Here is a 144,179-nt window from a genome sequence, read left to right as displayed (position 1 = left end):
TGAAGAGATGTGGCACTTTACGTCCAGACGTTGTAGAACAGAAAGCCTGATATACAGTAAATATATGTTTGCTGGCACATTGCTGGTGGGACATATGATAATATTCCAGCTACAAACCACATGGTATTGTATTGATGAATGAATGTAAGATCTGGTTTTGTTTTCCCAGAAAAGCATTAGCAGTAATGTCATTTGAATCATGTATTTTACAGTCCAGCACTTTGGAATATGATTGAGTTTTTGCTGTGGATTTTTCAAATCCATCTTTAGTGTTGCTCTGTGCAGTGTTTGAAGCCGGCATTTTATTCCAGAACGTATGTTTGTTGCAGTTGAACTACTGAGATAATTACAGTTTTGACAGTTTCGCCTTCTGTTAAAAATCTCCTCTCAGTTATAAATCTTAAGAGCTTTTATTTTGGCATAAGAGTGCATCTTGTTGGGTGTGATTTCTCTTTTTTCACTATGCTTGTTTAGAGAAAAGATGCTCATGGTTTGGTATTTTGGAACTGTTTGAAAATCAGATGAAATTACTGTCACAATCATGTTCACTGTACTGTATGTGTGTATGTGTGTGTGAATGCCTAATATGTGAAATCATATTTAATGAATTTTAAGTTGTTTTTTTTCTTTGTGAACCACCTGTTCTCTTCTGCTAAAACCTCCTAGAGTAAACATTACTGACTCCATCAGAGCAAAAAATTATGATTAACTTTCCACCTGATTGTTTTGCTCATATGCAGCGACTTCTCATGACGTATCTGACCAAAGATTTGAGTTGTGAAAACTGTGTTGTCACTATTAGAGATTGAAATTATATTGAGCAAGTATTTAGGCAAAAGAAAGATTGTTCTAAATTTCATATCATACTCAGACTCTGTGCTGTGCGATTTGAGTATCCACTGATGTCATTTCCACTGTACCTGTGCTGTAGTTCCTTGAACGACATGACAACTGTGTCCAAGCAACAAACTGTCTCACAAATCAACTGTTTTATTTTCTTGAAAGTGTTCTGATTGATTTCTGTAGATGTCCATCTGTGGCATCCTATAATTTAACTGCTGTAGCAATGACTCACTGTATTTTTTTTTTTTTTTTTTTTTCTTCTTCTTTTTAGAATTGTTTTTATCTCTAGACCAGGCTGGTTTGTACATGTTTCCATATGCACTGTATGTATATGACAATATGTGCAGTGTTCACTGATACAGGAAGCAGAACTGTGCTGTGCACAGTTTTTCATTCTTCCAACAACTTTTGTCTAGTAGAGACTCTGATTGAGTGGCTCTCTGATCTATGTGAAGTAGACAGATTGCAAATAATAATAATAAAACAACACTGGGAAAATACCTTGTGATTTTTTTCTGAATGGCATGTTTCCCTTTGAATTTTCTAGAATGCTTTACTTTAGATGCCCCAAAGAAGTGTTACTTTTAAGCTACATTTGTTTTATCAAATGCACAGTGTTACAAGTATGCTAATATTGCACACAGACAAAATTGCATTATGCTTTTGGAAGTTTGCCTGAAGCTGAGTCAAAGCTTTTAACACCTCTTTAAGGAAACGTACTATTTTCCTTTTCCATTCAATCGAGGACTATAACACTAATGTACACTATCATGTCTAGCCACTAGATGGAGGATGGAGACATAACCATATCCAGCTTGCCTTAGTCTTGTTTTACAACTATTAAATGCAGACATTATATATATATATATATATATATATATATATATATATATATATATATATCAATTAATCGAAGTCAAGGCCAATCTAAAAATACCCTGATGGAAATGAGTCGTGCTCCAGTTCTCTGCAAATCACTAGGCTATCCCACGTCATATCCAACAAACCAGAAGTATTCGTCAAGTATTCATTAATTATCCTTATTAAGCCATCCACGCATGAATTTTCCGGTCGCACCAGACAAATTAATATTCGGCGTCCATTCATTCATCCATCCATTCATTCATTCACCCGTCTGTGCTCGAACTCACGAAGACTCGCCATGGTCTGCATGCAAATGAATAAGCCGGAGACTGACCAATAAGAGTGTGGGAGTTCCTCGGGAGGGCGGTGACGGAGAGATAACAACCAATCACAGCGGACAGAGCGGAATATTCTAATGAGCAGGGAACACCTCAATGTACAGCAATGTGAGGGAAAGATTTAAACTGATAAACCCAAATATTGTCCGACCGCAGCATTATGAGCAACAGAGGCTCGTGTTAGGGTGAAAACACTCAAAACAAATGGATATTTGTCTCTTTGCAACGTGATAAACGTCCACAACTGTAGCAGAAGCAGGCTGACGCAGATCATATTGAAAGATTGATTGCTTTTGTTCTGCTGGGAAGGGTGAGGAGGCTCCTGATGGACCTCGGGATTCCTCTGAAGATGGAAGAAGCGCGCAGTCGGAATAAAGAGCGTCTGGAGGCCAGTTTTGCATGGCTGTGTGAACTGGAGATGCTGAAGCAGCGGCAGGAGAGTCTGGTCCTCGGCGCCCTGTCGCTCGGGGACTCAGTGCCGGGATGCCAGGCTTGGGGTGATGTGGGTCCGGCCCGCGGCGGCAGAGAACAGGAGCAGCTCACTTTAAGACTACAGCTGGTAGGTGATGAAACGGATGCTTTTGGGATTCCCTCCAGCGGTTTACTATCGCTTTATGGAGATGTGGATATTCGCGCAGGGGTTGGGAAAAGTTTAAAAAGACGAGAAATGCACTGGAAGGCAGTCTTGCCATTATATTATTCTAGTCAAGTGTACTTTTAAAAATAAAGGTTCAAAATGTGTGTTTTTGTTGTTGTTGTTTTTTTGTTTTGTTTTTTTGCTAGCAGTGTCATAGATGGTTTTTGGTTCCCCAAAGAACCTTTCCGTTATTAAAAGAAACATTTTTTTTTTTTCTTAGTGTGAAGAATATTTAAATAATCATTTTCCACAACCTTTTTAAGAGTGTGCAAAAACAAGAGGCTTGTTTAAAATATGTACTTTCTGGTGTTACGTAATTGGCACGTGAAAACTGCCGATATGTTTATAACACCAATATTACATTATAATACTACCATTCAGCAGCAGTTTTGCTGTATAATTTAAAGCAATTTCTTTTCACAGCAAGTGAATGTTTTTGACAGCTGTGATTGATGTGCATGTGGAAAAGGGGGCGGGGCATGTAGACCTTTAACTATCCATTGTTCGTTTCGCATGGATTTTATCAATTCCTACTTTAACTAAAGAAATATTAAACTATCAATTTCTTTAACAATATATATTCTCCGTGTTATTATATTATATTAGCCTATATTATAATGTTGTTGTTTTAATTATCATTAAGAGTAATGGCTTTAAGAAATAAAGTATTTAATTTCTTTAATGAAACATTAGGTAATATTTATATTTTAATTATTATGTTTTGAAACTCTGTATTCCGTCTGCATAAGTGGCTGAGTAAGCAGTGTTTATCAAAGTGATATTCATAAACTAGCAGAGCGCATAGTCCCTCCTGTCCTTTCATTACCTGTCCATCAGTATGTCTGCCTCCAGGGATTCGGACTCACCCTAACTCAGTTTTCAATAAATGGCCAGTGAAAAGGCGGTGAGAGAAATCAAATAAGCAGCAGTCTCTCTTTCCCCAGAGTTTCTCCCCCATAGATGGATCAGACAAAAGGCGCATGGAGCGGAATATTAATAAGTCAGACTCTCGCGGGACGGGCGCGTGCGGGTGCGCTCGAGACGCATCACCCAAATGAGCTGTCAGCGGCTCTCGCGCTCCGCTTCAGCGACCACCGGAAAACATTCTTCAGTCTGCCAGACTGATGAGAGCTTCGATCAGCAAAGTGCCATGCATTCATTTAGCTCTCTATCTATCTATCTATCTATCTATCTATCTATCTATCTATCTATCTATCTATCTATCTATCTATCTATCTATCTATCTATCTATCTATCTATCTATCTATCATCTCTGTGTTCCTGGCTGATTCAAACTGCAGCTGTTAATTAACCAATTAGCTATAGAAAGAATCAAATTTGATCTCCTCAGGCAAATGAGGATGGAGTGCGTTGTTCACACACACACAGCCCTGTGGGTAACATATAATCACACATGCACCCTTTAATAATATAATTAGCAATGTAACTGTGAGAAATCCTTACAACTGATCCCAGTTGTTTCATGTTAATCCCTGCGCTTTAAACCAGTTTGCCACACTACAGATTTATTTGTAGTTCAGCAGTGTTTGCGTTATAGTAGCTAGTTTGCACATACAAAGTCTGTTCAAACACACTATATCAGCCCTCAAGCCCAAAGTTTCCCTCCTGTTCTTGCTGTGGATCTGTGTGCTTCAGTAATTAATTCATGCAGTTTAGTGATGTATTTTGGACTTTAGGACTGTTAGAGTGATGTTTGTGTGTGTGTGTGTGTATATGCTGATATGGGGGCAGGGTGGTGTGTGGGTGTGTGTAGTGGGATGCTGGTTGTGTCCCATTTTGGCACATTAAAGGCAAGGCGCTCACGGCAGCTGGATAATGAGAGTACACATGCAGCTTGATCTCCCTCAGGTCCTGTCTGTTTCTGTGATAATCAAATAGACTGCTGCCTTCTGCATGAGGCCTTTGAGGGTGAGACACCAGACCAGCTGATCCTGTGCACGACGTGAAGCAGAATAAAACACAAGATGCGGTTGAGTCATAGACTTCAGAGGGAATAGCTGATATTGGCTCTGAAATCATCCAAACTGGATCATGTTTTCAGTGGGGGGTTTGCTTATGGTCTTTGTTTACATCTGGCAGACATAAAATTGCAATGATTAGATTTCTGATCCTCTATCTTTGTCCTCTGTTTTCCCTTTCTATACCTGTCATGTTCTCTCATGCACTTGAGCTTTGACCTCAGCCGCTAAACCATGTTGCCATGGTTTTATGAGCGATTCGATTCTAAGAACATTTATAAAAGTTCTTTCAAGTCTTATTTTTGTCAGGAAGAATGGACAGGTGAATTCAAGCTGTGCTGCAAACCCGATGATTTCAGTGAGAATGGTGTTTCAATGAAGCAATGTTGCATCATTTGACTCAAATATCAGAACATTTTAACTTATCTCTGAAGCAGTCATCCATTGTCCAATGAGAATTTCAGAGAGGGAGGTCCAGTTGTGCTTTTTGAGATCCAATTTGCTGTATTTTCTCTTGATTTCAAACTGACTGTATCTTTCTATACCCTTAAAATGGATCTAACTCAGTCTTATCCATCAAATGCTCCGCGTTCTCTAGTGTAGGCTCTCTTATAGGTCTACTAACAGATGAAAAATTGGCGTGCACAGACCTCCTCCATGGGGGCAGGGGCAAAGTCACGTTCCGGGGGGTGGGGAGGGTGTAGAAATTACTCACTTTCACGATCAAAAAGCCACTCACAGACAACTGCTGCACAAACATAAACAAAACACAACAAAAACTCCCGGCCTGGTCCTCTCTCGTCCTTCCTGTCATCGCTCCTCCTTTTATGCTTCTGAGCTCCTCCATGAGAGATATGGCCTCACTCCATTCTCACGGCCCCGCCCTGCTTGCCACATACCCCCATCACCCTTCCCTGGCTGGCCGGGGGGTACCCACAAGACTATGCCCTACTCATCCTCTCCGGAAGGGCCAGTCACAGTGGCCTGGGGGTAAGGACAGATGAGGTGAGGAGAAGCATGAGGAGAGATGGAGACAAGAGAGGGGAGAGAGGAAAAGAAAAAACAATTCTTGGTCCGGCTTCCGGACACACTGCCCCTCGGTCCTCAACCTCAACCAACTCTTACTCGCAGTGCCATGCGATGGTACTGGATGGTCCTCGGTGGACGGCTCGATCCTCAGCTGCCTCCTGCCAGATGGCGATGGCTCCTCCGGTTGAGGGCAGCCGGCAGTTAGTCCTCTGTTCCTTGCTCCTCCCCCATCATGGCGGAGGGCAGCAGGGTTTGGCCTCAGCAAATGGTGGTGACTCCTCTGTTCCCTCTTGGACGGCAGTCACCCCTCCTCAACTCAAGAGCACGGCAGCAAGTTCTCCGTCCCACCTGTTCTTCCATCACTCCAGCACCACCGCCTCAGGCAGTTACTGGTAGTCACCGATCCTTCGTGCTGCCTGACCTACTCAGCATCTCGATCCCTCTCAGCAGATAGGGCTCTCCAACAGTGTGTCCCTCTTTCCTCTTAGGTTTCCGCACCAGTGTAACAAGGTTAGTTTTTCAGGGAAGAAGGAGGTGGGAACCGGCGAACATTCAACGTACTTTAATAATCAAAATAAACAAACAACAAAATGACAGAAAAGCGGCAGCCCCTCACGGAAGACTGCCACACAAACATAAACAGAACACAACGTAAAATCCATGCCTGGTCCTCTCACGTCCTTCACTGTCGTCGCTCCTCCTTTTATGCTTCCGGAGCTTCCGGAGCACAGGTGACACTCATTAGCAATCATGCCACCGGCCTCGCTCCGTTCTCATGGCCCTCGTCCCTGCCTTGCTTGCCACACACCCCCATCACTTTTTGCAGGCCAGTGGGTACCCACGAGACTGTGCTTTACCTCCCCCCCTCCCCCCCACCAGGGGACCAGTCACGGCAGCCACAGCACCTGGGGGTAGGGACAGACAAGGCGAGAGAAAAGGAGACAGAAGCATTTGGAGAGACGGAGACAAGAGAGGGGAGAGAGAAGAGATGAAAAAAAAAGACTGTTAAGGAGTTTTGTTGCAGCCTCAAAATAAGTGCCACACCCCTCTAGCATACTAATTTCCCTATTAGCCCTAAGCTCCACCCAATCAAGTCAATTAGGACTCCCCTCAGGCTTTATTAGCTGCACCTGTGCCCACAGCTTCCCATTTCTGTTGTATGTGGCTGTTCCGTGCAGGGGACTGACTTTTACTCCTTTTGATTTCCTGCGTGTGTGTGACTGACAATGTAAGTGCTTTTTTTGATACTTAGAGTTTTGATTTGACATAAGTTTGCCCTAAGTATGCATTTTAAGTTTGTTTTCCTGCTTAGGCATGTGCTTAGTTAACTTATTGTGAGTAGGTAGCCTCATTTCTTGTTTATATGACTGTGGAAGATTTGTACTTGCTTTGTAACTGATTTGTTTATTATTTAAACCTAAAAACTCTGTATTTCTGTTTCAATTTGTAGAAACCACACGCTCACATGCTCATGCTTGTATGCAGACACATGCACCTATAGATACAATACTCTTGGATGTGCAATAAATACCTGTGAACCTGAGTGACTAGACTGGACCTGTTCTTAACGACAGCCCCACTGGCTTCAAGCTAGCTACCTGAACATTCCTCCTCCTTACTCCTTTTCAAAGACAATTCTTGGTCCAGCTCCCTGACAAACTGCCCCTCGGTTCTCAACAAGAAAAGGGTCTCTCACTCGCGGTGCCATGCGATGGTACTGGACAATTTTTGGTGGACGGCTCGATCCTCCTCCGTCTCCTGGCAGACGCCAATGGCTCCTCCGGTTGAGGGCAGCCGGCAGCGAGTTCCCTGCTCCTCCCCCACCCCTCTTTGACCAGTAAGCACGACAGCAAGCTCTTTGTCCCACCTGTTCTTCCATCGCTCCAGCACAACCGCCTCGGAACTGGTCACTGCTCCTTTGTGCTGCCTGACCTCCTCAGCACTATGATCCCTCTCAGCAGCGAGGGCTCTCCAACAGCGTGTCCCTGCTTCCTTCCAGGTTTTGGCAACAGTGTAACAAAGTTAGTTGTTCAGGGAAGAAGAAAGTGGGAACCAGCGAATGTTCAACGTATTTTAATAATCAAAATAAACAAACAACAAAATGAAAGTAAAGCAGCAGCTCCTCACGGACGACTGACACACAAACATAAACAAAACACAACATAAATTCCAGGCCTGGTCGTCTTTCGTCCTTCACTGTCGTTGCTACTCCTTTAATGCTTCCGGAGCTCCTTCGTTCTCATGGCCCTTGGCCCTGCCCTGCTTGCCACAGACTAGTTTGAGCTCCTCCGTTCTCAAGGCTCAGGATTACTGGAAAGTTACAAGCAAGTGATTTTGATCAGGGTTGGAGCTAAACTCTACAGAAAAGTGGATCTCGAGGGCCAGAGTTTCCCAACCCTAAAGAATACCAATTCACTGTGAGCATTGCTCCAATTCGCATATCTCACCCAAAAAAAAAAAAAAGGCGTTCACAGCAATTCCAGTGCAATCAGTGTCTGAATTCACTCACTCGTTTTCATTCAATCATTCATGGAATGATGTTTTATTAATGAAGTTCGGGAGAAGCACATTCAGAAAATCAACCTAATTAGCACAAGAGGAGGTATATATATATAGCCAACCTACCACTATCTCATGACAGTTTTCCAGCATCCCTCCACCACCCCAACTCCTCACTCTTAAATGTTTCCTATCCCAACCAGAGATGGGGGGTGTACTCTGGGTTTGGGCTAAATTCCAATCTTGAAGCCCTCCCCTCAGACAAATATGTATACTTTTTCTATATCCAATTGTAAGTGTGAATCATCCATCCATAACTATATTAGTGAAGTAACGTACAGAATAGTGAACAAAATTATAGGGGGTGATACCGAAAACAGCCTGTTTGGAAAGATCGAAAAACTGTGCATGTGTCCTATGTGTTGAACAATGACTTGTCTATGAAAAGTACCTGTAAATATAAGAGACTGTGTAGGATGTGCTTTATTACTTTATTAAGGCTATTCTACAGTATATGTCAAGATATTGACTGGTGCCAAGTAAGTTTCACTCATACTCATGTCTCCTCTTTAAAATAAAAGTTCATACCAGTATTTTCCATCATACAGGTATAACCAGTATTACTGTGGCAAGCCTCCATGTTATATAAAAAAGCTATTACAAACATATCTTAACCTTGTGCATCAGCCTGTCTCAACATAAATTGTTGGAAATCCACTGAAAAATTAGTTTCATAGTCTGTTTCTCACATCTGTCTTGGACCTGTACACCCAAACACTGGTTGTCATCATTATACCCTTTATTATGAAAAAAAGAGAGAAAGAACTGAGAATAAAGAAAGTGGTTAAAATAATGACCCAAGTCAAACCACCTTTGCGTCATAGGCCAGCAAAATATAACAAGAAACCAAAAATACTCTCTGAGCAGTGATTCAGGCCAGGTGTGGAACATACTGTGATGCATGGACAAAATCTGGACAACCTAAACCATGAACAAAATAAAATCTCATTACCTAAACCATGAACTAAAATAAAACCCAGACTGCATTAAACACAGGTTCACTTGCAACATGGTGCCAACCACAATGTGTTTTGATCTAGCAGTTGAGAGCATGAAACTAGGTTCGAAACAAAACCAGAAAAAAAATAGCATACTCAACAGTATATGTCCTGTCTTTGGTAAATTATTGATGTTCCGGGTATGGTGCATTTGCCGTTTACTTACATAACTACTGCCAGTGGTGCGCATGAGTTCACACTACACTGGTGACATGCACTCAAACACATGTGCTTCAAGCTTTCTATCCTAGCTATCAGCGTCTGTTGTCACGCAAATAATGATAGATTATACTAATGTAGATGGACAATAAATCATCTCTATTTTCATTTATAAAAGAGACTAGTTTATAGGGCTGTAATATAACAGACATTTTAAATTATTTAAGATTTAACAGTGTTTTATGCAGTGAGGGTGATGGAGAGTAATGCCAATCTGGGGCATAGGTTAATATGGAAAAAATGCACAAAAAATGTCCTTTAATATGCTGATGAACCCTACTACTGTCCTCTCAGCTATTTATGCAATTATTGAGTTTGTATTAAAGCATGAGCTCTCCCAATACCAAGGTTATGAGTTTGATTCTCAGGAAATGCATGAACTAAAATGTATTCCTTGAATGCAATATAAGTCACTTTGAATAAAAGTGTCTGCCAAATGTATTCATGTAAATGTTTTTTACTTGCCCTCACTATTGACTGTTCTGTTGTATCCTGCAGAACCGACTCCAGGGCACCCCCAGTCTGCTGATGCTGGCACTGCAACAGCAGCTCAGTGAGTTGAGGATAGATTCGGCACTCACATGTGAGCAAAATACAGAGGAGGATTTGGACAGTCCCAGCGCATCAAGCTCGGGTACTCCATGACTCTATGAATCATTTATTCCAGATAATGTTCTGCAATATTGCACACTTGTTGTGGATATATTTTACTATGTACAGATGCACAAATATGTTGGGTAATTATATACAGGCTGCTACATTTTGTTTTGCATTCCTAATAAAGTTCTGATCTTGAGTTTACATGCTTCAACAGGCATACGAACACAGAAGAACAGTAGAACTGTTTGTCTAATGGACCTACTTCAATACTTTTGTAACCTGTAAGCTTCTGCTTCTGACATCAACCTAATCAGGATGATACTGTCCATTTACCACTTCCGAGCTGGTTTAGTGTTCGAAAATGTGTTGCCATGTAAAGTTATTTTTAATAGTGGGGCTTATTGGGTACACATGTGAAAAATATACACTCATATGTTGTGAATAATAGAATGAAAGCTAATAACATTGAAAATAACATTTCAATTTATCTTGATCCCTCAGGTTTTTATGAGCAAAGTCAAAGTCTGTCTCCTCCACTGCGTTCTAGTTCCTCTCCAAACCTCACTGCCTCCTGTTACAGGCCCAGATCTGTGGGTGAGTGTTTCTTATAATCACTTTTCATGCCCACTTTTTGTTTATTCTGTGGCCCTGTTAAGACCTGGTATTAAGATGCGTTTTGGTCGATTGGATCACAAGTAGACAACGCTAAATACAGGTGTAAAAGGGGTGTAAAACGTTTTGAGCTTGTTCACTTTCGACCAATTCCAGAGGTAGTCGAAAACGCATTCGACTGAATTGCTTCGAATGTGTTCGAACAGCGCAATAGACTAAAGTCAGTAGGCGGAGCCTACTCTCCGCCTATTGACTTAACGTGTAAACATTATGGGAAGCACGCTAGCCAGACGGGATTTAAACTTTGTCGGCTGAAGACCCAAGTTTGGTTTCAAAAAGAAAAATGTACCAAGCACCATTCCTGATTTCTAACACACTTACCGTGTTCAGCGTGGTATTGCAGCCTAAAATACCAGGTGTAAATGGGTATGTATCTCCCTCGTCTACTTGTGCCCAAAACACATCTTAATACCAGATGTAAACAGGGCCTATATCAGTGCATTCATTTGTACTATCAGTACTATGAATTACCCTGTGGAAATATGAGTATGCTGTGATTTGAAATAGGGGTTTTCAAATTGGGGCTCATAGACCCCGCAAGGTGAGTGCTAGGGGAAAATTTAAGGAGGGGGGTGGGGGGTTTCAGAAATTAAAAATAAATAAATAAAAAAAACAGTAATTTAAATTTGAAATCAATTTGTGGTCTTGATAATATAATTATTACCTTTCCCCCCACACAGTATAAAAGTGTCTGAAATAAAATATAGGCCTAGTCCTTTGCAAGGGGATCGTCATACTTGAAGGTCCTTGGCATCAGAAAGTTTGAAAACCCCTGGTGTTTAGAACTAGTTTTATTTCTCATAAATCGTTTATTTCTCACATGCTGACAGATGCCTACATGCTGGACTGGGAAGGTTATATGGAGCCCACAGTACATGCCACCCTTCCCCGCTCATTTTCTGCCCCATACCCCCCACTGGAGGGTATTGCAGAGGGAATAGAGGATGAAGAAGAAGATGAAGAAAGCCCTCAGTGGGTTACAGATCTGATGGCTGATGGGAATGAAAGCCTTACTCTCGAGATGAGCCTTACTTCTGATCCTGAGGCAGATCCTACAGTGAAGATAGATGAAGGCCCAACCGAAGAGGACATCCAGCAGGCTATGCGTGTGGAGACATACATCCTGGGACTCCTGCAGCGGCGTCACTTCAGATCTACAGCAGCACCCGAACAGTGGCAAGACTTACACACATACCCTCAACTTTCACTTGATCAATCGGAATGGCAGGAATGGGCACAACTCTCAGAGGAAGAGAACGAGAGCGAGACCCAAGACAGATATTACACAAACCTTCCCAGTTCTCAGATTGGACCAACTTCCCTAAGCAGCGAGGAACCAGAATCCTCCTTGGAAATGGATCAGTATGGAGTTAAAGAACTCTACGACAGCAGCAACGACTCCCCTCGTCATCAACCGGTTTATAGCGAACGCCGTCCCACAATGTCAGATACCATGAAACCACACATTCACACCTGCTGCAATCACACCTGTGTACCTATGTCGTCAACTCCTGAGTCCCGTGAGCAACACCAGCCCGTTCCATCTCAAAAGTGGGCTCTTCTTCAGTCCCTAACCAGAAGGGTTCCAGAGGAAAGGTGGACAACTCTCGAAGAGAGACAAACCAAGTCAACCAGCCGCTCTCGGTCAGAGGACAGTTGCGTCTCTCAAGGATGGGTCGCCCAACCAGAGCACAAATATTACACTGTGGGACGGGACATCAGCAGGCATCATAGTGATGAATTTTACCCATCCAGTCAGCGACTCTGGTGCTCCTCTGCAGATCTCAGTCAAGAAGAGGATGAGGAGATATTCAGAGAGGATGTGCAAGAACTCAGAGTAAATCAGTTACCAGTCAAACACACTAGTGTTCAGTTTGTGGAGCAGGACCAGAGGTTGCAAGAACGTTCAGAGGCTGCTACTGCACCGCATGATGGCTCCGACTCCAGTCTGAGTGAGACTCTCTCTCCAGGGACCAGTTCAGTGTCCAGTGACTCAGATGAGAGTGGAGGGCTGGTCTGGCCTCAACAACTTCCTCCTCGCTTGCCCCCTTCCTCCTCCTCTTCCTCACAGAATACCTCCAATGCTGTGGTCAAGATTAAAGCCTCGCATGCTCTCAAAAAGAAGATCATGCGTTTTCGTTCAGGCTCCCTCAAACTTATGACCACTGTATGAGCCTGACTATGAACATCTCTGCCTATTATATGTCTATTTCTCCACTAAATTCATTTGAAAACGTCTCTTAATCTGCTTTTTAAGTCGTGGCATATTGAATACTGTTTCTGGGTCCAAGTCTCTAGTGAGAATATTAACTTTATGAGCACTCTTCATGGTGTACACCAGGGGTCCTCAACTCTGGACCTTGAGATCCACTTTCCTGCAGAGTTTAGCTCCAATCCTAATCAAACACACCTGAACAAGCTGCAACTTTGTATTAATCCTGAAGATCTTGATTAGCTTGTTCAGGTATACCTTCAACTTTGCAACAAGTTATACCTGCAATTTTGTGGTAATCCTGAAGACCTTGATTAGCTTGTTCAGGGGTACTTGATTAGGGTGGAACTAAACTCTGCAGGAAAGTGGATCTTGAGGTCCAGAGTTGAGATCCACTGGTGTACACTGTAGTCTCCATGCTCATGGTGTCCCAGACACCAATATTTCAACGATTCAGAAAATTTTAAGGTCAGGATCATAATTTTTCAGTAGTACTACAGCAAACTGGGAGTGCATATTAGCACAGTTTCTTGTTTGCTTTTGGCATCTGATAGAGTGTTTGGACTCGGAAGCTGTGAGCTGCCGTCAGGCTTCACTGGATTCACACTTGTTTATAAGTCCCTCCCCTCTTTGTTTCTAGTTGTATCTTGTTTTCTTGATTTTCTACTTCTGGGATTCTTGTATTTTTCTTCTTGTTAATAAAAGATTTGATGAGACGCAACCACAAGATACAAAGCAAACCCACACAAAGCACCCCAAACTCATTAAAAGATCACATCAGATGTGTTCAAGGAATAATTCACCATAATTTCATTCGAAATGTGTATGACTGTGTGTTTTCTTCTGTTGAACACATCAAATTGAATTAAATAATCCTTACATATTTTAATTGAATAATTGAATAATCCTTAATCAATTACTCAATTAAAATACGAAAGGATTATTCAATTTAATTTTTGAAATTTTACTATTACATTGCATAAATCTTAAAGTCCCCCTGTAGCTTGAATGTAACTCTACACCCTTTCTTCATTTAGTATACACAGATCTATGAATATGCTAATTAGCCCCGCCTCCACTCACTCGCATGAGCTCAGAGATCCACTCGGTGCTTTTTACAACATCGGTCACATAATGGTAATTAATATGAACCTTTTGCTTGACTACGTTATCAAAGAGCTAATAATGTGTTGCTAATATTACATGCTTCAGAGCGCTCATAGTTAATGATATGCTAAAGCCCGCCGCCAAGTTGATGTGATTGGTTACAAGGAAGTTTGTGACGTCAGAAACACCAGCGATATCAAACCATGTTTTTGAAACTGTCTTTAGATCACTGCAGTTTTAAAGAGAAAATACTCAGCAATGGTGTTGACATGAATTTGCACATGGTTTGTCCTAAAGCATATTTAAAACACCACATAGACATAAACAACATTAAAAAGTTGATTTTCAACACAGGGGGACTTTTAAAAAAGGCTTAAAAACATTTTGAGTGTGAGAAAGTAAGTCATACATTTTTGGAATGACGAGGGTGAGTAAATAATGACAGAATTTTCATTTGGGGGTGAACTATCCCTTTAAAAAGACCATGGGTCTGTAATGTTTGTAAATCACTTTCCTCAGCTTTAAGTTCTCAGGCATGCCCCCAAATCTCTTTCTTTCAGTACTCTAGCTATATATTTTAGCTTTTCCGCCACTTAATAAAGCCATTTTAAGTTGTTGATTTTTTTCCTTGATTACTGACAAGACTATAGAGGCAGAAGACAATGTGAGAAGAGAGAAGTAAACAGGATCAGGAAAAGATCTCGAGTCAGGTCTCAAACTGAGGAGTGCAAGCCATTTTAATCTTACAGTGCAGAATGGTAACATTTTGTCTGGGAATATTTTAACAAGCAAAGAGGAATTACTAGGTACTCACAGAGCAAACTGCAGGATAAAGAGAGATATTCGCTCACCTGGAATTGGTTCTCATTAGCTTAGCATTTTAAAGAGGGCAATTTTCACAGCTCATCTCACACACACATATGACAGGAGGTGCCTGGGGTTTTGCAGGCATCCTTATCAGTACTACGTACCACTTTGCCTGCCATGTCTCAGGTGTTGTGTCTAGTTTGCACAGTACATTAACCATTCATGAGAATGAAGTTTACTTGATACATATTTTGTAGCATGTTTGCTAAAGCGCATTTGTAGTGTACTACAGATTTTTCAACATTTATAGAAACTAATTACTATTTATACGTTATGAAGTTTGATATTGTGTCGCTTCTTTATTGGCGCCACCTAGTGCATTGGAGGACTGGAATATTTAATTTTCTTGCTGCTACACTCCCTTACTTGTGCTGTACAGTGGAAATACACTCCAGTATGGAGTGTACTAAAAAATGCCTTGCCTAAATGTATTAGTTCAGCATCTTTGATCTCATGCCTGCAGTGTATTTTCAAGATTTTCATGTAGTCTTTGAAAATGTTCCTGCTCATTGCATGTTGTTAATAAACTCTTATTTATTCATCAACCATCGTCTCAAACTAGTCCATGGGTATGATTTGAAATAATAAAGCTAATGTATTTTTACATCCACTACATATATAGGACTTGACCGATTAATTATCCCAGAGTCATATAGGGCCCTTTCTAGTTGTACCAATGTATATGGAAAAAAGTATCATCAGATGGGTGTTTAAAATTGTATCTTTATTTCATATTTTCAATATTTATACAGAAATGGTTAAACAAGATGCAAAAAGCAGATTATATGTACAAATGACTTCTGATAATCAGTGAAATGCATATGCTACAGACACAAACTCAAACAAAATTGTAATACACTTCATATAATACACAACAGGAGAGCAGGAGAGGTTATAAGGCATATGATTTCTGGTCATTGCTCAACTTTCTGTATTGTTCTCAGTTGCCATGGTGTGCTGTTATATTTAGCTGCCTTGTTGTGCAGTTAGAAACATTGCTAAACCATATCCAGACAAAATTTTACTTCTGAAATGTTGTAGCAAAGGCTTTCTGACTCACTTTTATCAAATCATTTACTTTTTTTTTTTTACATTTTCTTTTTTTTCCCCATTTGTACCCACACAAATGGTCACTAAATATCACACATTATGTGGTTGGAACTTCTATTTTACTGCATAATATGAGGGATAATAATATACAGTATTATAATTTATGATATCCATTATGAGAGACCATAATAATGCTTTACTTAGTAAAAACTACCTTGTTGAGCATGAATTTGCAATTTATTTCCTGTTGAAATTTTTGTCCTCTTGAAAGTTTGGGCAGACCCTTTTTTTTTTTTTTTTTTTACTCAGCTCAGGTGATATGAGTGAGAAGGGCATTCACATTCTAAGCATCTGATTGGACACAAATCTGTGCAATGCAATGACACATCACTCTATTTTGTTTCATGTTTTCTAGAAGACAAAAAAAATGTTCAATAGTGAACTTTTAGTCGTACACTATGTGGTCTCAAAGCTAACATACAGAGACCAAAAGCCACAAAACTCAAATGTTTGTAATGTGATGGTTGGGAATCACAGCACTACCCAATAGTATGACACTTTAACAAAGTCTCTCTTTACTGACCTCTAATGGTTAGTCAAGCTAATGAGCAGCAGGCATTTTACTACCTCAAAGGACAAAACAACTTGCCTGGCAAGTTCAACTTCAAATATATAAAACACATACAAAGTTTAAGTGTTATAGTTGTACCTTTGATATTTTTTAACATTTATTTCGTTGTGGTACATTAACCCCACAACTTTGTAAAAGCAGAAAAAAACGTAAATGTGTTTTTGTCTGCTTTTATAAACAAATTATTTCAATAGTTCATTTGTATCTAAAACAAAGAGCACAGCATTTCAGTTGTGTCGGTGAAAAGGCTATTCATATGTTACATGCTAAATATTGAGTTTTGATACTAATGAATGCAAGTACATTTTAAATATATATATATTCATTCTTGTGCCAGTGAATCATAATAACTCCCCCTCCCTCTTGCAGCTGCATCTCTTTACGTGTCGATGATGTGTTTACTAGCGCGAGGATGGGACAACCTGTCTCTCACATGAGATTAACCAATAACAAATCCCCCACCCCTTCGAGAAGCCATTTAACTCAAATATATCTCAAAATAAGGAAAGGAAAGACAATCGCAACTTCTGTTTCATTGCGACTTTAATCCCTAGACAGAATGCCACCCAGGCCTTAAAGGTGCAGTAAGCGATTTCTGAGAAATGCTGTTGATATTTGAAATCACCAAAACAAACACGTCCTACCTAAAAGGATCACACTCCTATCTTGATAGCTCCGCCCCCAATTTCAAGAACATTCTATGCAACACAGGCTCCTCCCCCCTCATAAGTGGTCACGCCCTTACTGCTGATTGGCTAATAGTGTGTTTTAGTGCTCAGTCTGATCCACTCAGAATTCGCTTTACTGCACCTTTTATCAAAAACACTTCTTATCATAAGTGATATAAAATAAAGAAAACATTGAAATGTAGACATAGAAACATAGAAATTATTCGGAGAGCGGTATTTGAAGACTGGGATTTGGATCCACTTGTCCAGGCAAAGATCTCATACGGGCTTCTCTCTGAACATGCCGTCTGTGGTTGACTTACTGTTTGCAGTCATGGTGGTTCGATTGGTCGGTGCCTCGGATGCGAAGTGGAGCACACTTCGCAGAGAGCTAACCAGATTTTTCTTGAAACCCCGGCCAAGGCACACATAGAGCAGCGGGTTCAGGCAGCTGTTAATGTAAGCCAAACAGAGGGTCAGCACATGGGCCAGACGCAGGTTGGCTTCAAATCTTCCTGACTCTCTGTAAAAAATCAACAGCAGAAGATCCACGATCTGTATGGGAAACCAGCATAGGAAGAAGCTAAGCACCAATGCCAGGATGACACGCAGCGTCCGGCCCGACTTGTCGCTTCCTCTTTGTCCTCGCCCGGATCTCATCATGTGGTAAACCTTCCAATGGCTGGCGCAGATGATCAGGAAAGGCAGCAGAAAAGACAGAAAACTGCGGGTAAGGGTTACGGCCCATGCGTGACCTAAGCTACTGTAGATGCTAACGCACAATATTTTAGTCTCTCTTCTATCTGTCTCCATGTGAGCAAATTGAGGAGAACCTCCAAGGAGAGCGAGAATCCAGATGACGAAACAGACGCAACGGGCCTGCCTCGGATGCCTGTGGTTCTGGCACCACACTGGTTTGGTCACCAGTAGGAAACGGTCCAAGCTGATCACAACCAGGAGCAGAACGCTGCAGTACATCATCATGTAGAACAGACCATTGAATAATTTGCAAGCCAAATCACCAAAAGGCCAGTGTTGGTCCTGGGCGAGCGGCACCATGATAAAAGGCAACGACAAGCAGCACAGCAGATCCGCGATGGCCAGATTTAGAAACCACTGTGCGTTCACGGAGTGCGGCATTCGGAACGCGGTCACCCACACTACCAGACCGTTCCCAGGAACGCCCAACAGGAACACAATGCTGTAGCAGACCAGAGCGATCCAGTGCTTGAGACCTATCACGGACATTTGTATTTCATTGGGGAACTCTATATCGGTGCAGTTTTCAGTGCCCTCACAAGAGAAAGATTCATTAGAAAAGTCAAAAGAGAAAAAATCAACATAGTCACCCTCCTCCATTTCAGCTGTGAAATAAGAAAGAGAGAAATTACAGAAAATATGCAAAGTAGCTCAAGGCAGAAACCCTCAAACACAGTCTGGTGGTTATTTGAGAGTCATATCATGCTATAAAAAGACAAAAATTGCAATATTACTTTGTTACCATACTATTGTAAGGATTGTTTTGTTGTTTGGGTTTTTTTAAAAATGTTTGTTCACAAAAGGAAGAAATTATGATTATTTTTTTCTTTTCTTTCTTTTTTTAAGTTCAACACTTTGTAATAAAACATTAGTACAACTCTAATCATGTTTAAAAGAAAATCTATCAAAATGAATAATAATAATAAATAAAATACCTCTCAGATTTTCTGCTTGTGAAGATGTGCAGATCTGCGACAACAAATGTGACTTAGGTTGTCTATTTTGCGTCCCTTATAGCCAGGAAATGATTGCAAGGTGCTATGAACCAAGCCTTCCCCTTAGCAATGTTGTGTAAGCACTTTTTCAGCTGTGAAATGAGAAAGAGAGAAATAACCAAAAAATGTGCCATGTAGCTCAAGGCAAAACCCTCAAACACAGTCTAGTGGTTATTTGAGAGTCAAATCATGCTATATTTAATAAATCTCATTTTAAAGAGACAAAACTGCAATCTTACTTTGTTACCAATGAAGAAACAGTTTTTTGTTTTTGTTTTTTGTCTTCTTTTGTCCAAAAAATGAAGAAGTTCAACACTTTCCAATAAGAAGTTAGTACAAATCTAATCATGTTTTTTAAAAAAAAGAAAAAAACTGAGTAAAAAATAAATACCTCAGAATTTTTGGTTGTGAAGTTGTGCAGATCTGCGACAGCAAATGTCATTCAGGTTGTCTACTTTTCCCTTATAGCCAGGAATTGGACAGAATGGTTGTGTAGAGACAAGAATCTGAACTACAAAGTGATTTTCAGTAGTGGCACTGATGTATTTTATTGCTTTAAATGGTTTTCATTTGGTAATAATCATTTGAGGAAAAACATTGTATGTACATATTGCAAAGAGAAATGCTTCACAAAGTTGCTTTGGAAAACATTACACAGAGTAAAACTTTGATGTTTTTCAGTTTGGTATAAAACATACACAATACACTGCACTGTTTGAAGATTTTCTGTCTATTCAGAGGTGCACTTGATGGTTAAAATGTACTTTGGACATGACTGAAATACATCAACACAAAAACTGACATGGGTAAAAGAAAAAAGGGGATAAATGCAGTACAAAATAAAACTGTACTTTCAAAGCATTTTCAACTTCTCCATAACATACTTCACAAAAAATCCATGTTTCAGTAATGTTCCTTCCTTTTTTTCTCTGCATTTTTCAGATTTGTGTGATAAAGGGGAATAGGAAAATGCTGACTGGTTTAAACCCAAAAATACAGAAACTATTTTTTGCAATTTAAAAGACAACTGTGGAGAAACTTTCCTATATAGTACAGTAATGGGAAAACAACTGATAAGCAATAAATTAACCTATGACTTTATGAGCTACTATTTTACAATATATAATTTCACGATGACTACAATCTTCCAAGTTGCCGTTGCTCTCTTTTCTGTACTAAAAGTGTCAGATGAATCTTGTGTTAATGTGTGACCACAGTCAGACCCAAATCAGAGTTGCATGGCCCAATCAGTTCTTCTGTAAGCTGCAATTCAGGAAAGCGTCCTATAGTCATTTACGTGAAATGTGGCAGCACAGGTTCAACATGTCGTGATCTAAAGTTAGACCCTGAGAACAGGACGGGTTCAGTGGGCATCAGTTCAGAGGTGAAGCACTCTCTGGAGGTAGAGTCGGGGTGTCGTCCCTAAAGTCATCTGTTTGAAGATCTACAGACAGACAGATAGACAGAAAATGAAACAAAACTAAAACAAATACAAATACAAACAACCAAAGTTCTCTAATGTAAATTAAACTAAAAATGAGCATTGCACTAGTCAGTTCATACATTCATACATGCATATTGTGAAACTATGATTGGGCTGTTTTTGAAAAAGTTGAAAAAGTCAAAAACACTTGGTGTTGCTACATCATACCCATTTTGACCTACAACCACAACGTCCGTTACCTCCTGTGGTGAAAAATAAGGTTTAGGCGCTGAATAGAGCAGTGGTTTTCACATTTTTTTTTTTTTTTTGAGTGTGACCCTTTTTTTCCTTTTTAAATTGACGCAACACGTCTGCCTATATACAACCATGTATAAGCTATATACAATGTGTATATATATATATATATATATATATATATATATATATATATATATATATATATATATATATGTATATATATATATGTATATATATATATATATATATATATATATATATATATATATATATATAGTCAAAAGTTTTGAGACGTCTGCCTTTCCATGTACATGAGCTTTAATGACATCCCATTCTTAATCCTTAGGGTTTAATATGGAGTTGGCCCACCCTTTGCAGCTATAACAGCCTCAACTTTTCTGGGAAGGCTTTCCACAAGGTTTAGGAGTGTGTTTATGGGAATTTTTGACCATTCTTATTAGAAGCACATTTGTGAGGTCAGGCAGTGATGTTGTCAAGAAGGCCTGGCTCACAGTCTCCGCTCTAATTCATCCCAAAGGTGTTCTGTCTGGTTGAGGTCAGGACTCTGTGCAGGCCAGTCAAGTTCCTCCACACCAAACTCACTCATCCATGTCTTTATGGACCTTGCTTTGTGCACTGTTCCCACAAAGTTGGGAGCATGAAATTGTCCAAAATGTCTTAATATGCTGAAGCATTAAGAGTTCCTTTCACTGGAACTAAAGGGCCAAGCCCAACCCCTGAAAAACAACCCCACACCATAATCCCCTCCACCAAACTTTACACTTGGCACAATGCAGTCAGGCAAGTACCGTTCTACTGGCAACAGCCAAACCCAGACTCGTCCGTCAGATTGCCAGACAAAGAAGTGTGATTGGTCACTCCAGAGAACACATCTCCACTGCTCTAGAGTCCAGTGGCTGCGAGCTTTACACCACTGCATCCGACGCTTTGCACTGCACTTGATGTAAGGCTTGGATGCAGCTGCTCTGCCATGGAAACCCATTCCATGAAGCTCTCTACGCTCTGTTCTTGAGCTAATCTGAAGGCCACACAAACTTTTGAGGTCTGTAGCTATTGACTCTGCAGAAAGTTGGCGACTTCTGCGCACTGTGCGCCTCAGCATGCGCTGACCCCACTCTGTGATTTTACGTGGCCTACCACTTCGTGGCTGAGTTGCTGTTGTTCCCAATTGCTTCCACTTTGTTATGATACCACTAACAGTTGACCGTGGAATATTTAGTAGTGAGGAAATATCACAAATGGACTTATTGCAAGGTGACTGCCTGCCCCGACCCTTTGTCCGTTTATCGTTTGTGTTTTGCTTGCTGCCTGCCCTGACTCTCTGCCTGATTCCTGGATTTGTTACTGCTGCACCACTGTTGTCTAGATAATACTTTAGTGCAGGTGGATCAATACCCTTCTGACTCGTCACAACTTTGTACTTCACGGGCATTCCAATATCAATATAAAATAAAAATAAATCCTCCTCATGAGCAAAAATGCGCTTGGCCATGCCACATTGGAGCGATGCTCGCACAGAACAGCACGGACTGTACTACTGACAATTTAAATTGAGCAGTGTAACCCACAACAGGTGCCGACGCTCTATTGTAATGCATTGTCATCACTGTTCCAGTTTGCTGGCATATTGATGATTTCATGCGCAAGGAAAGCTGTCTGCGAATCGCTCACCCAAAGCTTTTGCTGCCAGATCTTAAACACCAAAAATCACATTGTAATTGATACAACACTAACTAGACTAAATCAAATGATAAAACATGTCATATGCTACCTGAAACTATTTTCATATTATTTAATTTTGTTCATAGGGAAATAATTTTTTTATGAAAACATATAAACCGTTAAAGACAGACCTACTGCAACTAATGTTAAAATCATTAAAGTCATCGTTTGTTAAAGTTATGAATTTGCATTATTTCAGCCTATTTAGTAAAGAACACATATTGATTATAATTAAATATATTACACTTATGTTTTATTTATAATAGGCTACTTATTTATTATACTTGCTATATTAAAACATAAGTATAATATATTTATTATATTATACCTATTTTAAATGTTGTTTTAAAGTAATGCATTACAATATTGTGTTACTCTCTTTAAAAAGTAACTAATTGTGTTACTTGTTATAGGGTTTTTTGGTTAAATGCCTGAATTAAGGTCTGTGGTTAACACAAGCTCAAGATATTTTCCATTTTATTCTATGACATAAAATACATCAGTAATACATTAGTAACATACATCAGTAATGTTTTGTTGTGAAGCTTTTACTTCTCAAAAAAAAAAAACAGTTGCTAACAAGTGTCTGACTACAGAGGTTGTCTTGGATATTATAGCCTACTTTTAGCTTTTTACTTGAAGCTATTTATCCAGGATTTAAAATTCATAAGATTTATGTTAATTTATAAAGATTATCATGATAAATAAAATAGAAACATGAACTTTTGTTAGTCACAGACCTTATTATCTGCAATAATCCACAAGATAATGGAAAAATCCTATTGGGTTTTTGTCGAGGAAACCAGAGTGATGCTAGCCTACAAAAATGCAGCCTCTTTAAGAGTGTAGTACTCTCAGCTCTGTTTAACATGTTTTACCATGTTCAGTACAACTGAAAACAACAGATTTCCCTCCAAATCTTAAAAAAATAGTGTTGGCCTAGTTATTGTTCTGAATGGTTGTGAAAGTTGTTGGAAGTACCTAACAGAGAAGTGGTCTGCTGGTGGTTTTCAATGACAGAGCTCTCTTCTTCATCCTCCCCCCAGTCGGCAATGTTAGCAGGTGGGATGCACTGCTCCAAAAACAGATCTTCATCTTCATCGAAGTCCATGTCTTCTGGGGGCCAGCGCAGCTCACCGCTCTCCACCTCACTGACATCAGTAGGCTCCACCACAATGGATGGCAGACGCTCCTTCCCCTGCGGCACGCAGGTCAGAGTGCCTTCAGTACTCAAAACTACTTCTACCGGATCTGGGAAGATCTACAAAAGAAAGGATGAAGAGAGAGAATGATATAAGTAGGAGAAATAGCCATTAAGTCTTGAATAGTGTTTGCACAACAGTGGTTCCTGTTTGAGGTTGCATTAGATCAGTCATGTTTGGCTCAAAATGACTGATGAAAACTCAACACGATTGTGAATGTGTTAGCACATGATAACATTATTGCCACTCTTTGTGATCTCTTGCTTAAAAACTACTGAGGGAACCGCTATAATGAATAAGCATTGCTAAAACATAACCACATGACTTAAATCTGCAATATGTGGCTTTTAAAGCCACAAATAAGGTTTAAAGCTGCAGTGAACAACTAGTGGCACCAGATGGAACTGCAAAAACAGTTTCCAAACAGTTTTCACAAACACTCCCTTTACTGTTCGCACAAACAGATAGTTCCGCCCCCAAACTCATGAAACCCAAACTCAGTTTTTGAGGTGAATCAACTCATGAATAATATACTTATGCTGCATTCACGTGACTGCATTCCGAATTATATTCGGAGGTGTTCACGTCCTGGGTGCACACTCTACAATTTATAATAGTTCTTTATATGACTGTTGCTTGTTGGACTATATGATTCCCACTGCATGCCATGTCCCAATGTGGGATCTCAGGTGTCTTTAATGTCAGACTGTACAACAGTCAAGACGCGTTTTACATCATCAATTTCATTGAAGGTAAAATTTGATCACAATAGTCAATAAGCAGCTATTGCTATCAGTGAACATGTCAAACTAACGATCAAAGACTACAGATTTTGGCCTTGGATCAGAGGAATCTTTTAGGATTCAAAAAATTTGTCTCAGATCGCCATATTGTGGACAAAATCGACCCAGCTTAAAAAGAACTGACCCATTGCATTTCTTAATCCATTTGCCATTGGACAGTTGACATGTGGAAGTAACCAATAAACTTTCGACTGAATTTTAAGACACACCCCCTTAAAGGGATAGTTCGCCCAAAAACGTATCCTCATTCACTCACCCTCAAGTTGTTCCAAACCTGTAGGAATTTCTTTCTTCCGCTGAACACTGAAGAAGGTATTTTGAAGAATGTCGGTAAGCAAATTGTTGATGACAATTTTCATTTTTTGGGTGAACTATCCCTTTAATACTTATATGTTAATATACAAGTATTATAGGCTTATACACCGCCCGGCCAAAAAAAGAGTCGCTGTTTGGATTTTGATAGGCAAATACTTAAGAGTCTATGAATGGGTCATTATTACAGTGATTATTATTTTTCTAGCATGGTATATGTTTGGCAACAGTTCCTTTAACCCTAAAAGATGGAATGTGTAGCTTTTCATTTCTTAAACAACAATGTAGGAAGACACATCATGGCCATATTCCAGGATGACAATGTCAAGATTCATCAGGCTCAAATTGTGGAAGAATTGTTGGGAGGGAGCATGAAGAATCATTTTCACACATGAATTGGCACTGACCTTAACCTCAGTGTAAGTTTTTGGGATGTGCTGGAGGAGACTTTACAGAGTGCTCACCTCTTGCATTGTCAATACAAGAACTTGACCAAAAAAACATGTACCTCTCGATGGAAATAAATGTTGTGATGTTATGTCCATCAAGAGGTACAGTACAGTCCAAAAGTTTGGAACCACTAAGATTTTTAATGTTTTTAAAAGAAGTTTCGTCTACATTTATTTAATTAAAAATACAGTAAAAACAGTAATATTGTGAAATATTATTACAATTTAAAATAACTGTTTTCTATTTGAATATATTTCACAAAGTAATTTATTCCTGTGATGGCAAAGCTGAATTTTCAGCATCATTACTCCAGTCTTCAGTGTCACATGATCCTTCAGAAATCATTCTAATATGCTGATCTGCTGCTCAAGAAACATTTAATGTGTACAATTGTACAAAATATTTGTGTACAATATTTTTTTTCAGGATTATTTGATGAATAGAAAGTTCAAAAGAACAGTGTTTATCTGAAATCTAATCTTTTGTAACATTATAAATGTCTTTACTGCCACTTTTGATTGATTTAATGCATCCTTGCTGAATAAAAGTATTCATTTCTTTAATTTCTTTTCAAAAAAATAAAAATAAAAATTCTTACTGACCCCAAACTTTTGAACGGTAGTGTATAATGCTAGAGAAGCTTTGTATTTCAGATAAATGCTGTTCTTTTGAACTTTCTATTCATCAAGGAATCCTGAAAAAAAAAGTACACAACTGTTTTCAACATTGAAAATAATCATAAATGTTTATTGAGCAGCAAATCAGCATATTAGAATGATTTCTGAAGGATCATGTGACACTGAAGACTGGAGTAACGACGCTGAAAATTCAGCTTTGCCATCACAGGAATAAATTACTTTGTCAAATATATTTAAATAGTACACAGTTATTTTAAATTGTAATAATATTTCACAATATTACTGTTTTTTACTGTATTTTTAATTAAATAAATGTAGCCTTGGTGAGCAGACGAAACTTCTTTTAAAAACATTAAAAATCTTAGTGGTTCCAAACTTTTGGACTGTACTGTACATAAATTTACATAAAAGAGGTACAAAAACCTCTAATGCAAGAGGTGAGCACTCTGTAAAGTCTCCTCCAGCACATCCCAAAGACTTTCAATGAAATTAAGGTCTGGACTCAGAGGTGCCAATTCATGTGTGAAAATGATTCTTCATGCTCTCTGAACCATTCTTTCACAATTTTAACCCTGGTGAATCTTGACATTGTCATCCTGGAATATGGCCATGATGTGTCTTCTTGCATGGTTGTTTAGGAAATGAAAAGCTACACACTCCATCTTTAAGGGTTAAAAGAACCATTGCCAAACATATAACAAGCTAGAAACATAATAATCACTGTAATAATGATCCATTCATAGATTCTTAAGTGTTTGCCTATTAAAATCTAAACAGTGAGTTTTTATATATGTTAATAATACTTATATATGTTAATATATAACTAACATATATTAATAAGTAACTGTTTGGTTACCAATATTCTTCAAAATAAATTATTTTGTGTTCAGCAGAAGAAATAAATAACTTGAGGAAGAGTAAATGATGACAGTATTTTTAAAGTTTTGGGTGAACTATCCCTTTAAAGCACAGCATTAGAGCTAGCTACATGATAAATGTTACTGCATATTGCAGAAGTAGGACATTAGCTGTAAGTATAGATTTCATTTTACTGAGATTATATAAATTGTGGGTCATACAGATGCCAAATAACAGATAGCCCCAATTATTTAAAAAAAAGAAGAGCAAAAAAGAGATTGCTTTTTTGTTTAAAGTGTTGAACATGTGTGACTTTAAAAAATAATTGGGTATTAAATTAATATATAGATTCAAACTTCATAGAAAAGATAAAAGTATGACAGATGGGTTTGTTACCTGAAAGGGCACCCTGTCCCCTTTTCTCTGTGCTGGAAACTCATCCATGGCCTGGGCTTCTGGGTACCCCATCCCTCTGTTATAGTGACATCACAGAATATGTAAAAATAAAATAAATGTAAAAGTTTGGAATAGCAATGAAACAGTCACAGCTACTACTCATTGCTCTCACTTTAGTATACTCACTACCCACTAGGACTGAATGACTCTGCTTGTGCATTAATGATGGGGTAATGTAGATTAGCAGCTACAAAAGTATGCAAGCTTGGACTCTTTCTGTAGGTTATATCATTACACCAGTAGGTGGCGGCAACTTAACTTTATAACTGATTGATTCAACCGATATGACTATCTTCTTTCAGACAAATACAATCGTAGATGTATTTAAACATATCCTGGCTCTTCCAAGCTTTATAATGGGGGGCGAGATTTTGAAGCCCAAAAATATGCATCCATCCATCATAAACATAATCTATACGGCTCCAGGGGGTTAATAAAGGCCTTCTGAAGTGAAGCGAAGGGTTTTTGTAAGAAAAATATCCATATTTAAAACTTTATAAACTAAAATAAGCAGCTTCTGGCAGACAGCCAGCCGTATGCATCGATTTGCGGCAGAAGAGTAACCTTTGACCCAATGCATGATGCGATGACAAACACGGAAGCTTAGAGGATAGAGCGAAGAGCATGTCTAAAATGAGAAATTTTGGGAAAAAAATGTCAGATTTCGATATAAGAGAAGCGGAGCTTGAGTTTGTTGCCCAGCCGTATTTGTTAAAACCGCGAGAGGTGTCTGAGCTTACGATACTCCTACGTCCTACATCATACATAGTGTCAGGGGTTACTCTTGTGCCGCAAGTCGACTTGCACAGTATGCGTACAGCCTTCTGCTAGTTATTTGAGTTTATGAAGTTTTAAATATGATAAATATGATTTTTTTTTTTTTTTTTTTTACAAAAACCCATCACTTCGTTTTAGAAAGGCCCTTATTAACCCCCTGGAGATGTATGGATTATCTTTATGATGGATGTGGATGCATTTCTTCATCCCCCTTCACTACCATTATAAAGCTTGGAAGAGACAGGGTATTTTTAAATATATCTCTGATTTTGTTTGTCTGAAAGAAGATAGTCAAATTTTCTTTTTTGGGTGAACTGTCCCTTTAAGTGCCTGAATTAGGAATAGTATACTAACATGCAATTCTTACAGTTGCTACTTTATATTAACCTTTATCTGGTGGAAATAGTATGAGTAGAATGCTATTCTAAATTCAGCCACAGTCTTTATGAGTGAGTATGCATAATTTACTGAACTGATTCATTCAATAACGCAGATTCATTCAGGAACGAAACACCGGCAAAGTTTTTTGCTTGGAGATTCTGCTTTGACTTCATTTAGAATGATTGTCGTTGGTGGAGCAAAAACACACAAAGTAAATGGCAATACTAGGTCCAAAATGTCTTGTTTATCAAACTGTTGTATCAGTATTGGTTTGAATATCACCTGCCGAACAACAACCTTGCTTAAATCAGGACGCAACGAAAGTTGCGAAAGTCTTTCCTCCCTATTGTGCAAATATCCAAGTGAAACGGCTTCTCGAACAATAAAAACTGTAGGGCAGGACTTCATTTTCTCTGTGGGGAATTGACTAGATGGTTGTGGTTTGCTATTGGTGGATCTCATGTGAGTGACAGGTTGCCCCGCCCTCACACCAGTAAACACATCATCAGAGAAGACAAGAGATGTCTCTGCAAGAGGGAGGTTATTTTGATTAAAAATTACGAGGCACATGAACTAAAAAAATAATGCTAAGAAACAAGGCGGTCTGTTGGTGTAGCCTATGTAGGATTTGCTAATCGCAGTTGCTCTCAGGTGACCTGTGACTAATCGTTCCACTCTCAAGCCTCTGCTGAACGCCCGGATTACAATGCTTATAACAGACAGCCAGGGACCGATTATATCAAAATGGATTATGTTCTCATATAGTCATTTTTCATTAGCAGCAGATTGGATAAGAGCATTGCATTATGGGTCATCATCACTGCAGATATGAAAACTATTTACCAAAAATGGTGCATTATGCACTGCCCTGTTTTTAAGTAGTATGTAAAACAACATGCACTATGCAACTCTGTGCTACATGTCACATGATATCATGTTTAGTTTGATTAATAGAATGGCATCTAGTTATTGTGTAAAAATGTCTTGCAGCAGTTCAAACAAATAAGGCAAAAAAAAAATCTTAGCAGGAAAAAAGAAGTGCTAAACGGGACTTTTTCGATGTAGGCAGATCATTATCAGGGCTGCGGTCAGCCCCGACAAACGTTGCAAAATGTTTTTTTAAACAGAAACGGTGGTGCATTGAACACCCTGTTCTGATGACGCAAGAGTTGCAACTATGGCAGCTAAGAAGGACATTCTTTGTGTTCTTTTTGAAGAATTTTCAGAGCCTGATTAAATCGGTATAAATATGTGTTTAATACTGCAAAATACGCTTGATGTTACAGTCACTGCCCTTGCCGTCCAGAATAAAAGAGAACATCTCAATCAAGTGAAGGGATTTGTGGAAACTTCTACTTATTGTGATACAACATTTGCCTCGCATTTCAGCATGAAAAGACAAACATTTCAGGTGAAGGATAATCCACTTCTTACCTCCGAGACTGTGTTGATCTATATTATTTTTATTGTTTGTATTAGGCTTATTGCTGATCACTGTTGTTGTGCTATGATATTGTAATATTTACTATTATATAATCAGAGGAGTATAGAAAAGTTTATTAAAGTGTCACTTCACAATACAATAGCAAAATATATAAGTATAGTATTTTTGTTACATTAATACCCATTGTGCGAGCTGTCTCTTTAATACCACGTGGTTTATATACATCTTGCCGCTGATTGGGATGACATTTCTGACACACACACCAAACAAAAGAAAACGTGTCTCAAACCCGTTGCACACCGTTTCCAGGAAACATGTCCTTCAACCCGGAAAACGTAGCAAACCGTTGCGCACCGGTTTGAGCTTGAACGTGCCCCTGTAGTTTATTATGAAATGCAGTGAACTTCTATTTTAAATAAGTCTATTTGTGTTTCTTGTTTTTTTCCCATCATTTATTGTTGCTATTTTCAAATACTTTTTTAAGTAAAGATGTTAATATTTTACCCCTGTCCCGATCCAGACATTTAATGATAGTCTATGAATATTCCTAGTAATTAATTACTACATGGTCATCAGTGAGATTATCTAAACCAGGGGTGTCCAATCCTGGTTCTGGAGGGCCACCATCCTCCAGAGTTTAGGTCTAACCAGCTCCAACACATTTACATGACAACGATGTACACAAAAATTAAAGGATTAGTTCACTTTCTAATTAAAATTTCCTGATGGTTTACTCACCCCCATGTCATCCAAGATGTTCATGTCTTTCTTTTTTCAGTCGAAAAGAAATTAAGGTTTTTGATGAAAACATTCCAGGATTTTTCTCCATATAGTGGACTTCAATGGCCTCCAAACGGTTGAAGGTCAAAATTACAGTTTACAGCGATCCCAGATGAGAAATAAGGGTCTTATCTAGAGAAACCATCGCTCATTTTCTAATTTTTTTTTTTTAATTTTATACGTTTTAACCATAAATGCTCGTCTTGAACTAGCTCTCTTCTTCTTCTCTATTAGAATTCCAGCAGTGTAGACACTGCTAAGTGCATTACTGCCCTCCACACGTCAAAGTTTGAACTAAATTGTCATATACAATATGCTAGTGCAAGTATGTAACAATTAGTTCAAACTTTGACCTGTGGAGGGCAGTAATACACTTAGCAGTGTCTACACTGCTGGAATTCAAATAGAGAAGAAAAAGAAGAGAGCTAGTTCAAGATGAACATTTATTGTTAAAACTTATATAATTTATATATTTATTTATTTTAAGAAAATGAGTGATGGTTTCTCTAGATAAGACCCTTATTTCTCATCTGGGATCATGTAGAAAGCTTTGAAGCTGCACTAAAACTGTAATTTTGACCTTCAACCATTTAGGCTCCATTGAAGTCCACTATATGGAGAAAAATCCTGGAAAGTTTTCATCAAAAACCTTAATTTCTTTTCGACTGAAGAAAGAAAAACATAAACATCTTGGATGACATAAGGGTGAGTAAATTATCAGGAAATTTTAATTTGAAAGTGAACTAATCCTTTAAGGTTTTTTCTTTGTACAGCTGACAACATTGTCAAAACAATCCCCATTCACATGGATCTGCCAAAACGACTAAAGGAATGTCATGTAAACAGCCCCTTAGTTTCTAACAGAGTTGGTATTATATTTTATAGTGAGATAGCAGGGTCTGTGGCTCTACCATTGGAGAAAGTGTAACAGCCAACTTGGATCACATGCGCCTTGTTAACCAATCATATTACAGCCTCGCCATCATTGAATTTCAAGAGTTGTGTGAGTCAATCACTGTTTGTGGACATAGGAATGAATGAGGTGTGCTGTAAACCGAATCCTATCAGTTGTAAAATTGTCTGTGACAATTTCCTTTTCTTTCTTTTTTTTTTTTCTTTTTTTTGGAGGTGTAAACTCCAAAAATAGATCAAAACTATTTATTTTTTTTTTTTTTTAAGTTTAAAGGCAAACTGAAGATTATCTGATAGGCTGTCATTTCATTAAAGGATAAGCTGTTTTCCTACAAAAGCAGTTTATTCAGCGTAGTGAATCATCTCCTCCTTTGACATCCATTAAAAAAACGGCCTCTGGTCTCTTTCCCTGCATACTGCTTTTGCATTTTGTTGATGTTTTGCTAACCTTTGAGGCTTACTTTAAAGCAGCTTTGTTTCTACTGAGTCTGAAGGCCTTAATTAGCTGGTTCAGGTGTGTTTAATTCGGGTTGGAGCTAAACTCTTCAGGAGTGGCCCTCCAGGAGCAGGTTTGGACCCCCTGAGTTAAACAAAGAGTAAAAATCAATTTAAACCATTTAGGAAAACAATGCCTCAACTGATGCTATAGCTATAAACTAAAAGAAACCCTGTCAGTAAATTCAGTTGCTATTTATTTTTAGATTGAACACTCAAATAAAAACATGCATTTACATTTAAATTGCACTTAAGTTTTTCAGCTTTTTAATAGTGTTTATACTCGTTGTTGAAATGTAAACATTTAAGTGGTGGCTGTCGTTAAAACATTTTCATTACAGATTTATTCAAATTAACATGTATAACTGATGTTTTTATTATTTAAGTAAAAATAATTCATATGTAATATAGTGCATATTTAGCAAAATGCCTTTTTGCACACGAGTTGATTTATTGACGTCTTTCTGTGGTGCAAACACTGATTGGGCAATTAAAACAGGGTACATTTCAGTAAGTTGTAATTTTTCTTTCAACATATTTTTTGACGTTCATTCATGTTTTTGTGCTTTAATTAGTATGAAGGGGAAGTGATGGTCGGTTCACGTGCCGCTTCACCCAAAGAGTATATAAGCCTGACCGGAAGGGATACAGCAATCTGTCACGACCCATTAAAGAGCGTCAGAACAGGCTATTTATTATTTGAATGATATAACTGACAGAATTTAAAATGATAAAAGTGATAAAGTACAAAGCTTATTGAGATTATTGGATGGGAGGCCCGCTACAAATAATGTTCAGTGAATGTTTTTAACTTATTCATATGGATGTGAAACATTGATTTTGTGTTTAAATCACTTTTTTTGTATTAATTATTCTGTTTGTCACTGCTTTCACCGAAGGCTTAGACTTTGTTTCATATTAAAAAAAAGCACACAACGTACCGCGAAAGCTTGTAGCTTAGGGCTTGGGATTTCCAAAATCAAAATCAAGTTGATTCAAAGCTATTAACTGATATAGTTAACCTACTGTTGGACATTAGTAGACTAATTAAACTAGTGAGAGTGTGAAAAGTGTGTTATGTTCTAAATGTCCTCAGGATCAACACACTTGTGTGTCTTTTAAGGATATTATTCTTTAATTCTTTGCCCTTCATGTTCCAGATCTGTTTATACTCTCCCAAAGGGGCTGGACAGGGATTAAGGAAGCCTGAAGACCTGTCTGATAAACAAAATCCTCTTTTTTTACTTCCACAGTGTATGCTTTTGTGTGTGTGTGTGTGTGTGTGTGTGTGTGTGTGTGTGTGTGTGTGTGTGTGTGTGTGTGTGTGTGTGTGTGTGTGTGTGTGTGTGTGTGTGTGTGTGTGTGTGTGTGTGTGGCTTAAGCCATCTGAAACGGAAGTTATAGTGAAATGAATTTCAGCTCTCTCTGAAAAGCCACAGCGTGTTTACAGTTCATACTTCACAGATCAAAATGATAAAGTATCAGAATTGAACACCTGATGTTCTGAACTTTATTTAACCTTTTCATCTTTCTTTCGAAGTTGACATAGGGATAATGTGATAATGTAGCTGAAAGGGGTTCGTTCTGTTATAATGACCAGCTGACTGAACATTATCCTGACAGGACTACTTACCAAATGAATCGATATATAGATGTGAAACATTGATTTTGGGTTCAAATCGCATTTTTTTTTTTATTCAGTATTCTGTTCTCTTTTAGTCAGTTCATCAAAAGAGGAACTTCACCACTGCTTTCATTGTTTGTGAAACAACCGTTTTTTCACTCAAAACCTGAGGACGTCACTTGTCTGCTAATGTCTCTCTGACGACAGCTGCCTAGCAGTTAGCAGTGTAATCCTGCCTACCCCTCCTGCTGTCTGTGGTAAGTCATTAACAAGCTAACGGAACAGATTTCGCTCCGACACGAGGCAGCAGCTACACATGCTATTGGCAGGTTAGCTCACGGATTGAGGACACACAGTCTCTTGTTCAGCAGCTGGATTTTACCGCACCTTACGGCCATTACCTACATTATCGCTAATCATTTTGTGGCCATTTCGAACAACTAGCACATAGAGTCTTATAACTATAACCAATATCATGGTAAATGTCAGATTGATTAAACTGAGAAAATAGCTCTAAAATTACTGTCACCCCAAAATGATCATAAGTTTCTTTACCTAACTTCGGTTAGCACTGTAATTACTTTGAAGATGTTGTTTTGGGTAATAAAAGTGCTAAAAATTAATAATGTACAATGTTTTCCAAACCCAACTTTCAAGAATGGGGAAAAAAAGGAGCTTTACAGAAAACCATGATTTTAATGTAATAGTATTTTAATATCTTCATGCCGTATAGTTGTAGCAGCTTAGAGCTGAGTGATAATATAGTTTACATTTTTGTGATGATACAAGCAATAAACAGTTACGATTTGCCATATATAGTATACATTGCTTTATGTGAGTATACAGGATAAAGTTGGACATACATACTTATAAACTATAGAAAGAAACTATAAAATAAACTATAATCGACTTCATAAAAAGAGCTGTGTGATAATATAGTTACATTTTGCGATGAAATAAAAAATTCAGGCAGTAGAAATTTCCTATATAGGGTATATTGGTTTACGTAAGAGTACTGTATATGCGAATAATGTTTGATATAATTCATATCCAACTTTATATAGAGAGCTGTGCGATTAATACAGTTTACATTTTGCAGTGATAAGGTGTATATATTATGTATACTTATGTATATATTGTTATGTATATACTTATGTATATTTAAGTATACTTATGTACACTATACTTATGTATATATTGCTTTACATTAGTATACTGTATGCAGGTAAAGAAGGATGTAATACATTTCCATCTTTTAATATATCATGTAGATATCACAGTACCTATTTTTATTTTTTATTTTTTATTTTTTACATTAAAAACTGGCAGCTGTAGTAGTCCAGATTCATTCTAAAAGTTGTAACTTCTTCCTGAGTCTCTCCATCAGTGTCGACTCCGGTTTGAACAATGTAAGGCTGAACACCGTTACTGACAATCCTCATTTTGGCTGCGTGAGATTCTCCAGCTTTGTTGTTGTTGAGCAACAGAGCTGTTAAAGCTCTGCCCTCTTCTGGAAAGTGGGCTGGGAGCAGCAGCTCATTTGCATTTAAAGGGACACACACAAAAACGGTGTGTTTTTGCTCACACCCAAATAGGGCAAATTTGACAAGTTATAATAAATGATCTGTGGGGTATTTTGAGCTGAAACTTCACAGACACATTCTGGAGATGTACATTTCATCTTGTAAAAGGGGCATTATAGGTCCCCTTTAAGTTACATTTTACTGTAAAAATGTATATTCATTTTAATTACAAATTATATATGTATTTTTTCCTTGAAAATTGCTGACATTATTTACAGTGAAAAGCAAAATCATCATCATCATCTGTTTGCAGACATGCCATTAAGATATAAATCCAGCATACCTACCACATCCTAGGCCAGAAAGGCATTAACATCATAAGTGTTTGTCCCCTATTACATATATCCAACACAAGCCATCTGTTCAGTCTTGCACAAAAACACACACAGAATTTGTATGGGGTCCTACCCATCTGTGGGAAGGCAGTCGTCCTCTTGGCTGGTGCAGAGCTCCACGCTGCTCATGCCAGGCATGATAATAGGGGGTAGAGAGGGGCAGCTCCCACAGCACTGCCCCTCCACAGGCCCCATCGGGGGGCACCGTCCGTCCAGTGCGATGCCTGAGAGTGCAGTGCTCAATGAAGGCCTGTAACTCTGGGTTAATGACAGGCACAATAGGAAAAATACTGCAAGCTGATACTCCAATCGAGCTCTGAAATGTCCCAGCACATCAAGCAGTCATGTCCCTCTATGATTGCCTTACTGTCTTTATCCTAAACTCCTCTCCCGGCCTCTCTCTCTCCCCCTCCTGAGCAGAGGAGAAAGGCTTTATAGAAGAGCTGGATTAGTGTCTGTGTCGATTAGTATGGTGGGGCTGGTGACGTCAGAGCAGTGAGCAGACTCATCCGGCCTGGCACACGCACCAGGTGTGCACTCACCAGCTTGTATGGATCTTATCTGATGGTGCCTATACGTTCAGAATTGGCTTTCTTAAACATTCATTGCACTCTCTGTGCTCTTTTATTACACGAAAATGTCCATCTCATCAGATCTGGACAATTCTGGGTATTTAGGTAGGGAGGGGTTAGATATATATATAGCTTGAGATCAGGCATTTGTCCCTACACTTACACTGATGAGATGAGTGCCAGTGTGCACTAATCCAAAACAAACACGTCTTAACAGTACTAGTAAGACCCCCAGACCTTAACCTGGTTCTCTATCTATCTATCTTGAATACATATAATGATATATGCACGATATAGCACCTTGAATGCATTATAAGTTGTTTCGGATAAAAGTGCAAAATATTAATAGATGTAAAATGTGATGATTGAACGAAATGAAACATTCCACCTACCAAGAATGGGAAAATAGAATCAGTAAACTCATTTTCATAGTGCTTTTCAAAATAAAAACTGTTTCAAAGCAGCTTATGAGAAAATCATGATGTTAATGTCTATAATATAGTAATATCATACCTTATAGTCACATTTAGCTGATTAGAGATGGATGATAACAAAGACTATAGATATAGAAATACGGTTCACTCCTATTAGTTATGAATGGGAGAAAATGCAACGCACAATATGGCGGAATATGTCCCACCTTCTAAGTAAAAGTGCCAGTCGCTGATCGATAAAGTCATTGCGTCACTGCAGCTGCTGTTAGAAGCTCCGGTTCCCATAGAAACCTGAGACTCGCGCTTAGGACTGCACATGCACATTGACTCGTCTAGCCTGAAAAATAAGCTTTTTTTAAAGGTGCCGTAGAACGGCTCAAAATACCCCATAGATTTTTTTTTTTATTACATTTTTTAACTGCCTATTTTGGGGCATCATTAAATATGAGCCGATTTAGGCTGCGGCCCCTTTAAATGCTCACGCTCCCCGCCCACGGAGCTCGCGCTTGCCTTTAACATCATAAACAAAGTTCACACGGCTAATATAACCCTCAAAATTGTTCTTTACAAAGTGTTCGTCATGCAGCATGTCTAATCGCATAAGTATGGTATTTAAATGTTATTTAACTATGCTAAGATAAAGTCAATTTTTAATTCTAGGGCACCTTTAAATGATGTTTGAGCATAAGAAACAACATTTATGGGACAGTTCGTGTCAGATTTTGTTGCTGATTTGAAATATGTTATTTAATTGTGAGTTCACCAAGCAGTTTTTGAGATTTCAAGATTCCCCCATTCAAATAGATATGACTTGGTCATGGATGCCTGAAATAGCTGCCCGAAGATGTTGCAAATATGGCCGCTGAGTGAACAGACTATCGAGCTATATCCATCATGTAAAATTGCATTTTTCTATTATAATAAGTTTATAATTTTTCAACATATTCATACAGAGTATTGTAAAGACATTTACCAGTAATAAGACAATTTAGCTGTTGATCCCTTTTTTTTTTCTTTTTTTTTTACATTCAATACAAAATAATAGCGGCTGGCCTAAACAGAATTTAGTTTCAACATTGATAAACTGACTTGCTTTTAGACATATTTTGAGTGTGCCGAGGTTTGTCACTGCAGATACAGCAGACTTAACAGTTTTTCCAACATGACTAATTATTACCAGGAACCACTGTAGTAGCAATTAATTATGATACTTAATTTTTAAGGATCTTTTCCTCTGGTTGAATTAGAAATGGCATGTATAGAATCACTTCATTCTGGTTTTGTTGCTTTATTTATTAAATACTTAAACCTCTTTTCAAACGTTTGTGGTTGGCAAGATATTTTTGAAAGAAGTATCTTATGCTCTCCAGGGCTATGTTACAGTAAATACAGTACAATCACTAATATTGTGAAATATTACTATAACTTCAAATAACTGTTTTCTATTTGAATATATTTTAAAATGTAATTTATTCCTGTGATGGAAAAGCTGAATTTTCAGCATCATTACTCCAGTCTTCAGTGTCACATGATCCTTCAGAAATCGTTTCAATATGCTGATTTGCTGCTCAAGAAACATTATTATCAATGTTGAGATGTAGTTGTGTTGCTTCAAATTTTTGTGGAAATAGCTGATACATATTTCTGACTCTCAGTTTCAGTTTCACTTTTGTCAAATTTCTGTTTTTTTTGTTTTGTTTTGTTTTTCCACTATTGCTGGATTGGATGCAGGCTCTACTATACTTTAGTGGAATTCAGGGGACATTTTATGAGATTGAGTGTCACTGGACCATGATGAGGTTAGATCGCCCCCTAGTGAAATCACTTTTTGTGTTGATTTTCTGTTGTCATATGTGTCCACACACAAGTAAACAAAGTCAATTACATGATATAATCATGATGAAATAATGACATGCATGTGGAAATACATTTAAAGAAATGCACAAATGCATTAGCATGCACAGTATGGTCACAGGACAAATGTGACTCACAGGTTAGGAAAAACATGAAATATTTTTATACTCTTGAAAGAGGTTTTGTGTTTGGCTGTGGAATTCATGACATATTCTGCCATTTATATTGGCTATTTCTGCTGTTATTTGGAAAATGTTTGAGTGGATAGAGAAAGTGGATGATTAGTGATATCCACCAGAAGTTTCCAAATTACTCCATCATTCTGATGTTAAGAAAATATTCTGCACAAGAACCCGCTGATTGCTGCATCTGAAGGCCATCCATCCATCTTTTCATCTGTCACAATCTCTCCCAAAATAGCCTTCAAACTGCTGCTGAAGCACATAAATCACTTGCTCTCTGCCTTCTACCTCTCTCCTGGATCACGTGTGTCATTTCTCTTTTAATTTGAAATAACGCTAGTTTTTGGATAGTATACTCTTATAATGATCTCTGAATTGGAACAAATCATGGTGTCCTGCCATCTGTGACCAGCAGGAGGTGCCATTGCTGGCAAATGTCTCCTGTATACAAATATACAACACAGAAGTTTAAAATACATCTTAAAGGGTTAGTTCACCCAGTAAAGAATTCTGTCATCATTTACTAACCCTTATGTCAATCCAAACCTGTATGACTTCCAAAAAATACATATATTTTGAAGAATTTTAGTGACCAATTTTGGTAACCATTGACTTTAATGGTATGGACAAAAAACAACAACACTGAGACATTTCTCGAAATATCTCAATACCCTTCATAGATAAAAGGGCGTTTCTGAGTTGGCTGAAATAGTAAATGTGGTACAGTGTGTCTCCAGCTACAGCATTGTGATTGCCTGTGTGGTTGTCATGGTAACCAGCAGGAGGAGCCGTTGAACAGGAGATTCTCATGGAAGCGCTGTGAGGGCGTCTGCCATGAGCCTGCAATAAAAACACAACTCCACTTCACAAAAGGCTCACAGTTCATCCTTTTATGGATGTTGAAACTGCCGTTCAGTGAAGGATGTTTAGAAAGGTCCTTCAGTCTTATATATGATTTTCATGTAATTGACATTTACTGTAATTGGACTGTTGAAAGGGCAAAGATGATGTTGGCGAAGCTCTGCGCATTTCAGCTGAGGACTTAAAATTAAGTTACTTACTGGTAGAAACAAGAAATACATTCTTGCCAAGAAGAATAATCTCTAGTGTGCTGACATTGTTATACTAGTGTGTCAAAAGATCCTGACCTCAAGATATGGCTTTGGTTGCTCTGTCATTGGGAATGAATGGGATTTTTTTCACTTGTTTTATGGAAACCAATCAATTATAAATGTAATAGCACACCTCTCCTCAGCAAACCACATATGTTGTCTGATATTAGATACGATTTTGATTCATCAATATCTGTTAACTTTAAGTGTCTAAAAATCATTTTTGTTTATTGAAATGAAGCTGAAATGAAATTAAATATGATTATTATGGAAAAACTTAAACTTAAATGAAAATGAGAAATGTTGCCTTGGCAACTAACTGAAATTAAATGAGTTTAAGTTCTAAAATTACTAGAATTGAAATAAATATGAATTAAAGTTAAATAGAAATATTAAAAAAGTAGTGATGTCAAATTGATTAATCACAATGAATCACATCTAACAAAAGTTTGTAAAATATAATATATGTTGTAGCGGGTTCCTGAAGGGAAAGAGGAGAACGGGCGAAAGAAAGTGAGTTCAACCCGGAGGGTGTATTCATTTACAAGTGAGCAAGTGCAAGGAAAGTAGACCAGCGGATGCTTGACAATAATCCTCAGGTCCATATCTCCGTAAAGTAGTGCCTCTTTTAGTGTTTCCAGTGCGAGTGTCTTTGTGGTCCGGGTGAGTGAAGGAGAAAGTCAGCTGAGCAGACAGTGTTCTGCCTGTGTGGAAGTCTGCTGGAGGAGAGTCCGTAACACCAACCTCCTGTTAATCGCTCTCTGGCAAAGAAACACAAGCACAAGTAATAGTTTCATTTGAGAGAAGAATCTCTACCACTTCTGTCTCCACAGACATATTTATCCCTGTCTTGCAGATTGATTGAATGCCATCAGCTGGGCTTGGTGATTGCTCCCCAGCTGGTTTGTGTGTGTTGCCAGGGGTGACACTTGATGAGCTGCTGGCAACTCGTCACATTCCCCACCCCCCACCCCCCACCCCCTTTTTTTCCCCCGTTGCAGGTCCTGCTGATAGAAGTGAGAACTGTGAATGGGGTAGGGGGTGGGAATGACCCTTACCAGACATGACCAGCCAGAGAACATCTGGGACAAACCATCTGCATTTCCGTTGGATACCCCAGCCTGATGTTTCACCAAAAAATGGAAATCCTGAAGGGCTAGGAACCACCTGGTGACCCTGGCGTTGGTGTCCTTTGCCTTAGCCATCCACTGAAGGGGGGTATGGTCTTTCACCAGCGTAAAGGATCTCCCTAGAAGAAAGTAGCGCAACAAGACTGCTCCAAGGCTGGTGTCTGAGGCATCTGTCTGGAGGGTAAAAGGCCGGGAAAAGTCAGGGGCGTGAAGAACTGGGGACGAAGTGAGAGCAGCCTTCAGACGCTGGAACGCCTCTTCAGCTGCAGAGCTCCACTGTATTTGGTCTGGCTGGCCCTTCTTGGTCAGGTCTCTAAGGGGACAAGGAGAAGGACGAGATGAAACATCGATAGTAGCCTGCTAAGCCCAGGAAAGCCCACACCTGCTTCTTTGCAGTTGGCCGGGGACAGTCCCGTATAGCCGCTACTTTCTTGTTTTGGGGAAGGATAAGACCTCAGCCTATGCGATAACTCATGTAGCGTGCTTCATCAAGATCATCAAATGACACTTGCGGGGATTAGCAGTTAGTCCAGCCCGACGTAATGCAGACAGCACTTTGCGAAACCTGGTCAAATGGTCCTCCCACCTCTCTAAGTGGACCACCACATCATCAATATAGGCAGCGGCGTACTCCTGGTGGGGCCACAGGACAATATCCATTAGCCGTTGGAAGGTGGCGGGAGCCCCATGCAGGTCAAAAGGAAGGACCCGGTAATGCCAGTGGCCTGAGGGCATGCTGAAGGCTTTTTTCTGCTTGTCCTAGGGACTCAGAGGTACTTGCCAATAGCCCTTGGTAAGGTCCAGGGTGGCGATGTAATGCGCGCTTCCCAGCCTCTCGATGAGCTCGTCCACTCTGGGCAAGGGGTAGCTGTCGAACTGTGAGACTTTGTTTAGCTTCCAGAAATCATTACAAAAATGGAAAGTGCCATCCGGCTTAAGTACCATGACGAACAGGCTGGACCAGGGGCTATTGGATGGTTCAATTACTTGTAGTTGGATAATTTTCTTCACCTCCTCCTCAATGGCCTGTCGGCGAGATTCAGGGACTCTGTAGGGCCGCTGCGAGACAAGGACCTGGGGAGGTGTCCGTATCTGATGAGTGAGGACGGTGGTGCAACCAGGATGTTCAGAGAAGACATCCTTAAACTCACAGACCAGTGATTCCAGCTCCTTCCGCTGGGGCCCCGCAAGATGACTGCCGAGATCTATTATGGGATCATTGACTTCGGCTATCAGGGCAGTTGGGGGAGCTTCTCCAACCCATTGTTTCAGGAAGTTGATGTGGTATAGTTGTTCCTTCTTCCTCCTCCCGGGCTGATGCAGCCAGTAATTCACGGGTTCTACCTGCTCGACAATGGTGTAAGGGCCCTGCCAGGTAGCTAAGAACTTGCAGGCAGAGTTGGGGACCAGGACAAGGACTTTATCGCTGGGCTGGAATTCAACTGGCTGTGCTGGCTGATCGTACAGACGTTGTTGGGCACGCTGGGACTCAACGAGATGTTGTTTAACAAGGGGCATCACTCTCTCGATGCGGTCTCTAAGAGTCCCCTGGGCTGATGGCCAAACAAAAGTTCAAATGGGGTGAACCCTGTTGAGGCCTGAGGTACCTCTCTGATCCCAAAGAGCACATATGGCAGCATCCTGTCCCAGTCACGCCCATCCTCGGTGACCACCCTTTTCAGCATCTGCTTCAAGGTTTTGTTAAAACGCTCAACAAGCCCATCAGTCTGGGGATGGTAGACAGAGGTCCGAAGATGTTTTACCTTCAAAAGATGGCATAGAACGGCCATGACCCGGGAGACAAAGGGTGTGTTCTGGTCTGTGAGTATCTCTGTAGGGATCCCTACCCGGCTACACAGCAGAAACAGTTCTTGAGCTATAGGCGCCTAGGTTGCTCGCCGAAGGGGAATGGCCTCAGGGTAGCAGGTGGCATAGTCCACAATGACCAGAATATGTTTGTGTCCTCGAGCAGATTTGGGCAGCGGCCCTATTAAGTCCAAGCCAATAGGATACAGGATCAGGTGGGCTAGAGCTGGTTTCTTGGTCTGATGAACGATGCAGCCTGCCATCCACATTCGCACTTCTGGAGGATTAGGAACAGTAGGCATGGGTTCATCCTGCTGTGCACCTCAGGGAGCCTCCAGGCTTACTGGCTTGTAGGTGCCATCCACTCCTTGTCGCTCCCTGGTGATGCCCCTCCGGGTGAACGGGACAGCTCTCTCCCCCGAGTCTCTTGCAAGTGATGCCTCTGAAAGCTCCACTGCCTCCATGGGTTCAGCCAGTGTGGTGGGGTTGGTTAGTCCCACATCTTGGCGGTGAGGGCGGGAAAGGGACCGCAGTAACCGATTCACGGTGACTCTTTCTACTACCTCTGCAGCTGTAGCTTGGTCGGGCAGCAGCCAATGCTTAACAAGTCAAGCAAGCTGTGTGGCCTGAATGCGCATAAGGACATGAGGCTCAAAAGTCCATTCATGCACTTTCTGTGCGGCACAGACTGAAGACAGCCCCACACAGCTGAGGATTTCCTTCTTCAGTATAGCATAATCATTTGCCTGGTCTGTTGGAGGGAAAAATAGATCTGCTGTGGCTCTCCTACGAGGAGCGGAGCAAGAAGTTGTGCCCACTCGTTATGATCCCAATCTTCTCGAGTTGCTATCACCTCGAAAGTATGGAGGAACGCCTCAACATCATCCTGATCCATCATTTTAGGGAGGATTTGCCTCGCTGAAGCTCGTCTTTAAAATTAATGGAGTTGTGCGAACGGATGTCTCTGCTCGTAAACGGACCAGCTCTTCAGCTAAATGTGTCTGGCTTGCCACCAGCCTCTCTGACAAATGCTGCTGTCGAACTGATACCTCTGCAAGGTGTCAGATAATGTCTCCCACGCTGGGGGAAGGAGCTGTCTCTGTGGGGGCCTCGTGTCACAGTTCTCTGGAGTGCATTCTCCACCAATGTAGCGGGTTCCTGAAGGGAAAGAGGAGAACGGACATGAGAAAGTGAGTTCAACCCGGAGGGTGTATGTGAGCAAGTGAGCAAGTGCAAGGAAAGTAGACCAGTGGATGCTTGACAGTAATCTGTATCTCTGTAGTGCCTCTTTTAGTGTTTCCAGTGCGAGTGTCTTTGTGGTCCGGGTGAGTGAAGTAGAAAGTCAGCTGAGCAGACAGTGTTCTTGCCTGTGTGGAAGTCTGCTGGAGGAGAGTCCGTAACACCAACCTCCTGTTAATCGTTCTATGGCAAAGAAACACAAGCACAAGTAATAGTTTCATTTGAGAGAAGAATCTCTACCACTTCTGTCTCCACAGGCGTTTTTATCCCTGTCTTGCAAATTGACTGAATGTCATCAGCTGGGCTTGGTGATTGCTCCCCAGCTGGTTTGTGTGTGATACCAGGGGCAACGGTTGATGAGCTGCTGGCAACTTGTTACAGTGTATATAAATATATATATATATAACAAAATGACTAGGACTTAAACTAAAATTAAAATGGAACCTGAGAATAAAAAAAAGATAATTCAAAATACTATAATAATATTAAAATAGCATTCAATCATATTGGATATTTAGTTTGACTTGCTCATTTTTATTATTTTATTATTATTTTAACATTTAGATTGACTTTGCAGCCATTTAACACTCACCTTGAGTTAATCTTCAAAAGTACTAATAATTTAATTACACTGTTTCATGTCATTTTTAGCAAATCTCAAAATGAATATCCATTTTTCCTACTGTATATTATAATGTTGTAATGACTAAATTTACTAGTAGTCAATTTTAGACAAGTGATTTTAGTTTGTTGTATGGTAACACTTTACAATAAGGTCCCGTTAAATAACATTATTTAATGCATTAACATCAACTAACAATGAGCACATTAGTTACAGTTTTAATACTCTTTAACAAGTACAACTGTTCATTTTTAGCTCATGTTAACTTGGGTCCATTAAATAACAGACTTTTGAATAAAGTTGTTATTTTTGTTTTGTTTTTGCGCACAAAAAGTATCCTCGTCGCTTTATAAAATTAAGGTTGAACTATTGCAGTCACGTCGACTGTTTTATCAATGTTTTAACGGGTGAGTAATTAATGACAGAAATTTCATTTTGGGGTGAACTAACCCTTTAATATTAGACTACTTCTATTATTGATTGCTATCAGGATGTGAATAGAGTTTGAACCAGTATAACAAAAAGTGTTTATAAAAAAATGCCCTACCCTACCCTTAATTAAGATTACTAAAGTATTTTTTTAATTGTTAACGAATGTAGTTAACTAATGATAACAAATGGAACCATATTGCAAAGACAAAATAATGTAGTATTTTAATATAAACCATTTATCGGTTATCAGCCATGAGATGGAAAATAATTATTGCCGTCTCAGTGATGAGACTTGTAAATGTGTGGGTGTCTGACTGTTCTTGCACAGCTTCAGCTACACTGACACAGCAGAAACACACTGAAATACACAGAGAGAGATAGAGAGAGGCGGAGCAAGTGCATGTCGTCACCTGCCGTCACTGTGGACGAGTTCCCTCCCCTCTGCTTCTCTCTCTCCCATCCTCAAACACACTCAGACCCTCTAGTCTCTCACACAGCCGCAAACCAACGGCTGTAATCCATCGATCTGCTCTCTACACCAGCGTATGCAGAGAAGAAAAAAGGTGACACATTTGTGACACAGCAGCATCAGTACCGCTCTCATGCAGCGCTTCATACTTCCTCTCCTCCTCATCCTTGGGGTGAGGAGTGGACTCGGGACCCCTCTGACATCAAGCCCCAGCCCAACTGAGGCCCCCAGCGTGCCGCCGGACCCCTGCGAGGGCAGACCCTGTCTGAATGGGGGCGTCTGTGGTCGGGTGGGAGAGATGGAGGAGAGTCAGAGCATACAGATGCAGTTGGACTTCTGGGCTTATACATGCATCTGCAGCCAGGGGTTTACTGGGCAGAACTGTGAGGTGAGAGTGCCAGCTTGATCCACTGGACGTCTTTGCATGTTGTGAGATGTGTTGGTGTGAATAAGCAATTATAACTATGTCTGTCAAAGGTCTGTAAGAGCTCATGTGCTGTCTGTGCGATGTGAAGGAGAGTGCTGCGTTGCTGTGGCAACAGATAGGCAGGAGAAGAGAGGCAGCTGTGCATGTGTGTGTGTGTGTGTGTGTTAGAGGTAAAGATCACATATCTGTATGTTTTGCAGTTAGATATGGTCTGCAGTGTATTTCTACACAAAGGCAGCAAAATCATTCTCAGTCTGTATGCAGTATGCAGCGTTGACCTCATTGCCTGCATTCTGTTTTATAACAAACCACTATGGGACACTGAGTCTTTCTGTGATGGGTGATGCAAGCTTTATTTGAACCTCTAGTCAAGTGCATTGTGGTGCAATTATGGTCCAAACAGGGTCAATAAGAAACCTATAATTGTTGCAGAGATTTTTTTATCAATTAATACATCTCTTGTTTTCCAGTAAAATATATGCTTAAAACAATATAAATTTACAGATGTATCAAAATATATATTTTATGAATACAAATTTTCGTATAAGTAGATTAGGGTTATTATTGTTAAATAAAACCATATATATATATATATATATATATATATATATATACCATAAAAAAAAATAGTTCTGTTACTTGAAATAAATAAACTTTATCTGAAATAAAATGTAAAAAAAAAACAACAGCAAAAAAAAAAAACCATAAACTTATTTTATTTCAGCTAGTTTCCAAGGCAACATTTCTCATTTTCATTTAGTTTAAGCTGAAGTACTAAAATAACTAAAACTAATGAATAAAAAATATTAAATATTATATAGACACATTTTTTTAAAAATGTAACTAAAATTAAAATTAAATTGAAAATATAAATTATACTCTAATTCAAAATATTAACACAAACTCTAATACTTTTTCAATTATACTATATACAGTATATAAACATGTATTCATTGATTTATTTTTTAGTTCAAACACATAGTTGTACTTAAATGCCCTTAAAGTGTAAATTCACCAATTTTCAAATCGATTTGTATTGTACCAATGTTGGTAGTATATGTAAATTAACAATTTACTCGTTCTCTGTGTTACCTGGACAGAGAAATTCACATGTATTTCCCAACAAAAGACTTTTGTCAGCTCCGGGGCTTTCGCAAAAACTACAGATTATACTTCTGCATTATTGTATCCCCATTTACGGACAGTCGGATTGACAGAGGGTTATTAACATGACAGTTATTGTAAGGGTAGGTTTATCACTGAAAACTGTATCGTACTTTGTCTGCTTTTTAAACAGCATTATGGTGAAAATGGAACACTATGACAACAGCTTTCTTATACCTGTATGGGACGGTGTTTCTTTCCAGTTTGAAATGTTGAGGTTTTTCAGATTTTCCATCACAGCGTTCTCTCTGTATTTACGTTTCTTTGCAGCCTTTATCTAACACGCTGGATCTTTCAATGGAATCCGAAAGTAACTTGCTCCCACTAAACGTTTACTTTTTGAATTATTGCACCCGGGAACAATACAACACCAATATCACAAAATGTTTGCTAAGAAGTATTTCCTACTAAAGCAATGCCTGGTCAAGCATATCCATAGCAGACTGATGGGAGTGGCCTTGGATGGCAACATGCCCAGTGCATTATGGGTGTTGAAGTTTTCCTACCTATTTGGCAAAAGGGAAGACAACTGCCATTATTATCTGTTTTCTCTAGTCAGGTTGCACCAATTTAAAAAAAAACAAAAAAAACAATCACCTTTCTACTGCATAGGCAGCCTAGCTTTATTGAAAGCCTGTTTTGCAAGTGGTGAAAGAAAAGGGTGAGGGCCTTTGTTTTAAGGTATTAGCAACAGATTTGTTGTTTATTGGCTGTAGACGCACATCAGAGTTAATACACTAATGGGAACAAAGCCTGAATGTGAGTAGCACAGCTAGACACAATTAGGGCCTCTGACCCAAATAGCAGCAAAGCTTTTCTGGATCCAAGAGAGCTGTCTAACTGTGTGTGCACATGCATATTCACTGCACAACAGGTGGCACTTATGAAGTTATGAAATTGTGTGCAGTTGTGTCTCATTTGTGTTTGCATGTCGGTCTTGTCTTTGTCTCAAGATGCCTTTTTCTTCATGGTGAGGCAGGCATCAGCGTGCCCTGTCCTTTCCTCAACCTTAGCTTGTGTCTAAACCTGTGTCCTGTGACGTCATACTGCTCATTTACATCTCCCCCAAAGGATGCTGCTGCGTGATTGGTGTATGGCACTGACAAGATGAACCGGGATTGGTCGAAAAGGCCTGAAGTCATTGTGATGTCACTAAGTGTTCCATTTCTCCAGGCAATGCTGGTGTTCTTCAGTCACCCTGTAATGAGACAGCCTTTTTTCCAAACTTCATTAACTTCTGCTGACGTGACTAGACTTATGTGATGCAGCAGAATCACATATTTGACTCTTTTGATGAAATAATGAGATGAACTGGAATGATTTGATATAAGTTAGCAGCCTTTTTTGCCCTTGAGGATGTCACTTCACCTCAGTCTCAGGACATGTCAGCCGCAGAGTGATTGTGCAAGAATCACATGTCCTTTCTGAAACTCGGTCGGTTTGTGAGGGAGAAAGATGTGTTTTTGCATGCACTTTATGCACACTTATTTACTACAGTAGGTGGAAGCATATATAGAAACCGTAGATCGGATTACTGCCATATCACAAGGGATGCTTATTTTAAGGGTTGTCATGTTTTTCTTCTCTCCTCTTTGGTCTTTTTACTTTGATTCCAGCTTTTTAAGCAGCAATAAGGAATTCATTAATATTAAAAAGGGAGCTTGACTGACCATTGTCTCTGCAAAGCTTTCATCTTAAAAAAAAATGTAGATTCAAATATATGCACACTAGCAATCTGTGACCAGTATGTTTAGCAGTGTTTCCTGACTAACAACCCTGTAAGAGTGTGAGCCTCATTAAAGGAGATTTAAGGGGAGAGTAAATGAGTAAAATGGGAACTGAAGGGGTAAAATGAAAGATAGATATTTTGGAGAACATCAAAGGCTCAAAGCACATAGAAAGGGACATTCAGGAGAACAAGCTGAGAGCACTAAATATGGGGGACATAATATGAATAGTTAACCATATTAAGCCTAATGTATCATATTTGATACATATATTTCTAAGGCTTCTAAATTATCAACAATTAAAACTTTGCTGAAAAACAAGTTGTACACAATCAACTACAGGCCTCTGCCCTCTGTTTGATAGTTCATACTTACTTTTTTTAGCTAAAAGGCCTTTTTTGTAAAAACGCAGTTTGGTTACTGATTCCTATAAAGTAAACATAAGGAAAACTTTTATATTGTTATTAATAATTGTTATAATTTCAAGATGGACATTTATTGGACTGAAGAAACTTAAATTTACTTGATTATATAAACACACACACACACACACACACACACACACACATATATATATATATATATATATATATATATATATATATATATATATATATACACAGGTGCTGGTCATATAATTAGAATATCATGAAAAAGTTCATTTTTTTTATTGTAAATTATTTTAAAAGATGAAGCTTTCATTTATACTAGATTCCCTACATGTAAAGTAAAACATTTCAAAAATTTTTTTTTTTTTTTTTTAAATTTGCTGATTAGAGCGTACAGCTAATGAAAGTCCAAAATTCAGTATCTCAAAATATTAGAATATTTACATTTGAGTTTCATTAAATGACCATCCCTACTGTATAAATTCTGGGTATCTCTTGTTCTTTGAAACCAAACTAATGGGGAAGACTGCTGACTTGGCAATGGTCCAGGAGACAATCATTGACACCCTCCACAAAGAGAGTAAGTTACAGATGGTCATTACTGAATGGGGTGGCTGTTTACAGAGTGATGTATCAAAGCATATTAAATGCAAAGTTGACTAGAAGGACGAAATTGGGTAGGCAAAGGTGCACAAGCAACAGGGATGACCACAAGCTTGAGAATACTGTCAAGTAAAGCTGATTCAAACACTTGGGAGAGCTTCACAATGAGTCGAATGAAGCCGGAGTCAGCGCATCAAGAGTCACCACACTCAGACATCTTCAGGAAAACGACTACCAAGCCACTTCTGAAACAGAAAAAATGTCAGAAGCATCTTACCTGGGCTAAGGAGAAAAAGAACTGGACAGTGAACAGTGGTCGAAAGTCCTCTTTTCAGATAAAAGTAAATTTTGCATTTCATGTTGAAATCATGGTCCCAGAGTCTAAAGGAAGACTGGAGAGGCACAGAATCCAAGCTGCTTGAAGTCTAGTGGGAAGTTTCTGAAGTCAGTAATGATTTGGGGGGCCGTGACGTCTGTTGGTGTTGGTCCATTGTGTTTTATCAAGTGCAAAGTCAATGCAGCCATCTTCCAGGAGATTTTGGAGCACTTTATGCTTCCATCTGCTGACAAGCTTTATGGAGATGCTGATTTCCTTTTCCAGCAGGACTTTAGCACCTGCCCACAGTGCAAAAACCACTTCCAAGTGGTTTGCTGACCATGATATTACTGTGTTTTATTGGCCAGCCAACATGCCTGACCCCTAAATCTATGGGATATTTTCAAGAGAAAGATGAGAAACAGTCGATCCAACAATATACAGATGATCTGAAGGCTCAATAGTGCCTCAGCAGTGCCACAGGCTGATCACTTCCATGCCACACTTCACTGATGCTGTAATTTGTGCTAGGAGCAAGTCATTTGCTGTAATATGTGCTGCCGACCAAGTATTGAGTGCACAAATGAACATACTTTAAAGAACTTAAAAAATGGATTTTCAAAACAGTAAAGTTCGATTGATCTTAGGAAATATTCTAATATTTTGAGATTCTGGATTTTTGACTTTCATGAGCTGTACGCTCTAATCATCAAAATAAAAAATAAAATAAAAAAACTTTTGAAATGTTTTACTTTACATGTAAGGAATCTAGTATAAATGAAAGTTTCATTTTTTTAAATAATTTACAATAAAAAATGAACTTTTTCACGATATTCTAATTATATGACCAGCACCTGTATATTAATAATTGTTATTAATATTTCAAGATGAACATATATATTATATATATTGCATTAAATTATAAAAGATTTGCCCCCCAGAATAAAAACTACAGAGCTTTGATAATAAAACTAAGCATTTAAATATCATCTTACTAAGACATATTATTGGGTGATATAAATTGAAATGAAATACAACTGAAATGTATATACATTTTATGTAAGTAGTCTGTTATACTGTTAAAAAGATCTCACTGATTTACATTACAAGCAATCAGATTTTATTAATCTTTTTGGCCATAAAAATTATATTTTTCTGACTAATTCATGTCAGGCTATTTAAAAAAAAAATCACTCACCTTCATGTCATTCCAAACCTGGATGACTTTTTTTTTTTTTCAGTAGCTGGGTTTCCATTTAAATGTGAAGCAAATCTTTTCACAATAGAGAGAGAGAGAGAGAGAGAGAGAGAGAGAGAGAAAGAAAAAAACAAACAAACAAGTGAATTAGGTGCGTTTTCATCAAGTTGTTCGAGTGGATGATGGTGGGATTGGTAGTAACCAAAAGTAAATAAAACACCATCAGCGGAAACAGCCGATTAGTCACGTGGGTTTAATGTTTGCAGTATTTGTTAATGCAGAATAATGCAGAATTTATTTGCAAATGTATTTGCATCTCCCATTATTCGCATTAACTCTTTTTCGCACAAGTCAAAACCCACCTCAAGCGAGCTTAAAAACGTTTTTGCGAATTTAAGGATTTTTTCTGAAATTTGCCGTTTCGAACACTCGTTTCTGATGTGATACTTCAAAATGTGCATAAAAAACATGGTGGTATAAATATAGCTTCTGAAACTGCTCTTTTCCATTCAAAGAACAAAAAAGCACCATAAATGTAGCCAATTACAGAAAAATTACATGAATTTCCCATGCACAACGTACGTGTTTCACATCCCAGCAAACATTTGGACATTTAATGACAGCTGAAAAGATGTCCTTCTGACACGTCCTGTCATGGTTGAAAAATAGTTCCAAAATAAAATTTGAACAGAAGTCTTAGATGTTATCTTATTTATTAATTGATTGCTTGATTGCTTGATTGATTGATTGATTGATTGATTGATTGATTGATTAAGTATTATATATTGAATTACATGGAGCTAAAAAGTCAAAGTAACAATTATAGATGCAACCCCAGAGATTAGGCATGTACAAATGTATCTGAATGAATCTTTAGGAAATGTTCTGTGTTACATATTTTTTAATGATTTATGCCATCCAACTATTTTTGGCCAAGGACACAACATTGCCATCGGACCAATGTTTACTGGGATGCTTTCCACATGTGACCACATGTTTTTGCACATGTGAACTTCATTTTTATTCTATATTATTTATCTGAAGTCATATGACTTTTAGCACCACATTTAAATGTGCAAAATTAAAGGGATGGTTAATTATGATTTCACTTTTTTAACTTTAGTTAGTGTGTAATGTTGCTGTTTGAGCATAAACAACATCTGCAAAGTTACGACGCTCAAAGCTCAATGCAAAGGAGATATTTTCTTTTACAGAAATCGCTCTCTACAACAAACAGCTGGTATGGACTACAACGAGCTTTTTCCCGGGTTAGTGACATCACTAACCCTAAAATTTACATAAACCCGCCCCCGAGAACACACAACAAAGGGGGTGAGGCCATGTTGTGCTGATTTAGAGAAGAGGAAGAGTTGTTGTAGTAGAGTGTTGTTGTCATACCGTCATTTTACACCGGACTGCTTCACAAACGAGGATCAATTCAATGCTGGATTTGCACAAAAGATTAACATGACGACACATGCTAGTGGATGAGCTGAATAGACCTTTTTCACAGACTGTGATGATGCGTTTTAACGGTCATCAATATCGTAAATCCTGCAAAAAATATACTGAATGTATTCTCTCATTCACCGGTCTAGAATTTTACCCAACTATGACCACTTCTGCTTCTGAGAAACCCGGAAATGTGAAAAGTGTCTATCAACTCCACAGCAACTACATAAATTTATCCACTAACTATTCAGAAACTTCCAGTTTCATTCTAAAAGTTGTAACTTCTTCCTGAGTCTCTCCATCAGTGTCGACTCCAGTTTGAACAATGTAAGGCTGAACACCGTTACTGACAATCCTCATTTTGGCTGCGTGAGATTCTCCAGCTTTGTTGTTGTTGAGCTGTTAAAGCTCCGCCCTCTTCTGGAAAGCAGGCCAAGAGCAGCAGCTCATTTGCATTTAAAGGGACACACACAAAAATGGCGTGTTTTGCTCACACCCAAATAGGGGCAAATTTGACAAGCTATAATAAATGATCTGTGGGGTATTTTGAGCTGAAACTTTACAGACACATTCTGGGGACACCAGAGACTTATATTACATCTTGAAAAAGGGGCATTATAGGTCCCCTTAAGGTTTTTTTTTAGCAAATAACCAATTAAATTCCAGTCCGTTCCACACACAAACCTATGACTTCAGTTGATTTGGAATTGAGCGCACAAATCTATGAACTACTTTCATGATGGTTTTGGAGCTTGACAGTATATATCACCACTCATATCTGGAAAAGAGCAGCCTGGACATTCTGCTAAACATCTCCATTGTATCCCTCAGAAGAAAGAAAATCATACCAGTTTGGAACAATGTGAATGAGTGATTAAAGCCAGACTTTTCGTTTTAGGTTAACTAACCCTTTAACTTCCTCCTCATGCTCCTTACCTCCAAATTATTAAAAATCCTATTAAACAAATGTCAAGTCTAATTCAAAAGAATGTAGTGTAGTCCCAACAGACATGCATCACCAGCATAATAAGATGAACTTTACGTTCTAAGAGCTTCTGGGAAAGTAGTTTTTTTGTTATAATGATGTTAAATGGGGAAAATGGATCCCACCTTGCCTCATTTAGAAACACAAGTCAGTTTGTCAAAAGAATCTTTACTTCAGCAGTTCTTCTGCACTAAAATGACCTGATCTAGCTGGTTAATTGGTGGCACATGTTCTCCCTTCTACCTGCCTTTCAGAACGTGCTGTAATAATAAATGTCATTGCCAGTGATGTCTGACTTTGAGTGCATGCACATAGGTTATTATTTTGCCGTGACATTTGACAAAACTGTCTTCCGATCCACAGAAATACATGACTAAAAAGAACTCAATAGAACGTTCCATTAAAACCCCAGAGAAAATATTTTCCACTTCTGCTTCAGATAGCAATAACGAGTTGAATATCATTTTGCTCGACCCTTAATGTAAGTAAACATAAATCCTTTGTGGCCCATGCTGCTGTAAACAGCTTTTTTTTCTGATGCAACTCATTCCCCATGTATTTGTATTTTTCTATTAATGGTGTCCTCCATCTGCAGGCTGGTTAGTATTCATTCAGGCCATCCTCTGATGTTCAGTGGCTATGAGCCAATCACACTCCATTTCCATGTCATACCTAGCCTTTGATGATATTTGTACTGTATGAGTGCGAACATTGTGTGAAAGACACTTTCATAAATTAAAACTGTTCCTTTTCTCAAAGAAAACTGGAGAATTCATTAATTCAAAGTCATTATACAACTGAATAGTGAAGGATGAACTGTCACAAACATTCTCACATTCTCTATTAATAGTCAGATGACAGTGGGCTATCAAGCTGGCTGTGCGTGTGTGTGTGTGCATGTGTGTGTGTGTTAGAAACATTTTGTCCTTTCTGTGCTCTTTCCTGAACGCACAAACACGTGCATGCAGGCACACAGACACATTGCTCTTTTTGAGTGGATTTGTGATTATGCATGTGAGAAACATGATGTCCAGGTCAACAAAAAGTGTCACACGTGCAAGACATTCCCACTTCACTTGAACATTTCTCTAAAGATATATTGTGTGACACTGCTTTGAACATTGAATCTGTGCCACATGTAAGCAATAAATTGGATTTGCACCATGCATTTCCATCATATGCAAAATGAATAAAAATCTTGTGAAAAGATATTTTACACTTTTCTTAATATATAATTTGTAATAAACAATTTTAACCTAATGTAAGTGAAAAGTTAAATTTAAAAATCAACATGAATTTGAGAATTTTTTAATTTGTACAATTTTACTTTGTCATAGAAATGCGCAGAATCATACATTTACATAAAAATTAAATTAAAAAGTCTTGTGAAAAGATGTATGTGTATTTTTCTTAATATATAATTTGTAATAAACAATATTTAACAATAATCTAAGTGAAACTGAAATTTAAAAATCAACATTAATTTGATAATTGAGCATTTAGTACAATTTTGCTTTATTTATATCATAGAAGTTGCAGAATCATACATTTTGGCCTACATAAAAATTTGATTCAAAATAAAAAGGCAATTTGTATTTTTAATAAATAATTTGCAATAAACAATTTTAATCTAATAATCTAAGTGAAAAGATGCATTTAAAAATCAACATGAATTTGAGATTTTGCTTTTTTTATATCGTAAAAATATTTTTTTATGCAAGTCATTTAACTCAAATTCCTAAAATTTCCAATTTTAAATTAAAATATGAACACTTGATATTTTTAAATAATAATTTTTCTGTCATTTTTATTAGCCTATTGAGGAAGACAAGCTCAGTCTTTTCAAGCTTGCGATCGTGATTTGCTATTCCAGTCTAAGGAGAGACTTCAGCATGATTTGGTTGCAATGTGACCTTTAAAAATAGGGAAAGAGACTAAGTGGAGGACTTCTTTGCTCGGAGCTGAAGAGTAGTAACCTTTTGGGGTTTTGAGAGGCAGGCTCCAATACTTTCGTAAATCTCAGTGAAAGAAAATTAAATATTGTCTCTATAGAATAAACATAAGCTCCAGTGGTCGACGTCTTAAAGTTTGAAAGCAGAAGAGCTAAAGGGAAACAGCTCTTCACATTAGAGAAGGTTCTCTGTTAAAATCAGATGGAAGAAGTCAAAGGTCAGGGATGTATTGATGTCTGTGAGAGCAGGTCAAGTGAGATATCTTGAGCTGGGGATTTAGAGAGATTGATACTGTAAATGTTCATCCATTTCTTCTCACTTTGAAGGTCTTTTCCTCACCCATGACGCTTGCTTCTCCCCACACTAGTCCTACTCTTTGTTGTCATTGTTGGCCTTCTGGACTTTTTATTATGTATAAATAATGAATACAAGTCATAAAACTCTAGTTGGCACAGGCTGATAGGTCCTTAACTCAATCTGCTTGCAATCACATCATTCTCTAGGGCACAGCTGATTGGTTCCTGCTGTATCAGTAGCCAATGAGCGTGCTGTTCAACCTTCAAATCTTTGTCAGCATTTGCTATAGCAGTGCAGCGTGCTATCAGAAACCCTCCACCTTCCCCAGCTCCACCTGTATAGATCTGCTATGGGTAATTCATATATTGTACAGCAGCAGCATGTAATACTTGCTCACAGCAGCATGTTGTGTATTTATTGGCAGTAGCAAGTGTCGTACTTGCTTTGCAGCAGCAGCAGCGTAACAGATCTAGAGTTGTCATGACAGAAAAGGCACATAGGTATATATCATTCTGTCAGGTCATAGTAGTATTGTTAATTGTAATAAGTTAGTGTTAAGTTAAGGTCTGAGTACTGGTGGTTTCAGGAGCTGAGTGATAATGTATTGGTTTTGATTAGGTAAATAAAACAATAACTCATCATGAATCTGAGGATTGTTCTGAACACAATGTACCATTTTACGTCAGTTTTTTATTTTATTTATTTTTTTATCAAAATCAATGTGTTATCGCTCAAATCTTTAAACCACCAGTATTCAAACCATATAAACTTAAAAATATAGATATGTACTAGAGATGCACCAATGTATCGGCCAACAATCGGTATCGGCAGATAAAAGCTATTATTATCACTATCGGCTATTGGCGATTGTTTAAAAACTACCGATGATCAGGGCTGATTATATCCTGTCAATCAAAAGGGTGCGGAAAAACGTGTTCAGACTGCAACTCATACATACTATGTGTGAAGAAAATCACTTGTGTTGAATTTTAATGCATGATAAGAATAAAAGTCAAACAAATTCAAATTCAAACAATAAATGGTGTTTTGACGCTCTTAAATGTGTCAGATCGCTGTAATGCCTCAGTTCAGGAAGACTCGTGGATTGCGATTCTTTTCTTCCTCTTCAATACAAGTTATATTTCAAAAAACATGCATGAACATCAAAGGTATGTTGAAAGATATAGTAGGCCTACAACTTACCGGAATTTATCATGTCACATGTAATCACTTTATTTGTGTTTCAACTGTGAAAAGACGTCTTGTGAACAATATGTCACATCATGTCACATTTACCTCAGGTATGTTTTCCAGTGTTCACAGTTCCTTAGCTATATATATAAAAAACACTAGAGAAGAGCTTATTTACTGTTAATTACATGTTTGTGTAAATTTGCTATGAAGACAAAAAGTACTTATGAAAACTACCTTTTGTGATACTAATTCAAATATTTCAGTTTTTATTTGAGTGTAATTATTATATCTGAAAATAAACAGCAGCTGAATACAATACCTATGTTGTTAATTGTAACCTCTAATATTGTAGTGTACAAAATGAGAGGGTTCCCTGTAGGGCTGTCAAACGATTAATCATGATTAATCGCATACAAAATAAAAGTTTGAGTTTGCCTTATATATGTGGGTGTACTGTGTGTAATTATTATGTATATATAAATACAAACACATCCATGTACAGTACAGTCCAAAAGTTTGGAACCACTAAGATTTTTAATGTTTTTAAAAGAAGTTTCGTCTGCTCACCAAGGCTACATTTATTTAATTAAAAATACAGTAAAAAACAGTAATATTGTGAAATATTATTACAATTTAAAATAACTGTTTTCTATTTGAATATATTTCACAAAGTAATTTATTCCTGTGATCAAAGCTGAATTTTCAGCATCGTTACTCCAGACTTCAGTGTCACATGATCCTTCAGAAATCATTCTAATATGCTGATCTGCTGCTCAAGAAACATTTAATGTGTACAATTGTACAAAATATTTGTGTACAATATTTTTTTTCAGGATTATTTGATGAATAGAAAGTTCAAAAGAACAGTGTTTATCTGAAATCTAATCTTTTGTAACATTATAAATGTCTTTACTGCCACTTTTGATTGATTTAATACATCCTTGCTGAATAAAAGTATTCATTTCTTTCATTTCTTTTCAAAAAAATAAAAATAAAAATTCTTACTGACCCCAAACTTTTGAACGGTAGTGTATAATGCTACAGAAGCTTTGTATTTCAGATAAATGCTGTTCTTTTGAACTTTCTATTCATCAAGGAATCCTGAAAAAAAAAAAGTACACAACTGTTTTCAACATTGAAAATAATCATAAATGTTTCTTGAGCAGCAAATCAGCATATTAGAATGATTTCTGAAGGATCATGTGACACTGAAGACTGGAGTAATGATGCTGAAAATTCAGCTTTGCATCACAGGAATAAATTACTTTGTCAAATATATTTAAATAGTACACAGTCATTTTAAATTGTAATAATATTTCACAATATTACTGTTTTTTACTGTATTTTTAATTAAATAAATGTAGCCTTGGTGAGCAGACGGAACTTCTTTTAAAAACATTAAAAATCTTAGTGGTTCCAAACTTTTGGACTGTACTGTATATATTTGAGAAATATTTACAAGTATATGTATTTATTTATATTTTTGTATAATTTATATTATATATAAATACATTTTTTTGTATGTAAATAACATATTTCTCTTAAATATATACATTAATTTGTCTGTATTTATATATACATATTAATTACACACATTACACATATATTATACAAAAACTAAAACTTTTATTTTGTATGCGATTAATCGCGATTAATCGTTTGACAGCCCTAGTTCCCTGTATAGTTTGCAACATTATTTGGGAGAGATTTTTTTTCCTTAAGAAAAACAAAACTATCGACATTGGCTGATATCATTCTGAATAATGGTATCCAGGGGCGTACGGGACACCCCCGCAGCCCCCGCGGTGCGTGGGGGCCTCCACCCTATGATGGGCCCCGTCGCAGATTCACCTATTTGCTACATAGCCTTTGCTTTTTTTAGAACTGAACTCAAATGACTAAAGATTAAAATAATGATCTAACTGAAGCCCAAAAATGCAAGCAGAAGATCATAAAAAATAGTGCTAAATTACCACAAAAGGGGGAAAAATTCACTGTTGTTTCCATCGCCGTTTGTAGGTAGCCAACAGCAAGCTTTGATGCGCTATGTTAGCCTACTGTTAGCGGACATGAGTCAGACAAATAAATATGTGTTCGGTCTTTGCTGAGACATTATTATTGTTGTTATTATTAATATTATTATTATTATTGTATATTGCCCAAACGTATTTACCCCATCGCCAGCTCTGCTCAGCTACCGGAATGTCTGAAGTTCTTCTACAAATGTAGCCTAGCCAATAAGTCTAGTTATTTCTTTATTCTTTTATTTAAATACATGAATTTAGTTCAGGCCTTTATCATTTGATGCACCGATCTAAAATTTGCGGCCGAAACAGCAATTTTACGTGCTTGTCTAGAAGGGAACCTTGTATTGGCCTATGCAAATTTGTGTCTAACTTAAAATTTAGACCAGCTAAAATATATTGTTAGACCAAAAATATCTTATCAATTAATTAAGTAATAAAGACATGTATTTAAGAAATTTAATAAAAACAGAAATACGTCTATTGCTTATTCAAAGGCCGCGGAAAGTTCGTTTGTTACGCACTTCAATCCATTCCACACCCGACGTTTTGGTTTTCTTCCTAATTATTAAATATAGGCAATTGGTTGATTGAAATTAAGATACAATTTCTACACAACGAAATTCACTTGAAAGAAAGACTTACTATAAAACAAAACTTAATGAAGCGGTCAAACTCATGTCTGACCCGCTGCATGTCTCCCGACATTACGCATCAATCATGCTAGGCTATTCACTTTTCATAATAGGTGAAATTTAAAAAAAATAATATAAGGCTATAGCTCAATATTTAAATATAAATATGAAACTAAATTGGCTACATTTTTATCCCTCTGGTCGACGAACGCGCCGGCGCGCTCTGATGGATTGTTTCCTCATGACAGCTGAAACAACTTAAAATAGACTTTAGATTAGTGCAAAACTACAAATGGTCTACTTTTATTTGTGTACTGATACACTCACAATAACAACAAAACCTTGTATTTTTGTAAAATAAAATAAATACAAAACAGGGTGCGCTTTCAGCTTTCTCTGCGAGAATCTTTCTTAAACGTCTCTTTTGAAACGTGAAGTGAAAATTAACTTAAACTCAGCGAATAATTGTACCTGAAACATCTCCATTCGATAAGAAATTCGTAGGTCTGTGTTTTTGAAATTATGGCCAGTGCTCGTTGCTGCTGTTATCAGTTCTCTTGGCTCTCGTGCACATGAGCTCTTGATGTAGGCTACATTTCTCCGGACCACAATGCCACAAGAAAGACTGTCCAGTTTAGCTCTTTTGAGTATTGAGAATGCTCATGCTCGTAACGACATTAAAGCAGCAGTGAAAGACTTTGCGCATCAAAACGCTCGGAGAGCGCAAAGGATTCGGTAGAGTGTTTGCTTTTTTGTGTGTGGTAGTCAGTTGATAAAAAGAATAAACAAGTTAATCCTCAAAAGTTGGTATTTTAAGATGTATATAAAGTTAGTTTTTCTCAAAATACAGCATATAGCTGATATATAGAATAGAGCATAGGCCTATAACTGATAGAGTTGTTCTTTTAAAGTTTTTTCTCCTAGTTCTTTTACTATTCTTTTTTTTTTTTTACTGCGAGGCATGAAATTTTCTTGTATAATTTCTTCTCTACAATTTGCGATGCTTATTGGCCAGTGTTTAAACTGAGATGTGTTGGCCATTACATTTACTTTATTGAGCTTACTTTAAATAAAATTTGTTCCTCGGGGGCTATAACTGATGTTTGTGAATTATTGCTGTGAAGGATCCTCCTGCTATTTCTAAAGTAACTAAAATCGGAGCCGCGGCACTTTTGCCTCCACGTTCGTAAATTAGCTTAAATATTTATTCCTGCCTGGATTTTAGTCTGCGATATCAAAATCACTAAACATTATATAGCATAAATAATATTATTCAATAATAACATCAAATTAATCAATGCAATGATAATTCACCACATGATTCACTGTTAAATCAGTTTTTGTGAACTGGGGGGGAGACGGACTCAGGTGCACAACAGATTTTAACACATGACATCACTGCTCGTGGGAGGGGCCTCATCTCATTATTTGCGGGGGGGCCTCACAGACATGCGGTACGCCACTGATGGTATCGGTAGAGAAATTTAGTATCAGTGCATCTCTAATATGTACCTATCTTTAAAAGAAACATTACTTATACACATGTTTACACTCAATATAATGTCAATGAATCTGCTGTTGCAGGTGTCAAAGCTCAAGTGGACATGAACAGTGACACTGCAGATTCAGCTACAACAGCAATTAAACACAGAAAAAGTTGAATTAAGAATTCAGATGACCGTATAGTTTTTTTTTAATTAGTGGGCTGACATGAAAACGTGATTGGTGAGATCAAGGAGACCCTCCAACATGTGCAGAGGAAGTAATGTAGTGCACTTCAGATGTGCCTCAGTGATTGCCAGTAAGTTGATTAGCTTAATAACGGGGCTCGAGGGACAGATGTGGAGGAGGACAAAATACCTCATGTGTTCTGCAGTCTAAGAAGCTGTTCACACAGAACGCGTTTTTCCATTCCCCAGTGCTTCTTTTCCATTGGTTTTCAATGTAAACACTCACTAGAGGGACGTCTTTAACCGTTGCGTTCGCGTCTTTTGCAGCATCCCGTGTGTGACACGCAGTTGTGGCCTTCACCGGTCTTGAAACAAAATCCCGAATCCTCTTAGTCTGAGACCGAGACAAGACCAAGACCTTCAAAAAATGGTCTTAAAGGATTGGTCCACTTTTAAATAAACTTTTCCTGATAATTTACTCACCTCCATGTCATCCAAGATGTTCATGTCTTTCTTTCTTCAGTCGAAAAGAAATTAAGGTTTTTGAGGAAAACATTCCAGGATTTTTCTCCTTATAGTGGATTTCAACTGCTACCAACAGGTTGAAGGTCCAAATTGCAGTTTCAGTGCAGCTTCAAAGGGCTTTAAACGATACCAGACGAGGAATAAGGGTCTTATCTAGTGAAACGATTGGTCATTTTTTTAAAAATACAACCGTTTATGCTTTATAAACCCAAAATATCGCCTTGAACGTACTTTCCATTTCCGCATGCTTCAAAATGCTTACAATGAATGTTCTACGCCTTTCCTATTCAACTTACGGAACGAATGTGGCGCCAGTTTCGTTTTTTTCCTTTTTTTCCCATTTTAATTTCTTTTCGACTGACGAAAGAAAGACATGAACATCTCGGATGACATGGGGGTGAGTAAATTATCAGGAAAAGTTTATTTAAAAGTGGACTAATCCTGTAGGTCTCGAGTGTGTACTCGGTCTCGAGTACTACAATACTAGCGAACACTACCGGTTAGGTTTAGTGTTGAGTTTATTGTAGGTGGTTCATTATTATCAAACGCAATGAAGCATCACTCACCAAACATTTCATTTACAAATTGCAGAGATACATACAGCAACAATGTTGCCAGATTCATCCATTTTGGGACAGAGAATGTTTATTCAGTTGATTCAGTAATACAGAGAAATCCTTAAACATAAGGACAAGCTATTTTAACTGAGCCATATGTTATTATTATTCCTTGAAATCATCTATTATTCAGTATGGCTGCTATTCAGTAAAAGCATTTTATGTTAGATTATTTTTGTAATATCGCAGGCAAACACACACAGTACCTACAACGCCTGCATTATCTCTTTTTGTCCCTGCCAAAGGAAAATGGAGCATAATCAGACTAATTGGATCAACATCACTACAAAATCATGAGATAAAAGAATTAGCACTGTAGATTTTGGTGCAGGTGTTTCAGACTTGCAGGATCGCTCTGTTGCTATTGCTTCATTTCTAATGGTGCTCTTCTGTTACAGCCTGTGATTTCAGTTTATTAATTTCTCTCGGTTCTCATTCTTCAGGCCAAGTGATTGTTAGTCGATAGATGTTTGCCTGAAATGAAAGTTGAAATGTTTGCCGCTGTTTTGTGTGACTGGAGCAATTTAAAATGTTTGATAATATGATGCCGTTTTCACCCCTCATTCGTGATGATGTTATTGGGTGCAGTTTTTTGCAGATCCATGCGCCAGCAGCCCCTGTCTCCATGGCAACTGTAGTCAGGACAGCGAGGGGGATGGGTTTGCGTGCGAGTGTAGCGAGGGTTACAGTGGTGTCCGCTGTGACCTGCCAACCTTGACCTTTGACCTCTCCGAGTCCACCTGGGACCTCGCGGAGAGCCTTGTAGCTGAACACGCCACGCCGGCCACTCCGGCCACACCCGCGACCACCACTCAAGTGTTTCAGCCAACCACAGTCCCCACCACTACTCAAGCTCCGCCCACCCTGGAGCCATGGAAACCTAAACCAGGTCAAAAAGTGGTGGAGATACTGTGGGAGGATCAGCAGGTGAGCAGGTGTGCGTTTGCATGCACAACAAAGTGTGTGTTTGGTAAGCATGAAGTGTAATGACAGTTCGATACGGTCTGGAAGGCAGGATTTACTCCTCTGGGAAGCTTATTTGTGTGGTTGTGTGTTGTAGATTACTGATGAAGCTGAATGTGTGAGTACCGCAGGAGGCGAGTCTGCCGGAATGATGACCGTTTCCATGGAGGTCGCCGAGGAAACGGCTGTGAAGTAAGAGACTTCCTTGTGACCTGTTTTACTTGGAAAATGAGAATAAGATATGATAGAAGAAGAGAGTTGTGGATTCTGAGTGTGCGGATGGTTTGAAATTTGAAACTTTCATCTGTTGTTTCTTTGGCGTATATGGCTATTTTAACATGAGCTGCTGCAAACTGTGTCATTAAAATAGCAAATTATCATTAAATCATTAAAAATCATTAACAAATTCAAAATGCTTTTGTTCCTCTTTGGATAAAAGTATTTGCTAAATGCATAAATATAAATGCATAAAAATAAAATAAAATTATCAAAATATGAATGGAAATGTATTATATATATATATATATATATATATATATAGAAAGGAAGATATATATATATAATTAAATTAAATTAAATTAAATTATACATTTAAACCAAAGCCTTTTGGATTACAATTTTACCACATAAATTGGAAGTAATTTTCATATGATTTTTCAAAAATCACTTAGTATTTACCTACACACATATATCTCAAAATCTACATTCACAATATTGTGGACTTTTTTTTTTTTTAATTATAAATCTACAAAACACAATTTCCTTGTACATATATATCTATATATATATATATATATATATCTATCTATCTATCTATCTATCTATCTATATATATATATATATATATATATATATATATATATATATATATATATATATATACATACAGTACAGTCCAAAAGTTTGGAACCACTAAGATTTTTAATGTTTTTAAAAGAAGTTTCGTCTGCTCACCAAGGCTACATTTATTTAATTAAAAATACAGTAAAAAACAGTAATATTGTGAAATATTATTACAATTTAAAATAACTGTGTACTATTTAAATATATTTGACAAAGTAATTTATTCCTGTGATGCAAAGCTGAATTTTCAGCATTGTTACTCCAGTCTTCAGTGTCACATGATCCTTCAGAAATCATTCTAATATGCTGATTTGCTGCTCAATAAACATTTATGATTATTTTCAATGTTGAAAACAGTTGTGTACTTTTTTTTTCAGGATTCCTTGATGAATAGAAAATTCAAAAGAACAGCATTTATCTGAAATACAAAGCTTCTGTAGCATTATACACTACCGTTCAAAAGTTTGGGGTCAGTAAGAATTTTTATTTTTATTTTTTTGAAAAGAAATTAAAGAAATGAATACTTTTATTCAGCAAGGATGCATTAAATCAATCAAAAGTGGCAGTAAAGACATTTATAATGTTACAAAAGATTCGATTTCAGATAAACACTGTTCTTTTGAACTTTCTATTCATCAAATAATCCTGAAAAAAAATATTGTACACAAATATTTTGTACAATTGTACACATTAAATGTTTCTTGAGCAGCAGATCAGCATATTAGAATGATTTCTGAAGGATCATGTGACACTGAAGACTGGAGTAATGATGCTGAAAATTCAGCTTTGCCATCACAGGAATAAATTACTTTGTGAAATATATTCAAATAGAAAACAGTTATTTTAAATTGTAATAATATTTCACAATATTACTGTTTTTTACTGTATTTTTAATTAAATAAATGTAGCCTTGGTGAGCAGACAAAACTTCTTTTAAAAACATTAAAAATCTTAGTGGTTCCAAACTTTTGGACTGTACTGTATATATATATATATATATATATATATATATATATATATATATATATATATATATATATATATATATATATATATATATATATATATATGATTAATATGATTTATATATTATAACAATTGTTTAATGTAGTACATTGTTTAATAAAACTTTAATAAACAAAATATTACTATAATAAATACATATAATTTAATTAGTGCTGTAAAATCGATTAATTGCAATTATTTGTATTTAACAAAAATTTGTAAATTTATAATGTGTGTGTGTGTGTATATATATATATATATATATATATATATATATATATATATATATATATTTACTATACAAACTTTTATGCTTTATGTTTGACAGCACTATATATAATATAATATAATATAATATAATATAATATAATATAATATAATATAATATAATATAATATAATATAATATAATATAATATAATATAATATAATATAATAAAAAAAATTAAGATGACATTTAAATTGAATTCAAATCTTGTTCTTACGATCCCTTTGTACAGTTCACTAGATAATTTTCCTGTCTTTAGTTCATTGAAATAATTTTGCTGCGATCTCTCTGTGTAGGTTGGTGGGTAACGTGAGCGGCTCTGCTGTACTGTGGCGTGTAGGTGAGGCTGGTTATGAGCAGTGCTCTGTTGCAGATGGCACAATCATGTGGTTCCAGCAGAGCTCAGATGGCCTGGTGCTGCCAGACCAGTCCCTGCCGTTCGGACACAACTACTTCATCAGTAAGTGATGTGTGGCTATGTGTATCTAATGTGGAAGAAATGTATTGTATTTATAAAATTATTTGCTTAAATTTAGGACTTTGCTTTTGACATCCTTGTGCATAAAATCTTTTGCCAACTTGTTTGCCATTCAGAATTTTTCTAGACGCATTGATGAGTGCTGCGAGTCTTTTATTTGACCCTGTCTGGTTCTGTGAGCCAAACAATGTCCTTGAGGCACTGCAGTGTGTGTGTGTGTGTGTGTGCGTGTGTGTGCCCATGCCTGTTTATCTGTGTGTGTTTATGTCTGAGAGGGAGAAAGAAGAGGCTGTTGTTGTCATGGCAGATGTTATAAAATGTCAAGGCCTGAACCAACAAGGAAATTGTGTTTTGTAGATTTATAATTGAAAAAAAAAAAAAAAAGTCCACAATATTTTTAAAATTGAATGACATGCTTTATATGATTTGCTTTATATAATTAATGTGAATCAGAGAAAAACCCCATGAAGAAAAGCTTATAAATCATACTAAGTGAAATTCTTAATGAAAGTTTATTAATTACATTAAATTATATTAAAAAAAAAAAAAACTTCTGATTTGATTTTTGACAATCAAGCCAAAAATAAAGAACACAGACAGCAGCCAAACAACCACCTAACAAAGCTTTAGTAACCTCATAGCAGTGAGTTAAAAACAATCAGAACACATTAGCAACTGCATAGCAACACCCTGACAACCACGCTAGTGGCTCCATCACACTGTCTTTGGAAAAGGTAAAAATGGAGTTACTCTCTATTACAACTATTGATTGTTTTGTTGCTCTTGTTTCATATAGGTGTGCTGCACGTCGGTGCACCCTCTGGTCCAGAAGTCACTTTAAGGCTGCATCTCATGGTAAAAACCAATAACTGTATTGAGCCCGGCAGTGGATTCAGTGACCCACAATGCTCTGGGAAAGGGAAATGCATCACCCAGTCTTCTGTGGTAATGACCTCATATCATAATTAGCATTAGGTGTTATATTTTCTCTTTTTTAGAAAACTAAATATTACAACCACGAATCTGTGCTGCTGTTTTTCTTTCCAAAGTTAACTTTGTTCTATGTTTCAATGTGAATCACAGGACACATTTTACTGCCAGTGTGATGATGGGTATTCTGGGATCTTCTGTGAGGAGTTTGACGCATGTCACCTGAAGCCCTGCGAGAACAATGGCACCTGTGCTGACCTCAGACAGAGAGATGAAGGACAAAACTACAGCTGCACCTGCCAGACAGGTGTGTGAGCTTGTGATTGTTTGGGTCATTCAAGAAACGTGTCATTTGTGTCCGATATGTGTCTCGTGACTGACTTACTACTGATATAATTATGAGGATACTGAACTTAGTCACATCATTTCATAGATTTCACTGTCTATTGTCCAACGCATGATAACTTTTAAAATAAATGTTTGTTTTGATTGCAATTATATCACATTTGCATGCTGCTATATTCATCTGTGAGATATATGATCAAAGCCAAAAATCCAAGCCTACTTAAATTATTTTTTATTGAAATTAAAACATCATGCTTTCACTGTCTATAAACTGTTTTTCTAAAATTCTTGTGCATGTTTTTAATAGTAGGTATGCACCGACATGAAAAGTTTGGCCGTTACCGATAACTCTTTATATTTGAAAGCCGGTAACTGATATATTGGCTGATAAATCTAAATCCAAATTTTTATATAATTTTTAAAAGCCTGATTACAAAGACAAAAGTCTCACCATTAAAAGCCATGTCCCAAGCACACAATTATAATGTTCTCATTATAATATTATGTAGCCTATATGATTTGCACTGTACATGTTGCACTTATCTGTATTTTAATTTTTGAAGTGATTTCAATCATATTTCAATCAATTCAAAACCATCATGGCAAACAGTGCATATCTGAAGAGTGTCAGCTGAAGGAAATAATCCACTACTGCCAAATTTTCCGATAACGATAACATTAAAAATTAACTTATAATGGCCGATACCGATATGGTGGCCGATATATCACGCATCCCTGTTTAATAGTTCCCTGTGGTGGTTATGCAAGTTTAAATTATAATATCTATGAAAAGTTTGAGGTCAGTAAGATTTTTTCATGTTTTTGAAAGAAGGCTCTTATGCTTATAAAGGCTGCATTTATTTGATCAAAATACAGTAAAACACTAGTTTTGTAAAATATTATTAAAATTTAAAATTTTAAAATGTTTTCTATTTTTCTATTTTTATTCCTGTGATCAAAGCTGAATTTTCAGCATCATTACTCCAGTCTTCAGTCACACTAATATCAAAAACTGAAAACTGTTGAAAACTGATGAATATGAAAAAGTTCATATTTTTGTGGAAAATGTGAAGCATTTCTTTCCCCAATATTCTTTGATGAATAGAAAGTTCTAAAGAACACAAATTTAGTGTTATTTACTGTTGCTGTAAAATGCAGTTTCCCTAATTAGTTATTCCTTTAAAGACATTCAAAATATTAACATGAAATAGAGTATTTGCACAACACAAATCTAACAAGAAGAAATGTCCTTATGAATTCTGCATATATGCATGTGCCGTCTTGAATGTGTCTGTCTACATATGTGCATAACAGAGAATAATGGAGGTTAACCTTGAGCAGAGCACAAAAGATTTGAGCTTTAATGCTCTGAAGATGGTCTAAATGGAGAGATGGGGCAGGGGAAGTAAATGGGAAATGAAGAACAAAATAAAGGGTGAACAAGAGACGTTGAAGGTCGGGGATGATCAAATGCCTTTGATCATGTAAATGAAGATTATTTTCATCCTGTTATTTAAGTTATTTAAAGCCTTGCAGATGAAACAACTGTGCCTTTTTTAAGACATGCTGATTGCAAGGCATATCTATTAAGGTCTAGAGGAAGCACGCAAGCTCACAAACAAACGCTGTTTACCGTTCCGTCCATTTTTGTAAGCGGATTATGGAGAACACAGGAGGGCATAAATGATGTTAATTGGCTGTGTTGTAAGAAAAGCAAACAGCCTGCTTTGGCCGACTGAATCTTGCTGTTTATAACTGAAAGCATTGTTAAAGATTTTCCCTCAACTGTTTTTATGTGAAGGAAAGGAACAGATTGTGTTTACTGTGAGCCATTTGTGAGGTTTTGTCTACATTATGAGGACCAAATGTCCCCACAAGGATAATAAAACCTGAAATCACCAACATCCCGATGAGGAAAACAGCCTAATAAACGTAATAAATAATGTCTTATAATGATTTTTTTTTTTTGTGTGTGAGAGTTTTAGGGATAGAAATATCTTAAGATCAGTATAAAAACAATGGAAGTCAATGTGTGCATGTCTATGATGCATTACATTGAATGTGTTTTAAAAGATTTGTTCACTTCAGAATTAAAATTTCCTGATAATTTACTCACCCCATGTCATCCAAGATGTTTATGTCTTTCTTTCTTCAGTCAAAAAGAAATTAAGGTTTTTGAGGAAAACATTCCAGGATTTTTCTTCTTATAGTGGACTTGACTGGGGTTCAACGGGTTGAAGGTCGAAATGTCAGTTTCAGTGCAGCTTCAAAGGGCTCTACATGATCCCAGATCAGGAATAAGGGTCTTATCTATTGAAACGATTGGTAGTTTTCTAAAAAAAAAAAAAAAAAAAAAAAAAAAAGATATACTTTTTAACCACAAATGCTCGTCTTGCACTGCTCTGTGATGCTCCATGCATTACGCAATCACGCTGGAAAGATAAGTTTGACGTAGGACGGAAGTACAGAGCAAGTGTTTACAAAGGGAACGTGCAAAGACTAAGTCAAATGGCCTTTACAAAAAAAGGGTAAAACAACGATGTCTGACAATTTTGAAGTTGGAGGAGAAATTATAGTGTTTTTCGCCCTACTGTGGTACTTCCAAGTTCCACCTACGTCACGTGTGACCTTTCCAACGTGATTACATAATGCGTGCCACCTTGCAGAGCAGTGCAAGACAAGCATTTGTGGTTAAAGTGTCCAAGAACCCTTTTTCACAATGTGTAATATAAGTCTAAGGTGTCCCCTGAATGTGTCTGTGAAGTTTCAGCTCAAAATACCCCATAGATTTTTTATTATACAATGTTTTAACTGCCTATTTTGGGGCATCATTAAAAATGCGCCAATTCTGTGTGTGTCCCCTTTAAATGCTCACGCTCCCCGCCCCCAAGCTCGCAACTCTGTAATACATTGTATAAACATAGGTCACAGTTCACACAGCTAATATAACCCTCAAAATGGATCTTTACAAAGTGCTCTTGATGCAGCATATCAGATCATGCGAGTATGGTATTTATTTTGCGGATGTTTACATGTGATTCTGATTCTGAGTTTGATAGTATGCTGCGGCTAACGGGGCTAAAGCTACATTGTTGGAGAGATTTATAAAGAATGAAGTTGTGTTTATGAATTATACAGACTGCAAGTGTTTAAAAATGAAAATAGCGATGGCTCTCTTGTCTCCGTGAATACAGTAAGAAACGATGGTAACTTTAACCACATTTAACAGTACTCTAGAAACATGCTAACGAAACATTTAGATTTACAATTTACAAATATCACTAAAAATATCATGTTATCATGGATCATGAACAGTTATTATTGATCCATCTGCCATTTTCAATATTGTCCTTTCTTGCTTTACAATAGCCTACCTGCATAAAGTCTGTTGATTCGGCTGTGCAGATCCAGACGTTAATACTGGCTTGTCTAATGCCTTGAACATGGGCTGGCATATGCAAAAGTTGGGGGCGTGCATATTAATGATCCCAACTGTTGCGTCACAGTCGGTGTTATGTTGAAATTCGCCTGTTCTTCGGAGGTCTTTTGCACAAATCAAATTTACATAAGAAGGAGGAAACAATGGTGTTTGAGACTCACTGTATGCCATTTCCATGTACTGAACTCTAATTATTTAACTAAGGTAAATTCAATTTTAAATTATAGGGCACCTTTAAAACGTATTTAAATTTTAATTTTTTTAGAAAATGACTGATCGTTTCACTAGATAAGACCCTTATTCCTCGTCTGGGATCATGTAGAGCCCTTTGAAGCTGCATTAAAACTGACATTTAGACCTTCAACCCGTTGAATCGCAGTGAAGTCCACTATATGGAGAAAAATCCTGGAATGTTTTCCTCAAAAATCTTAATTTATTTTCGCCTGAAGAAAAAAAGACATGAACTTCTTGAATGACATGGGGGTGAGTAAATTATCATCAAATTTTAATTCTGAAGTGAAGTAATCCTTTAAAGGCTGTTTTCTCAAAATGAGTTTTCTCCACTTCAGTAGCACTTAAATAAACCAAACTTTACAGTTTTATTCTTTATTCTATATATTATGTCAGATTTTTTTACAGAGGGGTTTGTTCATATATCATTTGCCTGATTTTATTCGAAATATTATTGCTAAAATAAAAAGAAAAAAAATAGTTCTGGCTGTTGACATTATTTTCTGACTTATGTAGTGATAAAAAGAAATATCCAAAATCTCCTCTGTGAAAACTTTTGACTTTAATATGTCAACAAAATGAAACAAGAATTTGGAACTAGACTTTATCCAGTGTTTAGATTTCTACAAATTGAAAGTATGCAAATTAGTGTATATTTAATTATATTATGCATTATTTGCATATTTAAACATAACATTTCAGAAAACTTGTTGGGATGCACCGATATTAAAAATTTTGGCCGATACCGATAACCGATAATTCTTTATATTTGAAAGCCGATAACTGATATATTGGTCGAAAAATCTAAATCAAAATTTTTATATAATTTTTGAGAGCCTGATTACAAAAACAAAAGTCTCACCATTAAAACCATGTCCCAGGCACATAATTATGATTCTCATTATAATATTATGACAGACTTGGCTGTATGTTGCACTTATGTGTATTTTCCTTTTTGAAGTGATTTCAATCATATTTCAAGCAATTCAAACCATAATGGTGGAGAGTGTGCATCTGAAGTGTCTCAGCTGAAGGAAATAAGTTATTATTTATCGGCTTTAATATATCGGCCAAATTTTCTTATCGGGCCGATAACAATGACATTAAAAATGAACATATGTCGGCTGATACCGATGTGATGGCCGATATACCGTGCTTCCCTAATACAAAATGTCCCCATAAGGATGGTAATACCAGAAATCTTTGATCTTGTGGGGACATTTTTTGGTCCCCATGAGGAAAATAGCCTATAAATCATTCAGATTTTTTGATAATGTAAAAATGCAGAAAGTTGTCTGTAATGGGTAGGGTTAGGGAACAGAATATATAGTTTGTACAGTATAAAAATAATTATGTCTATGGAAAGTCCCCATAAAACACAGAAACCCATCGTGTGTGTGTGTGTGTGTTTTAGGTTTTGAAGGAGACCGTTGTCAGTCGTTGGTGGATCACTGTGTGTCTGGACCCTGCAGGAACGGAGCCACTTGCTCCAGCAGTCTAGAAGGGCCTCACTGCTATTGTGCTGAAGGTACTTATTAATAGCCTCCTCTCATGAAAACATGTCTAACACAATCAAATCTGTTGTGTGATCTCCTTGGTGTGTATGTTTGGAAGTGTATGTGTGTTAAGCTTGAATCGTCCTGATTCGAGCTCTATTTCTGTTCCTTCTCCTCTCACTCTCTCTAAGTGTGTCAGAGAGTTGCTTATTTTAAACTCTCTTCTTTTCTTCCAATTAATCGTGAAGCACGGCACAGCTCCGCCCTCTCTCTCAGGAGGACTCCTACCGTACCTTCAGCGATGGCTCTCTCTCTCTCTAACCAGGGCACACTCTCAGTCAGCAGATACAACAGGGACTCAACCACTTCTGCTTCCTGAAGAAGCACTAAAAACAGTTAGGAACGGAAATTTGAGAGGAGTCTCTTGAACTTTGGAGGCAGAAATGCACTCGTATGCTGAAATATTAATCTTGTGGTCTGAACTGCCACCGTTTGAAACGCAAGGAACGCTGAAACAATAAGGAAAGTGACACCATTAGCACATTTTTAATTATTGTAGTAAAGCTCAGGGTACTGCTTTATTTTAATATTTCAACAGTTGCGTGAGGCAGTTAATAGCTTTTCTGCATTTCAGGGCTAAAACGTCCAACATCCAAACTCTACAAGTCAGTTGAAACAACCGAATGCAGCAATGAAAGGCGTTCGGCTGGAATCTAACCTTGATCCTCCAAAGTAACACCATTCGAAACGGGGAAAGGCAAAAGAGAGTCAATGTTACTTTTAAAGAGACTCAAAAATGAGAATTCTGTAATTTTATAATCCTCTACATTTGGTTTCAAACACACATTCTTTTATTTTTTCAGTGGAACACAACAGGATAATTTTTTATTTCATAATCTTCAAAAAGCAGTGTATCATACAATAACAGTTTATAGTGTGCGCATTCATAAATTGCTATAAACATGCCATAAAAGTAGTCCAAATTACTCATGCACTTTTCAAGCCATACAATGAATTTGTGTGAGAAACAGACTAAAATATAAGTCGTTATTTGCTGAAAATCTTCCCCTTCGCTGAAGCTCTCAAATTAAAGGCACAATATGTACGATTTTTGGATTAAAGGGTTAGTTCACCCAAAAATGAAATTTCTGTTATTAATTACTCACCCTCATGTCGTTCCAAACGTGTAAGACTTCCGTTCATCTTCGGAACACAAATTAAGATGTTTTTGATGAAATCTGAGAGGTATATATGACTTGTCCATAGACAGCAATATAATACTTTCAAGGTCCATAAAGGTACTAAAGACATCGTTAAAATAGTCGATATGACTGCAGTGGTTCAACCTTAATATTATAAAGCAATGGGAATACGTTTTGTGCGCAAAAACAAAACAAAAATACTAACTTTATTCAACAATCTCTTCTCTTCTGTGTCATTCTCATACACTGTTTACATCCAGCGCTTCCAGGTTCTACGTCAGAACGCCGACTTATTGGCCGGCTCCTGCGTCAGCATCACACGCACGCGTCGTGCTGCTCACGTGATCAGCTTTGGCCAATACTGAGCCGGCATTCATATGTAAACACGGAAGCCTTGACTTGCTTACTGCGGCACCTGCGTAAGGATAATGACGGGAGAGAGGAAAGCCGTTATTTTTGTTTTGTTTTTGCGCACAAAAAGTATTCTCGTCACTTCATAACATTAAGGTTGAACCACTGCAGTCACGTCGACTGTTTTAATGATGTCTTTAGTACTTTTCTGGACCTTGAAAGTGTTGATTATATTGCTGTCTATGGATGAGTAATATACCTCTGAGATTTCATCAAAAATATCTTAATTTGTGTTCCAAAGATGAACGAAGGTCTTACGTGTGGAACAATATGAGGGTGAGCAATTAATGACAGAATTATCATTTTTGGGTGAACTAACCCCTCTAAAATATACAAAAACCACTAGAACAATGTTATATATTTTGTTGACTTGTGTACTTACATTATCCCAAATGTTTCCAAGAATGTTTAAATCCAGAAAAATAAGCAATTTTAACCGGGACACGGACCGTGTCCATGCATCGCCCATCAATGACATCATTCCTGATGTCAAAAACCTTGTTTTGCTCCCACAGCACTCGGCCTGCTCTGCTTCATACTACAGTAACGTTAATAATCTCATCCATGAACATGATTTCTGCCAGAGTCCCATCCGGATTCTTTTCCATTGGCTGTAGACATGAGACAACACCGCCCATTACTCTGCAAAATCAAGGCGTCATCAAGCTACGCCTTTGTTTTGAATTAGCGGTGGAAATGTACATAGTGTGCCTTTAAATATGTTGCCAAGTTTGTGATATTTGATGTTCGTAATGCCTGACAACAATAAAATTCTCATGTTTAAACTCACATTATTCCAAAACAAATAAATAAACAAATATTGGCTGATCCTTGACATGATCACAGACAGCAGCTCAAAGTCGATTCTGTGCTAATTTGATCTAATTTAATATTAGATGTTTTTAAAATGTTGTAGATTGAAGTAGCAAATGAGAATCGCGAAAATTTGAATCTATTTTGAGACAGGTGGTCTTAATGATTTTCAGTTTTATTCAAGGTAAGTGTGAAAGATCAGAAACGAACACGATGGATGAAGAGAGAATGCAGTCTTTAATAAATCAAACACATAATACTGACGATACCAGATCATGGTGAACAGAAACAAGGGAACTTAAATACGTATGCAAATGAGGACACACAGCTGACAGTGATGACTCAAATCAAAAACCATGACAACAACCTAGTGGCGGGAAATGGTGCAAGCAGGAAAACAAAGTCCAAACTGAGTGAAACTGTGACAGTGTTTCAATAATAGAAGAATATGTAAAGGTATGGTATTTGGGGTAAGAAGCGCTGTTGCTGTTGGGGCGAAAGGCACAATAATTAACATGATAATAAATAGCTGGGTGACTTTTCCATTTGTTGACATGACATGGTTAGGTTCAGATCGTATATATCATATATTAAGATATAAGATAATCAGTCAGATGGGTGACTGTTATTGTGCTTTTTTGCTGGAGTTTCAAAGTCATGGTCATAGTTTCTCCTTTTGTGTTTCATAAAAAAATAAGTAAGAGCATACGGTTTGGAATGACATGATGATGAATAAATAATGACAGCATTTTCATTTCTGGGCGAAATATTCCTCTAATACTGGCAGTGAAACACATTCATGTTGGCTCTGTCAGGCTGCGAGAGTTTCATTAAGATAATGCATGAAAGCTCCTCCGTCAGGGAAACTGTGGTGGGTGGATCAGCACACTGAGCTCTATTACTCTGTGTGTGATTGACATTTATTGGGGGGATCATAGCAACGAAGCTTGTAATCTGCTGGTGCGTGCATGTTACTGAGAGGAGATTACAAATGCAAAAAACACAAACATATACACAACATACATACTGTATATGTGTGTGTTTTAGAATCTGTGTAAAAATTAACATTAGCCCAGATTAATAAATCCTGTAAAAGTATTGTTCATTGTTACTTCATGTAAACTATAATGTTAACAAATGCTGACATTAGTTCTGAACTTAAAGGAATGTTTTGTGTTCAATACTAATTCATCTCTTTCAGCAGCATATGTGGTCAGTTGGTGAACTATAAATACTGTTCAAGATTCAGTTTTTGAATTTAATTATTCCTGAATATAGTTTGTTTCCGTTGTATCCTACTATAATCATGGAACTTACTATACTAATGTACTTTAATGGATTGTTCCACGTTCAATACAAGTTCAGTTGCACAGCAGAAAATAATTAACTCATCTCTAAGTTTGAAAAAAGATTTTTATATGGATAAAATGAATATTAGTATAGACTTTTCTTTTCAAAGACTTCCATTGTGAATGTGTCACTGTAAGCACAACTTTTGTTGATTGTTGTAATATTATAGGATTATTTTCTGTGTTGATCAACAGTCGCATATGCTGCTGAAAGAGAGTAATCAACCTAAAACTAACTCATGTAAACATTTAAGGTAATTGTTAACAGGAACAATGAACTTCTTTTACACCATTTATTTAAAAATAAAATGTATTTAAAAGTTGTATACAATAATGTAAGTTATGAGATAACATGACCTAACAATATAGCATAGAAAATGTACTTAAACAAAAAGAATGAATGCTGTTCAGTAATATTGTTCAGTGTTAGTCCATGTTACTTAATGCATTGACTAATGTTAACATATAGAACTTTACCCAGCAGCACTAGTAGTCTTAGATTCTGCTCATAATGCCTAAACTATTGATTTACACTACTTTGTAGTGACAAATTAAAGGAAAAACCAAAGTAAAGTGCCTTAGTAATGTGTTGTGCCACCAGAACAGCTTCACTACGCCTTGGCATTGATCCTACAAATCTCTGGAAACTCTACTCCTGGATGAATGGAGCACTATTGTATTCCCTCATTTGGTGTTTTGATGATGAGAGCACTGAGAATCTCCCCTAGGTGTTCAATTCAGTTGAGATCTGGTGACTGTGAAGGCCATAGCATATGATTTACATCATTTTCATTTCTCCACATCATTACAGAACCATCAGATCCCCTGGATTTTCTGTCAGTTTGTCCCCCCTCTGTATAATTATGTTGACAAGAGCTGACCTTGCCATAAAATCCTTGCTGGTTGTGTTTAATTTAAGGGGAACAGCACAGCTGTTAGTTACAGGTATGGAATACTGCTGTATGTTTTACAGCACACTCTTAAAAATAAAGGGGGTTTTCGCAGTGATGCCATTGAAGAACCGTTTTGGGTTCCCAAAAAAAAAAAAAAAAAACTTTCAGTGAACTTTTTTTTTATCCTAGAGTTAAGAACATTTTTATTACGGAAGAGGATTAGCGCCAAGCAATGATAAAAAAAAAAAAAAAAAAAAAAAAACATCTCGAGATTAAAGTTGTTAAATTTCGAGAAAAAACTCGTTAAATTTTGAGAAAAAAGTCGAAATGAAATGTTGAGAATAAACTCGTTAAATTATGAGAAAAAACTCATTAAATTTCGAGAAAAAAGTCGAGATAAAATGTTGAAAATAAACTTGTTAAATTTCAAGAAAAAAGTCGAGATAAAATGTTGAGAATAAAGTCATTAAATTATGAGAAAAAAGTTGTTAAATTACGAGAACAAATTTGTTAAATTATGAGAAAAATGTTGTTAAATTTCGAGAAAAAAGTCGAGATAAAATGTTGAGAATAAAGTCATTAAATTATGAGAAAAAAGTTGTTAAATTACGAGAAAAAAGTCGAGATAAAATGTTGAGAATAAAGTCATTAAATTACAAGAAAAAACTAGTTAAATTTCAAGAAAAAAGTCGAGATAAAATGTTGAAAATAAACTTGTTAAATTTCGAGAAAAAAGTCGAGATAAAATGTTGAAAATAAACTTGTTAAATTTCAAGAAAAAAGTCGAGATAAAATGTTGAGAATAAAGTCATTAAATTACAAGAAAAAAGTCGAGATAAAATGTTGAGAAAAAACTCATTAAATTTCGAGAAAAAAGTCGAGATAAAATGTTGAAAATAAACTTGTTAAATTTCAAGAAAAAAGTCGAGATAAAATGTTGAGAATAAAGTCATTAAATTATGAGAAAAAAGTTGTTAAATTACGAGAACAAATTTGTTAAATTATGAGAAAAATGTTGTTAAATTTCGAGAAAAAAGTCGAGATAAAATGTTGAGAATAAAGTCATTAAATTATGAGAAAAAAGTTGTTAAATTACGAGAAAAAAGTCGAGATAAAATGTTGAGAATAAAGTCATTAAATTACATGAAAAAACTAGTTACATTTCAAGAAAAAAGTCGAGATAAAATGTTGAGAATAAACTCATTAAATTACAAGAAAAAACTCGTTAAATTTCAAGAAAAAAGTCGAGATAAAATGTTGAGAATAAAGTCATTAAATTATGAGAAAAAAGTTGTTAAATTACGAGAACAAATTTGTTAAATTATGAGAAAAATGTTGTTAAATTTCGAGAAAAAAGTCGAGATAAAATGTTGAGAACAAAGTCATTAAATTATGAGAAAAAAGTCGTTAAATTACAAGAACAAATTCGTTAAATTACGGGTGTTATAACGTTACTGTGCTCAGTGGCTGCTATGAGACACTTGTTGCACTTTGCAGTAGTCTAGATCAATATTAGAATGTCATATTAATAAAAACATGATGACTTGTGTTGCTAAATGACTTGCAGTTCATTTAAAAATATATTGTATGATGGAAAAGCCTCTCTCTGATTGTGCTATGTTAGCCACTTGACAAAATAGTGTTGTCTCTTGAGGCATGGTACTCATGGTTAATCAAGAAAACAAGCGATTCAAACAATAAGACTAAACGTGTTGAGCTATATAACAATGATTAGTTTTCAGTCGATGAATGTATCCAAACAGTTGCTCACCAGTATAATAAAATGCATAATATATTAAAGAATCTTTGGTGTTTCCATGGTTCCTATGAAAGTAAAACGCCCCGGGTTACTTCACTGTAACCGCTCCCTGAAAAGGCGTGAACGAGAAGCTGCGCTGATAAAGTGCAGCTCGAGTGTAGCCTTTGAAAGGGAACTGGAAATCAAGGGTAACTCGCATACGACGTCGAAATGACACAGTCCATCAAGTCCACAAGTCAACAAAATATATAACAATGTTCTAGGGATTTTTGAATATATTTTAATCTAAAAATCTCACATATTGTGCCATATTGTGTGTTTAATCAGATGTCATAACTGGATCTTTTGGTGAACACGACAGACTGGTGATGCACACAGGATTCTCCAATCCACCCCTGCAAGCTCACGCTCATCTGTTTTCACTTTTGAGTGCCACACCCACATCTTAACATCCAATCAACAGTTGATATATAGAACCAAGTCCCGCCCTACATTATTTCTTTTCCGATAATCCCTTGGGTTATGGATGTACGTCACAATATGGAAGAAAAGATCTGTTTCATCAAGACTTATCTTAAAATCGATGTTCTCTCATGTTCTTCATTTTCTCTAGCTGTGATTGTAGTTATTTATGTTGAAAGCTAAATGATTCATATCAGATTCAGACTGATCTCTTTATGCAGCAGTGCACACCTCAGTGTCTTCCCCTTTCTCATTTTTAGGCTATCAGGGTGCCATGTGCGAGCAGAAGATTGATCCCTGTGCTTCCGGGCCCTGCCACAATAACGCCAGCTGCTCCCCACAGGGCTCTGGTTTAGGCTACAGTTGCACCTGTCCTGCAGGCTTCACCGGACCCACCTGTGCCCAGCTGGTGGACTTCTGCGCCCTCAACCCATGCGCTCACGGCATCTGCCGCAGCGTCGGTACTAGTTATAGGTGCCTGTGCGTACCAGGTGAGGATCTCGTTTGCTTCCACTCATAGCTGTGTCTCTCCCTTCACTCCCTCCAACTCCATCTGGTTGCCATGGCAACTGCCTCCTGTGTATTGCGTGCTCAGACATCATTGTCTGTGAAGTGTGACTGCACCAGCTGTGCAGCCAGATCAGTCTATCCACTGATATCACCCCGCTCTGATAAGAGGTGTCCGATGGGACCGCCGTGTTCTCCAGTGGGATTGCAAATAATGTTCAGTGGGATTGCACTATAAAGATGGCAATTCTGGCGAACTGCCTGGTGGGATTGCTGTGCTTTGCACACTAGTGACTGAAAACTAAATGATCCTCAGCAAAACGAATTAGAAGATTATTTAATGGCAGCATTCAGGGCTTTTGATACCGATTAGCAATGTTTGCGAAGCAAAACCTAAAGTATGCTTCAATTTTTACATGGACACTAGGATATGTTACACTAGGATATTTTATCATCAGCATAGCACACATGTATTATTCGAGTCCGATTTTTCTACAACCCGAATTCTGGAAATGTTGGGAAGTTTTTAAGATTTGAATAATATGAAAACTAAAAGATTTTCAAATCACATGAGCCAATACGTGAGCCTCCTAAAGATGAGGTATATAAAGGTTTCCAGATGACGTCTATTTCAGGGAAGGCCTTGTGTATTTCAGCAGGACAATGCAAAACCACATACTGCAGCTATTACAACAGCATGGCTTTGCCGTAGAAGAGTCCGGGTGCTGAATTGGCCTGCCTGTGCTCCATATCTTTCACCTATAGAGAAACTCTTCGGCAGCTGGAAACCTATATCAGGCAAGAATGGGACCAAATTTCAAAACCAAAACTCCAGAAACTCATAAACTCGATGCCCGATACTCGACTTCTTCACACTGTTTTGAAAAGAAGAGGAGACCATGGTAAACATGCCCCCATCCCAACTATTTTGAGACCTGTAGCAGGCATCAAATTTGAAATGAGCTCATTTTGTGCATAAAATTGTAAAATTTCTTAGTTTAAACATTTGTTTTGTTTTCTATGTTCTATTGTGAATAATATATTGGCTCATGTAATTTGGCTCATGTCAATTGGCTCATGTCAAATGTAAAAAACGTCCCAACATTTCCAGAATTCGGGTTGTAAACGTGCGCAAGTTTAAACAAGTATGAGTTCTATTAGTCATAACTTCTGGAGAGCAATAGCACAGACATTGGACGAGGATGAAACTTTCTAGTCACTGCATGTGTCGAGCACCTGTATACAGGTGCTGGTCATATAATTAGAATATCGTGAAAAAGTTCATTTTTTTATTATAAATTATTTTAAAAAATGAAACTTTCATTTATTCTAGATTCCCTACATGCAAAGTAAAAGATTTCAAAAGTTTTTTTAAAACAAATTGTTTATTAGAGCGTACAGCTAATGAAAGTCCAAAATCCAGTATCTCAAAATATTAGAATATTTACATTTGAGTTTCATTAAATGACCATCCCTACAGTATAAATTCCGGGTATCTCTTGTTCTTTGAAACCAAACTAATGGGGAAGACTGCTGACTTGGCAGTGGTCCAGGAGACAATCATTGACACCCTCCACAAAGAGAGTAAGTCACAGATGGTCATTACTGAATGGGGTGGCTGTTTACAGAGTGATGTATCAAAGCATATTAAATGCAAAGTTGACTAGAAGGAAGAAATTGGGTAGGCAAAGGTGCACAAGCAACAGGGATGACCACAAGCTTGAGAATACTGTCAAGTAAAGCCGATTCAAACACTTGGGAGAGCTTCACAATGAGTCGAATGAAGCCGGAGTCAGCGCATCAAGAGTCACCACACTCAGACATCTTCAGGAAAAGGACTACCAAGCCACTTCTGAAACAGAAACAACGTCAGAAGCATCTTACCTGGGCTAAGGAGAAAAAGAACTGGACAGTGAACAGTGGTCGAAAGTCCTCTTTTCAGATAAAAGTAAATTTTGCATTTCATGTTGAAATCATGGTCCCAGAGTCTGAAGGAAGACTGGAGAGGCACAGAATCCAAGCTGCTTGAAGTCTAGTGTGAAGTTTCTGAAGTCAGTAATGATTTGGGGGGGCCGTGACATCTGCTGGTGTTGGTCCATTGTGTTTTATCAAGTGCAAAGTCAATGCAGCCATCTTCCAGGAGATTTTGGAGCACTTTATGCTTCCATCTGCTGACAAGCTTCATGGAGATGCTGATTTCCTTTTCCAGCAGGACTTTAGCACCTGCCCACAGTGCAAAAACCACTTCCAAGTGGTTTGCTGACCATGATATTACTGTGTTTTATTGGCCAGCCAACATGCCTGACCCCTGAATCTATGGGATATTTTCAAGAGAAAGATGAGAAACAGTCGATCCAACAATATACAAATGATCTGAAGGCTCAATAGTGCCTCAGCAGTGCCACAGGCTGATCACTTCCATGCCACACTTCACTGATGCTGTAATTTGTGCTAGGAGCAAGTCATTTGCTGTAATATGTGCTGCCGACCAAGTATTGAGTGCACAAATGAACATACTTTAAAGAACTTGAACTTTTCTGTTTTGAAAATCCATTTTTTGATTGATCTTAGGAAATATTCTAATATTTTGAGATACTGGATTTTGGACTTTCATGAGCTGTACGCTCTAATCATCAAAAAAAAAAAAACTTTTGAAATGTTTTACTTTACATGTAAGGAATCTAGAATATATGAAAGTTTCATTTTTTAAAAATAATTTATAATAAAAAAAATGAACTTTTTGATGATATTCTAATTATATGACCTGCACCTGTATGTAAATTTCATCATCAGCATAGTACGCATGTACGCACTGTACGAGTGCAGCATGTTTTTTTAAACACATGCTCTCTGTACACTCACCTCGCACACGAGGCTTGATTTTTTTTTTTTTTTTTTTTTTTTTTTTTTTTTTTTCATTTATTAGTTTGTGCAATGTTGCAACACTAGCTGTTTCACAGTCAAACAAGAAATGGAGAAGATGGGACAACAATAGATGCCTGAGTTGACAAGCACTTGTGAAGGGGAATTATAGGGTTAGTTCACCTAAAAATAATAATTCTGTCATTAATTCCAAACCCGTAAGACCTTTGTTCATCTTCTGAACACAAATTAAGATATTTTTGATGAAATGAGCGATTTCTGTCCCTCCATAGACAGCTTCGCAACTGAAATGTTGATGCTTCAAAAAGTTCATAAAGAGATAATTCACATATAGAAACGAATCCAAATGAATTGAGCAATTTAGTCCATATTTTCTGAAGAGACTTGACCACTTTATATGATGAACAGATTTAATTTAATTTTACTCACATATAAACATTGATCAGTGAACATAAACAGAAGCTAAACTGAACCTGCTTGACTCGTGAGAACAAACGTCTTGTGGAAGCTCAAACGTGCTGCTTAACACGAGAATGAACCTCATTGGTTCTTGTATATCATGCGAACACGCTTGAGCTTCTGTTTACTTATGTGTGTGCTGATGAATGTTTATATGTGAATAAAAGCCTGAAATTAAATCTGTTTAGCGTATAAAGTGATCATGTCTCTACAGAAAATTTGGACTAATCCATTCAATTCACATGGATTAGTTTTATGATCTATTTATGAACTTTTTGAAACAACAGTGTGGTAGTTGCGTAGACTGTCAATGGAGGAACAGAAAGCTCTCAGATTTCATCAAAAAGATCCTTTTTTGTGTTCCTATAAGATAAATGAAAATCTTATGGGTTTGGAACGACATGAGGGTAAGTAAATGATGACAGAATTTTCTTTTTTTCCCTTTTTTTTCGCTTTTTTTCACTATCCCTTTAAGAGATATGCACAACTCTAGTTTAAATGAGTACAGAGTTTAAACTACCTCTAAACCACTAAACCTTTTTTGTGCTAATTAGTTGTTACACAAGGTGCAACACTGGCCCAGCTTGTTGTTTCATGGTTGAAAAAAATATATATGAGAGTGAACAACGACAAAGACAACTAACTACCGGAGGCTGCAACAATAGACGAAAAAAAAATTCCCATAATTGTATATTGAAGAAGGGAGTGGAGACATTTATAGAGACAACAACAAAAAAGACACTTGGTGCTGGGTTCTTTTTAGTTACAATAAAAAAATAAACATCTTGCCACCACCCTTAAACCCCTAGCAACTGCATAGCCACACAAAACTAATAATAGTGTGCATTGTGCGTGTGTGTGTGTGTGTGTGTGTGTATGTGTGTGTGTGTGTGTAGGTGTGTGTGTGTTTGTGATTGGAAGCACACAGGAAAAATGCCAAATGATGCCCAGAAAATAATGCCATGAAATGCTTCTGTAGCCTGCTGTATTCCAAATGCATACATATTCAGACATTTTGTGCTTGACATGTTATTATGTGTTGTTTCTTCACAGACACATTTTTTTTTTAGATATAAATATTACAAAAAATATATACATGAAGATATATATGTGTGTATATATATATACACACACACACACAAAACCCACAAAAACACCTTTTTTTCTCATAATCATCTGTCTCAGTTTGCTCCTGCTTGCATTCTGTAAACCCCATCAAAACAAAACACTGCCCTCTAGTGGACAAAATGCAGGAATATTCGAGGTGAATATGTTAATTGTCACAGATAATAATGTAGTATTTTTTTCTCTGTCCTCTTAGGTTATCATGGTCTGTACTGTGAGGAGGAGTATAATGAATGCTTGTCTGCTCCCTGTCAGAACTACGCCACATGCAGAGACCTGATCAATGCCTACGAGTGCATCTGCGCCCCACAGTTCACAGGTGCGTTCACTTCTCTAGCTGGACTGCGTCTACATTTCATGTATATTTAATGCATCTGGGTTTAAAAATGCCAGAAAAATGACATAATTAATAGGACTGATGTGATGTGGGTTATTTCAGGTAAGCACTGTGAGATATATAAAGACCCCTGTCTGAAGCTCAGGTGCCAGAATGGAGGACATTGTGAAAGTGGAGGAAGAAACGCATCCTGTGTGTGTCCTCCAGGATATATGGGTGAATATTAGTGTTTGGTTATGTTTTTATGATCATGAGTGTCTTTGGCTGTGTTTGGAATACTACTTCTACTGTTTCTGCAGTATGTAACATGCATAATGTGCAAATCATGCTGATTTTCTGTATGCATGGAATACCCAGATGACCTAATATAGTGGTTTTCAATCTTTTATGTTGGCAAAAAAAACAAAAACAAATGTTGTTATACTCATGCAAGGGACCCCCATCCTAAAATTTAAAAATTTAAATATCATTTGCTAAATATTTAGTTTCTATTACTTTAAGATTATTATGCTTTTTTGCTACCTGTAGTACACGCTATAGGTACAAAAGCTGTCAGTGGGGCAGTACCCTTTCAGAAGGTACACATTTGTACCTTATTTACCCCTAAAAGTTGCAGATTATTACCTTTAAAGGTACATATTAAAACATAAAAGGTGCATATTAGTACGTTTTTGATAGGGTACCACCCAGTGATAGCTTTTTGTACCTTTGTTATGCTGTTAGATGTATTAATTAATTAATTAATTTAGTTATTTATCTATTTTATTTTTTTTAGTATTTATTTTCCACTGCTCCCTGGGGTCCTGGTCCCCCTGCAACACAGCAAACTTCACAAAATACACTCAACCTGATTATCAATTTCTGTCTTCTGCAAAATATGACCTGCAAAATAACAAATTTTATTTGCAAGCTAACTATAGTTTTACATGTGTATACTGTATAGTGTGCAGTAGACTAGAGCCACTTTTCTACCATCAGGCCAAATTGTTCTCGTTGCTTAACCGTTCCATTCCGTGCTGATCTGGTACAGTGTACTTACCCACAGTAGTGTAAGGTAACTACATAGTTAAGGTTTAGGGGTAGTACCTAGTTAGTGTCATTAGTGTCATTACTACAATAAGTACATAGTATGTTCATGTGAAACAGGACTGTAAAATAAATATTCCCACTTTTTTATTTGGAATTTCAAGTTTGAACACTCTACTTGTGCTATTTATACAACAAAACAGCATAGAATAGTGCATAAGTATGCGAATTGGGACACACTTCAACATTCCACACTCCTTTTTTCAGTCGAATATGTAGATCATCCGGTTACTTAAAGTGCACTTTTTCTTTTTGGGATTTTCAGTGTGAACACACTGCTCGCAATATTTATACTACAAAATGGCGCAGAATAGTGCACAAGTATGCAAATTGGGCTGCACCTATAGTTATTGTGTTTTCTGAGGGGACTGGTGGTAGTAGGTCTGTATTCTGTTTCAAACACACCTTTTTATCTCCTTGTAGGTGAGAACTGTGAGGTTGACGTCAACGAGTGTGAGAGTAACCCCTGTCACCATGGCGGCACCTGCATCGACCAATCAAATGGCTACACCTGTCATTGTCCTCCCGGCTGGGTTGGCGGAAGCTGTGAAATCCGTAAGTTTACGTTGACCTTCTGATCTACTCACAACAACTCTCACAATTATGACAAGGAGAGAAATATGGAGGAAACAAATTTCCACCAGATAGAATTTTATTATTTACAGTGAAAACACATATTAATAAACAATTCCCACTTTATATTAAGTTACTTTAACTACCCTTACCCATAGGTTCCCTCAATGGCAATTTGCATTATGACATGAACAACATAATACACTTTATTTTACAGTGTCCCTGTTACACATCTTACCGTTATAACAGTAAATGATGAATAATTACAAGAACTAACCCTAATTATATAGTAAGTACATGTTATTGGTTAAAGGTGCCGTAGAACGTCTTTTCAAAAGATGTAATATTAGTCTAAGGTGTCCCCTGAATGTGTCTGTGAAGTTTCAGCTCAAAATACCCCATAGATTTTTTTAAATTAATTTTTTTAACTGTCTATTTTGGGGCATCATTAACTATGCGCCGATTCAGGCTGCGTGGCCCCTTTAAATCTCTCACTCCCTGCCCCCTGAGCTCTCGACTATAATACAGTGCATAAACAAAGTTCACACAGCTAATATACCCCTAAAATGGATCTTTACAAGATGTTCGTCATGCATGCTGCATGCATGCATCAGATCATGTAAGTACAGTATTTATTTGGATGTTTACATTTGATTCTGAATGAGTTTGAGGCTGTGCTCTGTGGCTAACGGGCTAATGCTACACTGTTGGAGAGATTTATAAAGAATGAAGTTGTGTTTATGAATTATACAGACTGCAAGTGTTTAAAAATGAAAATAGCGACGGCTCTTGTCTCCGTGAATACAGTAATAAACGATGGTAACTTTAACCACATTTAACAGTACATTAGCAACATGCTAACAAAACATTTAGAAAGACAATTTACAAATATCACTAAAAATATCATGTAATCATGGATCATGTCAGTTATTATTGCTCCATCTGCCATTTTTCGCTATTGTTCTTGCTTGCTTACCTAGTCTGATGATTCAGCTGTGCACAGATCCAGACGTTAATACTGGCTGCCCTTGTGTAATGCCTTGAACATGAGCTGGCATATGCAAATATTGGGGGCGTACATATTAATGATCCCGACTGTTACGTAACAGTCGGTGTTATGTTGAGATTCGCCTGTTTTCCGGAGGTCTTTTAAACAAATGAGATTTATATAAGGAGGAGGAAACAATGGAGTTTGAAACTCAATGTATGTCTTTTCCATGTACTGAACTCTTGTTATTCAACTATGCCGAGGTAAATTCAATTTTTGATTCTAGGGCACCTTTAATATCACTCTGTGATATACACTGTAACAAGGACACCTTTAAAATAAAGTTTAACCATACATTCTACCTAACACAGTTTTATGTAACTACAAAAATGCCTTATATAAAGTGTGACCATAAAAAGTGTCCATGGGGTAGTGACTTAAAGGGACATGGTGTGCTCTGCAGTTCAGTCATTTCTCCGTCACGACATAGGCCTCAAGGACACCATTATGTATGCACAGGGGTAGAGAGCGGTTCCCCGAGGAGTGACGTGCTACTGCCTTTTATGGCAGCTGTGACTAGGCACCATTAACTTCCTGTGAGCCTCGTCACGCTCTGCCGGCTCATAATGGCACCAGGGAGAAACAGGACGACTGTGACGTGTGGGGAGGCGGAGCCACGTGACTCTCTCACCATTCAGAGATTTTCATGAATACACCGTGTTTACGGCTGTGCGTATGTCCTTGCTAGCTGACACTTGTCTGTGCTTGTTATTAAAGCATTTTATCAGCTAAACTGCAAAATATATATATAAACTAGATTTTTTTGAGCAACCACCTAGCAATGCCCTAGCAACCCACCAAACAGTTTTTCAAAGCAAAACACTCAATCGCATTTTCTTTTCTCACTTTTATCATTATTATAATTTTCCTCCTCTCATTTCCTGTCTTAGATCTGCAGTGGAAGATGGCTCAGCCTGTGGATTCACTGACCAACATGCCTCGTCACTCTCTGTACATAATTATCGGAGCTCTGTGCGTCGCTTTTGTCTTGATGCTCATCATCCTGATCGTTGGCATCTGTCGCATCAGCCGTATTGAATACCAGGGCTCGTCCCGTCACGCCTACCAGGAGTTTTACAACTGCCGCAGTATTGACAGCGATTTCAGCAATGCTATCGCCTCCATTCGCCACGCAAGGTAAACCATTACACACACACACATATGCAATTTTTCATCTGTGAAACACAGAAGAAGATATTTCAAAGAATGTTAAAGGATTAGTTCACTTCAGAATTAAAATTCCCTGATAATTTACTCACCCCCATGTCATCCAAGATGTCTTTCTTTCTTCAGTCGAAAAGAAATTAAGGTTTTTGAGGAAAACATTCCAGAATTTTTCTCCATATAGTGGACTTCAACATTTACCAACGGGTTGAAGGTCCAAATGTCAGTTTCAGTCCAGCTTCAAAGGGCTCTACATGATCCCAGATGAGGAATAAGAGTTTTATCTAGTGAAACGATTATCATTTTTTAAGCACAAATGCTCGTCTTGCACTGCTCTGTTATGTGCCATGCATTACGTAATCACATTGGAAAGGTCATGCGTGACGTTGGCGGAAGTACTGCGGTAAGGTGAAAAACTCCATCTCATTTTCTCCTCCAACTTCAAAATCTTTCGACATCTTTGTTTTACCCTTTTTTGTAAAGGCCGTTTGACTTAGGCTTTGCAAGTTCGCTATGTAGACACTGGATCGGTACTTCCATCTACGTCACATGTGACCTTTTCAACGTGATTACATAATGCGTGGTGCATCGCAGAGCAGTGCAAGACAAGCATCTGTGGTTGAAAAATATATTTTTTATATATATTTTTAAATATATTTACATTTTTATTTTTTAGAAATTGGCCATTCATTTCTCTTATTCCTCATCTGGGATCGTGTAGAGCCCTTTGCAGCTGCATTAATTTCTTTTCGACTGAAGAAAGAAAGACATAAACATGATGATATGTCATTGGATGATATGGAGGTGACTAAATTATCAGGAAATTTTAATTCTGAAGTTAACTAATCCTTTAATGCTGCATCTACCCATACATACAACCAGGGCCTAAAACTAACTTTTTGCCAAACCTGCCAATTTACCACCCATAAATATTTTTTACCAGCCATTAAACTGTTTTTGCAAAAACAAGCAGTTATGAAAACAAAATTTTAGATACCAGTGAAAATTCCACAATTCTCTATTCCATTTTCGGTACCACAGCTAAAACTACTAGCCTAATATAAATTTAAAACATTATTAAAGACAAGTAAACAGTAAAAAAGAAAAAAAAAAAGAAAAGAATTTACATGCAATAGCACAAGTAAATCCAATAGAGCAAAGATACAAATGAAATGAACAGTGCTTTTCAGGTAGGTTTTCAGGTACAGAAATTTAATAAAGTAATCAAATGTAAAATAACACTGGATAGTCTTCACTGTATAAATTATACTTAGATGACTCCCTATTAAAGTTACAAAAGTTATTCAGTCAAGAGCAGTGAGTGATTTTTTTTTTTTTCTTTGACTTTTGTTGTTTCATTAACATTAAAAACAAACACAGACAGCAGCAGGTTTATTAGGCTGCTGTCACTTTAAGGCCTAATGCACAGATCCAGTACTGTCTCATACTGTACAAGTGTTTTCTTTCTCAACTGTTTACGTTCACTTAAGACATAATTGACTATGTTTACTAGGATACTTGCCTAGACAGGCATTTTCTGACATAATTTTGTGTGAAATTGTCCATTCAAGTGCAAGAAGACGTGAAAGAGAGCTAAATTTAGTATTCACACACTGTCTGAGACACAGCTTTCTGGGCGCGCTTCAGATCTTTAAACTACCGCACAGTGTGCGAGTAAGGAATTGAGTTCCCTGTCACATCTTCTCATACTTGAATATTTAAATTGGCAAGACTTTCATGACGATACAGCACTGGCCCTTCAACTGTCCCGAGTGTCATTCACGTTTCATTAACGTTCATGTTCTCACAACATTGCATTGTTAGAATTCAAAAAAATGTTACCGGCCAACTGGCGATTGACGCCGTTTCATATACTTTTGGCGAGTGTTCATTTTAGGCCCTGCATACAACCTAATGCATGAGAAAATGAGACTGTTCCTTTGTTTGAATTACAGGTTTGGGAAGAAATCTAGACCTGCGATGTATGATGCGACTCCCATCAGTTATGAAGATTACAGCCCTGATGACAAGCCTCTAGTTGCACTCATTAAAACTAAAGATTTGTGAGGCAATACATCAGCACATACACACACACACCGCATACACACAGCCACTGTTCCAGCCTTTAAAATGAGCCAACCCGTTCAGTATTTATTTCCAGAGAATAGGTTTAAAAAATGAAAAAATCATTTGAAATTGATATATTTTACCATTGCAAACCATGAAGCTTTTAATTAATATCAGGCACAAGGGGTGCTGCACAGAATTAGTTTAATGGAATAGTTCCAAACAAATGTACTTTGTTTGCGGACGGAAATGTTTCGTGGAATATGAGTAAATTAATAACAAACTACATTGCAAAATGTGCGTGAGGGGGGTGTTCAACCGAACCCTGCCACCCTCTAGACTCTGATTACAAATATGATAGCAGCACTCCAAAGCAAAATCTGTAGAATTAGGAGTAATAGAGCTCATAGCACAGTTAAACTGTAACTTTATACAGATGAATTAAAAGATAAGATGATGTAGGTTGCCTTACTGGTGCATGGATAGGATCAATGGTTTGGCATTACTCTGTAACCTTATGTACATTGTTGTTTGCTGTTTATTTCTTCTTGTTCATTGTGGCCTCTTTTGTGTCATAAACTTGGTGTTAGCAAAGTCCTACGATACCACTGTCCATGTGAAGGCAGCACAAGTGCTTTTGTAAGTAATATTTGATGGTGTCGTTTCACTGAGTAAGTAATAAACTAGGACTCCTGTTTATAGTATTTTATGGAATGTAACTTAAAGACATCTCTGTTCCAGTACATCTTTAAAGCTCCTTAAGATGCGGTCACATTTACCGCTGCTCTGCGAAATTTCACGGGTGAAATCCAGTCATTTCAAAAGGAATTCGTGCAGTTGGGACTCTTTTGACTTTAAGTAACCATCCAGAACATCCTAGCAACCAGTAATTCGTACAGTTGGGAGTTCCACGTTCCCGATGCAGATTTCGCTTGTTTTCAGGTTGATCACACGAATTCTAACAGAAAGTTGCTTGCTTTAAAAGGGACATTCATACATCGCCACGATATTAGCAAACAACCTTTTTTGGCTGCAAAATCTCACCTAAATTTCGCTAATGTGACTGCAAATTACCAGTGAGTGTCAAAAAAAACCAATGAGTCCATTTACTCGGATAGCAAAATGCTAATAACCAGTGTGGGGGTAACGCATTACAAGTAACTTCAGTTACGTAATCAGATTACTTTTTTCAAGTAACTAGTAAAGTAACACATTATTTCTTCAATTTACAACAAAATATTTAAGTTACTTTTTCAAATAAGTGACGCAAGTTACTTTTTCCACATTTATTGACTGATACCTCTCCTGTCCGCATGTTGAAAGAAATGACGTGATGTGTTACGGGTACTTTGGTGTTGACGTCCACATGTAAATAGACATGCGCATATTGAATAAACCGCCAGAACACCAATAAAATCGGAGTAATGAGCAAAAATCTAAGTGTGCCAGTTAGTTTTTTGACTTTTACCCGATAATAGGACACAGCGTATGGCATTTACATGGCCTTACATGTTGTCAGGTTGTTAAGCATAATCAGTGTAAGATTGAAACGCAATGGAAAAATTGAGAACTGAAAATGCTCCCTACGTAATGGAAGTTGTAGAGAAAATAATGTGCACTGAGAATTCTTAGGAAACTTTGAAACTTTCAAACCGTACAGAATGTTTACTGGCATAGAAACAGACTTAAAAATAGCAGCCAAGAATAAGATTACCTTCCTCATTAGTATCTGCTGAGACATTAGTGAGCTCACGGTAAGAGTACTGGAACAAGAGAAGTGTCTCTGCCAGGTCCTGGAGTCTGGTTAAGACCAGCATATTTCTGCCGCTCGCTTCTGGTGTTCCTGCAATGGGTTCCAGCTCTCTTTCTCTCTCTTCATTTGCATCTGGCTGGAGTGGTACTCATAAGATGTTTTCATTCTACCCATCTCTCTTGCTCTTATCTTCCATATCTGCTCCTACTTATACTCATTGTATTCCTATGGTTATCCTCTTGCTTAGTATAGATGGGTAGAAGTTTCCCTCTGTAGCTGATCTGAAACTAGTTTTGATGCCTTTTAATGGCTGAAATAAAATGATAGTTTGACTAAAATGAATAACACTGGATAGTCTTCACTGTATAAATTATACATAGATGAATCCCTATTAAAGTTACAAAAGTTATTCAGTCAAGAGCAGTGAGTGATTTTTTTTTTCTTTGTTTTTAATGTTAACGAACCAACAAAAGACAAACACAGACAGCAGCAGGTTTATTAGTCTGCTGTCACTTTAAGGCCTAATGCACAGATCCAGTACTGTCTCATACTGTACAAGTGTTTTATTTCTCAACTGTTTACGTTCACTTAAGACATAATCGACTGTTTACTAGGATAGTTTCCCTCTGTAGCTGATCTGAAACTAGTTTTGATGCCTTTTAATGGCTGAAATAAAATGATAGTTTTACTAAAATGAATTTCCCTTATGTTGTTCCAAACTGGCATTTTCTTTATTCTGTGAAACACAAAAGGAGTTATTTAAGTGAATGTTAAGCTGCTCTTTTCCTTGCAATGAAAGTGCTCGAAAAAAACATGTCTATATGATGCACTATATTCAAGGTAATCTGAAGCCATGTCATAAGCAGATTGAAAGCAAGGTGTTTACCAAAAATCTGCCATAGCTTTCAAATCTCATTCATGTTTGTGAGTATTGAAACATTGTGCCAAGTTTGGTTTGAATGATATCGTAAATGATTCTTATGGCTGATCTCATTTAATGTTTTGAATTGAAAGAAAGGGTGAATGAGATTAGGCGCTATAGTGGATTGACATTGATTGTATGACTTTTTGGCACTTTTACTGTGTTTTTGTCCATTTTGGAGCTTGACAATATATCACGGTTAGGGTTGCATAGAGGCTGAAAATTTCTGCTAAATTTTCAGAAACTTTCCAAAAGTTTCCGAAAATTTCCCAAAAATCCTGTAAAGTTTATGGAAACTTTGCAATCCTAATCACAATTCACCTTTGTTTTATGGAAAAGAGCAGCTTGGACATTTTTCAATTATCCTGTTTAAGTGTCCTACAGAAGATAGGAAATGAGCATCATGAGGGTGATTTATCTTTAGGTGAATGAACTCTTTAATGCTGTTGGTGTTATAAACTGGTCTAGGATCAGTACTGAAGGGGAGCTTCTAACCCAAGCACAGTTTTTGTTAGATAAAAGATAACACCCATTTGGTTATATATGTGGAATGATGTATACTAATAAAAGTTCAAGTGAAACCCTAAAGCCTGTTTTAATGCTTGGATGTTTAAAGGGGACCTATAATGCCCCTTTTTCAAGATGTCTCTGGTGTCCCCAGAATGTGTCTGTGAAGTTTCAGCTCAAAATCCCCCACAGATCATTTATTATAGCTTGTCAAATTTGCCGCTATTTGGGTGTGAGCAAAAACATGCCGTTTTTGTGTGTGTCCCTTTAAATGCAAATGAGCTGCTGCTCCCGGCCCCCTTTCCAGAAGAGGGCGGAGCTTTAACAGCTCATGCTTCAGTTGCTCAAAAACAACAAAGTTGGAGAATCTCACGCAGCCAAAATGAGGATTGTCAGTAACGGTGTTCAGCCTTACATTGTTCAAACCGGAGTCGACACTGATGGAGAGACTCAGGAAGAAGTTACAACTTTTAGAATGAAACTGGACGTTTCTGAATGGTTAGTGGATAAATTTATGTAGTTGCTGTGGAGTTGATTCAACTCATCGACGAGCATGTGCCGTCATGTTAATCTTTTGTGCAAATCCAGCGTTGAATTGACCCTCGTTTGTGAAGCAGTCTGGCGTAAAATGACGGTACGATAACAACACTCTACTACAACAACTCTTCCTCTTCTCTAAAGCAGCCCAACATGGAATCAACCCCTTTGTTGTGTGTTCTCGGGGGCGGGGTTTATGTAAATTTTAGGGTTTGTGATGTCACCAACCCAGAAAGAAGCACATTGTAGTCCATACCAGTCGTTTGTTGTAGTCCTTAAATAGCAAATTCTGTAAAAGAATTCTGTAAACAGCAACATTACACACTAACTAAAGTTAAAAAAGTGAAATCATTATAATTACAGTAAATGAGATATACCTTAAAACTACACATCATGATGGATGTTTCTCGTAATAAAATCTGAATTACTCACTGTGGTATGTAAGTGACTGGTACACATAGAAGATATTTAATTGTAGATAAGGGAGCACTATGAGTAACTTCATATCGCAGGGAACAAGACGTTTTGAAAGATCAGAAGTGTTTTCTTTAAACCAAAGAACAGATGGTAAGTCTCATACACACACACAAACACTTTATCTCTCCAAACAGTCCAAACTCATAAGCACTTTCTGTGTAGTGCACTTTGAAACTTGACATTTGTAAAACCATTCAGTGTTGCAATCATGTCTCGTGTCTCAAGATGAGAAACACACACTCAGACGCAGACGGTAAGCGTACGAGAGGATGTGTTTTCCACAGCCGGAATGCCTTTGACTGTCTGCACATGGAATGTCCCCCAGCTGGCCGTGCCCTTATATGGAGTTCAAACGATGTCCTAAACCCTTCAGTGACCTTGTGTGGGCTCCAGATGTTCTGAAAGTAAACATCTGCAAGAATGGTGCATCATGATGACGCTCTGGCCACTCAGAAGTCACCCAACTGCAAGGAAGAAAAAACACACTTTTGATGGCTTTGACCGCAGAGAAAGACTAAGGCCCCCTTTGACCCCCTCAAGTGTTTATTTGACCTCTGTGTTTGCTCTTTTCTGTGGATGTCTATTATAAGCAGTTTCTGGTTCAGAACAGAGATCAGTGCCTTTGTTCAGCTACATACAGTGCTGAAAGAAAGTCATCATATACCCTGGAAAATAAAATAAATATATAAATAAATTGATTAATTTGAACTTTTTTGAGCTGTATGTACACATTATAACCCTCATCATCAAAGTGAAAATAACATTTTAAAATATTCTGTGAAAAATTAGTTGGTGAAATACCTGGTTTGGTAAAGTGATCAGTTCCTTAGGCCACACGTACATAGGTATTTTTATAAACAGAGTTTTTCCTCCTTAAAAAAAAAAGAAATAAAATCTTGTCCACACAAGCAAAAACACACTGTCAAGAGCATGCCAAATGAACAGGTGGCAATATAACCCTAACCGTAAAGCCATGTTGGCCAATCAGAAGCCTGAAAAAAGGTTATTAGCAGCAATTTTTTGGTGACTCTCCTCATACAAACAAATTAGATAGTGGCGCACAATCTGACGTCAAACAAAGGAGATAACAGCACGCACTCCGACGTCACAAGCCAAAATCTCCTGTTTCACCGGCAACACGACAACACCGCAACCAGAGTTTCTGAAAATCTTCACCCTGGTAGGAGTTTTCAAAAATGTTCAGTTTCAGTGACCTAATACTGCGTTTGCGTGTGGATGAACGGCCACACCACATAGAAAAAGCTGCAGTTTTCAAAAAAAAAAAACATGTTTATGTGGACAGGGCCTTAAAGTATACCATTATAAACTTGCTCAGGTGCAACCAATCAACTTTCAGGTCAAACACCAGGTTAATTGCACCATGGGGTAAAATGCCCCCATTCTGAGAAAGCAATTTTCTTTATACATTTACAGCAAAATCAGAGTACAAGCAATTTTAGCTTAAAATTAAAAAGACAAGCAAAAAATAACAGTAGATAAATATGAATATTTATTAATGAACCATGCTGAAAATCAGCCTATTATTTGAAAAATATTGTTAGCTGATGCTAACTGGCTAGTTAAAGGTGCAGTATGTAAGAATTATGTCCGCTAGAGGTCGCTTCAAAACAAAAGCGTAGCTTGATGATGCCAAGTTTGAGAGCGGAATCTTAGGATATGTGGTCTTCACCTCAACGGCCGGTGGAAAAGAATCGGGATAGGACTCGGGAAGAAATCATGTTCATGGATGCGATTATTAACATTACTGTAGTATGAAGCAGAGCAGGAGCGAGTGTTGTGGAGTTGAACGAGGCCGCTGGAGCGATTGCGCAACACACGCCGCGAGCAGCGGGACTTTTATTATGACACAGTCGCCGGCGCTGCTTCTGCTTTTCCGGTCATGAGTATGAGATAACGCAGCTCTGTTTATCATATTAAATACATTTGAGTCTGTTGAAAATGTTATAAAGTTACTCTGTGCGCTCACTCGGCGGCTGCTGTGAGACACTGTTACACACTTCAGTAAGATAGATCGATTTTACAATATCATATTAAATGCTGGATGGCTTGAGTTGATAAATGACATGCTATTAATTTTAAAATATTCTATGATGGAGAAAATGCTGCATTACTGTTACTAAAAATAAAGCTGCATCTGATTATGCTATGTTAGCTACTTGACAAAATAGTGTTTTTCTCTGAGGCATGGTAAAGCATGGTACTCACAAAAAATCAAGAAAATTAGATTCAAACAATAAGACTAAACTTGTTGAGCTATATAACAACAATTAGTTTTCTGTCTATAAATATATCAAAACAGTTGTTCCCTTGTCTATTAAAACGTGCATCAAAAGTGGTGTTTCCATGGTTTCTACAAAATAAAACCGGAAACCAAGGGTTAACACGGGTATGACGCAATTGACAGACGACTCCTCACACGTCCCAGAGCCTTTATTAAAATTGCAATTTTCTCACGATTTACAAATAGTTGATAACTATTTGATAACAAAATATATAACACTGGCCTAGTGGTTTTTGGATATTTTACTGCAAAAATATTACATATTACACCTTTAACTGATGCTAACTTAAGGTAACTTTTAAATATAAAGTCCAAATATTTTTATTAAACCACCTAGTTAGATTACATTTGATGGAAGGATGTAAGGTTCAGAACATGGTAACATACAGTAATTATGATAGTGGAAAGTGATGCCCCCCTTTAGCCCACAGACTAGGAAAAAAAAAAAATACAAACAATTATGTCATTCTGAAAATATAATTATATTTTCTTTAAATAACATGTATTCCTTCACTACAGGCCTTACTGTTCTCATATCATATGTAACTATGATGTTCTGCAAAATAACAAGCTTTAAAACACTTGTTCTTACTGCTGAAAATTAGATCATTTACCATAAAATCTGTTTTCTCTGTTGTATTTCACCAGTGTAAGCTTCACAGTTAATACTTCTACATCTCTCTTGTCAACTTAGTCCGTAGCAACAACAAAAATGTATCTTCACTTTATCTAGTGGTTATTTTGGGAAAAACAGTAGGGGGGTGTTTTACCCCAAGGGGACATTTTCCCATATCCTTCTGTTCAGAGCATCATTAAGAAGTGGAAAGTGTATGGCACTGCCAACACATTGCCTGGATGACCGAGCCAGGAGGACACTGATCAGAGAAGCTTCCAGGAGGCTAAAGACAGCTTTGAAGGACTACCATTGCTTTATGCTGGGACTGATCGGTCTGCGCATGTGACATCAATCTCACAAGCTTTACACAAAGCTGGCCTGTATGGCAGGGTGGCAAGAAAGAAGCCTTTGTGCCACACTGTCTAGTAAAAACACACCTGGAAGATGCCATCTGGCAAAAGGTGTTATGGTCTGATGAGACCAAAATTGACCTTTTTGGACTGAACTCCAAGCGCAGTGTTTGGTGAAAAGCAAACACAGCACACCACCCAGAACACATCATACCTACTGTGAAGCATGGTGGTGGCAGCATTATGTTGTAGGGGTGTTACTTCAGCAGGGATTGGGCGATTGGTCAGGACTGAAGGGAAAATGGATGCTGCCAATTTCATCCAAATTCTTGAGGAACGTTTGCGTCCCTCTGCTATAGAAAGCTGATGATGGGCAGGTCATTCACCATGCCAAAAGAACAACGCAATGGCTTAAGGATGAAGGTGAATGCTTATAAAGTTAACAGAAAAATACACATATACAATAAGTGTAAAAAAAAAAAAAAAAAGTTTTACCACTAAAATATTAAAAGTGCTTTTGAAAAGAAAAAAAAAGCATTGATGTATGGGTAAAATACATAAATTATGTATGGGTAAAAATATGTGTATGAATGAGAGATTTGTACAGGTGCATCAAATCCGCACCCTGAATGTGTGGGCTATGGGTGTAAAGCAGATATGGTGGTTTAACTGCTTTGTAAATCCTGGAAAATCCCAATTTAACACACCGTTTATAGACAGGTAGTAGGGTCAATCTCTGACCTGTGACATCATGAGGGTTTCAGAAGGTCTGGTTTTACCACACCGCTTCTCTTTGAGTCACTGAATCACACCCCTTCATTCAGTGGACATCTGCTTTGAAAGCTTATGCCTGGTTATAAATTTCAGTCTTTCCAAATCATAATTAAACTTTTCATGTAGGGGAGACTGGGGCTAGTTGTCGTAAGGTCATAAATGCCTGATTTCTCTCTCTATATATATTTGCATCTTTTCCTAACAAAAAATGTAATATAATTTTGCTATAGCTGTTGAAAAAACAAGTGAACACTGTGATCCATGAAGACAAGGATTTTTTTTTTTTTTTTGGTCATTCTTCATAAATGTTAGTTTGGGGCAAAAATTTTTATATGTTGAAATGTTACAACATATTTTGGCCTTTTCCATTGTTGTTGTTTCATAAATTGAATTTCATAATTGTCTGAATCTTTTCAAGTTTTGTTGAAAACTGTTGAATGGCCTACATACGGAAGAGGATTAGGGCCAAGCAATAATAAAAAAATAAAACCATCTTGAGATTAAAGTTGTTAAATTTCAAGAAAAACTCGTTAAATTTCGAGAAAAAAGTCGAAATAAAATGTTGAAAATAAACTCATTAAATTTCGAGAAAAAAGTCGAGATAAAATGTTGAGAATAAACTCGTTAAATTACGAGAAAAAACTCGGTAAATTTTGAGAAAAAAGTCAAGATAAAATGTTGAGAATAAACTCGTTAAATTACGAGAAAAAAGTCGTTAGATTACGAGAACAAATTCGTAATTTAACAAGTTTATTCTCAAAATTTTATCTCGACTTTTTTCTCGAAATTTAACGACATTTTTCTCATAATTTAACGAATTTGTTCTCGTAATTTAACTACTTTTTTTCTCGTAATTTAATGACTTTATTCTCAACATTTTATCTCGACTTTTTTCTTGAAATTTAACAACATTTTTCTCATAATTTAACGAATTTGTTCTCGTAATTTAACTACTTTTTTCTCGTAATTTAATGACTTTATTCTCAATGTTTTATCTAGACTTTTTTCTCGAAATTTAACACATTTTTTTCTCGTAATTTAACGAGTTTATTCTCAACATTTTATCTCAACCTTTTTCTCGAAATTTAACGAGTTTTTTCTCGTAATTTAACGAGTTTATTCTCAACATTTTATCTCAACCTTTTTCTCGAAATTTAACGAGTTTTTTCTCGTAATTTAACGAGTTTATTCTCAACATTTTATTTTGACTTTTTTCTCGAAATTTAACGAGTTTTTTCTCGAAATTTAACAACTTTAATCTCGAGATGGTTTAATTTTTTTATTATTGCTTGGCCCTAATCCTCTTCCGTACCTACATGTTATATGCTGTAGGAGATGCCAACTTTACAAATAAAATTAATAAATATACATATATTTTTACATTTTTTATATCGCAAAGATATTCCTCTTAAATCATCTTTCAAGGCCTTTGCTATACCTCCTCTACCATCAACAAAGCAATTTTGAATTTGTGTGCAGCTGGTCAGCGACTAATGCAGGTAATATCAATTTGTATTCCACACAGTATCAAAATATGCGGGCATATTTTAATGAAATGCTAGGAACAACTTTTGTGGACTGAAAGAAATGCAGTTAAACTCGGCATTAAACAGAAATTGAGAAAGTCTTTTGTTTTCTATTGTGACGTATATCCGATTGAAATTGCTTATTGGATTAAAAAAATGCTAGGCGGGACTTGATTGGATCGTTGTGGTTGAGTGACAGGTGGTCCCGCCCTCGCGCCGGTAAACACGTCATCAGAGAAAAGAGATGTCGCTGCAAGAAGGAGGGGAAGTTATTTGAATAAACATTATGAGGCACATCATTTAAAAAATAATAACAATGATGTACATAGATAATCTTTTATATAAGTACTGCAATATTACATTAAATAAAAGAAAAAAAGAGTGTGATTTCATGGTGACTTTAACGCCCTCTGCCGTTCACAGTCTGAAAACAACAGCAGTCGAGAGAGGGGGCGGAGGACACACAGAGGGACAGAGAAAAAGGGGGAGAGAAAGAAAGAAAAGAGCCCGTGCGTGTTTTCGCAGGCGGAGTTTCGTTCTTGCGCACCGTTGGAATTCACTGTATCTGTATTTTTTTCCTCGGGATTGGTGGAGGAGACAGACGGAGCGAGAAAGCGCCGCCAGCGAGCAGATGTTATAGCTGGACTATCCTTGTTTCCAGCCTGACAATCGAGCGTATCATCTACTAAAATGTGGCAGCCTGCGTCGGAGCGATTGCAGGTAAGAGTGGACGTCTAATTACTAGAAGAAACGCTTTTGTTATCTGTCGTTCATTTTGGAGCCACAGCGTGCAGGCCAACCAGTGGGCACAAGCTTCTCATCCAGCAAACCTCATTTAGCCTCCATTTATCTGATGAAATGCTACACTGACGCTGTGTGGCTCTTCAACTTTTCCTTACGTCTGAAGCTCAGAGGGTCTGGACCGCAGCTGAGAGCCTGCTCGTAAAATAGAGCTGAAGTTTTACAGCTCTTTCTGAACCATATCATGCCGTTCCAGACCCAAGGCCATTTCATACCATTGATGAGTCTGTTTGCAGTCTCTAAAAATGGCATTGTTGTGCTGGAACTTGTTGTTCTTCTGAGATTCCTCAGGATGCGTTTACACAGGACGCGTTCTTAAGCACCGGGGGCCCCGCGATCATGGAAGACCAGGGGCCAGTTGCATAAACACAACCACTATGTTAATAATGTCTTAAGAACTACTGTAGAGTGACCAACTAGCATTTAGCCGAGGGGTGATCTGTCTTACTTTTGGGATTCAGATTAGACCAATCTCTCTTTTTGTGAAACAGGCGGAAAAAGTTCTGACCAGTCTTAAAGAAAAAAATAATTGATGACTTGCTTGTAGTACTGCTAGAAATAGTTTATGCAACTGGCCACTGGAAATATCAAGGAGTTTTAAAATTGTGATTTCCAGGCCTGGAGAAGTCCTAGAAATTATTAAAATGTGTAAAAGTCATGGAAAGTTCGGATGATTACAAATTCTCTGCTGAAAAGCCAAAGCTGGTTTGTTGGTTTTAGCTGGTTTAAGCTGGTCTCCAAGTCTGAGTGTTTCAAGCTGGTGTTCTGCTGGTCTTCATGCCTAAAGTGGCTATAACACTTATAAAACCAGCAAATCAGCTTAAAGGGTTATTTCACTTAAAAATGAAAATACTGTCATACACACCCTCATAAGACTTTCTTTCATCTTTGGAACACAAATGAAGATCTTTTTGATGAAATCTGAGAGCTTTCTGTCCCTCCATAGACCGCTATGTAAAGATCTCATCAAGAGATCTGTAAGACTAAACCATATGAATTGAGCAGTTTAGTCCAAATTTTCTGAAGAGACTCGATTGATTTATATGATGAACAGATTTAATTTAGCCTTTTATTTACATATTAACTTTGATTAAACAAAAGCTGAACCGAACCTGCTTGATGCGTGAGAACAAACCTCATGCGAAAGCTCAAACGTGCTGCGTAACACGAGAATGAACCTCATTGGTTCTCATACGCGTCCAGCAAACATGCTTGAGCTTCCGTTTACCACAACTGATGAGTTGATGAATGTTTATATGTGAATAAAAGCCTAAATTGAATCTGTTCATCATATAAAGCCATTCATGTGGATTAGTTTTACGATCTCTTTATGAACTTTTTGAAGTGTCAAAGTGGTAGTTATGTAGCTGTCTATGGAGGGACAGAAAGCTCTCAGATTTCATCAAAAATATCTTCATTTGTGTTCCAAAGATGAACGCAAAGGCTTGAGGCTTTGGAACGACATGAGGGTGAGTAATTACTGACAGCATTATCATTTTTGGGTGAACTAACCCTTTAAGTCACTGTGATTTTGCCATGTAAGACATATCCTGGATCAACATATTTTGTTGATCCTGGAACAACATTCCTGTCTGAAATTTAGTCCTAACCCTATCTCTACCCCTAAGCTTAAAGGGTTAGTTCATCCAAAAATAAAAGTTCTGTCATCATTTACTCCCCCTCATTCCAAACCCACAAGACTTTTGTTCATCTTCGGAACACAAATGGAAGATATTTTTGATGAAATATGAGAACTTTCTGTCCCTCCATTGACAGTCTACTCAACTACCACTTTGACGCTTCAAAAAGTTCATAAAGAGATCATAAAACTAGTCCACATGAATCAGGCAGTTAAGTCCAAATTTTCTGAAGAGACTCGATCACTTTATAAGATGAACAGAGTGAATTTAGGCTTTTGTTCACATATAAACATTGATTAGCACACGTAAACAGAAGCTTAACCATACTTGCTTTCACGCACAAGAACAGATCTCATTGGTTCTTGCTGAAGCTCAAATGTGCTGTGTAACACACAAGAATAAACCTCATTGGTTCTCGCACGTCAAGCAAACATGCTTAAGTTTCCGTTTTCCGTAACTTATACGTGCGTTGATGAATGTTTATATGTGAATAAAAGCTTAAATGAAATCTGTTCATCATGGTAGCTGGTTTCTAGCTGGTCATTAACTGGTCGTTAGCAGCAATAAACTAACTACCAGTTGGCCTTACCAGCTTAAAGTGTTCAAGATGGTCTTTGAAGCATGGGAGCTGGTCAGACAGCTAATGACCAGCTTGAACTAGCTAATAACCATGGACCTGAGAGAAACCTACCATTTTCCAGAACACAGCTACCGGCTTAAACTAAATTTTCTTGCATGGGCTAATCCTTATCCACTGTCTAAAACGACTTTAAAGTCCATGGGAAAAGTCAGGGAAACTGGTATAAATGGTATGGGAATCCTGGAGTATGCAGGCATGACATGGACTTTGGTTATATCGCTCAACAGAATACACACTATGGTTTTTAGTCGGCGTGTCAAGTAAACTAGTTCAAGATGCCTGCGTTCAGTATGGTTTCTGAATGGCACCTCAAACCGGGTTTATACATGCAGCACATCTGTTGACAAGCTGTGCGTCTTGTTTTTTTTGTTTTTTTGCATTGTAACCGTGGAGGTGAGTGACACTGGCATCCAATTCTTGTGCATAATATTTAACCAGATTTCTCCAAGCATTCGGATTCATCCAGTTATAAGTCCGTCAGTTACCTGTAAATCTCCTTTTAAATAAAAAAAGAATAGTTCACGTCAAGTATTTTTATCTCCTGGGGTGCTGGGCTTCACGTCTCCACTGTTTGTAATATTATCCAGATGTGGAGCGGGACAGACTATGCCAGAAGAACTTGCACAATCATTCCTCACAGAGTTTGGCATGGCGACACTGATTAAATAGCGTAGTAAACTCTTTTGAAAGCTGCTTCAACTGATTTGATCTACAAAATTTGCTGTTATGCGTAGCAAAGTGCTTGTATTGAACCGCTATAAGCAATTTTAAACCATGTAACGACAGCAAGATTTTATTAATCTACCACAGATCTCTGCAAAGTGGGTTCAAGATTAAAAGTTTTTCTTCCTCAACCAGTCACGTAGATTATAGCTGTATTTAATAAGCTTAGTCAGAATGGTTGTTCGTTATAAACAATATAGGTCATTGTGGTATTTCACTGACTTTTCTCATGATTTAAACCATCCTGTTACTTATTAGACCAAGATCCATAACCTAAATCCATTCAAGTCCCTGTTTTGAGTTAATCACCGTTAAAACTTCAAACATAGTATTTCAGGAATATGCTCACTGCTGTCAGTGGACAACATTGACTTCATAAATAAATCTGTGTTGAATGCATTTCTAATGCTTTCTTACTGTACAGTTGAAAGGGTCACACTGTGTGTGAAATGAAATAATAATGAAAGGGGTCATGACATGGATTTTTTTTATTACTATTTAAATATGTTCCTTGAGGTTCACTTACAATGTTAATAAAGTTTTTTTTTTTTGCACAAAAACAAACAAACAAAACAACTGGAAAAACGATTATATTCAAGCCTCATTCTGACCCTCTGTCTGAAATGATCTGTTTTTAAGGGGCGGCTCCTTTAAGGCTTGTCATTAAATGACCACTGTTATGATTGGCTAAAGTCATTGCATAGGAAACAGTATCAACAGCCAGTCGCTTTTGCACGCGAGTAAGTGTTTTGAACGTATGAACTTTATCCACATAAAACCGTCATTTACAGACAAAGCGCTATGAAATCATTTACTTATGGTTTGTAATGCAGCTGCTGTCAGATCCAGTACAGTGAGCTGCTTCATCTTTCAACAAAAGTTTCCTTGTGAACTCTCCATTACACTGTGAAGGCTCTTTTACTCTTCCATTTGGTCTGTTGTCGGCACATGTTAGTCGTCACAAAGAGTGAGAACCAACAACCAACAAGCTACATTGAGTTAATTTGTAGCATAAACACAAATTTTGAAGTTGATTACTCAAAAAAAATAAGACACTCCAACTACTAGAGTTGTAGCCCTGGAAACAATCTTATTTCAGTTCAAATCAACAGCTATAATAGTACATGCTAATATAACTTATTTAACATGTATATTTAATGAACAAGTAAGATATTATTTGTCACTGGCATTAGCTTATAGAGTCAATGTAGTGTTTACCTTCATGTATCGACTCTTCAGCACAATGGTAACCACAAAAACATTACAGAAACTCTTTTAAATGTCAAACATAACAGCATTAAACACTAACAGGTCTTTCCCTTCACTAAAAACAAATAAATTAACAGTTAATTTCAACATTTATTCTCCTTATGTATTCCTAATGCAAAGCATGCTGGGAACTAGAAGTCCACTGCCCAATTTCCAAAGTTGTCAAAAACAATTTAAGTTACTACAACCTAATGTTTTAAAAAAGCCAATGGAGAAATTTGAGTTTAAATTACAGATGATATTAAGTTGATGTAATGATCAACATTATTATGTCAACAGAACTCTATGCATTTATTTAAGTTGTGATAACAGGTCCCCTGAATTACTTTTTAGAGTGTAAATCTCCAACCTCTGGGGAATCACCCGTTTTAAAAAACGCAGAACAGAGAAGAGTCTGCTGGCAAAACGAGAATGCAACAAAGCTCGACCATCTAAACTGGTTATATATCTAATATATCACTAACAGAGGCAAAAATTTATAGAACTAATGGCAATTTATAAATGAGTTACTACCATGGTCAATTTGGCCTTTAAAAAAAAAAAAAAAAAAAAACGCAACGTTTGACCATATCAGACTGACATTCTTCATAACAACTTTTCTAATGCCATTCATTTAAAAAACAACAGCATAAAAAAAATTACGTGCTCAGATTACATCATTTTTGAATTTGTTTACAAGTGCCGCGAAACTCATTCATCCGCACAGTCACGAAGAGCCGAAGTTCAACCAAAACGATGTTCTTCTGCAAAATGCGTGCAGTTTTGTTTTATAACTGCTGGAGGGCCAAAAGTTACACAGTGTACATTTAAAGACAGCTAATAGTTGTGGATCTGGTGTGAACTCTTTTATAATCTCATAAAAAAACTGGCTTCAGTAGGATTCAGTGTATTCCATGGGATGTCTTAAGAGAGCATTACATTATGGAGGTCTGAATCTGATGGGATTATACCATCAAACACTGTAATCAGATCTCATGATGTAACAATAGAATCTCATAATAGCCAAAGTATATCTTGGCCATGAAGAATATATTAGCATTAAGAGTTTTGTCATCTTACAGCACCCCACCCAGCGTAAACCCCACTCTTTTGGATCTCAATAAGAACCAGCCTCAAGATCCATTAGTTTTTTAGTAGACCCTTGTGGTTCAGTGACTTTGTGCAGACCAGCTCATACTGCTGTTTTCACACTTTGTTCATTTTGAAGTAGGACAGAGCATGTTCTTACTTGGATCTGACTGAGAAATAATGTAGTGTGGTTTAGTATTCTGATAACTGTGAAACTTGTCGTGTTTATTAAAGGATTATTCCAGGTTTGTTGATGTTGATTATTACATAAAATAATTTTTCTTTACAATAAAGCACTCACAATTGTGAATGGTGGATTTTAAAGGTACCCTAGAACGCTTTTTCACAAGATGTAATAGAAGTCTAAGGTGTCCCCTGAATGTGTCTGTGAAGTTTCAGCTCAAAATACCCCATAGATTTTTTTTTTTAATTCATTTTTTAACTGCCTATTTTGGGGCATAATTAAATATGCGCCGATTCAGCGCGCGTCCCCTTTAAATGCTCGCGCTCCCCGCCCCCAAGCTCGCAACTCTATAATACATTGCATAAACAAAGTTCGCACAGCTAATATAACCCTCAAAATGGATCCTTACAATGTAAGTGTGTTCGTCATGCAGCATACCCGATTATGTAAGTATGGAATTTATTCGGATTTTTACATTTGATTCTGAATGAGTTTGATAGTGCTTCGTGGCTAAAGCTAACATTACACACTGTTGGAGAGATTTATAAAGAATGAAGTTGTGTTTATGAATTATACAGACTGCAAGTGTTTAATAATGAAAATAATGTCATGAGTCTGATCTCCGTGAAGTAAGAAACGATGGTAACTTTAACCACATTTAACAGTACATTAGCAACATGCTAACGAAACATTTAGAAAGACAATTTACAAATATCACTAAAAATATAAAGATATCATGGATCATGTCAGTTATTATTGCTCCATCTGCCATTTTTCGCTATTGTCCTTGCTTGCTTACCTAGTCTGATGATTCAGCTGTGCACAGATCCAGACGTTAATACTGGCTGCCCTTGTGTAATGCCTTGAACATGATCTGGCATATGCAAATATTGGGGGCGTACATATTAATGATCCCGACTGTTACGTAACAGTCGGTGTTATGTTGAGATTCGCCTGTTCTTTGAAGGTCTTTTATACAAATGAGATTTACATAAGGAGGAAACAATGGGGTTTGAGACTGTATGTCTTTTCCATGTACTGAACTCTTGTTATTCAACTATGCCAAGGTAAATTCAGTTTTCAATTCTATGGCAACTTTAAAGCATAAATGTGAAACTTTATAACTTAATGAATGCACTTCCATGCATGATTATGCACATATATCATTCTTCTGTTAACATTTGTATGTTATTTGTGCTGTAAAGTTCTTGCCATTGTAATGATTGTTTTAGGTGTTAAATTGTCATGGCAAGTTGGCAACAGCATTGTAAAATGATAACATAACATAACATATAAAATGGTTAAGTAAAAAATTCCCACACTATTCTCAAGTTATATTGTTTATGTCTTGTGGCTGTATAATGTTTGCTGATTGACCCCATTCACTTCCATTGTAAGTACATCACTGTATTCTTACCTTTTTTGCTTTTTTTTGAAAGGAAAGGAGCAATGAGTCAATTCATTTTTGTGGTAAATCAATATTCACCTAGTGGATTTATCTTAAATTGTTTTGAATCCGGAATATTCTGGGTTCAATACAAGTTAAACTCAATCAACTTGGGGGCTTTCAGTCAAACTGGAAATTTTCTCTCTCTGCTCTGCTGTGTATTTATATGTGTGTGAGTGAACAAGAGGTTTTAAGACAAACACACACTTCAGATCACTCCTACATTGCTATCTAAAATAATACAGAACGTTCTGACCGGTGTAATCTTGGTGTTGCACAAACACACATTCTCAGCACCACAGATCAGGGCACAGGCGGCGATTTATGTTTCTGCCAGTGGGTGCCCACCCTACAATGCAAAAAATAAAAAATAACAATTTGCAAATGTTAACTGGCTCATTACGCAATACTAAATTATTCTTGGTGTTAGTTTTTCAAGAGTACAGTCTTTGCGCTTGATGAAGAATTCAAGTCATTTGTGTCTCACGAAGAGAAACGCACGGACTGCAAATGCTTTACCACTGGTGTCAAGTCGTCCGACCATCATAAAGACTGACGTCAACACACAGAAAAAATGTGTTAGGTACACCTTGCAGATGCAGACTGGGTAAATGTGTTTTTGTATTTTTCTTATAATAGAGTTAACATTAGCCGGTCACATATCATGTTGTTTATTTATTACTTATTAGAGCCATTGAAACCGGAGATTCACTTCGGAGTCCATTCAGCATGCTTCTGTTTTTTCAAATAAAACCAAATAATCCACACATAAGATGAAATCAACAGATGCACAAGTATATTAGATGAAGCTTTTGTACATTATATAGGCTATAGATGTTCATTCTAACTGTACATAGATATTTTCACGAAGAAAATAAACAAATATACTGCTTATTTTTTCCAACTTTGAAGCATACTGCCATATAAAACGCCATGTGTTCACAATATGAGCTACTGATTATGAAAACTGCACAAACATCCGTACAGTCTTTTTATTTCATGCTGAAAACATCACGGAATCGCGGAAGTATGAAATGAACGAAGGTCAATATCATAAATAACAAGTCTGATTCGATTCTTGCATTTTTCGAGATTACTTCATCATCGACTCTAAAGATCAAGGTATTTGTGTGTATCATGACCCGCATGGACACGATGTGAGATCCACCAATCAGAGAGGTTCTCGAATCTCAGTCGATTTTTTTGATTGGTAAAAGATAATGGAGAATTTCTTGTATTTTTCTGTGGGTGCTTGGCCCATGGGATCAGATATGGATTAGGGTATCGCTTCCCCGGAGTGGAGGGTTTCACTGAGATTTGAGCACAGTACTTTCCCAACAGTGATCCCAAAGACGACCCAGACATGGTACAGTTTTACCAATGCCACCCTAGTGCTGGGCAATGGCCTGATGTTGATATTAACAAATGGATTTCATTGATTTTTTTTTTTTTTCAGACAATGCAAATAAATAAGATCCAATTCTCAAGCCCTCAGCACACACAAACACTCGTCTACACCGATTCCTTCCCAACGCACTTTTCTCAGAATGCAATGAAGCACTCTCAGTGTCCGTTGCATGGTAACCATGACTACCAGCAGGCTCTCTCTTTGTGGCGTTTCCATGGTAACGGGCATCGCTGTGTTGATGGCGATGCTCAGTCTCATTCTCTTCACTCCCTTTCTGTGATCTGGAACCGTTCTGGTGTATTCTGTGTTTATGGTCCTGAAACTTAAATTGGGCTCCAGATCTGTCCTTTATAATCCGATGATCATTTTGCAGTCATAACAACTGCAAGATGACCCCACTTCTAAAAAAAAAAAATAAAAAATAAAAAAAAATACAAATTTACTCGCCCTCATGTCGTTCCAAACCCACATGACTTTATTTTGTCTGCAGAACACAAAAAGAGAAAATCTGAAGGCTGTTTTTTCATGCAACTCAAGCTTTCAAGCTTCAAAAAGGTTGCAGAAGCACAATTTAAGTGATTGGTTTGAGTTGTGCTATATTCAGAGTTTTTATTTTAAATCATATGATTAGTTTGAATGAGCAACAGACTTAAAGAGATAGTTGACCCAAAAATGAAAATACTGTCATCATTTACTTACCCTTAAGTTGTTCCAAACCTGTATGAATTTCTTTCTTCTGATGAACACAAAAGAAGATAATGTTTTTCCAAAAGATATTGACTTTCCATTTACTATGGATGTCAGTGGGGCCCTGGGCCTGTTTGGCTACCCGTATACTTCAAAATATCTTCTTTTATGTAGAATATATTTCTGTTATTGAGTAAATGATAACCGAATTTTCATTTTTGGGTCAACTATCCCTTTAAATTTAAGCTGTTCAGTTATAAACCTCTGCTGCAGTGAGATGTTAACCTGTGAGACTGGCTCATTTCAGTGAGTCAGTGAGCTGAACACAACATGCGGGTGAGTAAACGTTGACAGAATTTCCATTTGTTGTTGGGGAACTTTTGTTTTAGATTTTGCTAGTGATCAATATGGCTGCCTAAGCCAGAATTATAATCATGTTGCAATGCCCAAAACAGCAGAAATTATGCCCAAATTATGTCAACATTGATATATTTTTTGTTACAACAGATGCCAGAAGTTCTTCTTTCCCTTCCATATCTACTTAGTCATCATTATTTTCTGTTAACACTTCCATTTCATTTCCCTCTTAATCAAAGCGTGATGCACTTCTGTCTTTGTTAAGAGAGATCACGAGACAAATGCAGGCTGCATTTTTTTAGAAAAAAAAAAAAAAAAATGTAGAAACCAAAACAATATTACCAGATTTTCTACATTTATTGAGATTAAGTTTTAAAATTTCATGTCTTGTGACAGAAGAGTGCAACAGTTGGGTTACGGAAGTAAAAATTCCATTAATTTTCTTCATAAGGAAATTCATTTTGAATGATTACTAATAAACCGGTAAAGACAGCCCTACTGTTAGCTACAAGGTCGTTAATCGATATTTGCTTCTGTCAGCCCACATTATTTCAGCTTATTTTTAAAAATAATTGTTTAACAGTGGAATTCCTGTTGAAAAACTACATTACCCATGATGCTGTACACCAATCGACATGCTCCAAAATAGCTCTTTAGCTCCACCCACTCCCATGAAGCACTGCAAATTAACGAGTCGATCTCCCTACACTCTTAAAGTTCTGAAATATTTTTTCTGATTATGCTGTCCGCAGTGCTTCATGGGATTGTAGTTCTTCCCCTCTCTAAAACCGTTAAGTCCACAGTCTTGTACCTTTGTCTTTTTGTCAGATTTTTAAAAACCTTTTTGCTTCAAATCAAAGTTTGTAGTGTTGTGATTCACCGCTGCTTGGCTTGGTTCATGGTTTATAACTCTCTAACAACGACTATTTTAAAATCCCTATGGTAAAAATGAATGAAAAAACTTACGGCACTGAAAAAGGGGGCGGGCATCAATGCACTCTTTGGTTCACATTAGATACTCAGTGCATCACTAGACATCCAGGGCTTAGTTCTAAATCATACTGCAAAGCTAATTACAAGTACAAATAGTTACTTTTTCAGGACTTCTAATAATACTGCTACCATACATACAATTGACTGAAGTTGAGTTCAAATCTCAAATAAATATTCAATTAATTTTTAATGGGAGGAGCAGGCGAGTGCAGCCTTGCATCCTGTGTTTCTGAGTTTTGACTCATAAATAAAAAAGTAAATTTACTAAAGCATTCGGGTTTATCCAGAAAAGACGTCCCTGTTAGTTGCTAATTCCCTGTCCCATTACAAAATTGCTTGTTGAAATTTCCATCCCACCTTGTACCAGTGTTATAAGTGAACTGAAATGAACCCACCCTCAAAGTTAAAAAAAAAATGTCTTTCTGTAGTTTGTTCGCATGGAGAGGAGAGATTTGGGTTTGGCATTTGTATGAAGTATGTGTTTTGGGTGTTCTTTAAAGGATTATTTGAAAGAACTGCAGCACAATATGGCCTTATTCTGTTACAATGCAGAGTTTCCAAGAATATCATTTGGTTTCAGTGTGTATGTGTGTGTGTGTGTGTGTGTGTGTGTGTGTGTGTGTGTTTGTGTATTGAGTGAGTTTAGGATAAACCACAGATATGTCTGTTGTTGTGTAGTGTCTGGTATATTGCCCTACAGGGTTCACAGAGGGCTTATGCTGGGATATGTGTGCAATTGCACCTGAAAAATATGTGAAAATGAATGTGTTTACAGTTAACCGATGTATATTTTATTAGTGTGTGTATGTGTGTGAGAGAGAGTGGTTGATTTAACTGTCTCTTTGCGTCAGTGTTACTTGACATTGATTGGTGTTTTTAGGAAGGTGGGTGGGGCCAGCATTGCCTTTGAGGTTTTCCGCTGCCATTGGCATCTTCCCACGCCATTTTTGTTGCTTTTTTGTGTAGAGTGGCATCCACCAATGGCAGTAATGGACCTCCTACGTGTCTGTCCTGACTTGGCCCTGGCAGTTCCAACCCAACACAGACCCTCATAAAGTTATATGCACACCCCGACAGGCACCCACACTGGAACTTACGAGCTTTGTCTGGACACATTCTCATTCTTAGCAACCTACCATTGGTGTATACCATCTCTGTGTGAAAGTCGGCTTTCAAATGGGCCAATAAATCGCCTTTGGAGAGCAACTCGCATTCTTCACATCAGTTGCAAAGTTTTGTTGGGCACATTTATTTTGAGCAAAACTCCTGAGCTGTAAATGAGCTGCAGGAAAATGACAATGCTGATGGCACCACAAGAATACCAAGACCAAATAATAGTAGTAGTGCAGCTTTGCCAATCCAGTATTTTTAAAATCGACTAGTCGTGGGTTACTTAAACAAGTAGTCGACTAATCAGTCTTGTTTAGAAAGTAACCAGATCAGACAAATTAAAGGAGATCTATTATGCCTCCTTTACAAGATGTAATATAAGTCTCTGGTGTCCCCAGAATGTGTCTGTGAACTTTCAGCTCAAAATACCCAAAAGATCATTTATTATAACTTGAGAAATTTGCCCCTAATTGGGTGTGAACAAAAACACACCTGTTTTTGTGTGTGTCCCTTTAAATGCAAATGAGCTGCTGCTCCCAGCCCACTTTCCAGAAGAGGGCGGAGCTTTAACAGCTCACGCTTCGGTTGCTCAACAACAACAAAGCTGGAGAATCTCACACAGCCAAAATGAGGATTGTCAGTAACGGTGTTCAGCCTTACATTGTTCAAACTGGAGTCGACACTGATGGAGAGACTCAGGAAGAAGTTACAACTTTTAGAATGAAACTGGACGTTTCTGAACGGTTAGTGGATAAATTTATGTAGTTGCTGTGGAGTTGATTCAACTCATCGACTAGCATGTGCCGTCATGTTAATCTTTTGTGCAAATCCAGCGTTGAACTGACCCTCGTTTGTGAAGCAGTCCGGCGTAAAATGAAGGTATGGCAACAACACTCTACTATAACAACTCTCCCTCTTCTCTAAAGCAGCACAACATGGCCTCGCCCACTTTGTTGCGTGTTCTCGGGGGCGGGGTTTATGTCAATTTTAGGGTTAGTGATGTCACTAACCCATGAAGAAGTTCATTGTAGTCCATACCAGCCATTTGTTGTAGTCCTTAAACAGAGAATTCTTTAAAAGAAAATATCTCCCTTTGCATTGAACTTTGAGTGTGGTAACTTTGCAGATGTTGTTTATGCTCAAACAGCAACATTACACACTAACTAAAGTTAAAAAATAGACATCATAATCAACCATCCCTTTAACGTGAAAAACAGCTAGATTATGCTTCTAGATGAAACAGGATGCAGAGGTCTGGAGATTATTACTTTTTAAACTAATATGCCATTATTAAAATATTTTAAATATATATAGTGGATGACTAGATGACCACTGAGACTTACAGAGGGAAGTTTCAAGAACAAGATTGGACCAAACAGTTAAACAAAGTTTGAAAACATTGGCTAAATCATTGTCAGGATGGCTACAAATGACCCTGAAGATGAGTGGAGACGGCAAACTCATTGCTTTGTAGTTCAGTTGTGGAAGTCATTAAGCGAAGGCCTTTGGCAGCAGAACAGTGTTTTGAATTGTTGCAGATATTGGCAGGCATTGTGAAGACTGTTGCATTTAACTCAAAATATTCCTTTAAGGGAAAAGACTCTGTTTATGTGATTCTGACCTATATTTTTGGGTCCAAATTGCTGAGGAATGTCGCCAGAAGTCAGCTAAATCTGTGTGCGTATGAAATATGAGGCTTGTCAGATGTAATCAAGCTGATAGCCGCCAGAGATCTGCCTGAACTGTTTCCATTGTCTCGCTACCTCGCTAACTCACTCCAGCTCTCATGTTTTTCTCTTTCTGTCTCTCTGTGTGAGTGATATATGAATGACCAGAGACACTCCTGGTCTTGTTAAACCCATCATTGCAGGACAGACCCACAAACAGCCGTTTAATGTGTTAAACACTGACAAAGTTTGGTCCATCTCTCACCCACACACAACAGGCATGGGCACCCGCATTTATACATGGTTCACTACAGCCATTTATTTCAGATCTGATAAGTTAATATACCTCCCTTTATCAAACACACAAATAAACATTGCGTGAATTTGTGCATGTATGTATGTTTGATGTAGACCTCACAGACGTAGATTAGATTCCCTCTTATCTACATTTACATTCTTAACAGACACTTAGTCTCCGAATGTACTTCAACAACTATCATTATGGCTGGTAACTGCTAGTTATTTAACTTAATTGACAAATTTACCAAGATAAAGATTAACAACATTGTTTTTTTTTCACTGTAGTAGGCCTTTTTTTTTTTTTTTGTTCTATTAACATGTTTTTCTTTTTTATTAATTGTATTCAATATTTTTTTTTTAAGTAAGTTGAAATTAATGTTAATAAAAACAAACAAAAAAAAAAGTAAGTTTTACTTTTACAACAACATTTGGCCACCCTTTTTTCACACTAGAGAATTTGTTGTGGACCTTTGTCCATTTGGCACTAATACACATGTTGGCACTCATGTTGATGACGCAAATGTGCCAAATAATGGAATCAAACTTGGATTCGGACCCAGTGATAAAGCAAGTGTGAAATTCAGTGATTCCCAAACCTGATTCCCAGAGGCCCCACATAAGTACACATTTTGGATATCTCATTTATTTGACACCCATTTATTTTGCTCTTGAAGTCACCATGATGAACTGATGAGAACAGTCCATTGTGTTTTGGGAACCACTGGCTTAATTCATTGTCAGGGTGGCACTGTGCTGCAGATGAAACCCTAAAGATTGTCTGGAGACAACAAACTCGGGGCATTAGTAGTTCAGGTGTGGAAGTCATTAAGTGAAGCTCATTGGCAGCAGATTGGGCCAAGAACAGTGTTTTGAATTGAGTTGTAGCAGACATTGGCAGGCATTGTGAAGACCTCAGCAGAGAGATAATGGAAGAAACGTTTTGGAGGTTCAAAATAAGTCTAGCGAAAGCATTTTGGTATGCTGGGAGATGGAGGACGTAGATCCCAATAAGAGTAGAAGCCATTTTTAATGTGAATGAAGATTAGGCTGTGAGGGATAGAAACAGTCTGTTGACAGTATATCTTCAGATTGACAGTATGTCTTTCTAAAAAAAAAAAAAAAAATTAAAAAAAATAAACAAGAAACTCTGGAAAACATGAGAAATTTAAAGAGCACAACACAACTAACTCACATTAGAATATTAGTAGACTGTAGTTGTCTAGGGTTCGAGTTAGAAGAATAAGGCTACATTCACACGAAGCCAGAGCTTTGCCTATCCAATATTTTTTTTTCCTCGTGTCTGAAGCACCACTGAAACCGACTCAAAACGATGTAATATACACGCCAGATCAGTATGTGGTGCTGTAATTCTGCCACAGGGATATATTAAAAATGGAGAATAAGACTTTGAGAAATAAGAAACCTTGCTCGCTGTATACAAACTTTAGTAAAGCTTAGAATTTAAGCTCATAGGCTCAATAGCTTCTGCATCACGAACACAAGCTGTAGTCCGCTATTGTTGTTGCTGTTTTGTGCTGTTAGCGGTGTCTGACTAGGGTCGACACATGGGGTGACGACATCATCGTTTCACAAAATATATGGATTGGCTCTACACACGAAAATGCAAGGACGTCGTTTTCGGATTTATCCACTCTGGGACCTGATTTAAAAAAAATAACGGTCTCACCTTCTGAAAACGCCGGACCCGTCTGGACGAAACGCCCATATGATAGAAAATTTTTGCGTGTACAGCTAAACCTGTCTCCGTGTGGACGGGCCCTAAGTTGACATGTAGTTGCATAGTTACTTATAGCCAGTAGAATGTCTCTTGGGGGACCATCAAAATAAAGTGTTAGCAGATATTAAAGGTGCCCTAGAATTAAAAATTGAATTTATCTTGGCATAGTTGAATAACAAGAGTTCAGTACATGGAAATGACATACAGGGAGTCTCAAACTCCATTGTTTCCTCCTCCTCATATAAATCTCATTTGTTTAAAAGACCTCCGACGAACAGGCGAATCTCAGCATGACGCCAACTGTTACGTAACAGTCGGGATCATTAATATGTACGCCCCCAATATTTGCATATGCCAGCTCATGTTCAAGGCATTAGACAAGGGCAGCCAGTATTAACGTCTGGATCTGTGCACAGCTGAATCATCAGACTAGGTAAGCAAGCAAGAACAATAGCGAAAAATGGCAGATGGAGCAATAATAACTGACATGATCCATGATAACATGATATTTTTAGTGATATTTGTAAACTGTCTTTCTAAATGTTTCGTTAGCATGTTGCTAATGTACTGTTAAATGTGGTTAAAGTTACCGTCGTTTCTTACTGTATTCACGGAGACAAGAGAGCTGTCGCTATTTTCATTTTTAAACACTTGCAGTCTGTATAATGCATAAACACAACTTCATTCTTTATAAATCTCTCCAACAGTGTAGCATTAGCCGTTAGCCACGGAGCACAGCCTCAAATTCATTCAGAATCAAATGTAAACATCCAAATAAATACAATACTCACATAATCCGAAGCATGCATGCAGCATGCATGACGAACACTTTGTAAAGATCCATTTTGAGGGTTATATTAGCTGTGTGAACTTTGTTTATGCTGTTAAAGGCAAGCACGAGCTCTGTGGGCGGGGGAGTGCCAGATTTAAAGGGGCCGCAGCATGAATCGGCTCATATTTAATGATGCCCCAAAATAGGCAGTTAAAAAAGTTAATTAAAAAAAAATCTATTGGGTATTTTGAGCTGAAACTTTACAGACACATTCAGGGGACACCTTAGACTTATATTACATCTTGTAAAAAAAACGTTCGATGGCACCTTTTAAGTAGACATTCAACTAATAATCTAATGAGAGTTATTTGACATGTAGTTACAAAGTTACTTATAGTTAGTAGAATATCTATAATGCTGCAACGGGCAGCAACATACACTGCAGTTTATGGAGTTGTTGTGCAGTAATTGGGGGAAGAGATTTGAAGTCCTTACACTTTTGAATGCAAAATATGTTAGCAAAATATTTTAACACAAGTATAATCTGCTTTGTCTATTTGACATGCATATACGCACCAGCACTCGTTCATTTAAGTCTATGTAGCTAAACATAGACTCGTACCGAACTCAAAGACCCGCACTGAACATTTTCGGTTCAAACGTGTACCGTTACACCCTTAGTACATAATGAATTATTACTCCTCCATCATATTTAATGAATGTATATGTAATGTATGTGTGTGTATAGAAAATAATCAAATATGAGGCAGTTTACACAACACCATTTTAACTAAAAACCGGAAACTAAAAAAGTGTTTTGGCCATTCGTTTACATGACAATGCCGTTTTTGGGGGCCTGAAAACAAACTTTTGAAAATGCACATGCATATTACGTGTTCAGTCTATAGGGGTGTAGTGTTTATTAACACAGTGACCTCGCCACCTACTGGCCTGGCAGCAGAATACAGCATTTAGTCGTGTTCGCAGATTTGTGTGATCGTCTGTTCATGATAAATGTAAAGAAAAATCATTCTAGATTTGTTGTGTCGCATCTTGTTACATGCGTCATCTAGCAAATCCAAAAGAATTCAGAATTGTTGAGACAATTCTTTTTGCTTTGGTACTAAAGCTTCTTTTTAAAGGTCAGGAGATGTTTTGTCAGCGCTTGTTTTTGTTGGCCACCACAAACCGAAGTGAAACTGTGGATCAGGCCATTTAAAACTTGCTTAAGTTAACAGAAATGTGCATCCAGTGTTCAAGAAAATGGAGAAAATGTGCCTTCCTAAAATGAGGATCTAATTCTGAGAATGTCCCCCTCTTTCTCAGAAACTCTCTCTCTCTAGAGAGGAACCCTTCACTCTGTAGGAGGTAAAGTTTGGAAAACAATATCTTATTTCAGGAAGGGAAGTTTAAGGTCGACATACCAAAAAGTTTGACTTGTCAGTGTTTTAGAAGATGCATTTTATTATGACTTTGCGGAAAGAGACAGAAATGATTTGGTATTTAAGCAAGGTAATGACAATGACAGTGCATTTAAACACAAACACATGCAGTTTTTCATGGAAGACGTCCATCTCTCCAGTCTTCTGTTGAATAAGCTGTAAATAGAGTCAGGTTCCTACAGTCTCTGAAGGGTTTTTTGACTTCCTGACTGAGAATAAAAATTAAACTCAGTGAAAATATTATGAATAAAATTCCAGATTTATTTCAACACCTCACCCTCCCCTGAACAGACCTCTCTTTCTTTCTCTCTCTCTGTTTTTTTTTCTTTCTGCTTCTCTCTTTATTCTTTTATCCTCAGACCACAGGAATGTTTCTTTCTCTCTGAAAGTTGTAAAGTGCTGATTCTGGGCTCATGGTGCGTTTATACATGTGGCTTCTGTCGTTCACTTGTTTCTTCTGTCTCACCCCCTCTTCCATATTCTATATTTCTCCACTTTCTTCTTTACCTTCAGAATCTTCTATAATCTGTGACTCGGATGAGTCAGATTCAGATGAATCTGAACGCCCGTCATTCTTCAAGTTCTACACCCTGCCCCATAAATGCTTGTTTAGCTTATGTTTTAGCTAACTTTGCTGTCAGCTACCAGTAAGAGTGTAGTATTCTCCATTTAACACATTTTACCATTTTTAAATTACATGTGCTTCAAGAATAAATGACTATGTTTCCATCTACCTATGTTTATGCGAATTTTATGATAACGCATAAAAAAAATGCTGGATGGAATCCCCAAGATGCACAAAAAAAAATTCTAAAAATGCACAAGTTGTATAATTTTCTTTTTTATTCAACAAGAATAAATGTGCATAAACTCAATGAAAAAAACATTTACCAAATAAATTCCTTGTTGCACAAACAAACAAAATCGTGTGACTTTGTCTCAACAAATGATGTGATTGGTCTGCTGGTTAGTCCAGTTATCCAATCTTATTGCACAGCATCTCAAATGTTGGTTTGTTCATTCTGAAGCCAAAGTCTGTATCAGAAAGATTCCCCGATTGCAACAACTTTCATTTTTATGACATTTATTTTGTACCTTTTGCACATTTATTTTCCTTATTTTGCACCAATTTCCCAGAAAGTGATTGTATTGTTCTCTTGAACAAATGGGATTGAAACTGTGTTTTATTCGCAGATGTTTTATGTGATATTCCAAATTTGCGCACAAGTTAAATTCGCATCTTTGAAAAATTTTCATGACGGAAAATGACGTCATAGGGTGCAATCGATTCATCTTGACCCAAGGAATCAGAAGAAAAATCAGAAAAATCTGAAGAATTGTGTTGCTAACCCTTACGGTTCAAAAGTTATTAACATAAACATAAATGCAACTTTGGACAGCTGGTGGCGCTAGAGGGATTAAGTTAGAGACTCCAAATTTGCTATGGACAAAGGTCAGACTGTCCTTTAACTGTGTGCCAAATTTCACAACTTTCCCACAAGCGGTTCTATGGGCTGCCATAGACTCCCAGAGCGGAAGAAGGAGAAGAATAATAGTGAAGAAAAAAAATAAAAAGAACGCCAACAGATACAATAGGTGCCTACGCACCTTCAGTGCTTGGCCCCTAATATACAGCACAACTGGCATAGTCCCATTAATGAGCTCTTTGGAGCTGTTTCTTTAAATGAATCATTCAAAAAGACTCTCAAACTTTTTATACTTTTTCACGAGTTTATAACTGAAGTGTTCATGATTTTATAATACTTTTATATACATTGTAACCATAACAGCTTTGGGTTGTTGATTATGTCTGTTCAATAAATAGCAGTTGAACTTCATAGTTTGGATCCTGTTGTTCTTATTAATATTTTTGTAATGTATCAAGTTAGAAGGTTCCCTGTATAATTTACATGAATCTAATTGAAATTTCCCTCAGCAAATAGTTTGGGGGGTGAGTGCGGTCTCATATTGCATTTATTATATATAAATAACACTCTATGTTACAAAATGAGAGTGTTTTGAAAGAGAGACGGACATCTGTGTAATATCACACAAGTGTGCCGTTAACTTTATGGAGTACCTTGGATGTTATGATTAAACAATTCATTCATCTGTCCAGGTTGTGGAAGTGGTGTTTTATAAGTTTAAGCAGAGGCATCTGTGAAGCTGTGTTTGTTAAACATTGTTCAAACTCTTTTTCAGCATTTACAGACAATGCTTAAGACCAAACTCAACGTGCTGACGCTCCGGAAGGACCCGCTGCCTACGGTGATCTTTCATGAACCTGAAGCCATCGAGCTGTGTTCCACCACACCTCATAACAAGAACCGCGCACACACAGGATATAAGGTAAAGAACCTGCGGATATCTGCCATCAAGATTCAAAGGGTAGATTTTGAAATATTTTCTGACCATCTGAATTTAAAAATGATTCCTCCAACTTTTGCTGAATTCCATTTGCATTCATTTACTCCCAAAGGATGTTTAATGCTCAGTGACAAATAAGAGTCTCCAGTGATGAAGAACAGGAAAAATCTTTTTAAAAAATCTAGTTTAAAACATGCACCAATTCTTTATTTATTCATGTTCATCGTTCAAGTTGGGCAAACTCAAAAAAATTGAGGTAACCAGTTATAACATTTTTTGAGTTATGATGTTCCCAATTTTAAATGAGCAGAATGATCAAGTTTTGAGTTTGTGGTACTCATGCATGTTAATTGCTCCTAACTTGAAGTACTGAGTTAGATACAGTGCTCAGCATAAATGAGTACACCCCCTTTGAAAAGTAATATTTTAAACAATATCTGAATGAACACAAAAACAATTTCCAAAATGTTGACAAGACTAAGTTTAATATGACATCTATTTAACTTATAACATGAAAGTAAGGTTAATAATATAACTTAGAGAACAACATTTTCAGTTTTACTCAAATTAGGGTTGGGTTAGGTATTAACAAATTAGGTATGCAAAAATGAGTACACCCCACTGAAAGTCTCTGGAGCAAAGCTAAATGTTTTTACTACAAATGTCTAATTTAACAAGAATTCAACCACAGGTGAGTCTAATTATTCATTACACGGGTGTCCAGCAGACTTAAGTTAGTCTAAAAGAAAAGAAATGAGTTCATACAACTCAAAACAATGAAACAGTTCAGTTTACTTGAAATATGTCAGTGCTACGAACTCGAAAGAAAAAAGTTCTAAATAACTCATAACAGTTAATAGGTTGTTTGCAATCACGTGGTTCTGTTGACACACAAAATTAATGTGGAGGCCGAGCTGTGAAAATAAGAATGGAAGAGATGGAGAAAAGTCCGTTCTGTGCTGGTTTAGAAAGGTATAAACAGAAAATCACACCATATTTTGGACGTGAACCTTATGTTATGAAGAGGAGCGATTTTTCTACTGAATTGAAAGACTTGTCTGACAAAGAGGAGGTAGATATAGAGAATGTGAAGCTGCCGTCACGAGTCTGGTTTGTTTATATCACGCTGCCTTTCTGCTAGTGACGTTAAGGGCAGTTTTGATTTTCTGTCGTGATTGTTAAAAATGTCACCATTGTAGGTCATTTATGCTGAATCGAGAATTGCAACAGGAGCTCACATCATCGTTCAGGGAAAAAATGGACGGTGTAATACAGTTTCTACATGTAAAAACAAACCAAGGGAAGCGGGTTGAGGAGGTGTATGATTATTTAATATAGAATACGATTATTTAACCAAGTCAAAAACGAAAAAGGTAAGCAGGTATCCATATTCATTTCAGTATCAGCAGACGCAAAACGCTGTAAAAGGTGACAACTTTTAAAGTTGAAATACTAAATAAGTTAGGTAAACGATAAAAGCTCATTGTGGTTTCTCGGTTTCATAGATTTGAGCAACCATAAACGATGCAAAACATAGGAATTTTGAGTTTGTGATAGGATTCATGTGCAAACAACCTATTTAATTGAACAAATTTGTTTAATTTAAGTTTGTCCTTCTCAAACCAATTAAGTATTTTGAGCGTTAGGGTTTACAGTGATTGGTTTCAAGTTAAAAAGTTGAATATAATGTCATGTGGTGCACCCATCATCAACCAAGTAAAAGCTAATAACCTTTTTTTTTTTCTACCTTACACCTTGAATGCATGTGAATACATGTGATCTTTATCATTACTTTTTGAACAAAGTTTTTGAATATATTTTTCAATGTAAAACATATATTTACACTTTGTGACAACAAAGTTTTTCCCCCCAAAAGATGATGCCAAACTAATATGATTTTCTTTTCAAGAATGTCATATTTTTAATGAGGCTTATTATTCATTCTTCCTCATTATGATATTAGAATAGTTGTGTCATCCTGACAATTTTGACTTTTTGCCCCCCAAAAACATCAAAATGTAATTTTTTTTACATTAATACATTTTAATGTATTATTAAATATATATATATATATATATATATATATATATATATATATATATATATATATATATATATATATATATAGATCTGGACAGAAAAATGAGCATCGACCTAATTTTTAAATGATGTTCCACGATGACCCAAATAAGGCCAACAAAAAAATTTTTTTTTCAAAGTGCAAAGGTGTAGGTTTTTTTTCTGTTGAAATATCTCACTTTAATGGGTTTGGCTGGTCTGTCTGTTTGTCTGATCAGGAAACCAATATTTTTGAAGTTCCATATAGTGTCTCTAGTAGCGTACAAATGACACGCTTCACATAAAAAAATAAACTGGTTGATGCATTTGGACACATTCATGTACTTGTGTTGGTCCACCTGTCCTTGTAGAATATTGTAGAGTCACATGCATGTATTGAAAGGAAGAACAGCCGAATAATACATAAGCTAAAAATATAGAAAATCTCTCAAGGATGTCGGCCTACTAAAGAAGCTGCGGTGTTGTTGCCATGGATACCTCAGCATCCATTCATCGCAAAATGCTGGCTAAGACAAACACAGAGCATCTCTTCCTCTGCCTGTCTATGTCTTTGTCATGCTCCTTCCACCTCACTACTGTTTCTCTTTCTTTCTCTTGAAAGCTGTAGGGCCCGGTATAATTTATGCCACATTTCTAACATTAAAGGAATGTACTGTGAGCACATATTTGCGCTCAGTTGAAAAATTTCACATATTTTCATCTGTGTATTTTAACATGGACCTCAGAGGGTATAAAGCATCTGGCCTACCCTAAACACACTCGCACACACTCAACCACAAGCATGTCTACATTTTTGGGTGTAGACCGGTTTTATAATGATTCGCATTTTTCTTGAAATGGCAAAAGCCGTTTTAACCGACGTCCAGTCCGATGATTTAACAGACCACGTGTTATTGCATGAGAGTAGCTGTTTGAGAGAGTTAGTGATAGAAAGACAGACAGAAAGAACGACCTAATCATCCATTGAGGCCCTTTGATTATGTAACAACTCAACAAAGCTAGTCTATACGCTGTTTCCATGGCGATCGGCCCCGCTGTGTGTGTGTGTGTGTGTGTATACACACTCCTGCGCTCACTTCTCTCAAGGCATACATGAAATGTCTGCTCTGGCTCGGTTTAAACCAGTTATATTAGTATCATTGAGATACTATTTTATATGTGTGTGTATATATATGTAATATCTTTTAATATATTATTTTTTTTTTTTTATATTTCTATAGTTTTTTTATTTATTTATTTAATTTGAGTTATTTTAGTAAAAAACAATTTTTTTTGTTTGTTTTTTTGTAATGGTTTTAGTTTATAATAACTCTGGATTAAACCAATTTCTCTTAATTTTATGGATTTTTTTGTTCCTGTCCTTAAAGGTATAGTTCACCCTAAAATGAAAATTAAGTCATCATTTATTCACACTGGTGTTGTTCTAATGCCATATGCCTTTATATATAAAATATATATATATATATATATATATATATATGTGTGTATACATTTGTGTATACAGCCATTGCTCTGCGACATTGCTCAAAAAGTTGCCCCGTGTATCATCACCTTAAGAAAACTGCAGCATGAAATACAATCCATGTACTTTCTTTTCTGAGGTGAATATATCCGTTTTGTTCAAGACGTTATCATATTCACATCTGTCAACTGTCATTCTGACTGTCATCAGACAGCTGGAGTTCTGGTCTAGAGATATTTAAATCAGTGAAGAAAGTACACGGATACTTTTTGGGGGTTTCTAGGTGTTGAATTTCGTGTCACGTTTTTCTTAGTCTTGATTTCTAACAACTTGTGTGCTTTTTCTGGGCGAGTTGGAGTGAACTGAAGCACTAATAGAGTCTCACAAATGCACACATTGAGCACAGAAGACCAACGGCCAAGGTCTGGATCTTTGTTAAATTATACATTAAATTTCTTTTTTTTTTTTTTTAACCAAACCCTACTCGGAGAACACATGGGATATATTGCTTTCCATGTTTGTTTGTTGTTGTGTGTCAGTAACTGTGGTTTCTATATTGATCTCCTCACAACTCTGAGGGTTTGTGGAATCGGCCATACTTTGATCAGGACCACACATGGGTTTAAACTGTCACCGCAATCCGGCATAAACACATTCTTCCTCTTCTCTGGTGTCTCTGTCTAATTCTCTGATTTCCAAGAGATGAATATGCAATTGAGAAGTCCAAGACCTAGTTAAAGAAACCGAGATGCTGACTACACAGCTTATTCAGTATGTAGTATACTCTAGATTTGGTACATTGTACTCCGGTTTGAAGTAGGTGTAGTATTCACCGCTGCACTGTTTTTTGATTGTTGGTTTATGGAAGTTTGTGCCAGACGGATGTCTTTTGACCACTGCAATGAGTCTGCTATGTTTTATGTGTCTCACGCCATGAGCACTAAATTTTTGAAATGCATTTAGAAAATAGGGTGAATTTTCATGTTATAGATCTTATTGAGAACAATTCATCCATTCCCATATTTAATATTTTTACAATTTTGACCTTGTAATGTTTAATTTAATTGTCAAACCTAGACCTTTGGGTGAAAACGACATATTTTTCTCTTGTGACGTATGCAGGACTCTCAACAACTGATGCATAGAATCAAGTTTTTTTTTTTCTTCCAATAATCCCCCTACACTCGGATGTACATCACAATACGGAAGAGAAGATCCATCTCTACTTCTGTTTCATTGCGACTTTAAGTTAAACAAAGATCAACTTGTAATAACCTGTCTCTAGACCCTAGCAAACAAAATCTGTGGTTGCATTCCAAAATGTGTCGGAACAAAGTTCTTAAAGCAGTTGCATTCTCAATGTTGCCACAAGGGGTGCTATAGCAGATATTAGCATAAATTGCCCTCTTCTACATTCAGTTAATTCAAGTTCACTTTAAAATGAAAATTAGGCCTACCTCAAGATTTACTCACCCTCAAGCCATCCTAGGTGTATATGACTTTCTTCTTCTTTCTGATGAACACAACCGGAGTTATATTAATAAATATCCTGATGCATGCAAGCTTTATAATGGCAATGAACGGGACCAACGAGTATGAAGTTCAAGAAAGTGCATCCATCCATCATAAATGTACTCCACACGGCTCCAGGGGGTTAATAAAGGCCTTCTGAAGCAAAGTGATGCGTTTGCGTAAGAAAAATATCCATATTTAACAAATTATAAAGTAAAATATCTAGCTTTCGTCACACCGCCTTCCGTATTCAACTTACAAAGAAAGTGTAGCACTTCTCGCAGTTCAAAATGCTAACGCTACATCCTACACCTTCCCCATTCAACTTATGAAAAAAGTGTAACTGTGTTCATTAGAAAGAAGAAAAGCTTGGGGTAATTTTCATTTGAAAGTGAACTAATCTTTTAAAGTCAACTGTTCGTAGTGAGTTTCATGCCTGTGACATTAATGCGTTATTATTCAGGTAATTAGCTATAAACGTCAGCGTTAACTAACCTTAACTGACTTTCTCAACAAGATTCTGTTCAGATTGTTGCTGTGCCATGACAGAGAAAACTGACTGTAGAAGATGACGTTTATGCAAATGTCGCACAACTCTGAGAATCCAACATGTATTTTTGAGTTCTGACAAATTTCGAAAAGCAATGATGCACGAAATTGAGCTTGTGTAGCTATTAGCATCTGTGTTCAAGTACTTGTTTAGAGAATGTGTCTGGACTTCAGAATGTAGCAACACTAAGAGAGGGTGACTCATAGCATGAGTGTTTGTTTTTGAACTAGCGACTCGTCATTTACATGCTTTTTTTGTGTTTGGTAAGAGTATATTTATGTGTATGTTGGATCTGTATGTTTGTGAAAGCCTTCATTATTGAGTCAGATTTGAAAGATTCATTCAGTATGTACAAAGTCTGTTCTGTGTGCTGTTTACACACACACACACACACACACACATTCTGTTAACAAACATAGTGACACACACACCAAATATAGTCATCACTTCCCCTCAGAACAAACTTTCTGTGGCTTAAGCACACAAACGCACTCTTTCACATACACACATGTGAATGTACACAGTATACATGTGTGCACATGCCCTCATCGTACAGCTGCGTCAGGGGACACATGCGCCTCTCATTCTGGAATCGGGCAGGAACATTAACATCCCGCTCTGGAATGCCGAGCTGGTGAAGAATTCCTTTTTTCTCAATTATACATGGAGGGTCTTGAGCACCAGTTAGATTGTTGTCACGCTGCCACCTGCTGGACACGTGAATCACAAGCCAAATAAAACAGAGCTTTAAGAATGTGCAGTGGAAATTTTTGTTGTTTTGTGACTGATTTTCATGCATTTATCGATACACACATGCTATTTATCAATTGGTCTATAATAAAGTAGGGCTGGGAAATGTATTGAACATATTTAATTTAAATATGTAATTATTCACTTTTTATGTTGCCATTGTGTTTCCCAAAGAGTGTTTATAACTTTTACTTTCCTAAAATAAAGATTTTTTTTAAAAGGGAATAAATGTAATTTTATACATTTTATACATGTTACATTTAATAAGTATTTTAAATAAATAAAAACTCAAATAAAATTAAGTATTAAAGCTGCAATCTATAAGTTTTGCCTCTGTCGCCATCTCTGTTTGAAACCTGCAATTGCAGTTGTTTGCGGAATTATCATTTTTACGTTGGTTGTCAGCGCGGATGAATCTAATGTTTGCTGTCAATCACCACATCCGTGTGGATACTATACTTTGGAATCACAGATTGTAGTCTTGGAAGTATGACCAAAGTAAGAATTTTCACTGGAAAATGTCATCTGAACAAGTAACATGTCTGCCATTTTTGTTCTGACCAACTGAGGAAAAAAAGCATTACAATAAATCACGCTCCCAGTGGTGATTAAATCTAACAATCGCTTAGCTCAGATCACATCAAACCGTGCAGATTATTATTGTCGTTATACTTTGTTCTCAAATTGTTAATGTTAACAACATCAGCATTGTGTGACTGTGTATTTATTTTAGCGTTACCTGTAGATTTCAATTTCTGTACAGTCTAATCTCTAACGTTAATTTGTCATACCATACAATCCGCCATCCAAATGATACATTTAATTATTGCAGCCGCTGTGAGAAAACGCTATAAATGATCCGCCTCGCATGCGATGTAGCCTGCTAGCTATTTTAAAGGTACACTATGTAACTTGTGGCACTCTAGTGGTTAAAAACAAAGTTGCATGCATTTTGCAGAAGAACATTGTTTTGGTTGTGCTTCATCTCTGTTTGACACTGTGGATGAATATGGTTCTTATAACTAAAAGAGAGAGATTAAACATATAATGATAAAACATTCACTAGTAGGCTTAAGAGAAATAACCAGTTTAGATAGAAAGGATCTCAAGATAACTGGCTGAAGACATTACTGCTATACCCAGGGGTTAAATTGGGATTTGTTATGTGGGGGGGCTCTGTGGTTTCAGGGGTGCATGTGTATGCGAAGACTACAAAATTATCAATTGACAAACTATAACACAAATGCAGATCAAAATCATTCTATAGATGCTGGTAGTGTGCAAAGCTACATCTGATGACAATAAAATCTTTCTGTAGGCCTGTGCCTTCTCCTTTGTGTCAGTATCAAATATAAGAGTGATGCTATCATTAAAGGAGAAAATATAAATAAAAAATACAGAGTTTGACATTAAGCCTTGTTTTGTGCTTGTCCTTTGGACAACTAAATTTGTCATTTACTTGTCAGAGTAAAAAAGTAGCTTGTCTGAAAAAAAAAAAAAAAAGTTTTGTTTTTTTTTTGTGCGTGTTGTAAATATAATTTCTGAAACAAGCAACATTCTCATCAGTGTTTTATCAGCAGTGACATATTTAAATCTGCATATTTATGTTATTTACCTTGGGGGTATTTTATTAACCTTTTATAAAGGGTATTTCCCCCCAATCTAATTCAATTTGTTTAATCTTTTATTTCAAATTCTTACATTTGATAAATTAAAATAGTAAGACACTATAGGGCTGTTACCAAATTAAATAATGTACACTGAAAAAGTACAACTTAATTCAATCATGTTATGAGATTCCTTAAACAGGCCTATTTTTGAATATACAAATAAGAAATGTTGGTGGGAAATGTATACTTTTAAACATGAAATTAAACCGCCAGTAGATGATTCCCACAAATTCCCACGAATACTATCCTGTCAGGTCTATAGTATAAACACTTACAAAAGGCTTACCGTAGTGAATCATGGTAAGACAAAAATATGTTTTGGAAGAAGGATTGATGATTGTACTGACATTTACATTTTGTTAATTTTGAACAAAAAAAGTTACATATTGTATCTTTTAACATGAATACATTTTGAGTCTACTTGGCAAAAGTGTGTGTTTGGTTGAAGCAAAAGTTCTTCTGATTGGACAAAAAAAATACTCAAAGTAAATACATAAACATCCAGAATATTTTATCAGAAGGCTGAAAAATAGTTATTTTTAGCTATAACACCCGGCCCTTAGTATAAAATACTGAACTAGTGAATCACACACAGAGTGAGTAATTGTGGCCACATGTTGCATAACAGTGTTGGACAAACAACATTGTTTCTCCATGTACTTTGTGTAGGTGTGAGCATGTGATTCAACTGTGTAGAAATAATATATTTTGTTGATCTACAATTTACAAGTGTGTCTCATAGGACACCGTATTTGCTTGGTATTACTGTCCTGATGTCAGATTAATGAATTGCACAATATTTGCACTCTTACTTTGAGAGCTGTGCATCAGAGATCTGGAAAAGCAGCTATATTGTTGGAAGGCTCTCAGTCGCCTGTGGAGGTAAGAGGCCGGAGAGATGAATGAGCGCTCTGTTGGTGTCTAGACTCTGTGGTGACTGAGAAGCATCAATCTGCCTCACTGTTTGATGATTTCTCACAGTTTCCACCTGAGGTGTACACACACACACACACACACACACACACACACACACACACACACACACACACACACACACACACACACACACACACACACACACACACACACACACACACACACACACACACACACACACACACACACACACAGACAGAGACCCACCCAGGAACAGACATCACAAGGTTTATGTGAACAAAAAACTGTAATCTGTCATCTCGCTACAGAGTAAAATACACATCAAATACATGAAGGGATCAGGATTATTGTAGTTTTGAAAAGTTCACAGTAGTTTTTTTTGTTTTAAGGGCTTTATTATTATTATTATTATTATTATTATTATTATTTTATAACAAATACTACATCCTAGTGTTATTGTGAACAAATTATCTGTACTTTTTTTCCTAATCTTTAGTCAAAATGTACTTGCTGCTCTTTTAAAGTTTGCTATCTAGTTTGTTGAACTTGTGGTTTCAGTTGATATTTTTCAGTGGGCCGTTTTATTGCATTTTTGGGTTTTCTGAAATTTGGGTGCATCAAAAAAAAGATGTTAATACTGTTCAAAAGTTTGGGGTCTGTAAGATCTTTTTGTTTTTGTGAGAAATCTCTTCTGCTTACAAAGGCTGCATTTATTTGATCAAAAATACAGTAAAAAATGAAATGTTATTACAATTTAAAACAGCTGTTTTCTATTTGAGTATATCTCAAAATGTAATTTATTCCTGTGATCATAGATTCATTTTCAGCATCATTACTCCAGTCTTCAGTGTCACATGATCCTTCAGAAATCATTTGAATTTGCTGCTCAAGAAACATTTCTTATTATCAATGTTGAAAACAGTTTCTTTCCAGGACTCTTTGATAATTAATCCAAAAGAACAGTTTAATGCATCCCTGCTGAGTAAGAGTATTGATTTCTTACAAAAAAAGTAAATCTTACTAACCCTAACTTTTAAACAGTAGTGTACTTTTTTTTTCTTCTTTTTTTTCCCAACAGTATTTGCACAATTTCTCTTGTTGTGGTAATAGTGTTCATTTACGATAATAAGGCTTAATGTTATCCATCAGGGTTTGGGAAACACATGCTCGCTCACTGCCTCATCTGTTTGTCATAGTGTAGTGAGGGTCTTCTTTCAGATCTAATGTTTTCCAACACTTCTTCCAGAAGAGAACACTCATCCTCTCTCTCTCTGATGTAAATCGTTTTCAGAAGAGAAAAGATATTACAGGCATTTCCTCTCCCAGCTTGCAGCAAGGCCTCCTCTTTCTGTTTCAGACACGAGAAAGAATGAGATTAATAAAGTGCCTCTGTCTCCAGATGCGTTTGGTTTTTCTTAGAGTCGTGTTCATAAGAGGAATGACTTTGCATTCTACAGTTGGTCTGGTATGAAGTCTCATACCAAGTACAACACAGATGTTTGTACCCTTGCTTGTCTTTAAAGTTTGTACAGTCTTGTTAAGCAATAAAAACTATTGTGTTTAATTGTATTCTCTAAAGAGGGTTAAAAAAGGTTGGGGGGGGGGGGAGGCCGTGGCCAGAATTAGACCTTGTGGTTGCAGACTAAACAGAATGTCTGGAAGAGGAAAACACACAGCCAGACAAAGTTTTTTTTTTTCTGTAGTTTCACATTTTCTTCCCAAACTCTTGCCAAAAGCACACGCATTCAAACACAACAAGAACAGGTATTCTCAACTACTCATTCTCTCAGTTTACTTTAAGTTTACTGATTTGCAAACAACAGTATACCTTTACAACTCTGGACCAATGACAAAAATAAATGTCTAAAGAGGGAAAAAAACTTTACATGAAAGTGTATTTTTATGTATTCTTGTTGGTTTCATACGTTTTTGAAATTTTGGTACACCATTTTCAATAAAAGCTTTGATTTAGGAGCGTGAAGTGGTGTAACCATCAAGTAACAGTAAAATGTTTTCCTTACAATTTTTAAAACAAATGTACCACAAATATATGAAGCAGCAAAAACTGTTTTCAACAAAATGTTTCTTGAGCAGCAAATCAGCATATTAGAATGATTTCTGAAGGATCATGTGACACTGAAGACTGGAGTAATGATGCTGAAAATTCAGCTTTGATCACAGGAATAAATTACATTTTAAAACATATTCAAATAGAAAACCATCATTATAAATTGTAATAATATTTCACAATATTACTGTTTTTATTGTAATTCTAATCAAATAAATGTAGCTTTAGTGAGCATAAAAGACAAAAAGAAGTGTGTTTATTAATTTTATTTATTTATTTAATCTTGGGTATGAAATGTCCACTTACCACATCTTCGTGTTGCAAATATTGGTAATATTTTGTTAAAATTTCTCATTTACAAATGATTACTCGTCTGAAAATGGTTAAGTACTCATATCATGCACATACTGTTTGTGTATCATGGCACAGATAAAGTATACTAGTACTTAGTAAAATATATATATTTTTAAAAGATAGTAAACAGATTCTCAGTAGGTCAAAAAATCTTAATATATTCAGTAATAAGAGCCAAAATGTACATTGTTTTCAGAATATTGAATTCAAACAAAAAAGCATTTATATTTATTTGAGCCTTTCGTTATGCATATGGACATTTGCATGAATCCTGTACCCCTTTTCACTTTTTCTGTTGTGTGTTTGCTTTCACCAGGTGACCTACCTTGGCAACGTGACGATTTCCGGCACTCATTTCCTGTCTGGCTGCACGGAGTCGGCTGTGGTGGGATTATGCGACACAAAGCGGACATCTGTCGCCCACGACGACTCCATCACCTCTAGCAATGCCATACTGGAAATCCGTCCCTTCCAGGTACGACTGCATCACCTGGACGGGCGGGGCGAGGCCACGGTCGCCATGGACACCTTCCAGGTGGCTCGCATCGCATATTGCACGGCGGATCACGACATCAGCCCGAACGTGTTCGCTTGGATCTACCGGCAAATCAACGACGATCTGACGTTCCAGATGGACTGCCACGCCGTGGAGTGTGAGAGCAAACTAGAGGCTAAAAAACTGGCCCACTCCATGATGGAAGCCTTTAAGAAAACCTTCCACAGCATGCGCAGCGACGGACGCATCCACAAGAGCGGCTCGTCCGACGAGTTTCCCGAAGAGTTGAGTACACCCGACGACGGCTGAGAGAAGGCCGGAGGGGGTCGAGCTTTTCTTAAACGGGGGGGTCGGGAACGGGAGGCGAGGGAGCGCAAGTGTGAATGCGCTCTTTATGTCTTTGTGCCATAATAGAATATTCAGAAAAATAACAAAACAAAACCACAACAAAAAGAAAATGGAAATGGTGACAGAAATTCAAACCACAAACCAAGAAACTAGCCTGCCTTTTTTATCTTTGCTGCCAGACAGACATGCCCATTTTACTCAAGCATCTGAGCGTCAACATCATTATGAAGTTTTGAACTTTATGAAGGTCACACTCCCACTCGAAAGCTGCTGGTTTTGATATGGCGCGAGAAGCGGCAAGAACTGTTATTCTCCTTTCGTTTAGCCAATCAAAACCTTGGGCCTATTCACCTTTTGTTTGGGGACTTGGGAAATCCTGATGTGTGTGCGGAAATCTTTTATGTCATTTTTTTTTTTAGATAATGCAGAGATGTGTTTCCTCTGCTAAGTTGAGAGAAAAATGATATAATTTTGATATTTATGGCAGGCAGCCAGCCTAGGGCATTCTTTTACCTTTTTCGGGCCATAGTAATTATAGGGACCATGCATTGATTTATTTTGTTGTTGTTTTTTTGGGTTTTTTTAAGATACCAAAAGTCATTGTGTGTGTGATCTAGGGTTTGTCTGTCTGCAGCTCATGAGCCTTTGAATAAATATGGAACGGGTTCTCTACTACAAAAAGCTTCTAAAAGCTAAGTGTGCTTGTCTGTCCAGTGTAGTTTAGTCTGTTTATGTGTTCTCAAACAGAAATTACTAGTGCGTGTGTTAAATGAGATGTTGAAAGCGAGACCTTCCAGATGCATCGGTATAGTCACTCATGCAGGGCTATAGGTGTGGTCGCATTTAAGGCCAGTTCACACCAAGAACAGTAACTATAATGATAATATGGATGTGACGGTGAGGAAATTTTCCCACTGGTTAATCGACTAATACCGGTATCACCGGGGGAGGGGAGGAAGGGTTCCCTCTTTTGCACCTCGCTTTTAAATCACTAATTCGAAATAGAGAGGATTACGGTCATTCAAAATGGCGCGGAGCAGAGCGAGCGTTCACATTATGAACGCCCGTGCAAATTAGCGCCAATTCGGGGCGGCAATTGCTTGAATGCTGGGTTTTTATTCTTAATGAAAAACACAACTAATCCTTTGCAGGTTCCCTATTAGCACTGGGTTTAAATCCAAAATATTGCTAAATAGGTGTTTTTACATTTCGCTTCGAAACCAAATTTTCCGCCATTGTCTTGTCAGTCAGCTCCTCACGCTCATGATAAATGAAATCTGACTCCTCCTACCGGTCTGTGCTGCATTGAGCAGATGCGTTCAGCTTTTAATTATAGTGTCTGTTTTCTAAACTAAACTAAGTGATTTTTATTACTATAAAAAATCGAAATGACGGTGCGGTGGGCAAGTGATTTAACCGGTGTTGCGGTTAGCAAGCTATACAAAGACACGATATCATTCTGTTTATTCTAAGCGTGCGCTGCAGTTTTGTCATTTGCCGCTTTAAATGCTCAAACTCTTTAAAACAGGATGGATTCTGATTGGCTGTTGATGTTTTTATCTTTCATTAGCTGGAAAAAGTCATTCTGAAAGTGATTTCAACGATTATGTTTCTCTGTGCCATTATCGTTATAGTTGTGTTGTTGACTCTGCTATTCTTAAAACTATATCTTTAACAATATAGTCATCGTTCTTGATGTGAACGTGCCTTTACTGTTGCTCAGCGAATTTTGCGAGCAAAATCCAACAGGAATTTGGAGGAGGGTGAAAAAAATTCCCCATGGAGATTTTGCTCATGTTCGAGTTGGTCACGTGAATTTGCCACTAACCAACAGAAAGCTGCTTGTTTTGAAAATGAAGTCTCTGTGAGCGGTGCTTCATACATCTCAATGGACCCTTTTTCATGCAAAATCTCGCTAAGGTGACCGCACCTTATTTATACATCACGTTGTTTCGATCATAAACAGAAACTCTTGTTACCGGTCCTTTGTTTTGCATATATTTCTGATGAGTTTAGAGAGAGTTGTGTGAATGTTTGCACAAGGAGAGGGAGGACCCCAAAAGCATAGCAGTCCATAGAGTGCCTGTCTCTTACCCCCATGCTGAATGTATGATGTCTTTTGTGCTGCAAGCGCTATATATGTACTGGTACTGAAAGCCTTGTTTGATTTTATTATTTTAGATTTTTTTAAATATACATTTGTATTTGCAGGTAATTTGAAAGCTGTATAATGGTTTAGAGCAGGGGTGTCAAACTCAGGGGGGCCACAGCTCTGCAGAGTTTAGCTCCAACCCTAATTAAACAACCTGATCCAGCTAATCAAGTACTTCAGGCTTATTTGAAAACTACAGGTATGTGTGCTGGAGCAGGTTGGAACTAAGTTCTATAGGACTGTGGCCCTCCAGGAACTGAGTTTGACTCCTCCTGGTTTAGAGAGTCAATTTTTGTACAAGACGTCAAGACACGTGTTATTTTGGCTCAAAATGTAAGGCATGCGTGCTCATACACACGGCTCCACTCACCTGTGAAAACCCAGTTATGGGGACGATGGATTGTGGAGCAATGAGAAGATGAATGAACAGACTATTTTGAATTCCGATTTTGAGTCGGATTCTAATTCGGATTGGGATTGCATCTGGATTTGGGAAGATGAAGAGAACCCTGGGAAGTAAGCATTTATAAATATAAAGAAATATATATTAAAAAAAAGATATATGCATTGTATTTGAAACTCATTCGATAAGCTTATGTAAATACAAATGTATCCATTTTTTTCCTTTTAAATACTGCATTAAATGTTTGATATTTTTGAGTAAAGCACCATTAATGGAATCAGTATTACGGCCAACTGTGAATTTGGATCGGGAGCGGAGGGCAGCCTATAGCGTGAGTGATGAAATGTCAGGAGAGTGAGGATGAGTGTCTCGTTGTTGTTGTTGTTATTAATTTGTAAAATTGTAGATGAACATTCTCACTACATGTCTTAATGGCTCAGACTCGCTTTAATGTTTTGAAATGTTACCATATGTGTTTTTTTATGCTGTATTTGCAAAGATAAAAAAAGATACAGTATATATAAACTATTTACCAAGCTAAGTTGTGTTTCTTCTTCTTATTTGCATTGATCATACTAGAGTCTGCATGTGGTGGTGTGTATGGGTCAGATTTTGCTTACATTGTGGGGAGAAACCAGCATTATCCACTAGTTTAGTGAACATACAAAATGTTGTAATTAAAAAATATGTGATATAATATAATTATGTGAAACCATCTACAAAAGAAGCCTTAGTAAGTCTGTTTTCCCACAAAAAAAAAGATCTGCTGGTACAGTTGCTCTTCTATCCTCAGTCAGTAGGTGGCATCAGAGTCTAACAAAAACTGGCATAATAGGAGAGGCTGCTCACTGCAGAGCCATGTGTGGAGCATAAAGTCCAGCTCCCCCTGTCTGGATGTAATATTGGTGTAATGGGTGGAGCTAGAAGGTCCTACCTATATAACCCTGTTCCTCCACCCATTAGAGCCACAGAGGTGGAGCTGGATGTCATTTGGCTCTGCAGTGAGCACACTTGCTTGCAAAATAGTGCCACCTACTTTGAAGGTGCATGTTTTTCTATCATGCCACTATTTTTTTCTTCATCTTGTACCTCTAGAGGGCACTGCAGTACTGCAGAGTGTATAGGAAATAGAGAATAGAAATGTAGCAGTCCCCATGAAACAATACTTCACGTTTTACATAAAATGTTAATCAACTTTCATGCCACGTGGTTTTCCATGCATAGATTCCATGCATAAAATTAAAACTTTTTGAAGCCTTTGAAAAATTCCCATGTCCCCAATCATGTTTTTTCAACTTCACTTTGGCTGTCTTAGGCTAAAGTGTACATATTTATTTCTAAATTAGCAATTTTGAGTATTTGTATATACTTGTTTTTGACATCAAATACTATTTATTGTGATATTATTGTAATGTGTAAATCTATTAAATTAGTTTGTCCCTCAAACTCCAATCCACCCTGTTACATTGGTGCTACTCACCCTTTAAAATCTTAAGCATATTCCCTAAATCGGAATCGGTCGGCCGGAACCGAGAACATTTCCTATAACACTAGATATACCTGTACATCAGAATAAGAATGGCATCTACGCTAATATCAGTCTCTCTGCTTATCCTGAGGTTTGCCGGGTGCTGGATCCAGGCCGTATCCAGATCAAATGGAGAACCTGTGTCTGGACCTGACTACAACGTAGCCCAGGAGACAATGGGCCTACAGATCCAGTTCTGGCTGCATCTATAATTCAGATTTTTAAATCTCCGTATCCGCTTACATATATTTATATATAATCTATTTTTAATCTCTATAATAAAAATGTATAATTCAGATTTTGATCTCCATATCCATTTACATATATTATATATATCTTCCAAGGGTTTTTTTCCCTCCTAGGACTTTTTTCCCAGTGCTAGCACGCTGGGTTTTTCTCCTAGGGGGTTTTTTCCACCCCTGGGAGTCAGCCGACATTGGCTTAATGTATCACCATCTTGTATATGTTACATATTACCACGCTTGCTTGTACAGCTTATTTTTAACCATTTCTCTTTTTTCTGTGCTACTAATATGTAAAGCTGCTTTGAAACAATTACCAATTGTAAAAAGCGCTATATAAATAAATTTGACTTGACTTGACTAAATCACATGACTTGCTAAAAGTGATAGCAGCTGCATCTGAGATTGCATACTTTATTGTTTTGCGAAGGGAGATACTACTTGGCAAGAGTAGTATGTCCAAATTCACAGTACTCATATAAGAGTAGGCAAAAATTTCTTACTACTTCTGGTGAGATTCTGAAGTGTGCATACAATGCACATTTTACTATCCCACGAGCCACAAGAGAGGATTTGTGACGAAGCTGACGCTGGTAGGTAACATGATAGTGACAGCATGGCGAATATAGAACGCCTGGATTACATTAATAGTACACGCACTCATACTGTATAGAACATAATTCTTTTAGCGGTCACAAAGTATTTACCTATTCAAAATATGCACAGAGAGTGTGCGATTTTGGACACGGACACTATTTCTTGGAGAGAAATTACAAGAACAAAGTCATGTCAAACTTTTCTCTCTTTTCCTCATTTTTTGAAGACTTACATAATAGTTTTAAACACAACATGTCCACCCTGTTGTGTCAAATTATACTGGACATGAAAATGTTTATATGTTTTTTAAAATAGATTTTATATATCTATTAAAATTCTTCCTAAATGTAATCTGCTAGCATGTTTTTCTTTCCCAGCTAGTAACAGGATTTATTTGCTTAAAACGTCCACCCCGTTAGACTCTGCATTGTAAAATGTCATGTAACAGAGTGGACAAATTTCCTAGACTACGTGTGAAATATATGATCAGGACTATTAGGTTATACTAACCAGAGCTTGACCAGTGTGTTTTTATGGTAGACTGACATTTTCTTCCTCTGACAAGACTTATTCAATTTTAACATTTTTGTTCAACATATCTGCTCAGTTCAAAAACAACCAAACCGGAATGACCCACATTCAAATGAATAGCGATATGACTCCACATATGACATGCTGCATACATGAATTATTATAATTAGAAATAAGAAGACAAGTAATAATTGATCATTCAAAAAGAAAATCATAATTTTTTACCACTGCACTACTGCAGGATAATTATAGAATAAGACTTGAGGGAGGAAATTTAACCTTGACAAGATCCTGGAGCGCAAGGTGAAAGGACATTATAACTATAAGTGGATGTGCCTAAAAATAACAGACCTGGACATGAAATAATTGATTCATTTAAATTAGACTGGTTAAAGATGTAACAGGAAGTACTAACAGGCCAGCATGAATAATAAATTACAGTGGTGGTCAGAATTATTGGCACCCTTGGTAAATATGAACAAAGATGACTGTAAAAATAAATCTGCATTGTTTATCCTTTTGATCTGTAATTCATAAAATTAGCAAAAATCTAACCTTTCAATGAAGGAAAAGAATTGAAAGTGGGGGGAAAATCACATTATGAAATAAATGTTTTTCTCCAAAACACGTTGGCCACAATTATTGGCACCCTTTTATTCAATACTTTTTGCAACCTCCTTTTGCCAAGATAACAGCTCTGAGTCTTCACCTATAATGCCTGATGAGTTTGGAGAACACCTGACCAGAGATCAGAGACCATCATTTTTCTCCAAAACATGTTGGCCATAATTGTTGGCACTCTTAGAATTTGTTATGAGTAAAATATCTCTGAAGTATATTCTCATTCATATTTACATTTTTTAGCACACTAGGGTGATCATGAACATGAAATTGTCCAGCCATGACTTCCTGTTCCACGGGAGTATAAACATGAGGAAACACAAAGACCAAATTCCCCTAATCATTCATCACAATGAGTAAAACCAAAGAATATAGTTCTGATGTGCAGCAAAAGATTGTTGAGCTTCACAAAATAGAAAGTGGCTGTAAGAAAATAGCTGAAGCATTGAAAATCCCCATTTCCACCATCAGGGCAATAATTAAGAAGTTCCAATCAACTAAAGATGTTATAAATCTGCCTGGAAGAGGACGTGTATCTAAATCATCCTAATGCAAGGTGAGAAGGAAAGTTTGAGTGGCCAAAGACTCTCCAAGGATCACAGTTGGAGAATTGCAGAGATTTGTTGAATCTTGAGTCTCAGAAAGCCTAAAAAGAATTATCAAACAGCACCTACATCCCCACAAGTTGTTCTGGAGGGTTTCAAGAAAAATCATCTGCTCTCATCCAGAAACAATCTCCAGCATATTCAGTTGTCAGACGCGACTGAATCTTCAAAAGGGACCGGCTTCTATGGTCAGATGAAACTAAAAAAAGAGCTTTTTGGCAGCAAACCCACCAGATGGGTTTGGTGCACACATGGATAAAAAGTACCCCATGCCCACGGTTAAATATACTGCTGGATCTTTAATGTTGTGTGCCTGTTTTTCTGCTGGAAGTCCTGAACATCTTGTTCAGATACATGCTATCATGCATTCTATCAAATACCAACAGATAAAAATTCAAAACCTGACCGCTTCTGCTAGAAATCCAACAATGGGCCATGGTTGGATCTTCCATTAGGACAATGATCCAAAACAAATATCAAAACCAACACAAAAATGTGTCACTGAGCACAAAATGAAGCTTCTGCCATGGCCATCCCAGTCCCCTGACCTGAAACCTAAAGAAAATGAGTGGAGTGAACTGAAGAGAAGAAGCACCAACATGGAGCTGGAATCTGAAGTATCTGGAGAGATTCTGTATGAAGGAATGGTCTCTGATCTCTGGTCAGGTGTTCTCCAAACTCATCAGGCATTATAGGTGAAGACTCAGAGCTGTTATCTTGGCAAAAGGAAGTTGCAAAAAGTTTTGAATAAAAGGGTGCCAATAATTGTGGCCAACGTGTTTTGGAGAAAAACATTTATTTCATAATGTGATTTCCCCCCCACTTTCAATTCTTTTCCTTCAATGAAAGGATAGATTTTTGCTAATTTTATGAATTAAAGATCAAAAGGATAAACAATGCAGATTTACTTTTACAGTCATCTTTGATCATATTTACCAAGGGTGCCAATAATTCTGACCACCACTGTATATGGTAAAGTTATGTGAAATTTGCGAAAACAAATTCCATTAGCCTAGTTCTTTTTTTTTTTTTTTTCTCTCTTCAATATGAGTGTAAACTAATATGTATTATTTCCAGGCCCCTCATGCACTCACAGCTTTATATAAGCAGCTCTCATGAGTCAAAGTGAACAGGGTGAATACAGTTTCGTGACAGATTCAGTCATGTGTGAGATCGCTGAACATATGGGCTCAGATCAAAGGGTTTATATAAGCCTCTTCAGACGCACCAACCTCTTATTTCTCTCCCTCTAGAGGCACTTTTGATGAAACTCTTTGACAGCGTTTTGGCCTTCATGAGTGAGAGCCGTCACACCTCCACTGCACACTCAGCTCTTCAGGGTTCAGTGCTATATCACACTCCATAATTTTAAAGAGGATATTATCATTTTTACTAAAATCCATTTTATTATTATTATTTTTAAATCATTCCTTCAAATAATCAAATCACTAAAAAGAACTGACTCGTTAGAGTCATATGTTCAAGAATCAGACTACACTGTGGTTGAGCTGTGTGTTTTTAATTCACTAAATAGAACCAGCTCTTAAGAGTCATTTGTTCGGGGAATCTAACTGGACTAACCCTGCGTTCCATTCGGAAGGGCTCATCCCTATGCCCTAATCCCTTCAAAAGGTTTACCCTCCGGAGTAAGAGCTTCGAAGGGATGGAGGGTGTAGGGGTCAAAAAAAAGAATTTTTTGGAACGCACTTCTGCGTCATCTTAACAAGACAATCAAGGAGGCACATTTGTTGCACATTTTGTACGCTGAATGACCCCCCAAAAAACACGCTCTGAACGATGAGTAGATTGTGCAAACTGCGCCTTTAGTTTAACGTTAGCTTATTTATTTATTTTTGGTTTATCGGACCACATTGTATATTGTGTCTATGTATTTGAAACATTTGAATGGACTGATAAAGGGAGCTGTAAAGTATTTTTGTTGTAAAATGATGTTTTGACCATAATAATGTACCAAATCTAACTCGTATAAATATTACAGTAGTATAGAAAAATACTATACATACATTTATAGGTAAAATTGAGCTCTGAGCCTCCTGTACCCACTGTGATGCCAAACATCTTCCCTGTGCAAAGAATCATGGGGGGTCGAAGTGTCCATCAGTTGTATCCTTCGAAATCCTTCATTCTGAAAGGCCGTTTGAAGTGGCCAGTTTTGAGCACTTTGGTTTGGAATGACCCTTCAATATGGCGGCCATGATTGTATTCACTCCGAAGTGCCCTTCGGAGGGTGATATATCCCGTTTAGAACACACCTTAATTGAGCTGTATGTTTTTGATTCACTAAAAAGAACGGGCTTGTAAGAGTCATCTGTTTGAGAATCAGACTACACAAGTTGCGCTGCATGATTTCTATTCTATGATTTCTAGAGTCATTTGTTTGGAAAATCTGATTACACTGTGGTTGAGCTGTATGTTTTTGATTCATTTACAAGAGCCGGCTCCTAAGAGTCATTCGCTGGGAATCTACAGTAACTACGTACACTGGTTAAACTGTGTTTTGATTCACTATAAAGGAGGAAGGGTGTTTTCACATTTGGCTCTGAAACTCTGGAATAGCCTTTCTGATAATGTTAGGGGCTCAGACTCGCTCACCCAGTTTAAATCTAGATTAGCCTCTTAAGAAGACCTCAGATGACCAACACCTACGAAGAGACGGCGCCAACTCCTGCGAGGACTTCAGAAGACCCAATCATCTGGATCAACATGCACATTCCCAAATTTCTATATATCCTAATTATTGTTAATATGTAATTCATTTTTCCAGGAGCTCATTGCTTCTACATTCAGTTAAACTGCTAACAGTGATTGTAAATTAACTGCCTAAATTATTACATTATTTGCTAACATTCTTTAAATTGCAATGTTGACATGCATTCTCTGTAAAGCTGTACAAATAAATGTGAATTATACAAATAAATGTGAATTGAATTGAATAAAGAAACAGCTCATAAGAACCATTTTTTGGGGAATTGAAAAGTTGTGGAAGACTACACATTCCAAAATTCCTTTCTTTTTCTTTTTTTTTTTTTTTAAAAAGAACCTCAGTGTTGCACAGGACATTATGCTACTAGCTAAAACAAGCTCCAAATCAGAGCCAGACATCTGCACCGTCTCCACAGAGGCAGTAAAGACCATCCGCCCAGCATCTCAGCATATCTACCATCAGTAATTGACCTTTTACAAAGCAACAAAGATTGAATGCTGATGTCTGATTTAAAAACATCAAGGGAATCCCCTCTCCCCAATTCTCTCTTCTCCTTCTCTGTGAACACTGTTGGGTCTCCTATCTGTGCCATCAAGCTCAGCAGCGGAGCACTATGACCTGTTTTATCACGACCTAAGAGTCAAAGTTAATGTGACTATTGCTGATCTGTGACCAGCGTGAGGTGGACTTATCACAGGAATGAAGGTCAGCACCTGATTCACTTTAATCCCCACAGAAACACATATCGGAGCTGCATTGTGGTTAATGCAATGGCATTTTAACAAAGGATTTAATGTAGATAGCATCATCCAAGGGATTTAATGGAACCTCTGATTAGGCATCATTGACTGTAAAAAAAGATGGACGACGCACCTTCACTCTTCCATTGTAGTAAGTGAAGTCGCCAGTGTGCCAATATGGCGCTGACATCTTGAGTCTCTGTGCATTGGTGAACTTGGAGCCTGATTCTGCTCAGTAGTGGAGCCGCGATATCAAGGTCCCGCACACACTCCCGCAGAATCGGTTGACACAATTTACTGCAGAATAACTTATGTCGGTGTGAAATAAACAGTTCTGGAAATGTAGAAATTAAAGTTAGAGCTCTAATCTCCTCCTGAAGATCCAGAAAAAAGTTGGTGCTTCAGTGACTACTTCACTCAGAGAAGCTGTCAATCGTGATGTCAAAATCCACGTTTTTATAGCATCAAATAACTAACTAAAACCAAACTTATTTAAAGAACGAACACTTGAACTAAAATCAGCGTGAAATGACAGAAACCATCTTCGGGAAAAAATATTTGACGTGTAATTTGATTGTTTAGTTTGTCTCGCGTCCCATTACATTACATGGAGAGGGCGGGGTTTATGACCTATACTGCATCCAGCCACCTGTGTGTGATCAAGACGCTTTGGCTTCACTTTTCAGGACTCGTGTGGCACGCTTGGGATGAATTAGCATGCTTGTTTTTTTGTTTTTTTTAGATTGTAAAGATCAAGTATCATTAATCCATCCAACTGATTCAGTCCAAGCACTGTACGTTTTATGGAT

At 37.3% G+C, this 144,179-nt stretch overlaps 5 protein-coding genes across 6 annotated transcripts; 3 read left to right on the top strand and 2 right to left on the bottom strand.

Annotated features, from left to right (window-relative positions):
- Positions 1 to 2,133: 2,133 nt before the first annotated feature.
- Positions 2,134 to 14,202, top strand: LOC125254648 (dapper 1-B). The gene is made up of 4 exons (XM_048169354.1): positions 2,134 to 2,604; positions 9,965 to 10,100; positions 10,568 to 10,660; positions 11,569 to 14,202. Exons 1-4 carry the CDS (start codon positions 2,371 to 2,373, stop codon positions 12,909 to 12,911), a joined length of 1,806 nt encoding a protein of 601 aa, XP_048025311.1. The 5' UTR covers positions 2,134 to 2,370; the 3' UTR covers positions 12,912 to 14,202.
- Positions 14,203 to 15,627: 1,425 nt separating this feature from the next.
- On the bottom strand, positions 15,628 to 19,108 carry c5ar1 (complement C5a receptor 1). Its single transcript, XM_048168281.1, has 2 exons — positions 18,968 to 19,108; positions 15,628 to 18,637 (listed from the first exon to the last, which is right to left on the bottom strand). The coding sequence occupies exon 2, from the start codon at positions 18,630 to 18,632 to the stop codon at positions 17,553 to 17,555; it is 1,080 nt and encodes a 359-aa protein (XP_048024238.1). The 5' UTR covers positions 18,633 to 18,637; positions 18,968 to 19,108; the 3' UTR covers positions 15,628 to 17,552.
- A 438-nt stretch (positions 19,109 to 19,546) lies between these two features.
- Positions 19,547 to 36,028, bottom strand: lbhl (LBH regulator of WNT signaling pathway, like). Its single transcript, XM_048168282.1, has 4 exons — positions 35,575 to 36,028; positions 27,111 to 27,186; positions 23,433 to 23,712; positions 19,547 to 20,471 (listed from the first exon to the last, which is right to left on the bottom strand). The coding sequence occupies exons 1-4, from the start codon at positions 35,694 to 35,696 to the stop codon at positions 20,401 to 20,403; spliced, it is 549 nt and encodes a 182-aa protein (XP_048024239.1). The 5' UTR covers positions 35,697 to 36,028; the 3' UTR covers positions 19,547 to 20,400.
- Positions 36,029 to 45,324: 9,296 nt separating this feature from the next.
- Positions 45,325 to 93,926, top strand: dner (delta/notch-like EGF repeat containing). Its single transcript, XM_048168280.1, has 13 exons — positions 45,325 to 45,741; positions 63,117 to 63,455; positions 63,589 to 63,683; positions 65,903 to 66,066; positions 66,881 to 67,029; positions 67,168 to 67,321; positions 72,444 to 72,557; positions 79,675 to 79,905; positions 84,585 to 84,707; positions 84,828 to 84,941; positions 86,235 to 86,366; positions 88,323 to 88,569; positions 90,552 to 93,926. Exons 1-13 carry the CDS (start codon positions 45,487 to 45,489, stop codon positions 90,661 to 90,663), a joined length of 2,229 nt encoding a protein of 742 aa, XP_048024237.1. The 5' UTR covers positions 45,325 to 45,486; the 3' UTR covers positions 90,664 to 93,926.
- A 6,936-nt stretch (positions 93,927 to 100,862) lies between these two features.
- On the top strand, positions 100,863 to 136,322 carry pid1 (phosphotyrosine interaction domain containing 1). 2 transcript variants are annotated; one of them, XM_048167792.1, is made up of 5 exons: positions 100,863 to 101,147; positions 120,876 to 121,022; positions 127,200 to 127,277; positions 129,844 to 129,945; positions 132,699 to 136,322. In XM_048167792.1, exons 1-5 carry the CDS (start codon positions 101,118 to 101,120, stop codon positions 133,185 to 133,187), a joined length of 846 nt encoding a protein of 281 aa, XP_048023749.1. In that variant the 5' UTR covers positions 100,863 to 101,117; the 3' UTR covers positions 133,188 to 136,322. The 2 variants fall into 2 exon arrangements, with proteins under 2 accessions (XP_048023749.1, XP_048023748.1); XM_048167791.1 differs by lacking the exons at positions 127,200 to 127,277; positions 129,844 to 129,945 and having other exon boundaries at positions 100,875 to 101,147.
- The last annotated feature ends 7,857 nt before the right edge of the window (positions 136,323 to 144,179 follow it).

Source organism: Megalobrama amblycephala, linkage group LG19 (assembly GCF_018812025.1).
Source record: "Megalobrama amblycephala isolate DHTTF-2021 linkage group LG19, ASM1881202v1, whole genome shotgun sequence".
Taxonomy (NCBI): domain Eukaryota; kingdom Metazoa; phylum Chordata; class Actinopteri; order Cypriniformes; family Xenocyprididae; genus Megalobrama; species Megalobrama amblycephala.
The sequence above is the reverse complement of the archived record's forward strand: the minus strand, read 5'-3'. Positions and strand labels throughout refer to the sequence as shown.

What these genes read in the sequence shown, in the direction of transcription:
- LOC125254648 (XM_048169354.1), top strand. Translation starts at nt 2,371, where the DNA reads ATGGACCTCGGGATTCCTCTGAAGATGGAAGAAGCGCGCAGTCGGAAT. An exon ending in TCACTTTAAGACTACAGCTG is followed by an intron (nt 2,605 to 9,964) that starts GTAGGTGATGAA and finishes TGTATCCTGCAG; the next exon opens with AACCGACTCCAGGGCACCCC. An exon ending in TTACAGGCCCAGATCTGTGG is followed by an intron (nt 10,661 to 11,568) that starts GTGAGTGTTTCT and finishes ACATGCTGACAG; the next exon opens with ATGCCTACATGCTGGACTGG.
- dner (XM_048168280.1), top strand. Translation starts at nt 45,487, where the DNA reads ATGCAGCGCTTCATACTTCCTCTCCTCCTCATCCTTGGGGTGAGGAGT. An exon ending in CAGCTGCACCTGCCAGACAG is followed by an intron (nt 67,322 to 72,443) that starts GTGTGTGAGCTT and finishes TGTGTGTTTTAG; the next exon opens with GTTTTGAAGGAGACCGTTGT. An exon ending in CTGCGCCCCACAGTTCACAG is followed by an intron (nt 84,708 to 84,827) that starts GTGCGTTCACTT and finishes GGGTTATTTCAG; the next exon opens with GTAAGCACTGTGAGATATAT.
- lbhl (XM_048168282.1), bottom strand. Translation starts at nt 35,696, where the DNA reads ATGGGGCCTGTGGAGGGGCAGTGCTGTGGGAGCTGCCCCTCTCTACCC. An exon ending in GACTGCCTTCCCACAGATGG is followed by an intron (nt 27,187 to 35,574) that starts GTAGGACCCCAT and finishes TCACTATAACAG; the next exon opens with AGGGATGGGGTACCCAGAAG. An exon ending in GCAGACCACTTCTCTGTTAG is followed by an intron (nt 20,472 to 23,432) that starts GTACTTCCAACA and finishes GTCTGTCTGTAG; the next exon opens with ATCTTCAAACAGATGACTTT.
- pid1 (XM_048167792.1), top strand. Translation starts at nt 101,118, where the DNA reads ATGTGGCAGCCTGCGTCGGAGCGATTGCAG. An exon ending in CTGCGTCGGAGCGATTGCAG is followed by an intron (nt 101,148 to 120,875) that starts GTAAGAGTGGAC and finishes ACTCTTTTTCAG; the next exon opens with CATTTACAGACAATGCTTAA. An exon ending in GCTCTCAGTCGCCTGTGGAG is followed by an intron (nt 129,946 to 132,698) that starts GTAAGAGGCCGG and finishes TGCTTTCACCAG; the next exon opens with GTGACCTACCTTGGCAACGT.
- c5ar1 (XM_048168281.1), bottom strand. Translation starts at nt 18,632, where the DNA reads ATGGAGGAGGGTGACTATGTTGATTTTTTCTCTTTTGACTTTTCTAAT.